General features: G+C 31.4%; 1 protein-coding gene across 1 annotated transcript; it reads left to right on the top strand.

Moving 5' to 3' along the window:
- Nucleotides 1–19366: 19366 nt before the first annotated feature.
- Nucleotides 19367–87303, top strand: LOC129222815 (homeobox protein abdominal-A homolog). The gene is made up of 2 exons (XM_054857366.1): nucleotides 19367–19895; nucleotides 86856–87303. Exons 1-2 carry the CDS (start codon nucleotides 19493–19495, stop codon nucleotides 87245–87247), a joined length of 795 nt encoding a protein of 264 aa, XP_054713341.1. The 5' UTR covers nucleotides 19367–19492; the 3' UTR covers nucleotides 87248–87303.
- The last annotated feature ends 43271 nt before the right edge of the window (nucleotides 87304–130574 follow it).

Genomic DNA, 130574 nt, shown 5'->3' with positions numbered 1-130574 from the left:
AGTAGTGTAAAAAATATTCGTAAAGAAGTAGAGCTGAAAATGAAAATGCTCATTGAAGCAATTAATTAAATAGGTTAGGCGTGTCAAGGGGAGCCATTTTCTCTTGTGTTTTGAGCTGGAAAACCATTTAAGTAGCGCCATCTCTCGGCGAAGTACACAGATTCTTTCAACCCCTCTTTTATTTTTCAGTCAAGCAATTAAGAATGCTCCTTTTTTGCCGCACCTTATTTTCATGATTTTTAAAGAACTATAAATATTTAAATTATGTTTGAAAATTTGGTTTGGATATAAAATTTTTTGAAATTTTCTGTAACTATGGCATCTTAAACGGGGACCATTTGCTTTCCTAAAGCGAATATTTTTTTTTTAATTCAAAGAATTTAAAAATTTAATAATTCATTCATCTTATCACAAGATTTATTTTTTTAGTTGTAAATATGAGTCTTTACAATTTTCAGAAAGTTTTAGTAAAAAAGTATTTAAAAATTAAATAAATAAATAAATGTAAAATAATAATAATTATGTTATGTTTATTTCTGAAGATTACAAGCAGTCATAAATAATTCTATAGATAAATTCTAATAATGGTTAAAGAAAAAATCCTACGAAAAAGCGTAAAAATTCTCAAGAAAATAAATTATATAAATATTTAAATGGAGAATATTCATCAGTGCAAAAATGCTCAGCGCTCCTAAAAAAAGTTAGGAATAATGTATGAATTTTTGTACTAAATGGCAATTGTTCTGTGATACAAGTTACGATTAAATGATTTTAACAGCGTGTTATCAAACAATGTAGATATTGTGTCAGTTTCCTACAGTTAAAGTATTTCATCTTTAAACAAAACACTTTATCCCATTAATTTTTTCTAACCATAATTTTTAGCTATTCAAGAAACGATTCTTTGAAACATGACTAAATCTGACTTCGATTGCCTTACTTAAAATGCTATTCCATATTTATTATTATTATTATTAATGGTCCTTTAATCGAGATATAAGGCGTTTAAAAGAACTTATTTCAATTAATTTATTTTATAATTTTTATATAAATTATTTGAAATCAATGCAAGAAATTAAAAAAATGATTATATTTTAATAAATTATTTCTCAAATGAACGTATCTTAAACGAAATTTAATAATTTTCAATTTTATTTAACTTCAGTTCATTTTTAACTTTTACTTTATATTTTTCAGTAGTATTATCTCGTAATGGTCTGTTTTAATAATAAACAATCAATCCGGCTTTAAAAAAAAAAGTATTCATGAAGTTAAGAAAAAAAAAATACTAATTTTCAAGCGAATTAGCAATGAATAATTGATAAGGAGACACATATGTGTTTAATGTAGTTAGGATTTTCTTATTTACATTTATTTAATGTTCTTATAGCTTACACACGAATTTCATTACGTTACATTTCTTCATGATAAGCTTATTTATGTATATATATATTTCTCTAATGCACAACTCGTAAGAAATATTCTTTTTTTTTACCGGCCTTGCTCTGCGTTCAAACCGGAAACCACATGTACAGTATCATTAACCCTGGTTAGCAGCTTTCTGCTTAAAACTGTCAATCTTTTTTTATACATATGTTTTTAAAATATGTCCGAAAGATTAGTGAATACATTGATGATTATATGCAAGGTTTATTTATGAAAGTGCTGTAGAATTGTTTCTGAATTTAAAGGAAAACAAATTATTTAAAAACACTCACGCTGAAACAAAAATTATTCAAATTATTATTATTATTATTTAAAATACGCATAAGAAACTAAATACTTTTTTCCTGGAACTGATATTTGAATAAATAAATCATTCATTGTCATTTTATATTTTCTTTAAATTTTTACTTCCAAATTAGAAGTTTACTTATTATTTTTTTTATTATGTTTGATTCATTTATGATTTACTCATTTATTTATATTTCTATGACACAACTTTCTTAACATAATTATTTTTACCTGTCTTGCACTGCGTTCAAACCGGTAACCACATGTACAGTAACATTAACCCTGGTTAGTAGCTTTTTGCATAAAACTGTCAATCCTCTTTTTTTATATATATTTTTAAATTTGTCGGAAGGATAAGTGAAAACATTGATGATTATGTGGAAGGTCTATTTCTGTAAGCAGTGTAGAATTGTTACTGAATTTGGACGAAAACATAAATTATTTAAAAACACTCACACTGAAACACAAATGATTCCAATTATTGTTATTCAAAATACACAAAAGAAAATCAGGACTATTTTCCTGAACTGATACTTGAATGGATATAATCACCATTGACATTTTCTATTTTCTTTAAATTTTTACTTCCAAATTTGTAGTTTAGTTTTTTATTTTATTATTTTAATTTATTTATGATTTACTCATTTAATTATATTTCTAGACTGCACAACTTTCGCTTGAAAGATTTATTTATTTTTTACCGGCCTTGCACTGAGTTAAAACCGGTAAACACATGTACAGTAACATCAATCCTAGTTAGCAGCTTTAATGCATAAAATTGTCTCTTTTTTTCCCTTCTTAATTTTTCTGAAGGATTAATGAACACAGTGGTGATTAGCTACAAGGTTTATTTCTGAAAGTGGAGCAGAATTGTTACTGATTCTGAAATAAAGCCTAAGTTGTAATAAAACACATACTATACACACAAATTATTTCTATCAGTTAATTTCAAATACAGACACATGAAATTCTAGGCGATTTTCCGGATATGATATTTGAATATAATCTTCACTTAAATGATTTGTATGATTAGACCTATACGTTATTCAGAAAATTCGTTTTTTAAAAAAAATACATGCATTTTAATTTTAAGTATAAATTAAAAAATGTATTCTTAACTGATAATTTTATAGGTACATAAAATGCAATGCAACAAAAATGACAAAAACAGAAAATATTACTAACAAGATATACATAAATCTGAATAAATAACTAAATGAATAAAAAATAAGCAATTACTGAGATTTATTGAAAATAACTTTCTTATTAAAGCCCACAATCACACAAATGAAGTTTCATTAAATAGAAAACGTCAATTTATAAAATAGAAGTATAAATGTAAAAACAGGAAAAGAGTACTTATCAACTTAGAATAAACCTTGCTGCATATAATCTCGTCTACTGTTGTCCTTAATAGCAATGATCATCTGAAAATAAGAAAATTATGAATTCCTGAAACAACTTTTTCATACATTTTTGAAAATAAGTCACTGAAATGTATTAGAAATTTACAAATTATTGAGCGAAACATTATGTGATTTAGTGTTCGTAAGGTAGGTAGTAACTTTATAAAGTTATTGGAGATCCCATTTTTATGATAAAACAGCAATAATAGCAATAATTTTTATAATTGTATTTGATATCATAGAAACTATTCTTGCAAAAGAATGAGTTAAAATACCGGTGTAATTAATTGAAAATTCACATTGCTAAGAATTTTTATTTGTGTCGAGTCGTTATCTGTTATCAAGAACTAAGACTAAAAGCTAAAGACGAAGTGTAAATTAAGGGAGGTAAAAAACAAAAAATCTTCAAAATTTCAGAAAATTTTACGACGCTATTTGAAAGAAGTCCTACTGTTTCCTTTAGCGGGATGCGTTTCTATTCATAATGCGTTTTTACTATTTCATGCAAAGTTAATTAGTCGTGAATCCTTTGAGACTTCGTTTGAGCCCATTCTTTTTTCCCAGCCAATGGGGTCGTTTCCAAAATCTTAAAAGTATTTTTTTTCTGAATGAGCATGCATAAAAACATAGGATTTGACCATTTTTTAAATAATTTGTTTAAGTTTAATATTTAAAAAAATACTTAAATCGTTGCGTTTTCATTGCTTATATTTCTGCCGATGACATCACAAATGATGAAATGCCATTCAGTGTTGCCATTCACAGAGCAAAATATTCAATTCGCATCTATACTTATGTGTATTAGCAACGATATGGTTGATAGCAAGCGTAGAGAGCAATTTTTAATTCGCTTCTGAATTATCATAATGTGGAAACGCTGTAGAAAGATGCGCCAAAATGCATCATTTGTGACGTCATCAAGATCACGCCTTGTTTGAAAAATCAGACATTAAAAAAAAATAAATAATTAAAAAAAAACTGTTCTGAAAATGAAAGTATTTTCTGGCCCCATGTCACTATTCTTGCTTATTCCATCAATTTCAGTGACTAAAGTAGTACTTTTGACTGGAGGAAACAATCCTACTGTTGAAGTCACTGTGTCAGTTAGTTAAAAGAAATTATAGCTGTTTTTTAAATGAAGCTATCGCGCTTGAACGGCTGATTATTTGAATGGTTTTATAACAATGGTGTTTTTTGTTCAACAGCCTCTCATTAGCCTACTTTCCCAGTAAAATTCATAAAAAGAAGAAGAAAAGCATGAAAGAAAGCTGAATGCATTTTAAAGTACCGCTTTAAAAAAAAGGTCAAAATAAACAATATAATTAAATAAATATCAAAAAAATAGAATTTGGAAAGAAGGGAAATGAAATGGGGAAAAAGTGTTTGTCGGTCTATCTGTCTGTCTGCCCCCCCCCCCTCGGCGAGGGCACCTCATTTCCATATTTCACTTTTTGATTTGAACAATTTTTCGTTCAACTTTGAACAGTTCAGAAAAATTTAACATTAGCTCCTGCGTAAAAATTCGAGGCAAAAATAAATCTCAAACTTAGAGGCGAATTTGCTTCAAACAAGCTTTGAGGAAAACGTTTTTGAAGAATGTGCAAACAAAATATCATTTTGGATTGAACAGTTTTCTGTTAAATTTTGATCAGTTCAAATCCTTTTTAGAAAAAGATCTATGTAAAGAATAGGTATAGAAAATATCTCATTGATTTGAACAAATTTTCTTTCAATTTTGAACAGTTCAAATCTCTTAACATTAGCGCCAACGGAGGAACTAAAAATCATTATAGATTCCGAACTTAAAGGCGGATTTGCTTCAAACAAATTTTGTTGGAAATAGCTCTTGGTGACCAACTCCCGACTTTGACTCTTAGAATTTTAGAACCGTCGACTCCGACTCTGACTCCAGTACCCAAAAATTAGTCAGACTCCGACTCCCCGACTATGATTCTAGCTCCGTAGCTTTGGCAAAAATTTAGACATGAGGGGAAAATGACTTACTTCGACTCTTGGAATTTTAAAGTCTTCGGCTCCGGCTCCGACTTCTTTATCCCGAAATAATTCCGATTCCCACTCCGCAAACATTGCCAAAGTTGCGAACCTTGAGAGAAAGTGATTGATTCCAACTCCGAGTCCTTTTATTAAAAACCTTCAACTCCCAACTCTGACTCCTTAACACCTAAATGAGATGAAATCCAACTCCAACTCCGCAGCCATGGTATTTACAGTGAAATAATTATTGTTGATGTGATTTGTTTTTATTTTCAATTAAATTAATATTAAATTATTATTATTTAAATTTTTAATTATGTATTCGGTTTTTGGCGGAGGAGTGCTTTATGTTTTAACAAAAAGAAATAAGCGCAGACGATTTCTTGCTTTTTTCTCTTTGATAATGAAAATAATTTCTTTACGTTGACATTTTATTGTTTATTTATTTTTGAAAACACTTTTATTCCTTTTTTAAAATTACTTTTTGGCAATAGGAGAAAAACAAACGATTTTTTTAAATATAACTATAATATATTTATTTTAATGAGCTTATTATTTTATTTCTTTTCGAAGGCGATTAAAAAAAATTTTTAATGGAAAATAATATGTTAGCTACTTTGTTTAAAAGGTGTTACTACTTTATGTGTTCGTTTATTTGTTTTTTACGAATCTATTTCTTTAGATGAGCGAAGCATATTCTCTCATCAGCTTAAAATGTTAAAAAATTACATTTGAAAAAATTTGCAATTTTAACTCATTTTAAGAATATTGATCAGATACTATAAAGTCGATTTTGAATATACAGGAAAGTAGGCTCGTTTAGTTCTGGGCGATTTTTTGTTTTTAAATTGCAGCAGTTCAAGAACCGTTGAAGATTAATGAGAAAAGAATGAAAGTGGGGTTTTTTGACCATTTAATTGAATTTGTAGTTTCCAAATAGGAACAAGAATTTCCCTCTAGAACTGAACGAGCCTACTTTCTCGTATACTAATATCCCCTTTCTAGCATCTGATCAATATTCTGACAAAAAGCTAGAAAGCAAATTATACCAAATCTACCTTTTTAACATTGAAAACTAATTTTTAAAACAAAATATACCACTAACTTTTATAAAAAATATCCCGAAATAGATGAGAAAAAAATTAATGAACAAACAAATAACTTTTAGCACCTTTAAATAACGCAAAAGCAGCTAATATTACTTTTCAACAGAGAAATTCTTTAGTTGTAAATAAACAAACAAAAAAAAAAAAAAAAAAAGAAAGAAAGAAAATAAAATAAATAGAAATAAAAAGAATACATCTATTTCAAAAATTGCTTGCAGATCTTTTTTTAGGGTAAAAATATAGCGCCGCATGTTATTTTTCCTTGCTTCCGAAAATTAAAAAAATAATAAATTCATGAAAAAAAAGTCCGCCTAACTAAATAGTTTTTAAAACGAAATAAATTTTATTTACATTACAAAATAAAGAATTCCGAATTTATTTTATTTTCTGCTGCCAATATATACATATATATATATATATATATATATATATATATATATATATATATATATATATATATATATATATATATATATATATTAAAATTTTACAGAGCAAATTATCGCAACGTGGACGACTAAATTACGAAATTTTCATAACGTTGGAACCGTAGCCCTCAAAAAAATACCCGTAAGATATCAGAATTATTATTTTTTTATCCATGTTTTTCCATCAATATTTTTTTCAAACAAGGTTTGTTTTAAGAAAATCTGTCTTTAAGGGCATGAACTAAATTTGCCTTAAATTTTTCCGTAAATACTAATGTGAAAATTTATAAACTGTACAAAATTGTAAAAAAAATGTTTAAATCAAAATGTAAAATATGGGAACATAAAAAAAAGTAGTAAAATATGGGAATGAGGTGTCAGCCGAGATCTTTCAAGCAAAAGTGGCAGACACACATGTTCCCCATCTCAAAAGCTTACTTTCGTATGACTTTTTTTTTTAAATTTATTTTTTATTTTTTTATTTTTACCGATATTTTGAAGATGCATTAAGCATTCTTTCATGCCTTTCGCATCTTAATTTTCATTTATTCAATAAATATATGATTAAACCCTATACCCGCTTTTCCCGACTCACTTTGCCCGAAGGCACGTTTTTTGTTTCAATAATTATAACATTAAATTAAAAAAAAATGACCATCGTAGTTTGTAGATGGATGGTCCCAGAATAACGTAATAAGATCGGCAATAAAAAAACTAAGCTGGCTTCGAATAATCACAAGTTACAAAACTTAAGTATGCATGTTCCTTACACACCGGGGGGGGGGGGGTACACGACGGCATACGCGCTTTTGGGCGACCTACCCGCTTCGGGCCACCTTCCCCTATAACAAGAATAAGCATTATAAAATATTCTTTGCACTGTTTAGTCTTATAAGTGTTTTTCTTCTTGATCCAGTGATCTGAACATACTACCTGACTTTAAAATTTGATAGTGAGCAGAGTTACAGTGGCTCCCTAAAGTCTTCGTACACCTACGACTTTCAATTAAATAGGCCATTATCCATTGGTTAGAATTAATATTTCGGAATAGGTATTTTATTATAAGATTTACGATATATTTGTAACAAAACTACATGAAAATTTTTAATAAAACATTAAAACGTATATTTTAAAAAATCGAAAGCCAAAAAGTGCTGGAAATTTTATATCACAAAAGTCTTCGTACACTTTCAAAAAATGTCAAAACATTAGTAAAGAATCTAACTTTTTACAAAGTTATTATTTAGTAGAATATCATGCAGTAACAAAAACAGCTTTTAAACGTCTGGGAATAGATTTCATTGTTTTTTTTTTCTTTCTTTTTTTTGTGCAATTTCTGAATAAGTGTTCAGTTGCACTTCTAGTCTTACTGTTTCTAGTTCGCTTTTGTTTTAATGATCTATTTTCGCAATCTAGCTACCAGATATCTCCAAATATGTTCCATTAAGTTTAAATCTGGCGATTTAGGAGACATTTCTAAGCTTAAGGACAATTTTTGAAACACCAAACGCAAACGTGTGTTCTTATCGTTATCTTGATAAAAAAACAAAATTGTTTCCGATTACCAAATTTTGCTCTAATAGTTTAAAATTGTTTTTTAAAACATTTAAATAACTAGCATGATTCATTATTTCATCAAAAAATTACAAATTTCCAAGTCCTGATGCTGTAATGCACCTTCACACAAGAACACCTTCACCGTCGGGATTAACTGATCCAACTAAGTTCTTAAGATTTAATTCCTCATTTTTTCTTCTATTTACAATTATACAACAATTTAACCCAAAATGTTGAATTTGTTTTCATCTATAAGTAAGACGTTGTTCCAAAACGTTTTGAGCTTATTTATCATTGATATTACGACGGAAAGTGTGAGCTTACTGTTTTTCGCATGAACAAGAAAATTTCTGCGGGAAGAGATTCCCTTTAATCCAGCTAATCAGAGAACTTGGCGAACAATTTTAGGTGAAAATTAAACGTAAAATATTTCATTCAATTCTGCAGAAACTTTTTCAGCACTCAAATGTGTATTTTTCATAATTTTGTTAACTATAAACCTCCGATCACGCTTTGTTAACTTTGCCAGTTGACCTTTTCTTACCTTGTTTTCGATCCGATTCTTGTCTTTAAAGCATTTTATCAAGCACTTCACTATAGAATGGTAAAAATTACCTAATTTAGAGACATTTCAAAGCAATTTATGGCTACTGTGAGGGAAAAAAATCAAATTTCGAATCGTGTTTGTTGCTTTTTACGCATACCTGCCATTTAAAAATAATGAGCAGAATAATAGGGAATAAAAAGACAAAAAAGTAACGGTAAATGACTAGAGAGTGTCATTACAATGCAAAAATAATAAAAAAACCACATATGATAATTTTAACCATGAATTTATTCGAAAATACTTCAGTGTACGATGACTTTTGTGCCGTATTTTTTCTCTTTTTCTTCGTTTTTTGACAAATTTCAAAAATAAAACCTGGCAATATTTTGAAAAAACTACTGAGTTTTATTCAGAATGGCATAGGAATGGTGTGAAAGAAAATTGAACTTCATATTCGAATTCAGTTTTGCATTATTTTTGTTTCACTACAAAATTTCAAGGTGTACGAACACTTTTGGGAGCCACTGTATATAATTCGGGAAAAATATTTCCTCATTGACAGTAACTGTACAATTTAAACTGGCACAAAATAGGTTACAAAATCTTCAACGTTTTTGGGATACGCGTACGTATGTGTTTTATATTAAACAGGTTTTCGTTGAAATATATGCTTGTCCTGCATTTTGCAATTGCGTTCATATGTGCCCTAGGCTTGTTCACATGTAACCACCTATAGGGCCACATCTAACCAATTGAAAACATTTTTAAAATAATCCATAAAGTAAAGAAATATTTAAAAAAAAATCTGTTTAAAAAAATCCAGGGCGCAACAAAAAGACTATTCGATCATGGGGACTCTTTGGCTCAGAGAAGGTGATACTATTTATGTCAGAAATTATGAAATGAAAAAAAAAAGTTCACAAGTGCCCCCTTTCCCCTAAGTAATAATCAAGCATCAAACAATAGCAAAACTCAGAAGCAAGAGCGCTATTTTCAAAGATGTATAAATTGGTTAAAGTGACCAATTAAAAAATTATCGGACCTAGCAAATCAGCAGGAATGGTAAAGTCCTTAAAAATTTAAAGCTTATATTCCAGACTTTTGATTTAAATTATAATTCAAAAAATTCTAGAAAATTTTGCAGTGTAATTCTTACAAAACTAAAAAAAAAAAAAAAATTCTATATAAACGCGTCAAACAGCTAATTTACCCAAAATTCGACAGTCTAAAAACTAAGTAAATAATAATTACTTATCAAACAAAACAGCATAACTCAGGTGCAAGCACGTTATTTTCGATGATTTATAAATTAGCTAGTTAGTAAATATCTTTGACAGAGCGTGCCAAGAGAACCGGCGAGATCTTTAAAAGGGTGAAGCTCATGTTTTAAACACTCGTTTATAAGGTCGTTTAAAAGTAATTCTGTCCCCCACCTTTCCAGAGTGGAGGACCGTATCGCAGGACGTGTTTACACCTTGTCGTAAATCTACTTTAACTGCCCCGACAACACGTTCTTATTTTAATGCTCCGGTAAGTGGTCTGCGCTAGAGCTTTTAATCCATTCTCTGGCGGTGCTTCCAAATGTACAGGGGTGGACTAAATGGAGTTGCAGTACAGCTTTTACCGTTCGGGCAAGGTCATTTGTAAATGTCTGTATGGAGGTATCAACGCGTTTTTTCACCAAGAATTTATTGAATTGTAATAAGCAAACATAAATGTTTCTGACCGTCGCTTTTCTTAACAAAAGCAACATTAAAAAAAATCACAAGGAGGAAAAAAAAAAGAAGAAGAAAGAAAGAAAAACACAGTGTAGAATTAAACCCTTTACAAAACCGATCAACAGTATTAATTTTAATAATAATAATTGTTTTACAATCCCTCGGAGTAACTTTGAACCTTGTGGATTCAAATTGCACCAATTTTTTCTTCTTTTTTTTTTCTTTCTTTTTATTTCAAAACAAATTGTACAAGGCTCAATGCTTCACCGTACTGGCGAGATTATAATGCTAGCTCTCTACTTTTTAATTTACAAAAGAGGTGCAGCTCAATAATTTTGAAGTTAATGTTTGCTTAGGTACTCTTGACTGCTTTTTTTAAGTTGTTGAAATATTTTATCCCTTTTGCTTCATAATTTTCAATAAAAAAAAATTTCTTACTTTTTTTCAAGATAAAACGCATAAATATCAATATAATATATATATATATATATATATATATATATATATATATATATATATATATATATATATATATATATATATATATATATATATATATATATATATATATATATATATATATATATATATATATATATATATATATATATATATATATATATATATATATATATATGTGTGTGTGTGTATTGCAAAAATATCACTAAATAGTTAAACAATTTAATTAATACATTGCAAATAACAAAAAAAAAAAAAAAAAAAAATTAAAGTACGGTTTTAAGGTGGGTAAGAGTGTGTGTGTGCCGGTCTCTCAGTCTCTTGCCTCATTATTCATTACCTCATTCCCATACTTTACTTTCTGACTGTTACTGTTTATTTGTTTTTACTGAACAATTAGCATTTCTGAACAAACTTTGTTTAAAAGTTCAAAAAGTTTGCTTAGTGTCTACGGGGGAATTTAAGGTAAACATGTAGATATCGATCTTAAAGACGGATTCAAATTTTTTTGGAAGAAGTTCTTGATGAAGAAATAGGGTTTTTTTCCCTTGATGTATCTGTTTTAAGGTTTTTTTTTTTTTTTTTGAATAGTACAAAAATTTTTAATATTGAAGCTTATGGGAGAAGATATTATGGGAAAATTTATACAGATTCTGAATATGATCTCAATTTTTAGTTTGAGGAAATAGGAAATAGTATTATTAAAAATCGAACTGAATTTAAATGAAATGAATTTTCAGCGTAAATATTTTTACCAGGATTGTGAAGTCGAGCTTCGAATTTTAGAATTTTACGGCGTTCGATTTCAACTCCGAATTCTGTACCCCAAAATCAGTCTGACTCTGACTCAGTCTGTCCCCGCAGTCTTGACAGAAATAGACTCGGAGGAAAAATGACCAGCTCCGACTTCTAGAAAATTTACAGCCTTCGACTCTCGACTCCGACTCTTTCACCCCAAAATTAGTCCAGCTTTGATTGCATGACTCCAACTCCGACTTTGCAACCTTGCTTTTTTTGTGAAGTGGTGATTGCTGATATCTTTTATTCTCATTCCAAAGTTTTAAATAATTAATTAATTTTATTTTTGGCAACGGGAAGTAAATGGAAATTCAGAATGCTTTATTTTTTTTAAGAAAGAAAGGGCTGTGCGGACGATTTTATTAAAAAGGACGTTTTATTATTTAATCGTTTCTTTATTTTCTAAAGTAGACCTTCATTTTAATTTTTGGAAACGGGGAAAAATAAAACTAAAGGGGCTTTATTTTTACCTTAAAAAAAGAGTATCAAACATTTTTTTCCGTTTTTTTTTTGATGAAATCATGTGCATTTAATGACTTAATGAAAACATACTTTACTTAAATTCTTTTCCTTCCTTCTTCTTCTTCTTTTTTTTTTTTTTTGACTTTGTACTTCAAAATATAATAGTCTTTTGAACCATGCTGGTTAACTCTGCGCCTCTTTAGTTTATTTTATTTTATTTTTAGTGTATTTGACTTTGAGAAAACTAAAAGGTACAGAGCTATTCTTTCCTGGCAAGATTATAAAGTACGTTTGCTATTAATTTATTTTACGAGAAAAAAAAAAAAGAAGAAAAAAATAGTATTATTTCATATATATTTTATTGGAATATTCAATCATTTTTTAAATTTCTATGTGGACACTTTTTCTGAGGTTTTTGGAAGTGCTCTTCCTACTTCGTAATATTCTATATGCAAAGCAGCAAAATCTCGTTGTAATGAATACTAATGCAACGAAATATCCATTTCAGCGAAATAAATATTCAGTCCTGATTAGATTGCGCTTTCATTGCCTGAACCCTGTTGCATCAAAATCCCCAGTGCAATGAATAAAGTTTGTGGTTTCTTGAAATTCGCTGAAACGAGATTTTACTGAATTGTAAATGGTAGAAATCTTGCGATGTTGTGAGGTATTAAGTGGGAGTTTCAAACAGTTAGAAATTTTACTTTTCAACTTTAAAATTGAACTAATTACAATGAAATACTAAATTGTTTTGCCTCCCGTTTCCAATGGGCTCAACGTTCACTAACCGGAAGAATCACTTTAAACTAGGTTAATAATTTACTTTAAATGAATTAAATAATTAATACTTCTTACTTTTGGATAACAATGTTACACTTTAGGAGTATTTCGCCCTCTTTAAAGCAAAAAACATAATAAAACTATTGAAATATGTGTTGGACAGTTTAAAAGAGAGAAATTGTGACTCATACAATATGAAAATATGTGTAATGACAATATGTATAATTTTTTTTCACTTTTACTCGTCTTTACTTAGCAATGAACTTAGTAAGTTTCTATTCTCTTTAGTGGGAAAGTAAATTCAAAATTTGCCGTTATTTTGAGAGAAAAAAAAAGTTCTCGTATTAATATAGATGTGCATTTTTCATGTAAACTACAAATTCATTCATGTAACTACAAATAAACACTCACACAACGTATGAATAATCAACTTTTATTGTTAGTATTCATACACAATTGATTCAAACTTACAACACAATTTGAGAGTAAAACTTAGAGTGCGTTCTCGTTTATAGCGAAGTCGATGGTATCAAATAAAAATTTCGTGAAAAGTCTCCATTCGTGCAACCTGTCGCAATTCAGGAAACCTTTTTGCAGAGATACTAGATTCTTCAGGGAAATAGATGCAAAACTGTGAAATCCCAAAACGTTCCACTGAAATAGTCATATAGTAACATATATTTTTTTTTTTTTTTTTTTTTACAGTGTGGTTGCACTGCCATTTTGTGGCTATTCCGTTGAATCAGATTTATCACTTTACTGAAATATTAAAAATAGCTCGTGGGGACAATATTTTATAAATTTTGTTCGCATTTGACCTTCCTTTTCCAAAAATCCAAAAATCTAAAAAAAAATTTGAACCAGTTCAAATGTTGGCATTCTCTTTAAAATGCATTTAAAATATGAAATTGGAATTTTATTACAATCTTTTGATTATTTTTGGGTCCCAGAAAGTCCCGCGAGGGAAGCAGAACCTTTCTGAGCTCAAATTTTCCGAGTTTTTTCAGTTATCAAGCTTTGCTTCTCAGAGTAGGGGAAGGGAGGTTGCTTGTTGCAGTCCTTTCATGAACATAAAACACCATGTTCGGCAATATGGTATAAAACCCACTGAGAAGAAATAAAATGGAGGGAGCGAAGACTTTCATTACTGAAGGAAAGACCCTTAAGTCACGTGATAATTTTAATGCGAAGCAATGGAATAAATCAGGCTTCTTTTGCTAGTCACATGCAAAACGTGTCAAAACCATTCGTCCTTGAGACACGTGACTTGGGATCTTCGCCTCAGCTTTTGCTAAGCCCATGATTGGACTTGCTCTCTCCATTTATTAATTCTTGCTCAAAGATAAAACCAAGAGTTCTGGAGAGTCCCCCCCCCTCTCCACGTGCCACATCCCTAGTACTTATGCTATAGAGCATGCTCTCAAAATCCAATTTTCCCGAAGATCGATTGATAATATGTTTGCAAAAAATATATTAATAGTTGCCTGATTGAAGACAATGTTTGCAAGTATTAAATTTCACAAATCTTTTTATATTTTTTAATTTTTTGCAATGAAAAAAGAAGTAAATAACCCCTCCTCTACTTTTTATACTAAAAATATTTTGAGAAATTATGTATCAACAAGGACAAAAAAGTAATGATGAATAATGATAATAACAATAAAAATTATAATAATCAAGGACTCTTTATTATCACTTGGCAGTTTCATCTGAAGAAGGTAATGGCAAAGAAAAGGGGGAGGGGGAGCTGAACTCTTAATGGTCACGTGACAATTCATCTGGTGAACCTTCCGCCTATATTTTTTTTCTTTGAAAGTTTTTCTGTTTTAGCTGTTTCTCTCTTTATTTATGTCCTTTCATCAGTGCATCACTTTCAAAACTGTATTGATGATTGTTTATTGATTCCTTTGTCGAAATCTTTACCTACGAATAATTTTAAAACACCTATACCTCTTCATGTATCTGTCAAACTGCTCATCAATCAAAGTATCATTCTTTTTTTTTTTGAAAAAAAATTGTTCAATATTTAATTCTGATGAAGAATAGACACCCTTGAGAAGAAGAAACAGGAGGAGGAGGATGTTCCTCTCCCTCCCCCTGAAAACGAAGCTTTTTTTTTTATCTTTTCGAAAAACGAGAAACTGATGCAATGAGTCCGATGTCATAACTGATGCAATAATTAATTTAACTTGATTTTTGATTTTCATAACTTATTGTTCAAAATATACTTAGCTATAAAGTTCAAAATCTTTTCTCTTCTGTAAAAAATGGTGTTGTTGCTCAAATCTCTAGGCTACGTAACAGTCAGTAGCGTAACTATGGATTCTAGCACCCCTGGCAAACGAAAGAAAGCCCCCCCCCCAGGGTCGCCCACGTGGGAAATCACCGGAGGTCATTGTGACCTTCAAAAGATTTTTTTTTTGGAACATTTTGATTTATTAGTTCGACAAATAGGAGGCAGCATTGTAATTTTTTTCCTTATTTTTTTTGTTAGAATTGTTTTCAGTGATGCCCAATGTTCCTTCTCAGTAGAGTTATGTATGTGTAATGTGTATATACGGGGTGCTCCGTTTTAACCTGCGAGACCTTTATTTTCACAACCGTTAGTGTCAGATGTATACTGCCAATTGCAAAAATGTTCAAAATCAGATGCAGAGTTAAGATATTGAAAGTTTGAAGCAAAAATAAAAATGAGTCGAACTTTTTATACGGGCCCTAGGTCTCCTAACTAATATTTAGAGAAAAAATTTCCATTGAAAAGTATTACTAACGAGTTTTTTTTTTTTTTTTTTTTTAATTTTTTCAAAACATTTTTCAAATTTATTGATTAAAAAAAAACTCTTTTTTTTAATTAGTCAAAATGGCGTTCCCCCCTGGCTGCTGCGCCATTAGCGAGAGCCACTCCGGTTAAACCCTAGTTACGCTACTGGTAGCAGTGTAGAAAATTATTCTCATTTCTTAATAATTCTCAAATTAGTTAAATTAATAGTCGTTAATAAAGTGCTTTAAAATGAAAGGTGTAAGTCTTTTTTTGTATGTTTGAAGATGATTTCATCTTATTCGAACTAAATAAAAAACGTGTTGTTAAGAATATCGATTTCTTTCTTTTTTTTTTTTTTTGTTTTGTTTTTTTAATGCGCTTTTTAAAAAAATATTAAATTAAGTTAAAAAGCACAAATTTTAGTATGTTTAACTTGTAACTAAAATTAAAGTTATTTTCCCGATCGTTATTGCCTTTTCAGTGGATGTAGGATGCTAATCTGCATATCTACTAATTCGGGACTCTTTTCAAGACGCAATATATTTAGCTTCATTTTTAAATAAATAATCGTAATCAAATAGAAAACAACTTCGAACGATTTCTTTTGTAAATCATTATTTTCCTTAAGCAGCATGTAATCACAAAAGCAATTCTACTTCAAAATCCCTCTTGAGGCACATTTTGAATTGAGATTTAATACATTTGTCGAATTTAGTTTTTGAATGAATAAATAGAATATAATCCAAACAAAATCGTTAGGTATTTCTCATAAACCTATTTATCACACTTCTTCGTACGCAGCATGTATTCACGAAAGCAATAGCTTTTCAAAATCTCCCTTGAATTATATTTCGATTTTTTGAAATTGAGTTCTTGAATAAAATTAAATAAAAATTAATTTAAAAAAATCACTGAATATTTAAAATTACAGTACATATTTTGTAAATTTAAATTGCAATAAAATTAGCATTTTTGAGGTGGTCATTACCGTAGACGTTGCATATGAATCTAATTGTGTATTAAATCGTGAAATTTTTCAATCAGTTATTTTAGTTTTTAAATGAATAAACATTATCAAATCGTAAGCAACTTTGGAACACACTTCTCCATATGCAGCGTGCATTCACAAAAGCAACACCACTTCAAAAATCCTCCTTGTTTTATGTTTTCAATTGAACATTAATTTATTTATTAAAATTAATTTTGAAATGAATTAAAATTATAAAATTGAAAATTCTTTCGGAAGATATTTCTTATACATTTGTACAGTGCACTTCTCCCTATAAAGCATGTATTAACTAAAGAAAAATCGCTTCAAAATCCTCCTTGTGTATCTTTTGAATTAAAATTTAATATATTTGTTAAATTTAATTCTTAAATGATTAAACATTATCAAATTAACAACAATTTCAGAAGATATTTCTTACACCTGTAAATCTTACTTCTCCGTACGCATTATATATTCACAAGAGCAACATCATTTCAAAATCTCCTTTGAGATATATTATGAATAGAACTTTAATTTATTTATTAAATTCAAATTTTTAATAAATATCCATTGTCAAATTGAAATCAGCTTTATGGGATATTCCTTATTCACCTATAAATCACACTTCTTGATTTGCAACATGTATTTACCAAAGCAGTACTACTTCAAAATCCCCTTGAGCGTTTGTTTTGAATTGAATGTTTTTTTTTTAATTTTAATTTTTAAATGAATTAACATTGTCATATCAAAAACGATTTCAGAAGATATTTGCTACAACTATAATTTTCTCTTTTCCGTACGCATTATGTATTCACAAAATCAGCAGCACTTCAAAATCCTCCTAGAGTTATATTGTGAATTAAACTTTAACTTTTTTATTAAATTATTATTTTTTATTAAGGAATAGCTATGCATAATCAAAACTAAAACGGATTCAATATTCTACAAACACCTGTGAATCACACTTCTCCATTTGCAGCATGTATTTACAAAAGCAACACCCCTTCAAAATCCTCCTTGAGGTATATTTAGAATTGGACTTAATTTGTTGTTCAAGGAATACACATTATCAATCGAAAGCGATTTCGTGAGATACTCCTTTTATACCAGTGAATTACCCTTCTCCGCTTGCAATATGTTTTCACAAAAGCAGCATCACTTCAAAATCCATGTAGAGGTATGTTATAAATTAAACTTGAATTTATTAATTAAATTAAATTTTTTAATGCATACTCATTGTAAAATCAAAAAAGATTTCGAACAATCATTCTTATGCATCTGTAAAACATACTTCTTCGCTTACAACATGTATTCCCAAAAGCAACACAACTTAAAAATCCCCCTTGTGGTATTTTGAATTGAAGTTTAATTTATTTATTAAATTTAATTTTTTAATGATACTCATTACAAAATCGAAAGCGATTTCGTAGGATAATCCTTATACACTTGTGAATCACACTTCTCCATTTTCAACATGCATTCACAAAAACAACACCACTTTAAAATCCCTGTTGAGGTATATTGTGAATTAAACTTTAATTTATTTAATAAATTAAATTTTTTAATGAATACGTATTATAAAATCAAAAACGATGTTAAAAGATAATCCTTATACACCTGTGAATCACACTTCTCTGTTTACAACATGTATTTCCAAAAGCAACACCACTTAAAAATCCCCTGAAGGTATATTCTGAATTGAAGTTTAATTTATTTATTAAATTTAATTTTTTAATGAAGACTCAGTATAAAATCGAAAACGATTTCATAAGATAATTCTTATACACCTGTGAATCACACTTCTCCGTTTGCTACATGTGTTCCCAAAAGCAACACCACTTTAAAACCCTTGTAGAGGTATATTATGAATTAAACTTTAATTGATTCATTAAATTAATTTTTTTTAATGAATACTTATTGTAATATCAAAAACGATTTAGAAAGACAATCCTTATACCCGTGAATAACACTTCTCCGTTTACAACATGTATTTCCAAAAGCAACACTATTTAAAAATCCCCCTGGAGAAATATTCTGAAGTGAAGTTTAATTTATTTATTTAATTTAATTTTTTTAAGAAAACTCATTATAAAATCGAAAACGATTTCGTAAGATAATTCTTATACACCTGTAAATCACACTTCTCCGTTTGCAACATGTATTTCCAAAAACAACACCACTTTAGAGGTATATTATGAATTAAACTTTAATTCATTTATTAAATTTAATTTTTTAATGAATAAACATTATCTCTTCGAAAACGATTTCGAAAAATATTCCTAAAACACCTGTGTACCACACTTCTCCGTTTGTAACATGTATTCACAAAAGCAACATCACTTCAAAATCCCCCTTGAGGTATATTTTGAATCGCCCCGGGGAAGGGAGTGGGGGAAACGCGCAGGAAAGCCATCTTAAAAATCCAAGCCGTTTGATTCTTTAAAACATAACGGTAGATGGCGGCATTAGGTCGTCCAGCATCATTAAAAGCGCGCCCACAGAAAAAAGGTTTCCTGGGTAATCTATTCGTAGCGGAAACGGAGAGTCATTGGCTACCGCGGTTCGGGAGTGCTCCTCGTGATTGGTGTGCCGTGTTTACAGGCCGCTAGCTTGTCTCGTTCCGCGATCCCAACCCATTACGAACTCTGCAAGGCATTAAAAAGGGGGCTAGTACCGAAACTCAATCCGGGCTCAAACGACGATGTAGTAAAGTCCGGACACAAACAAACCATAAAAAAAAAGAACAACAGAGAATGACATCGAACTTCATGGAGGGTGTTCTGGGGAGCAAGTTCCCCCCCGATCCGAGCTCTCCCGGATACGGACAGCACCGCATGTATCCGTACGTCTCTCTGTCTCCGCAAAGTTCTATGTCCGTCACTGGCAACCTGTACTACACCTCGAACGCGGACTTTGCCAAATCATGTCGCTACAACAGTGGACAGGCCAACGGGCTGGACGCACCAACGGGGTATTCGTTCGGCCTACAGAACGCAACACCGGGGGCCACGCCGACCATGATGACCCCCTCTCAGTTCTTCTCTCACCCCACTTCTACGGACCTCAGCTCGTCCCTCACCCAATGCGGCCAACTGGGCATGCGACAGCTTGATCCCATACCTGACGTGCCAAGGTATCCCTGGATGTCCATAGCTGGTAAGAGAACCCTCTTGTTGTGTTGTTCTATTGTGACGCTCCCCTTCTTCAGTCCTTTCCCCCTTTTTCCCGCCGTAATAGCCCATAGACCGTCGGCAAGATGGCCGACCGTTAGGCCTAACGGTCTCGTTTAGACCGTGTTGTCATCGAGACATCATCTACTTTCTGACATTTTGTCATTCTGTTTCGCCGTTATTTGGCTTTTAAGTGACAACTAAAAAGAGAAAGCTTGGCCGCCGCTCCATATAGTAGTACGATCTTTTTTCTTACTTTCGGCGCTCTTCTTCTCTTGCTCCGCTCTGTTTATTTTTCATCAAGCGTTACAAAGAGAGAAAGTTGTTATTTTTTTTTAACATAAAACATATCCATTTGACGTATGGAAATAGTTTTGTTTTTTAAGCATCCAAAAATTTCCATTTTTTTTTTAGTATTCTTCAAGACACTCAAAGTCGTTATCATTTTTCATCATACTAGATTCAATTCTTTAATTTCATGTTTCCTATGCACACAAACAGAGATTTCTTGCATCACCAAAAAATAAACGTTTCCAAATGATAAATATTTATTATCTGGATAAAAAGCTCCCAATTTCCTTTTTCAGTGACTTTTGAAATTTTGAAATATATTTAACAAAGTAATAAGTTTGTTTTGGTTCTGTAACATGTGAAAATATATATTTTGTTGTGCCATAGTTCTCAGTAAATTAGACCAACATTTTATTTATGAACTGAAAATAGTTTTGTTTTATATCACCTGTAAAGTGTTCATTCTAAAAGACACTGAAAGTTATGATAATTTTTATTCGCTCTAAAATAAAATAGCTCAATTCAGTTTTTGTTATCAAAATGCTTGCACAAAAGTTGATTTGTTGCGTTACCAAAAAATATCAGGTTTCAAATGATGAATATTTATTATCTGGATCAAAAGTTCGAATTTCTTTTATCAGTTACTTTTGAAATTTTTTAGTATACAGTGGAACTCTTACAACGTCATTCAATTAGAATATTTACGACGGTACAACCAAGTGACATTATAAGCAAACATCATCAACTGCTCACGGGCGATTGAAGAAACTAAAATTACTTGGCGTTATAACAGAGTTGTCACTATAAGCGATGTCACAATAACAAGTTCAACTACACTTTCTCTTGGTTTTATAAACACGTGGAATTATTTACATTCTTGTTTCGTAGCTAGTTCATAACTCTGGCAGTAAACGAAACCAATATTTTATTTTGATAACCCATAAAATGCTGTCCACTTTCAGCAATGACATGCAAATTCGCCATTGTATTGTAGTAAAACTCAGTAGTTTAGGGACATGATTTTAAAACAGTTTTTGAAACATGTTTAAAGTGTAAACCTAACCTAGACATTTCTTTTCTTTTTTTGGTTGATAACATCTTATAAAGAATGTCAATAGCCTAATTTATTTGACTTGTGTGTGTGTTCATAAGACTTTTCTTTTGCAGAAAGCTTGCTAGTTTATTAAAAAACAAAATTTGAGTATTCTTTTGTGAGATACGTTAGATACTGGATTTATGAAATAACTGCCAGTTATTATTTTATTGATTATAATAACATTAGACCTTAAACAATCATGCCTTTTTTTTTTTTTTTTTTTGGTGGAAAGCATCTAACAAAGGTGTCAAAATCTGAATTTGTTTTCCCAACAAATGTATTGCTTGTTTATTTGTCTTTTATTTTACCAGTCACTCTTTCAAACAACAGACTTTCAGTATTCTGTTGTGAGATAAATTTGATGTTAGATTTTACTAAGCAGCTATCAACTCTCGTTTTATTGATTAGTTGGGGTAGTACTAAAAGCACCCATACTTTTTATGAGTTGAAAGCATCTTTCATATGTGCCCATCAGTAGCCTAATTTGTTTTGCCAATAAATGTATAGCTTGACTTTTATTGTTTCAGCCACTCTTTCAAACAACAAACTTTCAGTATTCTGTTGAGAGATAAGTTAGATGTTAGATTTTATTAAGTAATAACTATCAACTCTCATTTTATTGATTAGAGTGAGGTTAGTCCTTAAGCACTCATTTATTTTCTGAGTTGAAAGCATCTTTCATATGTGTCAGTAGCATGGGCGCCCATATGCAAAATTGTAAGGGGGGGGGGGCTCAGATATTTTAACCATGGTTTAGCATGATATTTTCCCCATGAAAACCAATTTCAGGACAGATTAGAGTCATTAAAATTTGACATTTTTAATAACTTATTCATTAATGGCTGGAGAAGAAATACTTTTACATTTTTGCAAAGAAAAAGTACTAAAAGCAAGAAAGTTCTAATATATAAGGTGGGGGCAGGGGACTCGAGCCCCCCCCCCTTGCCCTCCTATATGGGCACCCTTGGTCAGTAGCCTTATTTGTTTTACGAAAAATGTATTGCTTGTTTATTTGACTTTTATTTACCTGTCTCTCTTTCAAATAACAGACTTTTAGCATTCTGTTGTTAGATAAGTTAAGTGCTAGATTTTAATATGAAACTTTCAACTCTCTATCTCTCTCTCTCTCATTTTATTGATTACAGTGAGGTTAGTCTTTAACCCCTCATTTATTTTCTGAGTTGAAAGCATCTTTCATATGTGTCAGTAGCCTAATTTGTTTTACCAAAAATGTATTGCTTGTTTATTTGACTTTTATTTACCTGTCTCTCTTTCAAATAACAGACTTTCAGATTCTGTTATTAGGTAAGTTAAGTGCTAGATTTTAATAAGTAACTATCAACTATCATTTTATTGATAAGAACTAGGGTAGTCCTTACTCATGCTTTTCAAAATAAAATAAAGAAAAGAAAAAATCATTTATATCATTTATAAATATTTCACATAGCATACTGAGTAAATATACTTTAATATAGTTTATACGAGTTAAATAATAAGAAGTTAATATTAATAGTTGGAAATTGATACGAATAACATTACAGTTTAAAGAAAATAATATTGCAGAAGCTATGAAAAAGTGTGCTTACGTTTAAGCAAATCTGAAAAGCTTTATGAAGTTGCTTTACAGATCATTTAGTTTATACATTTCAACTCAATATCTTAAGCATGTATTCTGTTATTTACTCGGTATGTGTAAGAACCTAACGTTATTTTGTTTAACAAAAGCTCAGCATTAATTCTGCTGTTTTCCTATTTTCGTCACTCTCTTTCTCCTTTTAAGATTCTCTATTGCACACAAAATAGGCTGAATCAGAGATGTATTGTATGTTTTAAAGCAAATAATCAGTCAGTTATCACACGATCTAATTATAGAGCTAAACAACAAGCAACTAATTTAGTAAAACAGCCAAACAACAATCAGTTTGGAAAAACAATCAAACAATGCGAGTAAATAAGTATCGCTCTCTTATGCAAATTCATGAAAAGGGAAAAAATAAGGAAAGAAAACATCTGTAGAGTTTTATATATATTGGAATTAATGCTTATGAAATTGTTTCAAAATCACAGAAAGGTACAATTCACAGAATAGGTTTATCAAAATTTATTTATTTATTTGTTCTTATTTTGAACAATTATTAACTCCATAATTTTTACATGCAGTAACTCAAATATTTTTTTTCAGAAAATTGAAATAGATCTTTATATTCAGGAAATTATTTACCATTCCAAACCCATTTATAAACACTACAGTTCAATTTATCGAAAACAAATAACTGGCATAGCTATCTTCTTACTAATTTAATTGCATAATAATACATTCTTATTAAAAAAGATATTTGTCACTTCAGTAACAACGCTACAGGTTTTGTTTTAGGGCAACATGCAAACATGTAGGGAACAAAAGTTTATATATATATCAAGTTTATGATATCAAATATTAAAAAATATTAAATATAAAGCTTATTTTTCATATTTTCTTTCATTTTTTTGTCATAAAAATGTGTACTGATAAAACAAATATAAGTATTTTTCGAAAAAAAAGTAACATAGTTATAAGAAGAAAAAAAAGGTTACATTTTCTTAAACTTTTATTAAGTTGAAAAAAGTTGTTTAAAAGTTCATTTTAGTTGAAGTTATTAAGAATAACAGTTTTCAAAATATCAACTTTTACATGAATAATTTTTAAGTTCAGCTTGCAATTTAACATTTTTCTCAGTTTCCCTCAGCGTTTGTTTAACATTTTAAAAAATTGGTTCAATAAGGGATGTTTTAAATTAAAAGGTTTATAGAACACACGAACTTTACATGAAATTACACATTCTAAACTTATCGGAAACCATTTTAAGTCTTACTTTGTGAATCAGACTTTATTCTGAATTTGACAGTACTCTTATTTCAGCCTTTTTTGAAAATTTCTTTAGGAAGATCAAGTTATCTTTCCAAATTTATAAATTCATCTCCTATGAACAAATGAATTTTTAAAAAAGGTATAGTAATAAGATTTTGTGGTGTATTTTCAACAATTAGTATTTTTTTGTGCCTTACAATATTGTCATTGATTTTTCAAAACATTAACAGCAATTTAAACTCCCACTCAACCGTATATTTTTATTTAAAATATTTTTCTTCTTTAAGGAAAGCTGAAAAATTGCGTTTGCATTGAACAGGAAAATTAGAGATGAAATAAAATATGACTTGTTATTTCCTCATAATTACTATTTTTATCAATGCATGTTCTATCCCCAAGCGTTAATCAATATAATGGCAATGGTTTTATGACAATTTTTTTTTTATTAAACAATTTTAATAATCTGAAAATACTAATTATTACTGTTTATGTTCGTAGCTAACAACCCTTCCCAATTGTTTCACGGCTAATCATTTTCACAGATCAAAAAGGTTACAATAGCAATACCATTTGGATACATTAAAACTCCAATTGTCAATCGTAATACCAATTGGATATATTAAATCTCCAACTCTCAATCTTTCTGGTGACAATAAAATGACTTTTTGTCCTGAAACATCTGTACTCTTTAAGTCTAAATAAATATATTTCTTGTTTAAAAGTAAAAATAAAAAATAATAACGTATAATTGCACGAAATTGGCAGATATTGCATACAAGTGTCTCGAGGTTTTAAGGAAACCCTTTTTCATTGCAAAATAAGTGAGCTTACGTATGAAAAGACCATCCATAAGCTCATTTATTTTGCATTGAACCTTGCAACCCCGAAACACGTGTATGCAGTAATCTGCAATTTTTGTGCAATTATATGTTGTTATTTCTTATTTTTAATCTGTATTTTATTCGAGACCAACTCTTAACTTGCATGGGATCTCATGGGTGCTCAGTTCCTGCACTTATTTTCGATTTTAAGAGAAATTCTACATATTAGATGGAATTCGGACTATTTATGTAACAAATTCCGAAGACTATGGAGCTCTCGCCTTTCTAAGAAATTAAGCCCTATGTTAGAAACTATTTAAACAGAATAGACTATAAAATGTACTTACTCGTAATTAGTTATGGAATTCAACAACAATCAAAGTGGGAAAATACCATTGCAGTTATCTGACTATAGAATTGAAATTAGTAGTATATCATGACAAAATTTCATATTCTTTGGAAATTTATTTTACGTGGTTTTCTCTTCTCTATTTATGTTACGATTGCTACTAAACAAAACGAATTTAAAATGACTATAACTTTCTTATATTGGTACATCTTCATCTCCTATGTCTTTTTTGCACCAAAGAATTATGAATAAGAACTTTCCGCTGAATAGGGGAATAAATGAAAGATGGCAATGAAAGCTCAGGCAATACAATTCTGTAGACCATTTTGCTCATTTAAGAGCATACTTGCTGACATGGACACCAGCAAAAGGGGGGGGGGGTGAAGGGGCCAACCCCAGAACCCTTAATTTTAACACATGTTACCAATCCTACTATGATATTTTATATACATGTTAGGACTGCTATGTGATCAACCCTTTCCTCCTCCCTCAACACCAGAAGGTAAATTTTAACTGTGTTAGTGCATGCAGAAAGTATCATGCAGCACGAAAAAAAATCTCTCGATTTGTGTATAAATTATTATAAGACTTTAAGAGTACTCTTTAACCTCTCCACCCACAAACCCAAATCCCAAATGTTTTTCACTTTTTCAGTCTTTTTTTAGTAAGCAAAAAAAAAAAAAAAAATCATTTGAAAAATTCTAATGCAAGGTTATTTTTTTTCTCATCCAGAAGAACATCTATTTTAGCACTTTTAATTATTAAAAAATATGTCTTTAATCTCTCCTACTTTTTCTAAACAAATGGGAAAAACTGAAATGACGGGATTGATGAAAAGAAGTTTTTCTGTTTGAAAATGCTATTTAAGTAATTTTTACTGGTTCTAGAAGAATAATTTGTGCGAACTTCCTATATTCAGAGAAATACAAATGTCTGCAAAATATATAGTTTTTATAATATACTATAAGATTTTGTAAGGCATATGTTTTAATCAATTTCCTGCAAGTAAAATGTGTCTGCATCAATTAAAGCAAAAAAAAAAAAAAAAAAAACTAATATGTACAACGATTATAACTTTACAATCTGTGAAGGTTATCAAAACAACCAAGTTGAAATCTTGACTCATTCAAATTAAAATAAAGTAATTGATCATTAGCTTTTAAAAATTAAAATGAAATAATTGCTTACTACCTCTACTTACTAAAAAAATATATTTTACCCTTTTCTCATACTGCCAGTGTTAAGGTATAGCATAAAAAATATTTCTACACTCCTTTGAATTATTTTCAAATGTTTCTTCACAGGCTTAGATCAACATGTCAAAGATTCAAAAAAGAAATGCTTTGCTGTTGCCAAAAATAACATGTTTTGTTTTGCAGAATAGCTTTTAAAGGATAGCTATATCTCAATTAACCGAATTCGAAAGTTGAATGTCTTCAGTTAGTTTGAATAAGTAGAGTTTTAATGCAGTATTTTTATGCATTCGTTGACTCCTCACAAAAACTTAGTGTTGTTCTTTTCACCTTTTCCATTTTTTCCTCCCCCCCCCTTCTTTCCTTGGGCAAAAATATTTTTAATACAGCAAATTTTTGATTCGTGTATCATAGAGCTTAATTTCATAATGTCCAACAAAAGAAATGAGACAAAATGTTATTATATTCTTTAGGGCTTTTGTTCATGTGTAAATAGTTTGAAAGGAACCTGAATACTAGGTGTGTGTCTTCCAAGTACACACCAAGTGTCTGATGTGTCCAAAATTCCTTTAAAACAAAATGAATAAGTAAAATTAAAAAAATGATAGAAAGAAAGAAAAAATTAAATAAAAGAAGAAAAGGAATTCTTAGCTTATTTCCCATGAGCTCTCATGAAAATTGTTCATTTGCATTTTTTATAAATAAAAAACACAGAAATCAGTTTCTTTCAAATGGTGCAATGTCACTGTAATAGGCATTACAGAAGTGCATCTATAAAAACTGCGATTTCACACAAATTAAAAGAACAATAATAACGAAATGCAATTTTTCGTCACTGTTCCCCCGGTATGTGGGGACAGTGAGACACATATCCTTTGAATTAGCAAACTTTCAAAGAATCTAAATTTACCATGTAAAAATATGAATGATTGTAGCAGTTTGATTTTGGTATGTGCTCTTTCCTTTGGCAAGGTAAATTTCCTGTCATTTTGACACATTGTAGTGATATCTACCGCGTATTCGTTAAGGAATGAGATAGAATGGTTTAGATGGTTCTGAATCAGAAAATTGGCTTAAAATGTCATCTAGTGATGTAGCTTTTGATAAGGATGAAATACTTTCACTTTCGCATTTTTCTATCACCAATACAACATCTTCTTTACAATCTGTTTCAGAAATCTCCATTATAACTTATCTGACTTCTTTATTTCTAGGCATGTTGAAATTTCAAAACGTGGATAAATATTATTACCTTTAGCACATTGCAAATAAACAATAAAAAATAATAATTTAAATAGAATAACTACGAAATGGAAATATTTATGTGATATAGAGCTATAAAAGTCATAATTCCATTCTAGCATCCTAATTTTGTTGGTGCCGGGCTTTCAATCTTATTTTATTATTATTTGAATCAACAAGCTATTTTATTAAATTTAATCCAATGCATAATTTCTCCAGTTTTAATATAAAAGTGCCATGGGAGTAGTAAGCAACGAACTAATTGTGTCTCATTGTTCCTGTCTCACTGTTCAATCACTGCAAAATTTAAACTCAATAGCTATCATTCTCAGACTAAGCTGACACCATCATTCTACTGCTAAAATGAATGTTAGTTAACAGGTTATATAAGATGAATAACACCATTCACTCACGTTTATCTAACTGTTTTGAAACAGTGCAACAACCAAAGGATATATTTTATTTCGATGGGATCAAACTGTAATGACACAGTCATTTTTCTTACATTATACTTGAAAGTAACATTTTTTCGATATTATTATTGTTCATAGTTATATCGACTTAATTTCCAAAAGTTTTACAAGGTTAAAAGCAGAAAATAAATTGCTGTTGTCTCACTATATGTTTATTATACCCACTTCTCCCCTATATTACTGATTTACTCAAAACGAATGGTTTATAAGCAGTTAATGCTTTTATTTTTGACCTTAAAAATGTTTAAATTCTTTAAATTCTTTAAATTATAAGAATTAGTTTCTAAACAACCGTAAAAATTACAATAAAAGACAGATGAAATTAATATCTGAGTGAAGAACTTATTACAAGGCAGATTTGAAAATTTGTACATTATCACTAACACATAAATGATGAAGGTAAAAACATTTACTAAAATTATATATAATGACATTCAATCCAGCAGTTGCACGCATGTCATGTGTCAATGCGTGTCTCCACACTCTACCTATAGCATTGTGCTTTATGATTGGCTCATAGTTTTCTATAAAGATAAAAAACTTGCAATAAAGGACTTCTAACAATAAAAAGCTGATGTTAGACTAGAAGTGTCTCTAGACAGTGGTCTACTAGCTGAATTTTTTTTTTCTAGTTAACAACAATATATAAGGTAGAATCCATATCAATTCAACAAGGGCAGCCCTTGTTGAATTGATATGGATTCTACCATAACTTTATTGGCAGTAGAACCAAAATTAGTTTACAGAACTTGGAAAAAATTCTGGAGCATTATTTTTAAGAAAAAATATGAAAATGGAGGAAAATAAATCATTGCTTACAAAAATAAATAAACTATTAATTTTTGTAAGCAATGATTTATTTTTCTCCATTTTCATATTACAATTCTGAAAGCTGAAATTGTAGTTTATATTTAGAAAAACGGAAAATTGTAGTGCTTAAAATCATTATTGATGCTTATCGGTGCATTCCTACTTAAAACTGTGCTGGCAATAGAGCTAATTGAGAGATATTTAAACGAAGTACAGATGAATGCTTTAGTGTTACTTGTTGCAGTTTCAGCAACTTGTGAAGAACTTTTGGTTCTTTTCAATAATTGCAATTTTGTTAAAAATTGATAAATAAAATAAATAAATAAATAAGATGAAAGAAAAGAAGCTAATTCAATTTTTAAAAAAAAATCAATTTTTCATGTTATGAACTGAAAATTAAAATTATCATAGTTTGAGAAATTTAAGTCTCCAAAATTGTTATTGCATCCGATGAAATATCCAGTAAATGGAAATTCACAAAATCTTGGAGTCTGCTTTAACCGAGGGTAACTGTAATGCTTATTAAAATCATTTAGTAACTGAACGCAAAAGTTTATTTAAAAAAAAAAGAAAGAAAAGGTTTATTTAAAAATTAAAGCATAAACAGAGGGCGTTTATGTTAAGTTCAATGATATTAAACTAACTTTGATGATTCTTCAAGCTAAAACCAAACTTGTAAGTTGTCCTCTTTAAATTAAAAATGAAGACTGTTTAGATAAAATAACCTGGTTTGAGAAAACAAAATTAACCTTTGCAGCGAGTGATTACAATGTAAAGAACCAAAACGTGCCCTAAAACATCTTAAAATTAAAAAGCTATTACTATTTCTTTATCTCCCCCATCTCTCTCCCGCCTCCACCGTTTCTTTTTCCTCCGTAAAACCCTTGCATTATTTTTTAACAGAAAAAGATACAGTAACCGAACTATCATGATGATTCAAAACTATAACAACCTGTACAGTTGGTGTAGGAAGGCTTTTGTAGAAAATAGGTAGTGTGAAGTTACAAGGGTTATTCTTTAATACATTGCACAGGGAATTGATAGAGTTTTTGTTATTCTCATTAATTCCCATTTATTCTTTAATGGTAAATGTCAGAGCACAAAGGTTTCAGAGATTCAAGGAAGTATTTAGTAATACAGTAAACCAGAACGTGACACGGTTTTAAAAACAGCTAAATTGAATTTGTGAAAGAGTTGCTGGAAAATATGAGTTTTATCTCAAATGATGTGTGAGGCAATGTCATTATAGGACTAACGTTGTTGTCAATGTCTCTGGTTAATCTGCATGTGATATTACGCGAAAAAAAGTATTGAAGAAAAAATGAATGAATAAATATGCAAACATGCAAACATGATTTTTTTCAACAGTTTTCAGCTGGTTCAAACTTTTAAGTGATATAGGCGGACATTTGTGGGCAAAGCTATGTTTTGTTTTATCTCATTATATTCACTGAGAGTGTTACATGTGAAAAAATAGAGCTTTAGGGCTTTTTATAAAACATATTCTCGCTAATATTCATTCTCCCCCTCCCCCCTGATTTCAGCTACCAAATAGCAGCATTTTGGGTACTTACGTTTCCAATCCTGTCTCATCAAAATCATTTACCCCTCCCCGTTTGAACTGAAAATTGCACTTTAACCTTTAAACCCCACCCCCACTTTTCTGAAAACGACGCCACTCCCTGCCAAAAAAAAAAAAAAAAAAAAGAAGATGAAGAAGAAGAAGAAAACGAAGAGAAGCTGAATCCACCTTTGAGTGTGCATAAAACGTCAAAACTGATCAAGAAGATGACAATTACCCTCTGACTTCGAGCAGTTATTGTACAAGTCCTATACACCTGGGCCAAATTTCCTTATTTTATATGTAGTATGGCACTCCGTTGCATATTTCACGTGTTTATTTCAATCCGTTGTACCCTTGCAATACGCCATGGGAAATATTTTTGGTTTCTCTGTGTGTGTGTGTTTTTTTCCCTTCTTGTTTTGTATACAATATAAATAAAATTCAACAAAAATTTGTAGAAGTAAAACAGATATTGGCAGATGCATTAAAATCACGAGTGACCAAATAATAAATATGCAAATAGTACCTTAAATTAGGGAATACGTCACTTCTGCTCGCGATTTCTGAGTAGTATAAATTACGACATGTAATAAAAATTCATTTCACCGTGAAATAGGACCCGTTTTTAGCCTATTTTCCGAGTAAAAGTCAAAGAAAGAAGAAAAAATCATGAAAGAAGGCTTAATGCATCTTAAAAATATCCCGAAAAACAAAAAAAAGTCAAAAATAAGTAAAATAGTTTGATAAATATTGAAAAATTAAAAATTGGAAAGTAGGGTATTGAGATGGGGAAAAATGTCTGTCGGTCTGTCTGTCCCCCCTAATAACTTTTGAATGAATAGTCCGATTCGAACAAATTTTTTTTGTTAGAAAGATCTCGGCAAGGACATCTCATTCTCATAATTCATTTTTTTCGTTCAATTTTGAACAGTTCAAATCCCTTAACATTAGCGCATACCGGGAAACTGAAAGTCGATGTAGAGTCCGTACTTGAAGGCGGATTTACTTCAAAAAAATTTTGTTGGAAATAGCTCTTGACACCAAACTCCAGACATCGACTCCGAGAATTTAGGGGCACTTGACTTCGACTCCTGTGCCCGACAATTAATCGGACTCCGACTCCCCGACTTCGACTCTGACTTCGTAGCTTTGGCAAATATTTATACACGGAGGACAAATGACTGACTCCGATTCTTAGATATTCGACTCCGACTCCTTTACCCCAAAATGAGATTGACTCTGACTCCGCAGAGCTATGGTTTTAGCTGCGAAATAATTATTGTTGTCATAACTTTTTTTTATTTTCACGCTAAAGTTTAAATTTAGGTATTTAGTTTTCGGCGAATAAACTCGAAGTCATTTATGTTTCTACATAAAGATATGCGCACACAATTTTTTTTTTTTTTTGACAATGAAAATTATTTCTTTAAGTTGATATTTTATTGTTTTTATTTATTTTGGTAAGTGCATTAATTCATTTAAAAAATTGTTTTTGGCAACAGGGGAAAAAGAAACGATTTTTTTTTTGATATGATGTATTTATTTTAATGAGCTTATTAATTTTAATTATTGTTTTTTCGTTTTGAAAGCTTTTAAAGATTTTTTTTAATGGAAAAAGTGTATTAGCTGCTTTGTTTAAAAATTGCTGCTATTTTATTTGTTTGGGTTTTTTTTTTACGCATCTAATTTTTTTTTAGATGAGTGAGGAATATTTTATTCCTAGAAATCAGCTTAAAGTATTTTAAAAATATGTTTGAAAACATTTGCGGTTTTAACTATTTTTGAGAATATTGATCAGGTACTAGAAAGTAGTATGGGTATACGGGAAAGTTGACTCGTCTAGTTCTAGACAGACCTTCTTGTTTTTATTTTTAGTTGTACTCTTGATGTTACATTTAACAACTGCCGTTAGAGTAAAGTGATTAAACTTTCACGGAAAGTTTATTTTTATTTTTTTCAATTTACTATCTTCTTTTCATTGGTGCCGGACTTAGTAAGCTGTTGAATTATGCTGTTATTTCTTGGCAAAATCAAAATAAAATCTATATTTATTGCTTTATCACCATTCTTACAATACAAATTTTGAATTGAAATTTTTTTTTTATTGAAAAACATTTATGGGGGGGGGAGGATAATATTTTTATTTTTCTCAATTATTTCTTGCTCTCGACAATGACAATTTTTTTTTTCTGAAACTGTCTGACTTGCAACTTATCTTGTTACGTAGAAAAAACCCCTCTCAGTAAAACATATATAAGTATAGGTGAGAAGACAATTTAAGCAAAACTTAGTCCTAAATATATTAAACAAGATCTTAGATATGATATTTTATTGATTCAACTCGTTAGTATTTTCTAATTGTGATGTAAAAATTGATTCAAACATTTACGCCAGGTAACTTACAAATTAGTGAAACACGTGCTTGAACTTGCATCGCGAATTAAAAATGTATCCCCCCCCATCCTTAGGCAATTATACATTTATAAAATATGTAGAATATGATCTTTGTTCTGTTTAAGATTTATTTACTGATGAGATTGATTAACTTTCATTGATTTTACTGATGCAACGAACAAGTTGAAATAAAAATAAGTTCAATAATAGTGCATAACTGACAAGGAGGCAGGGTTTCAAAATTTTCCTCAATACAAAATTTCATTCATTAAAATTTATCATATAAAGAATAAGTCAATTTCAGTTTAAAAGATTTTGTGTGCTCTATGACAACGTTAGAGGTGACATTTTATCGACAACATTTTGGATAAATCTTTGTTTTTGAATCATTTAAATCTCAAGCAGTCAGCCAACTGAAAATTTACCCCTGTCAAGAGAATACTAATAAAGGTATGAATTACCTACAGCCTTTCACGATAAGGGGAGAAATTCATGGTTAATTAATCAATAACCAATTTTTTATGTACAAAAAATTAAATTGCTCGTCAAGTTTATATGCAACAAATGAATAAATAAATAAAATAAATAAAAAAACAAATAACAAATAAAAAAAAATAACAAACAGAAGAAACATAACTTAAAAGTTAAGGTAAATTATTCTGCGTTAGAAATATTTTCAAAGAATGGTTACGGTACAACTTAACTTTTTCAAAATTGGCAGTCTACACTAAAAATGAGCTAGGGCTAGGTCCATCAATTAGGGTGGATGGGACATTATTCTCTTAAATTTTTAAGAAGTGCTATGTATTTGAATGCGTTTTTTTTTAAATATGCATAATGTATGTCAATAATAAAAAAATAGCCCATACCGAGAATGCAGTAGCGGTAATTGTACAGTGTTTTTTATATATCTCACTTTCACTTTTTCCAGGCTTAGAAGAAACAATTGTAGTTTGTATATGTTACAATCCCGTGGTGGTTCGGCTAGTGAATCGATAATTTAAATTTTCAGCTTGGGCAAATTTTTAAATTTGCTTTAAAAAGAAGCACCCATAGAAATCATACATTAAATGCAGTAATAGCACAGTCAATATTTAAACAGATGGAGAAGGAGGGTTTATAAATGCCATTTTCTTGAGCAACCCTGTTAATTGGACAACCGGTTAACCGACATCTGGATAATCGGCCGCCTATTGCAATAAGAAAATTATTAAAACGATCAAGAACTCAACGAAGTTGTTTACAAAAGTTTACACCCGTGCCCCCTTATTAATTGGCGCAACCTCAAAAGTTGCGTATATGTAATAGATGCCACTTAATGTTGATCTAATTTAATCATCAGATGCAGATGATTGTCTAAAACGAGTGGGAAAAGACGACTACGAAGCAAAAAGAGCGAGAACGTAAAGAGAAATAGATAAGTTGAATGCTTCTTCAAGTCGATCGTGGTAAGACTACGATGTTGCTGTCTGAGCAAATAACATCTCACTCCTTGTTTTATTAAAGAATTTGAAGACGTGCCAAAACTAACGGATAAGGGTTCCTCGCGTGTCTGTGCAAATATAGTACTTTGTGTCTGTTGATAGAGTCAAAGCTCTTCATAAACGGACTTCGCAAGTTTTACCTCAACAAGAGGAATGGTAAATTGGATTTGATGTGATTTTATTGCTTATGCGTGGTTGATATGTCCTAGATTATGATTTTCTTCAAATAAATATTTTTATTTGAATATTCGTAGAATTTTTTCGCCTTAAGGTATTACATATTGCTTTAAAAGGAATTTTGTGGATTTTAGAAATTACTTTTATTCTCAACGATTATTTTCCGTTTCTCAAATTCGTTAAACTTACAAGACAAAAAATGCAAGATCTTTTATCAAGTTGGTTAATGGGAAAACCGGTTAATCGGAGTCTCGATAATTAGCCATCTATATTAATAAGATTATTAGAAGAGCGATTTAGAGCTCAACGAAAGTAAAAGTTGCACAATTATTTTATGTACATTTCCTTCACCTTTTCCAGATTTGGAACTGCGGGAATGTTAGTAAAATTCATATTAAAAATGACGTGCTTCAATTTTAATTCTTCAACTTTGACGAAATATTTTTTTTTTTTTAACTGAAGTAATCATTGCATGTAATACATAAACTGTACAATTCAAATTTTAATGTAGGAAGGAACCAAGACAAAAAAAAAAGGACAATGACCTGTGTCGATACGGATAATTGGACATCCGGTTAATCGGCGTATAGATATTCTGTATTCTGTACTTTAGGCTGCTGATCCTCAGTGTGTACCTTATTAGTTATTGGTAACTACAGAGCTTTTTTTTTTTTTTTTTGAGCAATCACGATTGCTAATTGTTTTCATTTGACCGTCCTTGATGTCCGGTTCCTTTTTCAACCCCGCCGTCCTCTGCAGGCGCGGCTCCGGCATGGCTCCTCTGGCCCTAATAACTGACCCCGGTAGACGCTTCTCCTGGTCGGTGGCGTCCTTGTGTCTCAGACACCCGCACACTCATACATATACACACTCATACACATGCATACTCATACATATACACACTTATACACATTCACACTCACACACATACACATACGTTCCTTTACGCACATACACACACGCCAACGTGCATACACACAGGTCTACGCACACACACAAGCCCACACATACACAAATATACACACGTAACCACACAAGAGGAGAGGCAGGCTTGAAGGGACAGGAACCGTTTCTAGAAATATGTGAGTGAGGTAGTAACCAATGAGTAGGGTCCTGTCGCAACTCGGGATTGCGAAAAACGTAATTTGAATTAAAAATTTCAGAATTCAAATTAATTTTGAAAATTCGAAGTCTTATTTTTATTTTTTATTTTATTCATTTATTTATTTTTATTTTTATTTATTTATTTATTTATTTATTGTCCTCAGAGTATTTCAGAAGACAAAAATGGATAAGTTTCCAAATGGAAACAGGAATGTTAATTTACCACTTCAAAATCTTTCAGTACTGAATATACGAGTATGTATAAAAAAAATCAACGATTTATTTACAATTTTTGAAATTTGCAGAACTTGTGCGAAGTCGTAAAGAATGGCGTACATACAGATGCACAAATCTGGACAATAAACACATTACACGTGTGAGTCAAAATTACTGGTTATACAGCAAACTGTTAATTTTTGACATTTAGCTCCATTTTTTACGTTTATTATTTTCTACAAAATACAACCAATTATTTTGTGTTTCAAAATTTAGCTTTCAGCCACATAAATAAATAAATAAATAAAAATAAATAAAATGAAGTAAAAGATTGATTAATTTATTGACATAGTTTCAATAGTTTTTTGCGTATTTAAAATGACCTTTTGGTTCTTAGTTTTATTCAAGCGAAACCATGGGGAAGGGGAAGGAGTCTTTATGGCTCCAAAAACAAGTGTACGCAATATTTACGTAGTATTTGAGACGCAATAAGTTATTTTTCCTCAGCTATAAAACAGTCAGTGTACGAGGGGAATTTTTCCCTGTTCATTCCAATTCACTCACAGAAGTAAAATAAAGGCAACTATGAATATTAATGAGGCTTATTTTGAATTTCGAAACTGTAAATATGATGCAAAAATGAAAAGATTAGCAATAAATAACAAACTCCTAAATTATTATTTATTTTTAAATTTTCTTTTGTATTCGTACGTGAGTTGATTTCCCATAACTACACTTCAATCTCGATTAACGGCAATCTTTCACACAAAATAATAATAATAATAATAAATCGGCGAGGATTAACTGAGCTTAGATAAATGTACCCCTTTTAACGAATAAGTGAAAATTTTGATTTTCAGACAATGATGTTTCTTTCTTTCCTCTCCCTCCCAAATATATAGTCTTCCAAGGTCATCGAAACCTAACTAGTAGTTGAAACCTGATTTTTTGATTTACAACACTACTTACTGCATAAGACCTACCCTATTTACTGATTTTTAGATATCTACACGACTTGCTCGCGTAAACGGTTCAACTGACCAGTTTTGTTCCAAGAACTTCCCCTCCCTTCGCTTATACGTTTTTGGTGTACCTAAGCTTGTTTCAGTTCAGCTGTTTCCAAGATTTGCTGTCGTATGTGTAATATCTGTTTTCAATTAATGAGCAATCCTTGTTTTAACTTTTGCATATTTTTTTTACATACACTGTTATCTTTTTTTAGCTATGGTTTTAAAGCATACGAAATTTATTGATTTTTTAAGCCATTCATACACTAATTTCGTTTATTACCAATTTTGTGGATTATCTAAGGAATTCACTTATCCAAGGTTACCGTGCCACTCTATTCCATGGATAACCAAGAGTGTATTGTAATCAAATAATATTCGTTTAATAAAATTACTTTCAAATGAACTATTCATGCAAGACATTAAATCCACGTGGCTCAAAAATGGCAGTTGCTTGAAGAAATCTTCAACGGTCTTTGTTATATGAATATACTAGTGGCACCCGCACGGCTTTGCCCGTATTAGAAAATTAAAAGTTCTTTCGGTTCGCCCCGTATATTTGTAAATGATAATAACAATAAATAATGTATGATAAATTTCTCGCCAATTGGATTGTCCATGTTACGGTTCCACGTTATGATAATTTGGTAATTTACTCGTCCATCTTATGATAATTTTGCTCTGGAAAATGCTCTTAAAATTGGAATAGAAAAGGAACAAAATCGAAATTTCTAAAAATCGCTTTGAGGTGCACACCCCCATTCTACAAACTAGTTCTGTGCCAAATTTCATGAAAATCGACCGAACGGTCTAGGCGCTATGCGTAGCACAGAGATCCTGACAGACAGATATCTTGACAGAGAGAGATCCAGACAGAGAAACTTTTAGCTTTATTATTAGTAAAGATATTCTTTCCCTACTGCATTTCATTAGTAAAGTGGTATCTGTATTTTTGTTCTTAAAATTTCGCAGTACTCCAAAAATGACAGTAATATATAACTCAGTTTTTTGCCGATAGATGTAATAAAATTATTAAAATATGAGTGGGCAGTTAAAAATAAAGACATTGATTAAAGTTTCTCAAAATGACTGAAAAAAGCCACTCATAAAAATTTAGAAGGCCATAAGCTCTCCACTTCTAACAAGTACAGTGAAATAATGTTACAACGAGAACCAATACAACGAAATATCCATTTCAGCGAAACGAATTTTCAGTCCCATCTTAATTTCCATTATATTACTTGAATTTCAATACAACGAAATACCTGATACAAAGAACAAAATTTGCAGCCCTTTGAAGTTTGTTGTAACGGGAGTTCACTATACTGTACTTCCATTTTTCATGCTGATAAAAGCATATTTTCGAAAATTTATTGTAAAACAGAATAAAGCTAAAAAAACAGAAATGCATACAATTCCATGTCCAAATTAAACCTTGAAATACAAGTTATATTTATGTTTTCAATATATTGTGTTGGAAACCAGTTACTTCTAATTGTTAACACAAAGGAGGAAAAAAACCCCATCTTTCCATTTCCATAAACAAGCTACCGTGTTAAAAGAAAAGTTCTCATAAATTAAAAGGTCTTTAGACAAACCAGTTTTGCATTCATAAAGAACTCTCGGCAAGAGCTTCTTATGGTAATTACGTGCTGGTGTACATGAAAAGGTCAACAAAACTTTTTTTTTCTGCAATGATATTTCAGTCTTTTGTCTTGAGTTACATTATTTTTTAAACAAATATTATTTTACATTTATTTATGGTTATTATACTCTTTTCTCCCCTTATGATTTAAATTATTTTATTATTCTTTGCTTCGTTTATAGCAAGTGGATTTCTGCGCTGGTATTATTTTAAAACAGAATAGATTTATAGAAGAAGAACACGTCTGAAAAGGAAGTTAGTTTTTGTATATTTGTGTAGCTTTTGTTGTAATGAAATGTTTTCTAATATAGAAAAGTGTAAGAGTTTTGGTTATTTTTTCCCGTTTCATTCCTGACATGTTTGGAAACGATACTTATATACATTGCCACATATCATCATAATTAAGTTAAATTAAGTAACATTTTACAAAACCATATTTATAAATGAATTCTTTGATCGATTCAGATAATTGGGAGTCAAAAGGAAACGATAAAAAATGCTAAATTTTACAAAAAGGGATGAGGAAGAAAAGAAGAAGAGAACTGGATAGGGGTTGAGCAATAATTTGCAACCAGAACATAGATATCTCAGGGTTTCAAGGCCACTCACTTTTTGGAGGCCCTTCAGTAGTCAAATTTTACAATTTTAACTATTAGCCAAAACAGTTTTAGCCAACTGGGGGCCCCTGAAAATTAGGGGCTTTAGGCCATGGCCTAGTTGGCCTATTCTCTAATCAGGCCCTGCTTGCAGCATTGAATCGAGAGATAATTCTGTGTTCGAGTCTATTATTTTGTTTAAAAACACCATATCTTCAGGGTTGGCAAAAACCCGGGTTTTTTTAAAAAAGCCCGTGGTCCCAGGGTTTTTTTGGGTTTTTTTAAAAAGAAATTGATTTTTTTTTGTCTTTTTTTAGGGAAAATGTGGGGTACTTGTGAAATATTGTATCGTAAGTATACAGACAAAGCGCAAAAATTATCTTGGGGTAAAAAAAGCTGGAAAACTAGTTAAAACTCAGGGTTTTCTGAAGAAAAGTATAAAAGACGATGAAACCCAAGAATAGTGAAGTTTCAGAGTTTTTAGTTTCCATGATTACCAATAGTTAAGGCAAGTTACTTCTCGAGTGATAAAATCTATTGTTCGCTTTATTAAATTATTAATTTTTTTTTTTTTTTTTTGTATTTTACTTTATTGTATTTCATTTTGTTATGCAAAACTACTGTGGAACCTCAAGTAGTTTAAATCCCTTTTTACTGAATTCCAGCTGAATCAAGACATTTCTTTGAATTTTATGTTGCCTGTTTTTCTATTTCTGTGTTCAGAGTTAGAAATATTAAACTTTTTCGTAAAATAATAAAAATACTGTACATCCTATTCTGTTTTCTATCTGACCGTTTGTAAAACCTGTTAATTTCTAAAAAATATACCATGTTTATTCGAGATATGTGACGTGTTGGTTTGCAGAAAATAATTCACATAAAAGTCTTTTAGCTAGAGTAGTTTCCTCTGTACACTCTACAAATATTGAGAAAATCAGACATGACAGCATTAGTCAAGATAATTTGAGTTATTTATTGACCAGTTAAAGAAAAAAGTTAAATATATTTATTTAAAATCTTTGAAGTACTTATTTAATGCGTTAAGAGTTAAGAAATACCTATTAAAGTTCAAAACTCATTTTTTCCCATTGTCTGTGGTGAAGAACAAATAAAAAAGAAATTTAAATCATAAAAGTATTTAAATTTATTAATTTTTTAAAAAACTTCTCAGAAATTAAAAAAAAACCCCAAAAGTGGGCTAAATAATGGGTTTTTTTAAATGGGTTTTTTCAAAAAAACCCATTGGGTTCAACCCAATTCTGTCCAATCCGGCCAACCCTGCATATCTTAGATATAAATGGACAGTACTTCAAATTATTCAGTGATTAAAGGTTCAAGATTTTCGTCACATAATTCACGAAAAGATTCAGCAGTAGCTATTTGTAGTGTTTGATTGACATTTGGACCACAGCAGTTTCGTAATAAAACAACCTTGAGCACATTTGAACGAACATGGTTGCTAAGTCCTATCTATGTGCCTATATATGCTATTATGGTCATTGCCATTAACAACCCAGAGACCCTCGTACTTTTAACCCAGATACATGTTGTACACTTTCTCTGCGTTTGTGATGAAGGGACACAGACAGATAAAACGACCTAGGACAGACCTGTCATTTCTGGAGGGGGGAAGGAAGTAAAGGGTAGTTCAGTGCATTTTATATAAAAAAAAATTCAAAATATATTATGCCTTGTACCAGGGTTTTATCTCTAACAAAACAATACAAGTCCCTTGTAACTTTAAAAACTTATTTTCGTGCAAAAATACCCAGAATTCCTAGTAAAATGTAAAAATTCACTGAAAATAGGGGGGGGAGGGGACTGAGCTCCCGCAATCTAGCTTACAAAATAAGCCTTGCCTTGGACAAACGTGAGTGAACATGGTTTTTCGGACTTCATGCTATGGACAAACATAGTTTTCCCAGATACGTCAGGTACCTTGCCGTTTAACATTTACAATCATCATCATCATCATAGTTGGCTCGACAGCCCAGAGTGGGCCAGGGCCTTCCTTTGGAGAATCTTCCAAGACGTCCTACTTTTTGCCTGGGTTTTCCAATTTTTAACTTTGAGAATATCGAAGTCAGATTCAACAGAATCCAACCATCTCATTTTTGGTCGTCCCCTTCCTAACATTTACAATACATAAATAAATAAATAAATCATAAAGGATTGGGGATCACGTTGCTTCTACTCACAGGGGCGTGGACAGAAATTTTGAGGCCCGCCACAAATGACTTTTCCGAACCCCCTCCATATTGTTTACCCCTATATTTCACTCATAGTATTAAAAATATTGGCCCTCCCCCCCCCCTTTCAGGCTCGGGCCCGGGGCAACAGGTGTCCTTCCCCCCCCCCCTTCTCATTGCACGCCCCTGCCTACACATGGCTCTTTTTTCGGGCTATGCAAAAATATCCTTCTCCCAGAAAAGTTTTGTGATGTCCTTATTCCTAATTTATAAACAATGAAAGAAGAAAATGTTTCGTTAAGACTTTCCAAGAGGTTGAGTAAGTTGAGTGAGATTAAATTTATGTGATATTTATAAGACAAACTTCAGACAATGGACTCAGTAAATTATAATTGCAAACCAAGAAAGAGGATTCAAAATAGGACTTCAAAAGGCAGAAACCGGTATGACAGATGACGGAAAACGATAGGTTTCGAATGTTCTCTAAAAAGTTTATAGTAAATGTAATAGAAACAGTGTGATAACGCTTACAAACAAGTGAAATAAATTACATGCACTTTTTTGGAGAATCATTCGAACTTTCACTCCTGAAGATCACTTCTTTAAAAAAAACCTCCAACACTAAAACTAGTGTTTACTACTTTTTATTTTCCATGATTATATTCCATTACAACTTTCCAATTTATTTGTTTACCACCCATTTTGTTTTATTTCTGCGTGACGTTAAAAGACAAGAAAAAATAAATGATGTGAAAATTAAAATTAAACTTGCGTCAATTTGCTTTTTGCTTCTCAAATTGCATGTTACAAAACTATTAACATCATATTTCTACGTATTTTTCTTGGTTTGTTTGCCCTTCATTTCGCGAAAAAAAACTCCAAACTCCTATCCACTTACGACGAGGCAATTCGCGTGAGCTTCTGACAAAAACGTTACTTCGAACCTTGACCAAGAGAGTGAAAAAAACATAAATAAATAAAATAAGCAAAAACAGCGCAAAAAAGTTTTTTTAAATAAATTTTTTTTTTCCACCAGTCGGAAAAGTCTCGGATAAAGGAAAGCACGAAGCGAATTTTGACAAGCGAAAGTAAAACGTGGTAAAAGAGGTAGTGGCGCGGCGCGTTGACAAGTGACCTTTTCAATCGTGCTTTCCATGCATGCTTCGCTAAGCCTTTTTTCCCTTCTTTTTTTCGCTCTTATGCTATGTCGACTGATGTTGGGTTTTTGGAAATGCATAAAGAGGCAATAGCTTCCCAGACAGGGAGATTTTCAAACTCTCGGGAAGCCAAAGAGAAACCAAATTAACAATGATTGAGATATTGTGAAAATCGTTCAAAAATGAAAGAATCTTTATGAACAATATTCTGAATACAAAGCTTCATTCAGAGTTTTATTTTTGTTTCCTTCATGTAGCACACATTATGAAATAGATGCAGAGGGGCGGGATGATCACGGGAGGTCACTGTGACATTCCAAAAATTTCCTTATTCGGCAAATTTTGTCTGACAATTCTGCAAAATTATCATCATTCGACAAAATTTAGAGCTCTACTCGAAAAAATTGTCATCATTCGGCGAAATCTGATGGCAAATTGAAAATTTCCGTCCTCCCAAAGATATAAGTTCACGGCGTCCCTGAATGGATCCTCGAGTTTTTTTTTGGAACGAAAACAAAAGGCACACAGTTTTAAAGAATCAATAACACTTGTACAGAGTATGTAAAGGCTAAACAGGGATTGCTCATTGTTGCAAACGAATTACACAAATACGAGTCAATCGTACAAACAGACTAGCAGAAACTGATCGAGTCAGGTTACATCAAGAGCGTACATTTGGAAGAGGGGATTTTTTTCCGGCCCCTTGTTTACGCGCGCAAGTAGTGTAGATTCAAAAATTAGGTTTTAACTAGTCAGGGTTTGGTGACCTTGGAAGGTTTGATATCCTTGGAAAGGAGGGGGAAGAAATAAAGACAAATATCTAAAACTAAATTCTTTCACATGTTGAGCTATAATTAGTGCATTTACCTACATTCAGGTAATCAGCGCCTTTTTTTTTTAAGTGTGAAGACTGGAAATAGTCGAGAGTTTACTAGCTACTAAGATATTAATAAAATGTGAGATTTTTCTTTTTTAATTAGACTAACACATTGTGGGCTAACGAGAAGAAACGCGGATATTAAATCAATACTTGAAATTGGGGGACTTTTGAACCGTGTCTTTTTCTCAGCTAGAATTGGATACCATTTCCTTTTGACCGTAATTTTCACGCGCAGTCAACTCTTGACAACTCGGAAGACCCAAGGGATCATCTAAAAAAATGGATTTATTAATACTTTGAATTATAAGAAGTTCCCACTGCCTGGGACCCTATGAAAACTTCGAGGTAAAGGAATATTCGAGTTATCAAGAGTTGACTGCATTTGTCAATGTTACACTGTAACATTCTCTACCGTTCATGGACAATATAACACATTCGAATTTGAATGAAGACCAATGGAATTATGACATTTTTTAAAAAGTCATTTCTGTATGACATTGAATGAAAACGAATATCATTAGAGTATTAGCATTAGAACGAAGCCCTAAATTTATTTATGCTTATTTATTTATTTATTTGTGATATTTAGCATCGGGTAATATAAAAATGTCCGGACTTTGAGATTGAGAATTTTAAAATAAAGTAAAATTGATGTAGAAACTGCATATGTAACCCATGTAAAATTTTCAAATGTGCTGATTCCTGAATCAAAACGTGAGATTGAATAGATGAAAAGTTAATTACATAATAAATTTTGATTTGGATGATGAGCAATTTTTTTTATCGCTTTCAATCAAGCCATATCATATACTAACTTACATTTTTAAATATTTAATTAATAATGTTGTTTTCAATATCAAAAACAATTAACTACACTATGCAAATTTTATGGAAAACAAATAATATGTGAGCCTTTTATGTAGTTATAATAACATTTCTAAGTGAACGTTCCTCTACCAGTCAGTGTATATTTTAAACTTATGGGTCCTTCGGATGAGCAATTTTTTTAAGGATTTCTACCATTATATATTAACACAGTATATGTACGAGTTGAACGTTTCAAGCTAATTCAAATCCCGTTAAACACAATCACTTCAGGTTGAAACTTTACTTTAAACGTGTAGTACATTCGTATTGCAAACTGCCGCCGCCATTTGAAAAGACAGACAGATTCGAATATTAAAAGTCAATTCTCAGAATTAAGGATATGAAGGAGACAGCTTCTGTCGCGAAATCGCCCCTAAAGAACCAAAGCAATAACAAAGACACTTAAACAGGCTTTATACTATGATTCTGGTGCTGCCAGTAGTGAAAACCGATTTGAAAAAGAAAAAAAAAAAAAAATACAAAACGCATTAAAAAAAATCTCTGCAGTTTTCTAGTCTGACACAGCTCACGACAACGTTTATATGACGTGTAGCGAGCATGAATCTAAACAATGGCTCAGAGATAGTTTACTGCCTGCGCCTTTTGTTCTGTACGGGAGACACGTCACTTTATAATGATGGCTGCGCTTTTGACGAACAGCCACCCCTGCTCCCCCTCCTTTTTTTCTTCTAAACCTGCATGCGATGGAACGTCTACTGAAAAATTCTACGATATGATTATTTGTTCGTTTATGATTATGCAGCAACTCTGGTCATTATATACTTATGTTCAGGGCAATTTTTCGATCATTGAAACCAAAGAAAGGAATTATTTAATGTTTTTTTTTTTGGTTTTGCGTCTATTCTGGATTGTATAAGAGTATGGCATGACTATTCTTATTCAATTCTTTGTTTAATCTCAGTTTTTGTCTTGAAATTTGAATAAATCAGCTATCTTTTTTTATAGCAAATAGTCAGTCATGTTAGTTTTAGCAGCATCTACTTTGTTAAAACTTTCTATCAGATTTCGAGAAAAAAGTTTAAAAGTTAAAAATCTGAATGAATTACCTATGATAGGAAATTAATCAACGTTTTTTTTCTTTTTTCCTTTTTTTTTTTTGGCTTGCTTTCCCGTCTACTCTAGAATATATATATCAGAGTATGAACTGTCTATTTTTTTTTTCAATTCCTCGTTTAATCTCAGTTTCTGTCCTGAAATTTGAATAAATCAGGTTTTTTTTTTTTTTTTTTTTTTTTCAGCACATATTCAGTAATGTTAGTTTTTTCAGCAACTACATTGTTAAAACTTGCAACCAGATTTGAAGGAAAGTGTTTTAAAAGATTAAAAATCTGTATGGATTACTTATTCGAGGAAAAGAGTTAATGTTTTCTTTTCTTTATTTTATTTTTGTTTATTCTTCTTTTTGTCATAAGTTATCACTATAGCAAAAGCAGAAGATTTTTCTGTCTTTAAGTTAAAAAAAAGAAGCAATTTTTCATTAATTAATATCTCCGAAATTTTTTTGTTTTAATAGAGTTGTCTTAAAAATAGCTTTATTTTGTGGAGTCAACATGCTAAAAATCCTCATTAAAATTCAATTGTAATCATTAGAGGAATTTTATAAAATTCAGGTGCAGCAGAAAATGATGGCTGACTTAATATTACTGTGACACTCCCCTGGCTACATAGGGCACCTTTTAGGGTAAAACGTAGTAGCGCCAGAAGCATCTCTTTAAGGGTGACAGTTCGTCACCTATGTGATCAAACAAATCTGCAAAAAATATAAATTAATTAACTTTAAAACAAAGATGAAAATACGTCTCAGTATTCGCTTTAAAATAAATAAAATAAAAATGGACAAATTAAATTAAAAAAATAAAATAAAATAAATAAATAAATGAATTTAAAAACAAATAAAATTTTTTTTAATTTACATGCGGGTGTGCCCTTCTGCATATGAATCTGCCTGCGACCATCGGCCAGATTCAGAATTTTTATACAGACAAAGAAAAAAAATATATCAAACTATTTTGTTTTCTTCCAATAATTGATAACGTGTCACATTTTCTTTAAAACTATATGAGCAGTAAGTTAAAACAAGTAATAATGTCTGTGTAACAATGGGAAGACATTTTTTGAATGAAACAAATAATCTTGTAACGATCTATGCACGCACGCTCATACAAAACAACATACAACAGTGGCACAACTAGAAAATAATTTTTAGGGGGAGAGGGCGCAATAAGAAAAAAATCTCATCAATTTGATTGATTTGATTTGCTCATTAAATCTCTCAATTTTGAAACTTGTAGTTTTAAAAACGCAATTTTAGACGGTCTTTGATGATGTTAGGAGAAAGACTGCTACAGGGGCCTCCGCGGAAATTTGTGGAAATTAAAGGCAAAAAACGCGGTCATGGCCATATTTATTGACGTTAAAGGGGTAAAAGATAGAGCTCCGGGATTCTCCCCGATCGTTTTTTTTTTTTTTTTAAGAAAAATAAATATAAATCAATTTTTTCTCCACCATCTAACTTCTAAAATCGGCCTGAAGAAAAAAAAATCTTCGTATAATCCGCGGAGGTGCATAATACGATGCAAAAAAAATGAAGTTTTGATTTAACGTACAATTTTAGCAATCAAAGACTTGAAGAAGTGATAACTTTTAAGGCATATTCAAAACTAAAAAAATAATAATAATGATTTCTTTTCCAAATTGTCATTATAGTACGCTAATTACTTGATGTCAAAGAGTCAAGAAAGGAGCAAAGAGAAAGGAGCAAATTTTTAACTCTTTTATACTACTTTATTTCTACTTTATATACGTTGTCATTTTTACTCAAAGGAGCAAACGGTCTAATTTTGTGGAAATGAAGGCTTCTTCCTTTACTGTACGTTTTTTATTTTACATAACCTGAATCTCTTTTGAAGAACATTCAAGCTATGTAAAATAAACAAAATACAGGCAGAAAAAGAAACACACACACAGATAATAAGCGGCAGCGTATAATCCACACCTCATTAATTTTACACTTTTTTTAATAATTAATCCGCGGATTATACGCAGAAAAGTGCGCTACAATCCATTTTTTAAATTTCAAGAACGCAAGTACGAAAAAACAGGAAAATAAATAAAGTTATAAATTATTGTCTGAAAACAGTGAGGGGACCCGGGCCCCTCTGCCCCTCCCACGAGCCGCCACTGCTCTCCAGCTCTCGTTTGGCATGCCACCCAAATTATTTCGAAAAACACATTTATGAAGAAAAAGCATCTAGCCGTGCTCATTTATAGCGTAGTCCAAGTCGAAGGGACTGAAATAAAAAAATTGTTATCGTAATCCCGTTTTGAAAAGTCCAATAATACACAGGAAGGGAAATTGAAGCTATTACGTTATACTCATAAATTCGCTACATAACGACTTCTCTAAAACTAGGCGAGACTGCTGTTAAATAAAGTACATACTTCTGATGTAAAACAAAAATGATTAGTACTTCAGAGTATGGTAACAAATTCACTACCATTTTAAAATCTTTCTGCATTTTCAAAGTATGTACATTTTTTTCAACATCAAAGTAAGCATATAAACATTCAAAAAATAATATAAATAAATAAAATAAACTGTAGAACAGAGCTCCATACACACTCACACACAAAAAACACCCTACCAATGTAAAATTTTGTAAATGTAAAAATACTTTTCAGGGTATAAATATCAAAGTAAAAATACTTTTCAAAATACAGTATTTCAAAGAGACACTTAATTGAGATAATACATTGACAATGCATTCAATCATTTCAAAAAAGCATATTTCTTTTGTGGTAAATCCTTGCCAAATAAAATAATGACTTTGTTATTAAGAACAAACGAAGATTTATGTTGTTGTAAAATTATTTCAACCAAAAGAAATTAGAAAATTTTGGGATAAAAAAAACGCTTTAAATTTTCCCTTTTTCTAATATCATTCATTTCTTGACAGTTATCTTGTAACGTTTTTAGAACAGTTAGGTCACTGTTCTAAGCACTTGAGCACAATTTCATTTTCAAAGATTCATTACATCGATTAAAAACTGCAGCATCTGGTATATGACAAAAAAAAAAAAAACATTTTAATTCATACATGTAAATATTGCTTTTAAAATTGGGAGAACTTGTACGAGTCGATTATTGTCATCTTCAAACAAAATACAGGCAGAAAAAGAAACACACGCATAGATAATAAGCGGTAGCGTATAATCTGCACCTCATTTAATTTTACACTTTTTTTAATAATTAATCCGCGGATTATACGTAGAAAAGTACGCTACAATCCATTTTTTAAATTTCAACTGCAATCCCCCATAAAATACAATAAAAAGGATAATAAGTAATTTACAGTGATAAAAACTTATAGCATTCAAGTATGGTCCATACCATCAATTCTCAATTTCTGGTCCGGTGGACCGGCAACTGTCCGCAGAAAATTTTGACCGACCTTGAGAGATTTTTCCTCATCCACGTTAAACAATTTTCCATACTCAAAAGCAGAAAACATCATAATAGAGAAAATTATATATGATCATCTTTTACATGAATTTTATGGTTAATTTTCGTTATTTTCTATGATTTCCCGCATTGTTTATTTAATTTGTATACCTATTACAATAATACTCATCTTATTCTTAACATTTATACATATTTTTGTAACAGTTCTTGAATATCAAGTAAAGTTGTTAACAAACATTTATTAATTCGTTTATTATTATTTTTATGTTTTGTAAAAAATGAAAAAAAAACCCCCTCAGTCGTTGGTTTAATTTTCCAACTTGTATTTAACGGCCCTCGATTTTTTTTACTTTTATTTATTTATTTATTTATTTATGCAAAAATTAAAAAGAAATGTTGAAAATCTCACCGGCTTGAAGAAAAAAAATCACTGTCCACAAATGCAAATTTTTTATTGTTTTGCAAAAAAAAAAAAAGAAAGAATGAAAGAAAGATAATATGTAAAAAAAAAAAAAATAAATAAATAAATTACCAGTTTGTGAATTTTTTTACAAAACGCTCTCAAAAGCTTACAAAAGCTGCTCTTGATGGTCCGTGGGTCAAAAAAGGTTGAGACACGCTGTTCTGTACGTCGAAGTGAATTTCAAACATTTCACACATAACAACTACTTTTTTACACTTAGAAGTGCACTTTTAAATTTGACAGAAAACAAGCCTGACACACACAACCTAGCACGTTTTCTTTTTATTTATTGATATATATATATATATATATGTTTTTGAACTTGCACATGCGCGCTTTTTTATAATAAACATTTTGTTAAAACTTTCTCAATGCAAAAGTGCTTCACTAGCATTTACGACACGCCTCACGGTTTTTTCTTAAAAGCGTAGTGAGTGAGGAAAAAAAAAAACAGTATCTGTATTTAAATTTCAGAAATGATGATAACATCAATAAAAATGTAGCGCACGCACATACTTAGTTACATTTAAAGATACTAATGGAGTTCTCAACAACGTCAAATATTTCGAAGTTTGAAACTTCTAGAACCTAATTGCAGCAAAAACCAATTATTTGTTACGCAATACTTCTAAGAAGGGAAAATGTTTTAAAATAAGTTACGAAATAAAAACTGAAATGGCAGATGACAGTTTTACGACCTACTTTCAATTTTCAAGATTTTTCCCCCTTGAAGTTAGTTATTCTGCGTAATATTGAAATTCTGAACGGATTTAAATGGGTACTGGTGATATAACTAGGGAAGATATGCGTCATAACTTCGTCTCGAAAAGAAAAATTTCATTTCACTTTTTCAAATACGATCACAAAAATTTGAAATACTTCTGAAGAGACAAACTCTCATCAAATTCATATAATGTGCGTAATCAAAATTTAAACTCGTAGTTTTGATCGGTTGACTGTTGAATAAGAATATGGAAATAATATTTTAAGAAAAGTAATTTAAATTTAAAAAAAAGAAAATTAATTTGAATTTTGACATCTTGAATTCAAATTATGTTTTCCGCAATCACGAGTGTGTGTATGTAGGCGTGTGTGTTTGTGTGTGGGGGTATGTGTTTGTGTGTACGGGTTATGTGTATGTGTGTGTAGGCATGTGTGTTTGTGTCTATGGGGGGGAGTATGTGTATGTGTGTGTAGGCATATGTGTTTGTGCCTGTGTGCAGGCATGAATGTGTGGGTAGTTGTGTGTATCTGTTTTTGTGTGTGTATGTGTGGGTGTCTGTATGTATGCGTGTGTGTATGTGTATGTGTGTGTATGTGTTTGTGTGTGTATGTGTATGTGTGTATGTGTTTGTGTGTGTATGTGTGTGTATGTGTGTGTATGTGTTTGTGTGTGTATGTGTGTGTATGTGTTTGTGTGTGTGTGTAGTTGTGTATGTATGCGGGTGTGTGTAGGACATGGATGAAACCTGGAGAAGGATTTCACTAGAGGTGCAGCATCGTGAGGAGCCCGTCGACGGTGATGGTGCGGCGGGTGGCGGTGGGAAAAATCAAAGGAACGTCAAAAACAGTCAAGTGAGAACAATAAGCAATCGTGATTGTTCAAAAAAAAAAAAAAAATAGAAATTGAGAACCGACCAAACATGCTACAGCTAACTAAGAACAGTTATTTTTCATTATTTTTTATTTTTTATGCGTAAATAACTTTTACTCCCGAAATAAAACATCTGCACGTTTTATGACCAGTAAAATCGTAATTGTTGCATATCATCATTAGTATTGTAATTAATTAGTGTTACATTACACTCACATATAGCATTTATTATTTTTGTTATAGTTTTACTTATTACATTGTATTTATTATTATTGCACTCAAACTTGGTTTTGTGCGTTTTTTTTTTTTTTTTTTTTTGTGCGGTACATGAGAATTTCAATCAGATTGGGGCTCAATTGACGAAATTATTTATAAAACCAGAACAAGGTAGTATCTTCAATTGACAACAGGGACACCCCAAAAATTTCCTTTTCGGGAAATTTTGTCTGACGATTCGGCAAAATTATCATCACTAGGTATATTTTGATTTCGTTTAAAGGAAGCATTTCCTAGTTATTTCACAAGTTTTTAGGTTGTTTTCTACGTGAGACTTTTATTATGCGGTCCCTATCCACCACATTGTTTTTTTTTTTTTTTTTTTTTTTTTTTAACAGTGTTGCGAATACTATTTTTTATGACTACTCGTGAAGTTTCGAAAGATTTTTTTTTCGATCCCTATCCACCGCACAAAAACAGGGTGAGTGTATATCATTTTTATTCTATTCATTATTATTATATTTCACCAATTTAAATTGTTATAATTATATTCACGAATGCATTAAATTACTGTTGTAAGTATAATTACTGCAGTGCTATTCGATTCTCAAATAATAATTGTAGCTTGCAACAGAGTATGTCATATGAAATGTGCGCAATATAAAGACATCACTAGATGTGGATCCATTCTTGAGCATTTATGTATTCCAAAATCAAATTTAAATATCCTATCAAAAATGGTCACCTGTCATACACCAAAGAAACGATTTTGAGAGGACGACTTAATATCAAAAATCCGTATTCAAATCTTTAATATAAAATTTCTCATTTGTATCGTCTTAGATGTGTTTAATTGCGCAAAATGTGCTTATACAAGGGCACCCACAAGGGTGGAGAACTTCCTTTTGCGCTGTCGAAATTTTTTGGGGGCTAATCTGGGAGGGTTTTTAATCTTATCTAGGGGCTCTCGTGCAGGGGGTGCTCTGTAACATTTGAGGGGAATGCTTCATCGCCTTTGGGTATGGAGGCCACCACAGGCAATTAATAAAATAGTTTATTTCTCCTTTTGAAATTAAAAATAAATGCTTAGTAAGCTCTAGATCAGTGGTTCCCAACCTTTTTTGGCCTATCGCCCCTTTCGGAAGTTAAATTACACCTATCGCCCCCCCCCCCCCACGTTCTTCCCTTAAAAACACAAATTAGATGGCGCTGATTTTAGTGCAGATTAATGTTACTGAACGCATAATTTTAGTTTAAAGCTTCAAACAGTGCATGATAAAGCAATAATTAGCTTTAAAACTGAATTTTTTATTCTTAACCCCTTCCCCTCTCCCTCCTCCCGAAAAAAAGAAAAAACGTAATTTGAAGTGCTTTAATTAACCAACGTCATTTACTTCTTTTTCGAATTCATATCGAGCTTTCACACTACGAAACATGCACAATTAAACAGAAATTCACTAAATTAAATCAAACAATAGAAACTGCGTACGGTTTATGCGCTGATTGCAAGATTCTGAATGACAACTGATAAGTAAATGCAAAAATCCATTCCTACACATATCCATCCACTTTTCATGTGTTAAATATATGCTGACGCCAACGGTCAAACAGCGCTTACAAGATTTTTTTTCTTCCTCGTGAAAACAGCAATAAAATAATAGATATTATTTTTCGCTTTGGGGATTTCTTTTAAATCCGAACAGATTTGATTGAGCTGTAAATCACGCATGCCTCATTTTCTGGGAACGACTTTCTTTGATTTGACGTGTCATATGCTTGGTTCGGTATTACACAACATAGGTATTCTGAAAGATATTTCTGAATTGTGTACCGATTTGTTTTAATAAATATGGTTTTTGAAAGGTCAAGAATTTCCCATTACCAGATATCCGAATACCGGTCGCCCCCCTATCGCCCCCTAGAAGAGTTCGATCGCCCCGTTGGGGGCGATCGCCCCCAGGTTGGGAATTACTGCTCTAGATGAACTTAAGCATGCATGTTATCAACCAGGGCCGTAATCAGAATTTTGTTTCTAAACGAATTTTAGCGAGGCGACGATAAGTGCAATCAAATTTGATTTGATTCATATATTCTATTGATTTTGGTTAAAGTACATTACTCAAATGGAGGGGGAGGGGGGTTGTTATTCTTAGTAAACAAATATTTAAAATTTAAAAAAAAAATAATTTTCACAATAACTACCATAAAAATGATAAGTACTGTAGATAAAGCTCTAACTTTATACAACTTTTGTCAAGTAAAATTGAAACGATAATAATAATAACAATAATATTTTTTCCATAAGAAGAATAAATAAATAAATGAAGTAATGAACAAATTATTATTTTTATTTATTTATTTATTCATTTATTTATTTATTTACTTTTTTTTTTTTTGATGAAAAATTTTGGAGGAGGTTTGAACCCTATAAACCATCCCCTTTCATATGGCTCTGCTATGAACGCATTGTATTAGCGAAAGTGGAAAAAAGTATACTGTTCTAAAACTTTCTTTTAAAAACAACGTAGGCTATTACTTAATTATGTACAAAAATTGCATTTATTTCAATAAAAAACAATATAGTGCAATTCATTGATGTATTAGATAACATTGACTTAAAATAAAAATCCACAAAATAATACTTAAAACTTCTTTATATTTTTGAAATAAGCGGCTTTCCTCGTGGAGTAATGAAGCAGTTCGGGAAAACGTATTTTGTTTAAAAAAAAAAACTGGAAATGCCGCATATTTTGAACAAAATCTGCAGTATATTTTGATGAATTTTCCTAATAAAAGGAACATGTGCATACTTTTTCCCCTAAAGTAATTATTAATGAGAAGAATTTTGATGTTGTAATTTTCAGTCTAAGACAACATTAGCGCAATTCCTCTTCTCGCTAACTTGTACATGGCTCGCTAACTTATATTCTATGCACTAGTCACCGTAAAAAAACATTTTTACTCTAGGTATAGTTACACCACAAGTGAAATACTTCTTTTTCAGGTAGATTTCGTACTACACTTTTATGGATAGCCTTATATGACATACATTTTATCTGTAGAATTAATACAAGTTTTAATTGATTGCAAGGAAGAGAGGAAAAAAGGCAAAATAAATGAAACAGCACATTTAGTTAGCTGAAAGCAACTTCCCAAATGAGAATAAGGAATTTAAAAAGCAAACAAAATAAAATTAAGTAGTTCTCTTAAAGAGTCCTAAACCTTTGTGGAATATCGATCATTTGCTGCTCCTTTTTAGAGAAAGGTTTAACTTGTTTTACTCGTTAAAAATTAACAATTGTTATTGTGGTAATATTTTCTAAATTGGTTACTAGGAAAATTAAGCTGAACTTTGAATTCTGTCATTCAGAGGTGTCAAACACAAGTTATTTATTTCATCATTTAAATGAAATATTGCATGATAAAATCTTTTAAAAAAATAATATACATAATTCAATAACTTTCTTTCCGACGAATTGTATTACTATCATCTTTTTAAATACAGCATTCATGTAAAATTTGAAGTCTAGCACACAACTACATTATTTACTATTATCCGTACAATTATTATTATTATTATTATAATTGCTGTTGTTTAATCGAGAACGGTTACGGTATGAAACTCAAAAACATAATACAATTTATATCAATCGTAAACCAGCATCGAATTTCCGTTTATGTTTTTCATTTATTCGACGTTAATCCAGTTTTAATCATATCAATTGTAAACATTTTTGAACATAACTTGGTTTCGCCGTGGTTTATTTCAACACATTTCCATACAATTTCACCAGTGATTTTTGAATTTTCTCCTCGACTTAAAACTTATAAAGCTACACTGTCAAAAAAAAAAAAAAAAAAAAAAAAGCTTCTTACAGGTTTGCTTGGTGAAGGAAATGCGTTATTTTATGAATGATTATCCCATTTTTTCCCCCTTTTCAACCAATTTTATCTGTCTCTCACTTTTTCTTTCGAACTTCATGCTGTTAAAATTCGGTTTTGCAAATTAATCCGTTTTGCGAAATTCAAGAATAAGTGTGCGTTAATAATCATCCAAAGTTTTCAATACATTCCAGCAAATAAATTCAATAAAAAGGCTTACCTCAATCTTGGTGAACTTAAGTTCTTCCACAAAAGTTCCAACAAACTAATCCTTCGAAAAAAATTTTACACTAAACGACTCTCATCACACACATTTCTTGTCATAGCCCCCAGCATTTTCAGAATAGTTGTATATACACTTATCTACCCTTCTAACCACCTAGAGACCCACTGACCAATCCTGAGTTTGTTCCCAGAGGGTGGTAATGAGGACCGTCCCCGAATGCTTTGGAACATTATCGGTGTTTTTAGCTAGCCAATGCCCTGTTGTAAATTTCGGCCTTCAGTGACACTGAAGAATGTGGGAAATAGTACGAAGGGGGTGGATTTTCGGGGTGCAGTATTTCTGGAAGCTAAAAGTCTGTAGGCCAATCAGAGACAAGTCCGATTCGTACAATTTTAAAAAAGAGACATTTTTATTGTATTTTTATCGTTTTTTCTCTAAGTGATGGGATTCCTGTAAGCAGTTGAGATGATTCGCTATAATTATTTTACAACTACGATGATTTCAGTGAAGCGATAAAGAAAAGTGCCTTAACAGGTTTAGTTTACTATTGTTTTGTTTGTTAAGCCCGGTTCTGTCGCTTTTTTTTTTTTTTTTTTGTCTGAATAACTGCTTTTAAAATTTGGAGAAACGTTGATGAGATTGGAAAACATGATACACTATAGTCACACGAATGCATACATTTTTGATAAAGATAACCACACTTTAGACTTGATCACTGTCATATTTACGTTGTTTGTAAAAAAAGCATAAATCTTTGCTTTATGATGCAGTAGGTAAATGTAAAGAATTTCACTAAGCATTGGTCAATATTCTTAGAGCTATTTTGATCACGGGTTTTTTTAAATAAAGTAACTATCAACTGTCAAATTAGTTAAATGTCACTACAGATTACTGAGTCTGTCGCAAGTTAACAAAATAAATAAAATTTAAAAAATGGGTAAGTTACTGAAAATATATTTCTGAAGTAATCATTCTCAATCCAAAGCTAGACAAGTAAAGTCCGAGTTTTATATTTTTCAGGTACTTAACTTTCTAGAGCTCGATTTCAATATTAACTGATCAGTATATGATTGCGAGAAATAATCTTCAATTTCCTTAATTCATATTGAAAATCATAATCGGAGTTAAATTTAAGCTCATTCTTCGTCACACAAATAAATTCAATCGATTTTCTAAAAGGAGCCGTACATATCTAACTCCTTTTTTAAAATTCAGGACTCTTATGTCAAATACCGCTTATTAAGCATGTAAATCAGATCCATCTCCCCCTCTTTCTCCATCCCGGTCTTCGTCAAAGTCATTCAGACTATGCCTCCGCTCCGGATAAATTAAAATCCGCATGTTGGGAAATAAGCGGAACGGTTAATTTATGCAGATCCGGACTCTTTGGAGTCAAACGACTCCCCCAGCTGCAACATTCCTTGTTGAATATGCATCAGATGGAAGAAGTTAGTGGATATTGGCTTCCTTCATACGAGGACCTAAAAGCATCTTGTCCGAGGATGGAAGGATGATATCTACCTGCAGAGAATTGTGTTTAAGATTAAAGTGGAAATTATGAGAGTACTGAGTTTCTCTACATCTGTTACCGAAGATTAAAGTTACTTTAACCAAATTTCAATGTGGATGTTTTTAAACAGTCTAGTGATGAGGATTTTTGATTAGAAGAAACTAAGGAATAGAAATTTAACACCTTAAAAATTAATATAATTTTGAGCTTTTACATGTAACTTTTCTTATTGAATGTACATCAGATGTAAGAGGTTAGTGGATATTGGCTTCCTTCATCTGTGGGCTTAAAAGCATCTTGTCCGAGGATGGAAGAATGATATCTACTTGCAGAGAATTGTGTGTAAGATTAAAGGAGAAATAGGAGAGTACTGAGTTTCTCTACATCTGTTACGGAAGATTAAAGTTAATCTAACAAATTTCGATGTGGCTGTTTTAAGCCGTCAAGTGAAGAGGATTTCTGATATGAAAAAAACTAAGAAATTGAAATTTAACGCTTAAAAAATTTATATAATTTTGTATTTCTTCTACTTTCGTTGTAAAATGTACATCAGATGCAAGAAGTTAGTGGATAATGGCTTCCTTCATCTGAGGACCTAAAAGCAGTTTGTCCGAGGATGGAAAAGTGATATCCACCTGCAGAGAATTGCATATAAGATTAAAGGGGAAACTATTAAGAGTACTGAGTTTCTCTACATCTGTTACGAAAAATTCAAGTTACTTGAACCAAATTTCAATGTGACTGTTTTTAACCATCAAGTGAAGAGGCTTTTTGGTCGGAAGAAACTAGGATATTGGAATTAAACGTCTAAAAATTTGGATAATTTTGAACCTCTTTTCTTGTTGAATGTATTTCAAATGAAAGAAGTTATTGTACAATGACTCCCTTTATCTGAGGATATAATATGTTCGAAGAATGATATCCACCCGAACAGAATTTTGAATAAGATTTAAGGGGAAGTATATGTTGGCTGCTTTCATCCAATGAACTAGAATCATATCGTCCGAAAAATTATATCCATCTGGTGAGAGATGGATACATAAGGATTAGGGAAAATTATGTGTATATTTAGTTTTTCTGCAACTATTAATGAAAGATTCAAGTTACTTAAATCAAATTTCGATGTGGCGGTATTAAACAGCTTAGTGAAGAGAATTTCTGAACAGAAGAAACTAGGAAATTAAAGCTAAACGGTTAAAAATTTAATTTTGAATTTCTTTTACGAAATAACGTTTTGCTTCCAGCCAGATAGTGCTTGTTGCCTTCCTTAATCTGAGGTCCTTAAAGAATTTTTTTCCAAGGATGGAAAAGTGATATCCTCCTGTGGAGAATTGCGTGTAATGTTTAAGGGCAAATTAAAAGTGTGTGGTTATCTGTTACGTAAGATTAAAGTTACTTCAACCAAACTTTGAGGCCGTTTTAAACAGTTAAGTCTTTTTCTGAGAAGAAGAAACAAAGACATTGCAACCAAACGTATTATTTATTTTTTTCAAGCTAACTTTATTTTTATTTCATATGCAACGTTTTGTGCCTGCTAAATTTTGCAGAGCCATGCACTTTAACTCCACAAAAATTATGAACCTTGTTGTTTACTCAAAGTTTGATTCCAACTCTCATAGAGGAAGAAAATTAGCAAAATAGTTCAACGTAGACATTTTAAAAGGTGATACGTCTGTAACAAGCTTAAAACAATTAGTATATTTTAATTTTTTCGAGAATTCTCACAATAGAATTTTTTTTAAGTTTAAAAATTTAAAATTTTAGTTGATATTATTCCCAACAAACCGTAGAAAACAAGTATTTTATTAAAAACTTATGAACGCTAGTACAAAGCAAACTTCAAAATATCATTCTCATTTCCGAATTATTTTCATGTTATAAAGACTTATCTACTCAAACTCATATTAGGACGAAAAAATTCTTGAGTGGTTTTTATCTTTATAATCTTTAAGTCAAAGTAATATTTAAAGAGAAAAGAATTAATTAAAAAAAGAAAAATCATTTTTCTAGAATATTTCTCCTTGATGCGTTTGCAAAATCTTTGGACCGAAAAATGTTTAAGAAATATTTTAATTGGGGAAAATGCTTGAAAAATAAATAAATAAATAAATAATGATAATATTCATTGACTTGGCAAAATATTCTAATAAAATCTGTGCTGACTCAAAAGGATAGCAAAAATTCAAGGTGGTAAAAGTGTGGCAATCTAATAGTTAATACATACAATTATATCTCTTATATAATAATTTATCTTTATATTTGTATAAAACGCAGCACTATTTAGGTTGCTTCTTCTTTAAACTAATTAGTTAAAATAAAGCTAGTGCATATAATTTTAGTTATATAACTAAAGAAAGAACATTTAATGCTGTTTTCACACTCGAAAAAGAAGATGCCTATCTAACAAATGTATGAAATATATATGCAAGTAAGATTTCAAACAGATCACAAATCTTGTATATCATGATTATTTTTTAACGAATCAATAAAAGTACAAAATATAATTGAATAAAAGTATAAACATAAGGGCTGTGAATTATCTATAAACATGTGAATCAGATATGACGTCATGAATTCGTAAAAATAATTCTAATAAATAACAGTGTATAAGATTAAATGATTTTTCTCAGTTATAACATTTCGCGATACAAAATCATTTCATTATGGGAAAACCTCATCAAATGAAAAGAAAAGCATGCTTCACAGAAAAGCATTGAATGTTTAACAAACTGTTTGTGTAGTACATGCCATTTCTCAAAAATTCACAAAATACTAATAGTTGTTCATAGAGTAAAATAGAGAGTTTCTAAAAACTGGAAATTTGTGACTTAATACACAGGAATGCATAACAAAACAAGTTTTTTTTTCTATTTTTTAAAAATTGATTTCTACAGAATTTTTCATTTTATTAATCTCAAATAAGGTTTCAGCCATACTCAAAACATATTCCCCCATCTATGTAGAAATAAATTGTTCTGCCAGTTATAAAATTTCGCGTATTTCTTTCAATCAATATTTTCAGTGATTACAAAATAAAAAGAATTTGTAGTAAATTTTCATGCGAATGAAAGTTTATGGAGATTAAAAATAATGTTGACTAGTAAAGGGTGAAATTTAACGGTGTCCATCGGTCGTAGGGCGACTAAATGAAAAACGATTAAAAAATCGTCTGTCAATTATCGTCTGTTAATTTGAGATTTAAAAATCGTGTGTTAATTGCCACTCAATCACCGCCGTAAAATATATTTAACCACCATGAAGTGCACAGAAAGCATCATGGATAATCTTTAAGTAATAATTTTAATAAAATATTTTTCACCAAAATCAAGAGGCAGCGTTTAAGAAATAATTCCTTAAAACTATATTACTCACATTATTTAATATATTTCTGTATGTATAGATTATAAATGCATGGACTATTAATTTCATCCGAGGAAAGAGAGTAATTGTTTCGCACTTTAAGTCACAGTAAAGTGGAAATTTTTAGAAAAGGGAGCTACAAATGAAATTGTTACAAGTGGCCGCAGCCGACTAAACTATTTTCCCAGTTTTTCCGTTATCAGCAGTTTTTTTTTAAATATTCATCTAAAGCAATACAATAAATATTCAATTTATTATGTAATAACTTCTAACCTCTAAATGTATTCAATTATAAACGAAAAAAATAAAATCTATTTCAGAAGATGATGAACATACGAAACTCTTAATCGTAGTTTGGAGATTCTTTTACTATTTGCGAATTTTTTTTACGGTTTCCGAAACAGTTACAATAAAAATTAAATTCCTCTCATCATATCCCAGGTACATTTCAGTTTACTCTACTACATTCAGTTACAAACTGTGACGTAAAATAAAATAGATGTATAAGCATACCGATTAACTTATTTTTATGATGCACCGTTGGAATCTTCTAACACTAACCGAGCAATCGGGCTCAATAGTTTTTTGAGATTAAAAACAATGCTAACAGTATATTTATTTTTAGCCTTCCTTTAAACAAAATAAAGAACATTTAATCGATTTTGTAATAATTCCTAACTACTAAATGTTTAAAATTGCGAAAGAAAAAAAATCTACTCTAGAAGATGACGAGCATACCAAACTATTAATCATCTGTTTGTTAGAGATTCTTTTATTAGTTGCGAAATGATCATCAATACTTTTTTTGAACACTCTCCGAAACAGCTACAGTAAAAATTCAATTTCTTTCATTAAGTTCCAGACTAACTACATTGAGTTGCAGACTGAGAGGTAAAATAAAATAGATATGAGTATGGCGATCAACTCCTTTTTACGATGCACCGTAAGAATCTCTCAACACTAATCGGGCTCAATAAGCAATTGCCCGCTGACTCGAAAGGCCATTCAAAACGTAACTAAACTCTTCGCTTTATGGCTCTCACATGAAGACATGAATGTTTTTACAACATTTTCTTGCGAGATTTGTTGCTCTAAATCTCTCCTATGGGAGAAAAATGGCTGTTGGATTTGGAATGATCTTCAACATCATCCGTAACACGTTTTTTGAATGATGATCGCGGTGTAAAAGTCACGATTATTTTGATGTCCTTAGTCATACAGTATTTCATGTGCAGCGCGCTGGATGTTTCTAGAGATGGATCGTTACTTATTTCATTTTTACAGGAAATCCAGAGAGTTGAAGGGTGAGGGGAAAAAATGAAATAACTGAAAATGCAATATGTCCTTCGATTAGCTTTGAGAAGTGAAACGTTTAGACGGTACAATTGCACTGCAAATTGAGCTTTTGCGAAATTTTGCTTCAATTCAATTTTGTATATACGTAATTTTGGATTTTATTTTTCTGCGATGAGGAATATTTACCATTTTTGATTTTTTCTTGAGATCAGTTTTGATTATTTCTATGAATCAATACGTTCATAAGAGAAAATCATTAAACTTAAATTGTGTTTTTTTTACGAAATTAGGCATGTATGCTGCTCTTCTGTATCATAAATAATCTTAACCTTTAAATTTTTTGCGTTGAGATGGTATTTGATAATCTTTAATTTTCAGTATCAAGAATCAGTGTCTAAATTTAAATATGTGGTGGTAATTCGTGGTTAAGCTTTTGCTAAACTTTGTTCATGGTTAAACAGAAATATTCAAGATTATAATCTAAAATTCACCCAATTTTAAGAGTATAACAAACATCATGTTTAATTAATTGAATCAAAAAATATTTTAAATATTTATATTATATTTTGTACGAAATCAAAACATTTTTCTATTCTCAAGAAATCAATTTCTATAAGATTGAAACCAACAGTTTTTAACGTAAAGCATAAATGTACTCTTTTTGTTACAGGGAAATTTTTAATTCAAACAGTAGAGAATATTGGTACAATATAACTAATAAACAATATTGAGCAAGTTTTCCGGATAAATTAGAGACATTTTAAAGGTTTTAAGTAGAACTATACAATCGCATTCTTGTTCGTTCATTCAAAAGTATTATACTTATAATGGTCTATTTTTCCATTACATTTCACTTGCACGGTGACCGAATTTCTTCACTTTACTGTTTCAAGTCTAATGCTTTTGAAACTTTTCATCAAAATGAGTTGTTTCATTATTCTGATTGATGTTTCATCCGAAATCAAGCTTCATCATCCTTTCAAGGCTGCGACGTTTTCTGAAATGCAAAATAAATAAATAAATAAATAAAAAACTATACTATATTACAGATATTAAATTACTTCGTTAAGAAATTATCAAAACTATGTTTCTGGTTTTCAGTGTGCAAACCAACGCACAACTGTTTAGTTTTTCATAATTTTTATTTTTAATTTTTATAAAGTTTCCTCTTTAAAAAAATTAAAAAATGTGCTTTTTCTTCTTCTTTTGGCTCCAGTTAATTGAACCTACAGGTATTTTAAACCGTAGGATAAATTGTAGAAACTGAAGAATTGTGAAACTGAAGAAATTTGCAGAAATTGCAGAAACTGAAGAAATTTGCTCTCCAAAAGTTTCTGCAAAGGATAAATTGCAGAAACTTTTGGAGAGCAAAGTACATTGCTCTCCAAAATCTTTGAGACCAAACGCAGTTTGATGTTTTCTACAACAAAGAGCTCTCATTCAAACGTGATTTGCTGAAATAACTGTTATTTCGCAAAAGTAAAACAAATCATTTTCTATAAGTACCTATTTATTTGCTGATAAAATTGTTTTGATAATCTTTCCAGTAGTAAACCGGCACTAGAAATCATTTCATTCTACAATTCAATTTTAATTCAAAATGTCCTATGTGCGTTACATTGTAAAAAAAATCTGAAACGTTACTGAGTATTTCCATGTTACGTTTCGGGATTTCAATTGTTTTTATCCACTTCCTGGAAATATCCAGTATCATTGTCAAATGTTTCCTGAATTGCTACAAGCTGTCCAAATTCAGAATTCTTTCTGTTGCAAAAAATATTTTTAGCTCCCAGTTTTAAGTATAACTGAGAGTATTTATAAAGTGTATAGGCTTCAGCACGATTATGCCTTGTCCATGGTGATTAAACTCCCAAAGGGAGCGATTACGTATGGACTACGTATCTTTGCAAGAATTGCAATCGAGATGCTTGATACCTACTTGCAATTCGGGTTTAGCGCTGGCCATGCTTGCAATTATGCTTTTGTTACTGTCTTGATAAATCAGGAAGGTGCCGACCTGTTATTTTATCTCTACCTAAGATTACTCTGAAGTTTCAGAGACACGACTTGTCTTAAATGGGAAGATTTTTGGATTTTTCGGGAAGGATACTGAATTTAAGCGGAAACCGTTCCTGTTTTTTCCGAGATATGTTACTGGCAGAAATTGGGCACATCAGCTATCTATTATTTTCCAGGAACGTTTTTTAATCGTGTTTACAGTGTATATTTAAGCAGTCTTGAACTTTCAGATGCACGGTCTCAACCGTACATACAAAATTGTTTTAAAATCTTTAGAATAAAAGGACACTAAAAATCATTTGACACAATGTAGGTCGATTTTCATTCAAAATATCTTATGTGTTATTTAAGTCATCTTGAATATACCGATATACGATTTCAACTCTTTATAAAAGCTGTTTTAATAATTTTTTTCACTAAAATGTCACTAAAAAGTTAATTTTAATTGAAAATATCCTGCCGTTGTTTAGGCGATACTGAATGTTAACATGAATGCTATCAGTTCTTCATAAAATTATTTAAATAATCGTTTCCATAAATTTTCGCTAAAAATGATTGTTTTACTTAGATCAATTTTAATTCAAAATGTCTCATGCGTTTGTTGTTTGGGTCATCTTGATTTTTTAGATGTAAGCTCAAAAATGAATTAAACGTACCCTTCAAAAACGCATTGAACATTTAACAAGCTGTTTGTGTACTGAATATTTTTTCAAACACTCAAAAAATTTCAAAATACTAATAGATGTTCATAGGTTAAATAGAAAGTTTCTAAAAACTAGCGATTTCCTTCTTAATGCATAGATATACATGCCTAACAAAAAAAGTACTTTTTTCTCCCACTGTAAAAACGATTCAGAAACGTTCCTGGGAAATAATAGGCAGCTGATGTGCCCAATTTCAGCCAGTAACATATCTTGCAAAAACTAGGAACTTTTTCTGATAAAAGTCAGTAACCTTTCTGAAATTGTCATTGAAACGTTCTGCATTATTGGAAACTCTCCCCTGTTAAAGCCAATCATGTCTTGGGATCCTTCCAGAAATATTAAGTAGGTTTAATGTTATTGACTAGTGCTTTCCTGATTCACCGAGAAAGCGCCAAAAGCAGTGGAGCAATCATGGCCAAAGCACCCAAAAATTGCAATCAAGCATAGTCCTGCCTGAAATTCCTGCTTCGCAAAGCTGCAACTGTCCAGTGACTTATTTGTTCCCTTTGGGAACTTAGACAATCCGGACAGGGCCGTACTCAAGCTAAAGCCGATACACTTAATAAACACTCTCAGTCAATCTTTAAACTGGTAGCAAAAAATAGTTTTCACACCAATGAAAAGTCCTCCTTTGTGCATCTTTTAGCAATTCAGAAAACTTTTTGGCGAAGATACTGGATTTTATGTTGAAATAGGTCAAAACCACTGAAATCCCGAAACGTTCCACGGAAATAACCAGTAAAGTTTCGGAATTTTTTTACAGTGCCCAATTGTTTAAAAAATTGATTTGAACAAAATTTTTCATTATATAAATTTCAAATAAGGTTTCAACAGTAACTCTAAACATTTTCCTCCAACCTTCGTATAAATAAATTGTTCTACCTGTTATAAAATTTTGCCTATTTCATTTTCATGTTACAGCCTCATGAAACGCTTGCACCAAGCAAACATTTCATACGAATAAGTTTAACAATCTATGACGCTCGCAGTAAATATAACCTTCCAACCGAAGTGATGCTTACAAGATTTTATTATATAGATTTCATAATGGCATAAAAAACTTGAATATAGACAAATTTTTTCTTCTAAATACATTTAAAAAGACTAGATTCGTATACGGAATATAAACGCAAACAAGTCAATATACATCAACTTTCGTAAGTATGGACAAAGGACAGTACAGTGAAATCCTGTTACAACGAATACTAATGCAATGAAACATCCGTTTCAACGAAGTAAATGTTCAGTCCCGTTTTCATTTCGATTGCATTGCTTGAATTTCGTTGCAACGAATCTCCGGTAAAACGAACAAAATTTGCTGTCCATTGAAGTTTGTTATAACGGGATTTCACTTTACTTATTCAAAAAAATAATCAGCTTCAATTCAAAAAAAAGGAAAAACATATCATAATCCTATTGTCAAAAACTATCTCGTGAAACGCAGTTTTTAGTAAACTTAATGCTCCAAAAGGTGGTCGTGGTGCTGTTCATTTAATACTGCTTCATCTCACCTTGTCATACAAGATAAAAATTAACGGAGAAAAAAAAAACCGCTTCTAAACAAACGTTAGTTTTTATACCCCCGTTACTTTTCCGTGCCATATAAAACGCTTGTCTTAAGTTCATTAAGTACATTTACTGCGCAACTCACATCTGAAATGAAACTTTTAAAAGCATATCTAATCAAATTTATATTCGCATTCAAGTGTCGCAAGACAGCCGTCGTAAATCCGATTTACGTTGCATGTGGGTAATGGAAGGACTCGTTGTAAAAACTGCATAATTAGCACTATGCAAATGAAATGTCCAATTTTCTCTCCCTAATTTCCGGACTTTATGTGTCAACATTTCCTATTCCAATTTACCGCATTGTTGCAGCATATGTAGATTCATATATGCCATGAAACGGAACGGATAAAACGCATGTTTATTTATCATGTTCGAATGAAAAAAAAAGTATCTTATTAATTATCTGGTAGAGTTGCTTTTGAATATAAGTTTAGTAGATGTTTCGGTGAATTAAATGCAAGACATATTCAATTTTCCGCAAGGAAAAAAAATGTAAAATTGAAAGATGACGATTTTTGATAATAAGATATAGTTGCCATAGAAATTCAGAGAAAAATGATTACTGTTAAAAATATATTTAATATTTTATTGGTACTATTCAGCACTAGTATAGTATAGTCGGATACATGTTGCACGCCTCTAGAAGCATACTTCACGCATTGAAAATCGGAAATATGTCTCAGAAATTTGGTTGAACGTATTTTCAGGCTTTTTATTTTGAACCAGAATTTAGTACATATTAAACTAAAATTTAGCAGCATAGGAAAAAAAATAGAATTTTTAAAATGTTAAATGTATTTCTTTTCTTTTTTTCTTAATGCAAAATGTTGAGCATTCGAGAGGATAAATTTAAAACAGTGTACATGTTTTCTCTTCCTGCCAACTTGAATTTTATATTCAAGAAGTTAGTTTTTCAATGGAGTTTATCACTATTATAGTCTTCTCTGTTTTCGTATTTTTCCGTTTTCTTTTTGTGTACATCAAAAAAGTTTTACGCAATATAGTTTTTTTTTTTTTGGTTTGTTTGCTCTTTTGGGAAAAATAAATGAAAGGAAAGCAATGTAAAAGACATGATTGTAAAATAAAAAAAAAATGCATAAATATTTCATAAAGTAGGCTGCCTCCCCCCCCCCAAAAGGGAAGGATGGGGTCCATATAAATGCGAGGGGCACGTTAGATGGACGGTACTACTGAGTTTTTCTAAGCTGACTTTGAAAAAATGGGCAAAAGAATTTTAACGTCATTATTGATTAATTGATCCTCTCTAAAGAATTCTTGACACGGTCTCCAAAATCTGAACAGATGGCCACAGTAGACACCCTCCTTCCCCCCTAATTCAAGGCTTCATTTTAATCTTTATAAAGAATGAAAAAATTACAAATCTGATTAATTTTGAAAATAAAACACATTTATTTAATGCAGATTATATCTGAAGAAATTTTGTCAATGTACCCAACGTTGGCAAATTGGTAATTTGTGAGATATACTACTGATATATAATGAAGTGTCTACCATTTTCAGAAGTTTTTGTTCTCTTTTATTAAAAGGAAAAGTAAGAGAATGTCATGTCAGAAAGTTCACAAAATGGACAGAAACACTATAACCAAAATCACAGCATTAAAAACATTTTTTAAATTGCTTTTTTGATAGCTTTGTCCAAAGGTAGATCAGTCGGTCATGATATTTATCAGTGCTGCCAAAGCCTAAAACTGAGCTTTGGGGTCTTCAATGTGGAACAATTACAGGGGGAAAGCTCCAGATCAGAGCCGCTCTAAGTAGCCCAATATTGCGTGTTAATATTTTAATAACTTGGTATTTTCAAAATCATTCAGTTTTACTAAGTTTATATTGAAGCTACCAAAACAACGCTGCTAAAACGAAATTGCTTTGTAACAGAAACGGCAGCAGAAAATATCTGGTGGAATAAAAGAAAAGGAATGAGAAAAGAGGATGGGAGAAGAAAAAAAAATATATAGGAGAGGGGAAAAAAAGACTATCTTAAGAAACAGGAAAACAACTCCTAGCAATTGAAGTGGCCTCCGTAACCAAAGCATGTGCAAAGCCTCTCAGCGAATCCACTGCGCGTGAAGCCAGACTTAGAGGAAATAAGTGCTCCTATGCGCCGTTATCGATTGCTGTAAAATCGATACCATTACGATCGATATAACCATCTCTTAACGTTTATTTGTTCAGAGGGTTGAGATGGGCGTGCACCAGAGCTTAAATAAATTTCCTCGCTAATGTCCTGCTATAAAGAAACTTTAAACTGGGATATTGAAATTGCTACTCGGATATCTGCTGCAATATACGCATTTATTTTAATCCCGATATTAATGATCTCTCTAGTGGGCTATTATAAAATAAGCTTCCGTATTCATAACTTTTTGAATTCAGTAGATATTTTCTGGTATATTCTAAACAGCATTAATCAAATGACATTTTTTTTCCTGATGTATTCTTCTGATGAAACAAGAATATGAAACCAATAGAATGATTGTTGGGAAAGAGCGAAACATATGTAGCGAGGCAAGTTCATTTGAAGCGATGTGAAGCAAAGGGGTGTAAGCTGCCTTTTTTATGTTTTAAGTGAAACTCTTTCAAAGTTCAAACTGTAGATACGGTTCCATGGATTTTTTTTTCCTAAGTCCTGCTGTAGAGCAGCGCTTACTAGGGCCACTACCACAATATCTTGCCCCAAGACAATTGAGATTTTATTTTACCACTTGTACTAGTTTCTTTTTTTTTTCTTTTTTTTTTTTTAAATTTTGGCACTTGCATCTCTTCTAGGTGCTTCATCATAAGGTTTCGTAAGTTTTTTTTATTTGAAACAAATGTATGAAAAAATATGATGATAAAATATTAAGATTTACTGCAAAGAAAATTTCAGGATTAAAAAATGGGACAGAGAAAACCAACAGTTAAAATGACTTAACAAAGCGAATTAGCTCTATTAAAAGGGAAAAAAATGCAATTGTGAGAATGCGGAATTATTTAACAGTAACTAAGAAATTAAGCAATTTTCTTTGTAACAAACAATATCTGTTTTTATGTATACGTTACCGTGAAAGACCGAAATCGAAAAATTTATAAACTTTTGCCGGTGATTATCTGGAAATATTCGGTCTTACGCCAATACTTTTGGTATGCAATTGTAGATATTCGCCGGCTATGTCAACATGAAGTTTTCACTTGAAGATGTTCATTGATTTCTCAGGGTGTGTGAAATTTAAAAAAAAAAAATCATGTATCTTTGAAGTTAATACTTAATTTCTAGGGAAGCGAAAACATTTTCGATAGATTTAATGACCAATAAAAACTTGAGTGACTAGTCATAAAATCATGAAACGATCTTACCGTTCGGTAATGTTCCCTTGATGCGATGTCAATTTCCTCCGAGGAAGAGGCTTTGGAAAGTACATAAAGCAGTCTGAAGCAACAGCAAAACTAAAATAAATAAATAGAATTAAAATATGCACCCAAAACATGAATAAAAAAAAACCCTCTGTAACAATTACAAATTGAACTATACTAAATAAAGAAGAAAAACGATAAAAACATATCAAGACATTATTTTATCGCAAAAAATCAGAATTAGATATTTTGGAACATTATCTTGAAAATTGTGTGAGACAACCCTCCAACGAATGATGCCCAATTACGTAAATGGTGAGATTTGTATTTATGAAGAAAATGTTTGCATACTCTCTCTCTCTATTTTTCAACGCATTGACTAGACTCTCTATTCTTGTCTTTATCTTTTAGAGAGTAATTTGATTCCGTACAGTTGAAGAGGGGGTTGGAGGCAAATAGTAGAAAACTTTGATTTATATTGTTGTAACTAAGAGCTGGCGGTGACGTTGTCACTCGAAATATTTGGTGTTTTATTGTAAAAATAATGCAAATATTATCTAAATTGGTTTCAAATCATCTTTTTTATGGTGAGTTCCACTAAACAATTTATTTCAACTGCAGCACTGGTTAGCGGAATACCATTTTATTGCCAGCAAAAACTAGTATGGGAAAAAACAATCTTTTGAATTATGACTTTTCCAGCTGTTTATTTCAGTTTTCCCTTGAAATGGCCCTAATATTGGTCTGAAAATTAAGTAAAAGAGATGTCTAAATAACAAGTGCAGTTTAAGCGACAGAATTATTACTTAAATAGTCGTAAACTAGATTTTCATAGTTTGAAGAACTAACTTTCCTCTCAAGCGGTTAATGCACACTTAAGACCTATTTATATGTAACATATCTATATGTAGAAAGTTAAGATTTTTAACAGCACTCATAACTTTTTATTGACATTTATTTTTTTCAAAAATATTGCTTTTATTATACCGCTTTATTAATATTTACTGAATTACAAACTTTTATCATGTTGAAATCAACCATTAAATTTTTTTTCGATTTCACCTCACCTAATTTTTACATCTGTTCTCAAAAAATTTTGCTGTAAAACCTTGATTATATCAAACTAACGGGTACACTGTTAAAAATTTTCCGGAAAATTTACGGTAATTGTTACTGGCATCCATGTTGCCAGTAACTATTACCGTAAAAATCAAATGTTACTGTAAAATTTTACGGTTTCCTCGGTAGGCCACAGCAACCAGTTGGCGCTGGGATCGCTTATTTCTCCGGTATAAATTACCGTAAAAATCAGCGATGCGTCGGCGATGCAATTTTACAGTAACAATTACCAGAAAATCTTCCTGAATTTTTAACAGTGTAAGAGATTTTTTTTCCAGACAAATTATTATGCTTCCAGGTCAAAGAGGTTTCTAAATTTTAGTTCGTGTAAATATGTATCATACTAGAATGCTAATTTATTCTTGATTCTAATTTGCTTCGGCTTTATATTTCAAAAAACACTTTTGTGGTAAGAAATAGCGTATGTATTGGTACGTAATCTAAAAATTGAAGTCTCTTGATTATCCGTATATTTCTATTTCTGAAAGTGGTTGGTTACAATTACCTTGCCTGTATAAATCCTTGGATCAGGGGTCCAGTTCGGGATGGGGGCTACCAGAATTTTGTACTTTAAGACAATGGACCTTGGACAATCCAAGTATGGTATGTATATATACTTGTAAGAACCGTTATGAAACACCCTCACAGGAGACAATTCTGGTTGATTATGCCCCCCCCCCCCTCCTCCTCCCACCAGTGGAAAATTTTGGATGTGCTGGTGATCGCGTTTCAATAGCATTGCCAACATTAAACAAATACAACGAGACAGTGCTTAGATACTAATACTGGAAAATGTAGTGAAAAATAAATAATAAATTCTGCAAAGTAGTAAATGCTCTGCAAGATAACATATATTCTGCAAGATAGTTAATGCTTAGCAAAATAGACAATTTGCTACTCAAAGGAGAGAGAGAGAGTAGAAAATATCACCGTCCAAATTTCAGATGTATCAGTTATTGGTGCGAAATGCATTCGATTAATTTCTTTGCTACATCTATTTGTTTGAAAAAAAAATAGTATAGCATTTTTAAACATGTGTTGCCTAAATCTTTTAAAAAGGAACCATTTTTACTTTCATTCTTACTTAAGTAATAATTTGAAAACTCTGTATCTATTTTTGATTGAAACTCTGGTTGAACACTAATAATTATTTTTATTTCGAGTGAGGTCACTTTTGAACTTAATCTGCAACTATCTTTCACCCTTTCCCACTTCTCCGACTCCAAATCCCAACGTTTCAACAAAAAATGTTATGATTATGATTTTTGGCACGGCAGGCATAGTTTAAATTTCCGGGTTTTTAATATCCAGGTCGATTTCTAACATTTTTTTCTTTTGTAAAACAGCATCGAATAGAAAATGTTTATCTTTGCGTAAAGAGATGTAATGTAATACGACACAATTTGCAATGAAGAGTACTAAGTTTCTGCGAATCCTTTCCGCAGAGCAGATATGAAATTATGTGCCAAAAAATGGCTTATTTATCCTAATCTATTTGAAGGAGAGTGCTCCCTTTAATTTTGAAGCACAGATTAACTGAAATTTGATCAAATTGCAATACATTCACACAAAGCACAAAATGTTCACATTTGTATTGAAACAAATTTCACAAAATTTTTAAGACTTTTCCCATGAAATGCTTTGCGCTATGCCTGAATTTTATGAAATTCTACACTACGGGATTTCTGTTTACGTCTGGTAGTTTTATTTCTACAAAATCTCAAGCTTTACAAGTGACAAATCAGCCCCAACATGGGTAAAAATTTAACATCAGTTATATGAAGTTATATGAAGAAGAAACGTAACAGGGGGTTGGGGGGTGGGGGGTGGAGGGGATACCACACAAAGCCTTGTTTTTTGTCTTATATTTTTATCATATTACCCATCATAGTACGATAATATACAGGTTACAAATCCCTGTACCAGATCACACGGGCGATTAAAAAACACATTGGCTACTCACTAGCGCAGCCAGAAATATCTTTCGGAGGAGGCTTTTTGATGAAAAATCCCTTCTGAAGAGGTGGTTTTTTGGATGAAAAATGCCTTCTGGAAAGTTTTTTAAAAAATTATAAATACTTTCTGGAGGGTTTTTTTTTTTGTCCAAACGTCCCTTTCATGTGCATAATCTACTGTACTGGAATTTGCATTTAGGATAAAATCAATGGCTCTGGGGGGTTCCCCCCCCTCCCCCTTTGCTGCGTCACTGTAGGCGGCTAGTTCTTTCAGAACAAGAATCTTTTAGAAACCACTGAATGATTGAATAAATTCTGAAAAAATTATTTATCTGGTCTTTAAAGTTTTACAATTTTTGTCGGTCTTTGGTTATATGTATGCATTTATGGTCTGTAATGACCAGACCTCTGCATGAGAAAACTCTGACTAGTTATGATTGAATCCCCAAGAGAAAATTCTGACTCTTGATGGAAAATGATTACCAAACCTCGCCCTCTGGAGAAGAATTCTGACTGCACTAGTGATGCGTACTAACATCTTTTTCTTATTTTCCAGTATGACACGTATTACCAATCGCAATTTCCACTCCAAAAAACGGTTAAAAATATTCATGAACAGTTTCTAAAACAAAATATTTCCATCCAAATGGATGGAAGTGACCTGGACATCCCATCTTGCAGACATCCCATCTTGACACTTTGTTCAATCGATACCTCTTCCTGTACATGCAACGATTTAAAGCTTCCTAAAATATGCCACTTTCGATAACTGCTCCGCATACATTTACATGCTCGGAACGTTCTATGACTTATTATGACCTAACTCTCCCTCTGGAGAAATGAGGCTTTAATAAAATTTCTTCCTAAGATGAGCCACGGAAGAATTAAGGAAGGATAGAGGAACTTCTTAAAATATGCCACTTTTTATAATTGCTCCGTACACATTTACATGCTCGGAAAATTCTATCACTTATGAAACGTTCGGAACGTTCTATTACTTGTTATGACTTGTTATGACTAAACTCTCCCTTTAGAGAAGTTAGACTTTCCTAAAATTTCTTTCTAGATATGCCACGGAAGAATTAAAGAAGGATAGAGGAACTTCCTAACATATGCCACTTTCGATAACTGCTCCGCACACATTTACATGCTCGGAACGTTCTATGACTTATTAGGACCAAACTCGACCTATGTAGAAATCTGATTACACTATTGATGTGTACTAACATCTTTTTCTTATTTTCCAGTATGACAGGTATTGCCAGTCGCAATTCCCATTCCAAAAACTGTTAAAATATTCACGAACAGTTTTTAATTCAAAATATTTTCATCCAAACGGATGGAAGTGGCCTGGAACTGCAGACATTCCATCTTGACACTTTGTCCAATCGATACCTCTTCCTGTACATGCGACGATTCAAAACTTCCTAAAATACGCCACTTTCGATAACTGCTCCGCACACATTTACATGCTCGGAACGTTCTATCAGGCATTTTTCCGTTCCCGCAGGTCCCTCTTCGCGCGAACATAATTTGTCGCTCCGCCATACCGTAGATTACAGGTAGATACTCCATAAAAAGGTGTTAAGAAGTGGCCGTTGCCCATGAGTTCCCGCCCTAATATGCCTTTTATCGGCCATGAAGTCCGTCCAAACTACCAGCCGAGTTTTAAAGCATATTCTGGCGACCATTAAGCACCCTGCCGGGAAAACTTAATGTCACCGGTAACTGTTCACCTGGCTTTTCCGTAGGTGAACACGTTTTTGCTATTAAACGCCGGTTATGGCTGTCATGAACGGCGCGCCACGGCGGTATCGCGTTCTGGCGGGGTCCATCGCGTCGTCGTTTTTAAACGTTCTCTTCCCAAATGACCCCCGGGTGTAGAAGAGTTCCTCTTCCCGCTAAACTCCCGACGATTGTTCCCGAGCCGATCTCATCTTCGGATAGTAATGGTTTCTATTCCACTTTTTTTCCTTTTTATTTTTTCTGGTGTAGTATGTGCGCTGTTTGTTTCATTTAGCAGCGCATTTGCTATACCTGGCGTATTTTACTCATTCTTTTCGTTCTGATGGTTACAGTCAGAAGTATGAGCTGCATTCAGTTTTTTCTAAGATTAGTTGGTTGCACTGACGTTTGTGTGTGTGTGCTTTTTTCTTCTTTCGCATATTGTATGAACTCTTATGAATCTGGTAAATAATTGGACAGACTAATATGTACAAAATTCTCCTGGAAGAGGGAGAGGTAGAACAAAGCGGAATTTTCTTTTTTTCGAGTTAGGGAGGGGGGGGGGGAGTTACACAGATCTTAGATTAACATATACAGTCAACTCTTGATAACTCGAAGTCCCGGGACCGGCTAAAACGTTCGAGTTATTGGTAGTTTTTACAACAGTCTCAAGAGTTTAGGACCCAATAATAATTTCGAGATAAAAGGATATTCAAGTTATAAGCTTCGAGTCATTGAGATCCGACTGTATTAACATATACTAGGATGGGCAACTAAGTTTAAAACGAAGTGTTCTGGTTAGTTCCCGAGCTAATTTCACCTTGTTATAGTAGAGGTTTCTGTCACAGCTCCTCCCCACTCCCTTCACCTTGTTTCTCTACATGTGGTATTTGCTTCATTTTATGAGGTACTAGCAAAAAATACCCGGCATTGCCTGGGTCAGTAATAATTGTGAAAAACAATCGCTACTTTCTTTTGTTTTCTGTTTTAACTGAAAGAACTAAAAACGCATCGCTTTGACGTGATTAAAAATCAAGCTTCTTCCTTACCCATAAAAGTAAAATATCAATAAGTACATAAAGAACGAACGAGTATTCATTTAGAAAGGAAACAACGAATTTAAGCATATAAATATTTGAAGAATTTCCAAAATATGAACTAACAAAACAAAGATCCCTAAAAAAAAACCTTGCGCTTCATTTAATTAAATAGTACACACACACACAAAGAAAAAAAAAAAAGCTCTCTAATATTTTCCCTAAGTGTGCAAAAAGTAAAGTTTCCAAATGTTTAAATGACTTTAAACTCATGTTTGCTCCGGAGAAGCCTTGATACAAAACTTTCAATATGATTACTATTAATATTGATGTTGTAAGGCAACGAATTTTTGTAACAGTGGGTTTTGTATTTAACATTTAATGGGGAAATTACATGAAATTTACTGTTTTCCATCACAACATTTTTAAACTAAGTTTTCTAGAAAAAAATTACAACCTAAGTTGCTTCCTGATACTGTAGTTATCTATGGTGAAAAAAACGGTTAAAATCCCTCCAGAAATTTTGAAGTTTACCCCGGACATACATACAGAAATAGCCATGTATGTATATAGATTTCACTTCTTCTTATTTTTTCCCAGCCTAGTTGTATCCAAGATTATGCATTTTTTGATTTATTTATTTACTATTATTTTAATTTTCTTGCATTTGGTATAAATTCTAGGGAGGTAATAATTAGATTTCATGCGGTGGAAAATTTTCTACTTGGGGGGCAGGGGGAGGGCTGATTGCTCAAAACAGGACAAACATTTCCTCTGGGAGGGGGTTTTGGTCATACAGTCTGTATTAATATTTAACCAACCCGAGCGTCTAGATTTGTTGAACTTAAAAAAAAAAAATGTTTTTCCGCTATACTTGTATCTTTTGTGTTTTACTAGGATTTTTTTTTTTTTTTTTTTTTTTGTGCATTTTTACTTATTTTTTTCAAAAATATTTAATAAAATAGACGTATTTTATAAAATAGACGTATGAAGTTCAAAGTAAAATTATGTCAAATACTTTGGAATTAAAAGTGATTTTCCTGTAACTGAGGTACCAATGTAACAGTTGGTATTACTGAAATTTACACCAGACCAGAGATTCCCTATACTCATAGCAAAAAGTGAATCATCATCTTTTTTTTTTTTTTGAAGTGATAACTTCTTTTGGGAAGGTAAACCGATTTGTGACATAACGCGCGTAACGGCGCAACTCTCGTCCGGCATTCCTTTCGTTCGCGCATACGACAGAAGCGCGTATGGTAGGGGAAATTTTGCTTCTTTACTCTTTGGATCAGCTTTAAACGTTAAGTAATAGAAAAAATAATGAAACTAACTGAAGATGGATGATCGTCGCAGCATAACTTAATCTCCTAACGAATGGTGGGGTTTAATAATACAATATAATACCATTAACATTGTAAACAATATATATTCAAAACAGTATTTAATCTTTAAATTTATTTTCAAAACAAAAACATTTTTGCGATTAGTTATGCTAAAAATATCTCGCTTCATTTAGGCTTTTGAACTGAGATAAGGTGTACATATTTTAAACGAACTTCATCCCCGCAGACGGGGGGATTGGAGACGACCGAGAAAACAAAAATAATAAATAAACATTTAATTTTTTCATTACAGAGTAAAATCTAAATTGTTTCATAAGTTTGAGTGTTTTTTCTTGATAAACGAAATATTTAGAAACGACGCATTATTTAATCTATTGTTTTTGCGGCGACATCAAAACTTATGTTTAAAAGTAGTCTAAATGATGTTCAAAGAATAAAATTATTTTTAATTTAGAGCAATTTTGAAGTCGGTTCGATTTGAGCTTAGCAGTTTATCTGAATGATCTTGATTGCATAAATATTGTCACTCCAAATATAGGATTACATGTTAATAATGCTACAAGCTTTAATACAACTACACAAAACGATACTGGTGAAATGTGTATAGTGGAATGTCTCAATGAAGCAAAGCAACGAACTATTACTGCCAACATATATATATCTCCAAACAAAAGTATTTTAAGTATTATTCAATTTATTCATAAATAGCTTTTTAAATTATACACAAGAAGGTTCTGTTTTAGTTAATGAAGATTATTATACAATTCCTTTAATTTTAGCCGGAGATTTTAATGTTATTTTGCTTCTGATCGAGCTAAATATTTAGTATCGTTTCTACAATCTAAATTACAATTACAAATGATTAATAAGCCAGAAGAAGCCACTACAAGTCACGGAACTGCACTTGATGCAGTCTTTGCAAGATTTTTAGATAACATACAATGCAAAAATTTTGTTACTTATTATAGCTACCATAAACCAATTGTTACTTTCTTAGGGTTAAATAATGGTAAATAATTTAATCCTATGAAAGTTATCACTTCTGCCAAGCGTCCCGTGACGCACATTTTTTATTTTAAATTGTTTTTGTGAATTTGGGATGAAACGAAGTATGTTTTTTTTTCTTTTTTGAGGGGTTAGCCCCCCCCCCCCCCTTTCAACTCCTCAAAGTGATGGTTTTTGGTGGGGTTGTAATGGTTTTTTTATGTCAAAATCGAAGTGTTACAAAGTTGAATTTCAGTTTCTGGAACAATTCTGGTAATCAGTGGGAAGATTTTAGATCTTATCAAGCTGAAAATTAGAAAGGGAAAAACATAAGCTAATAAGTTAACATCATACAAAACTCTGATGTAAATTTGTGCAAGCATTATAATTCTATATAATATTTCTTGATGGGCTGTGAGAAAAAATACACAATAAAAAATATGTTTGTAGTTTTTAATCAACGTATTAATCGTCGTACTTTTTTCGGGCGGCAAAACTATCTTCAGTTTTCACAAAGCAAACAATATTTCGTTAAAATTATTTTTATTGATGTTACCAAAAGAATAGTTCAATATACTTGAAATAAAATACCTTTTCTCTTAAGGAAATTCCTTTCTTTCTATTAATTTCTTCTGCAACTGTTGCGAAAACAAAACTTCTCGTCAACTGTACTTTCTATTGGTGAAATGTTACAGGGTAAACTACTGAAAGTACACAAAAGAAAAAAAAAGATAGATATTACAATTTGAAAAACTAGGAGATACGTATATGATTTTTAACACGTTGAATGAAAATAAGCAGTTTTGATAAACATTGAATGTGCGTTAGTAGAACTCATTACATACATCTTTGCATTATCAATACTTGCTTAAAACTCTTGAATTGTTAGATGGCACTGAGTGGAAAGAAATCAAATTCAGTAGGGGAAAAAAAACTGGAGTACACATTACATACGTTTTTGCTTTATCAAAAATATCTTTAAGTTCTCGAACTGTTAAATGATACTGAGTGGAAAGAATATCAAGATCAGCAGACGAAAATAATTTGACTGAGCTCTCGCGCCGCGAGAAGTTACCTTCTGGGGGGGGGGGGGGTGACAGTCCTGGCATGTACATAAACTGCCGCATTAGGATTGGCAATATATGTTTGAACCAAGAGCTGTGGAGGTCCCCCCCCCCCACCTCTCGTCATTGCAGCTGAAGCATCTAGAAGCAGAGGAGTTGGCAAAAATGAAAATTTCGAGATAGTCAGAGCTTAACTGCAGAAACACTATAATCTGTTGTGCCAATGAACTGTTAGGGGTAGCCTTGACAGGTTTTATCCAGTGTGATTCAGCAAAAATGCTAAAAGAAAGTTCCTTGATACGAACTTTTGCATTCGTTTCTCGCAAAATCTTTATTTGTTGCTTAAACTCTTTGACTTCTTGCCGCATCAATTTAGTTTACATTTCCAATGTTTTTGACATGAAAATAAGCTTTTCAGATACTAAAATGGGGAGCAATTAATGTATTAACTCAAATTTTAGAAAATGAATAAATAAAATTAGGGAGAAAGCAGGCCATGGCTCTTCAAAGATGGCAATACAAATACATCTAAGTGATTTTTTGAAATAGATTTATACAGATGAATAGAGAGAGGAGAGGAGAGAGAGATTCCTGTCATGAGCTCACGTCAGCTTTCCTGTAATTATCGCAGCTAGAATTACCTTTTGAAGGTTTATTTTATTTTATTTTATTTTATTTTTTGGATGAAAACAGTAATGTCACCTGAATTAAAATCTGTATTGGGATTGCCAATGATGCTAAAACCAATGCCCCTGGGTGGTGTTTTTTCCCCTTAAAAAAATCATTTCGCTGCATCACTGATCTCTGTACTTATAACCAGGGCGACGGCGTCGGAGGGAAAGTTACCAAATCCGACTCCTGGAATTTCAAAGTCTCCGACTCCGACTCCAACTCCTCAGCTCTGGTAGAGTTGTGGACATGAAATGATCGACTCCGGGATTGATGGGGGCCGCTAGTTCGGTACCAGTAAGGCAACTAATTGAATATGTCTTACTTTTTTATATTTTTCGTAGCACCGTAATTTCACCCTCATTACAACCATCAAATCGGATGACCACAAATAATATATTTTTCCCCCCCGAATTCGTTTGAGAAATACCGCTAAGTCAGTCTTCCGTTGAAGACAAGAATTCGAGTCCCATATAAATGAACCCTCATTGCTTCAGAAAATGAGTCACGAAGTTCAATTACTCATTCATTCTATCTACCTATACACGATCACGACTCTCGCGTTTCGGGTAATTCTGATTCCATGGGTATTTGCATTGTTTATCTTGTTTAAGAGGGCCGACCGCTGGAGACTAATTATTGACTTGATTTACGCGGCTGGGTTACCAGTCTTGGGTAAGGTAGTTGATTGGGGGAAAGCATTTCACACACATCCGTTTAAGTTGACAGTTGGCAGAAATGCTAACCCGCTTCCTTATTTCACGACACGTGTACAGGTAAATATAGCAATAAGTGGGCTTAGTAATGATGATTTATACAACCACAACCAAAATCAAATTTCCCGAGTACAAGCATTATAGGGCAGGGAAAATGCCCCCAGCTATAGGATATTCCTCTGTAAAGCGGCCACACTTCTTGTTCAATCAAATATTAATTGTCAAAGATGCCGAAAATCCTTGAAAATGATAAAAATCACTGAAATTATGTGCAAAAAAAACACCACAAAGTGTAAAATCCTAAACATTATACTGTCGTGGACAGATAAAGAGCAGTAACTGCTAATTTTTAATTTTTCCTTTTTTGCACTGTCGTCTATTAGCAACCGTTAGCTTTGTTGAACAATCTTTTTTATTTGGTTCCAGCAGAAAAAAAAGTGCGAAAAAAAAAAAGTATAAGTCCAACATTTACTTATTGTTTGTAGTTATTCCAAAATACGCGTTTCTTCAAACATCTCGAAAACTCATTTCTGCAGATACCGCCATTTACCTGCCAGCGGCAGTATAGCAAGATATTTAAAATACACAGCTCTTGCTAAAGTTGTTTGTTGGGGGGGGGGGGGGAGAATTTCACACACATCCGTTTAGCTTGAAAGCTGGCAGAAATGCCAGTCCGCTTCCTTATTTCATGACACGTGAGGTAAATAATTCATAATTGGATTTAATTATGATGATTTACGCAACCAAAATCAAATTTTTCCAAGTACAATCCCTATAGGGCAGTAGAAATCCTATGAGCTATACAGGGTTTCCTTCGAGCTATGAGATATAAGGGAAGGTGGAGAAATCGTAATTTTTCATAATTCAAGGACTGATGATGTCATTGATTTCATGCAAACTTTGTCAGCAATTGAAGCAGGGAGAAGCAATGGGATGCAAGTAGACTTTTTTTAAGTTTTGAGTAAAACGCGTACAAAATTCGAACCCTTGCTATACTTTCATTGTATATATGTTATAAATCATGCTGTATAGCTGTACCTTCCTACTATTACCATCTCGTGTCTCGAAACAGATGATAGTGTCTACTACCATTTGCACTAGTTATCTCCAAATTTTTAAGAGTTTGGCACTTATACCCTTTTGCTTCTTTATAGATACTGAAGTTTTTGTTAGATTAATTTTGGTAGAAAGTTGTTTTCAAAAAGTATTGCAGACAGAAATAACTTTGAAAAATGACAGTAGTTCTTTTTTTTTTATTATTATTGCTCGAGTAAAGAAAATGTGCTGTGTTTAAAAAAAAAAGTATTAATATCAGATTAACTTACGTCCTATGATTGTAAATTTCTATTGCGCCCAAATTTACATTTAAAAAACCTGATTGACGTTCTAACTTTCGTGTTCGGTCAAAACGAATTATAGCACCACCCTCCCCCCCCCCCAAAAAAAAAAAGCCAAAACATTGACTCAATGCGATGTTGCAAGGTGTTTCATTTTGGAAATATACGAAGACAGTACCCCACACTAGACATTAAAGATCAAGACAAGCGGTTACTACTCACTACCGCTAAGTAAAACAAAAACACGGCAAGAAATTTAAGCATTGGTAGCCATTTTCCTCAACCTCACATGTGTTTTCGATTAACGCTAGTGCCATCAATAATGTTAAACTTTACGTAAACCGAAAAATTTTATATTTTCGTAGCAATTTAAAAGCTAATTTGTACAGGTCCCCCCCCCCCTTTTTTTCAAAAAAAAAAAAAAATAAATAAATAAATAAAGAAGCAATTTAAAAAAAAATGGCGATTAATAAGTTTGTTTCTTCTCGTAACTTGCCACTAAAAACATTTCCTAATCTTAATTTTTACCGAAAATAACTCATAATTTTACAGAATCAAATTAATTCCATTGTTCCAAATTTTTTCATTCATATTCATTAAATTAAATGTGTAATAAATATAATTTATACTTAAATGTAATTAATAAATGTAATTTGTACTTAAATGTAATTAATAAATGTAGTTTATACTTATATGTAATTAATAAACGTAATTTACTAAATAAAATCTGATTTTGTTAATTTATCATATTTATTTATTTTGTTCCAAGTGACAATGCCGCTACAATGGGCAAAGTGGATGCATTTCGGTCGTGGTACGAAAATAATTTTTCTCCGCATTATGTAGATTTTATGTCATATTATCAGCTTATAGAGTGTCAATTTATATAAATATACCTACTATATCTCGAGACTATGGATTCAAAACAATTTTTATAAACTTTGACAAACCTTAAATGATCTACTTCGGTCTAATTTCTCCTACCTCTTTAAAGCGACTCCAGTTCTGTTCAGTCAAAGATCAATCGCTAAAAGAAGCTACTAATCTAAGAGAAAATCCTTGGGAAATGATTAAAATCATTAAAAATATATCTAAATGGTCACGAACAAGTAAAGTCCTAAACATCAAAATAATATATTCACAAAACGCAGTTTAGGTTTCATGATTTCATATCTAAAATTGTATTAGTATGGCGCAAATGTTTAGTGATAATGAAGCTGACAGACAAATTAAGCCATTTCAATTGTTATTTTAAATGTCTAATAACGATCATTGAGACTCTATTATTTGTTTTCATTTAAATTCATTAACCAAGCTGAAAACGAAGATATCATATTTGGTCTAGCGAAATTGTGTTGCTTCTAGGAAGAAATTACAGTTAATGTGGTTATCTAACGAAGCACAAACTATCATTGTATGGAAAAGAGGGGGAGGAGGGGTACCCTAGATCATTAACAATGTCAAAATGGCCAAATGGAGAGTTTAATGTACTTTTCGGGAAAATTAATGATGGTCTTCTGTTTGTTGTTACTGTGTTTCATATAGTGTAATAAAGCCTTTGTCTATTACCAGGACGCCCTGAGCTCTATCTACTGCATTGGTCTTGGGAAAATGAAAATCTCATGACTTCTCCCATGTACCACCTACTCAAGTTTAATATTGAAAGACGTCTTAACGAGAAGCTCTGTCCAGAACTAAACGAGCTTACTTTCTCGTATAAGAATATCGACTTTCTACACTGTAAAAACGATTCAGAAACGTTCCTGGAAAATAATAGGCAGCTGATGTGCCCAATTTCAACCAGTAACATTTCTTACAAAAACCAGGAACGTTTTCCGATACAAGTGAGTAACCTTCCTGAAATACTGGGAAATATCCCCTGTTAAAGCCAGTCGGGAACCTTCTACAAAAATTAAATAAGTTTAATGTATTTGATTAGAACCTTCCTGGTTTACCAAGAAAGGTCCAGAAGCATTACCGCGACCATGGCCAAAGCTGCGCGAATAATTGCAAGCAAGAACCAACCATATTTCTTGCCTGCAAATCCTGCCTCGCAAGGCTGCAGCTATCCAGTGACTTATTTGCTCCCATTGGGAGTTCAGTCAATCTGGACGGGCCGTGATCAAATTGAAGCCGATACACCTTTTAAACATGCTCAGTCATTCTTTAAACTGGTAGCAAAAAATATCTTTCACAGCAGTGAAATGTCTGCATTCGTGCATCTTTTAGCAATTCAGGAAACTTTTTTGCGAAGATACTTGATTTTGCGGGGAAATAGGTGAAAACCTCTGAAATCCCGAAATGTTCCACGGAGATAACCAGTAACGTTTCGGAATTTTTTTACAGTGTAGTATCTGATCGATATTCTCAAAATTAGCTAAAATCGCAAATTATTTCAAACATATTTTTTAATATTTCAAGCTGATTTCTAGAAATAAAATATGCCTCGCTCATTAAAAAAAAATATATGCGTAAAGAATAAATAAACGGACAAATAAAGTAGCAGAACCTTTTAAACAAAGTTGCTAATACATTTTCTTCCATTAAAAAAAATTCTTTAATCGCTTTTTTAAAAAGAAAGCAAAAAGAATTTAAATTAATAAGCTCATTAAAATAAATACATCATATCAAAAAAGAAAAAAAAATCGTTTGTTTTTCCAATGATGCCAAACAATGATTTAAAAATGAATAAATGCATTTTCGAAAATAAATATAAACAATAAAATGTCATATTAATGAATAATTTTCATTGTCTCAAAAAAAAAAAAAAAAAATCGTCTGAGCACATCTTTATGTAGAAACATAAAGGACTCCGAATTTCTTTGCCAAAGTTTGCGGAGTCGGAGTCGAACTTATTTTGAGATAAAGGATTCAGTGTCGAAGACATTAAAATTCAAAGAGTCGGAGTCAGTCATTTACCCCCAATGTCTAAATTTTTATTAAAGCTACTAAGTCAGAATCGGAATCGGAAAGTCGGAGTCCGACTAATTTTCGGGCACAGGAGTCGAAGTCGGAGTCAAATGTCCTAAAACTCTAGAAGTATTAGTCGGGAGTTGGTCATCAAGATCTATTTCCAACAAAATTTGTTTGATGTAATTCCGTGTTTAAGTTCGGGATCTATATTGACTTATAGTTTCTCCATAGGCACTAATGTTAAGGAATTTGAACTGTTCAAAATTGAAAGGAAAATTGTTCAAATCAAATAAATATTTTCAAAACTTGTTCTTCATCAAAAGCTTTTTCCTACAAAGTTTTTTTGAAGCAAATTCGCTTCTAAGGATTTATTTTTGCCTTAAATTTCCTATTTGAACTGTTCAAAATTGAACGAAAAATTGTTTAAATCAAAAAATGAACTATGGGAATGAGGTGTCCTCACCGAGATCTTTCGAACAAAAAAAAAAAAAGAAAAAAGAAATTTTTTTCGAATCGGACTATTCATTCAACGGATATTGGAGGGGGGGGGGGAGGCTGAGAGACAGACTGACAGACATTTTCCCCATCTCAACACCCAACTTTCCAATTTTTCGATATATATTTAATTATTTAATTTATTTTTGACTTTTTTTTGTTTTTAGCGATGTTTTTAAAATGCATTAAGCCTTTTTTTTATGCTTTTTTCTTCCTTCTCTGGCTTTTACTCGGAAAGTAGGCTAAATAAGGATTTTTTGGAGTTTTTTTTAAATTTCTAAATTGCTATAAAAGAGTAATTATTGTTTTATCTAGTTCTCTACTAAGATGTGTTGAATTTCAAATTGTCCACTCTCTATTATTTATTTATTTATTTGCCATCTTTCCAGAGTTACAGACGCTGTGAGTAAATGTTTAAATACGTTTTTCTCAAAACGAAAATTTTTAACAAGCCTCAGTATTGAACTACGAGTCTTAGAGGGAAATTTAAATTTCGTACGAGTTTCTCTTGATCTCTTCAAAGCATTTTATATTGCAGTTACACGAATTCAGATGAGCTGAAAGATTCCCAAATCTTAATTTTTGGTTTACTTTGACCAATGGCATGAGAAATAAAAAAGTAAATAAATAAAGAAGAGCATGCATAAAAGCTAAACGTCTTGCAAAAGCCTTCAAAAAAAAAAAAAAACATTAAATTTGTTAATCGTATGGGATAATCGTGCGTCGTTTCCGTGATGGGGATAAACGCGTATCGTTCTGTTGGTCATCCTCTCCACCCCTATTTAAAATCGATTGTAAACAGGTAATAATAATGATAATCAATATCTTGGTATCATTACATGCCTATTGTGCTGTGCGAAGCTTAATAATGATTAATGAAATAGTGGAATGGTAAATTTATATTTCTGTTTCATATAGAGATTAATGATTTGATTTGCACCAGCATTTACTCCATTTCATATAAGGTAATCTAACCAGTAAATGAACATTTAAGCACAATTTAATTTTAAGAAGCTCATGTCTTTTAAAACAAACATTTGGTAAACGACAGTAAATCATTTTTATTGTTGTATGTGATCATTAAAACCAAAGAAAATGATAACTTTTATGATTTTGCTTCAGTTATTTTCTGGTTTTAGTAAAAAACCCAGCGAATAAATACGTTTGACCAGTGAACAAATCAAATTATCGATGGATATGGGATTTTGGCTTTAAACCAAAGTTTTATTGATGCTTCTTCACATTGAATATTTACTTTCATCTTATCTTTTATTTTATACTCTCTACTTGCCTTTCTTCTTTTGTTTTTATTGCTTTATGGCTCACTTCTTCCTTTTCTACTCTTTTTGAAAATTGTTTTTTCTTATACATTCCTCTTTCTCTAAGCAGAATTTTTTTCGACAGCCTGCGACGCAGATTTAAAACCCCAAAAATAGTCTGCAAGATAAACCGACATTAGGTTAATCGTAAAATGCATTATAATAAGATGTTAACGTAAAAACTACAAATACATGATACCTGTCGATTTTATCCCAGAACCTGGGAAGTACAGTACACATTTTAGTCTACTTAATTGAATTTTATGATTTTCTGTTCTAGGTTTTTCTTTTGCTCTCCAACTGAAAATTAGTCTCCAGACTTTTTCAAAAATCTGCGACGTACGTTGCAGCACTGTTTCACGTTTTCTCTCCCCCCCTCCTCCCCCACCGGCCGTCTTTCTTTCCTTTTACCGTTTCATTTCTTCTAGGAATTGTGTAGAATGAAGTAACTTTTTCCAATTTATCAAAATGTAAAAACACTTTCGAAACCATCAAAGATAAATTTTTTAAAAAATACTGGGCCGAGTTTATTCACTGGTCAGACTGCCTTGTGTCATTTCTATTTTCTAAATTATTATCGTCAACTTTCTCAAATTCGAACAATTTGGGACTCAGCAGTGTTTATTAGAAGCAGTATATTTTTGACTTGTGTGGATTTCGGGTCAATGATTTTTTTTTTTTTTTACTGTTAACAACGCATAGTTTTATTTTCTTGTGTCACTATTCAGTTATATGATTCTAAACGCCATAGATAACTTCTAAATAACGAAAACAATTTCAAGTGTTAAATCATAAATTTATAAAAAGTTTAACAGAAAGCAAAACAGTGAAAGCTATGCTTACTTTTGGTAAAGGTTCTATTAATTTAATACAGCTGCCAACGAAGCATAACTCAATAATAATCATTGTTGACTTTTAATGTAAGTTAGAACTTTATTCCTTAATAATAAAAAGTGGTTCCTTCCTTTTAATATTCATGTAGTTTTCATCTTGAGTTTCTGCTCAATATACAACTGTAAATTTTGTTTGCATTAAAATTTTGCTCGGATTTTGGGCAACTGCGGATTTCACGTCAGCGGATTTGAGAAAGTTGATTGTATTTGTTTTCTTTGTATTGTTTGTAAAATGTTTAATTGCAAAGCTGAGGTAATGGTTTGGTGTGTAATTGATTGCTGTTGTTTCTTATACTAGCCCTGAACTTTGCAGGACCGAACGGCTGTCCACGCAGGCGGGGCCGACAGACCTACACCCGATTCCAGACGCTGGAACTCGAGAAAGAATTCCACTTCAACCACTACCTGACCCGCCGGCGGCGCATCGAGATCGCTCACGCACTCTGCCTCACCGAACGACAGATCAAGATCTGGTTCCAGAACCGGCGCATGAAGCTCAAGAAAGAGATGCGTGCAGTCAAGGAAATCAACGAACAGGCGCGCATGGAATCCTCCGCCTCCAAAGTCAAGGAGGAGGACAAAGAGAAGGACAAGGACAGGAAAACGACGTCCGACGGACATCCCAATTCCATCATCACCTCACCCAGCACGCTCATACTAGACGACAAAATTCGGAATCCGAAGCCCTAGAGGGGTGGTGATCCTGTTTCGTGTTCCCTTTTTATAGTCAGGCTCTGGTAAAAGAGATCTTGGACGAGCTCAGTTTTGTTTGAGTTGAAAAAGGAGGTTTTAGATTGGCACAACATCAACAATCGGCAACACCTCTGCCCTTAAAAAAAAAAAAAAATGCAGTCGTCTAATCCTCAACCGATCGGAGGTCAACTTATCAGAGCCTAACTTCTTTTGCCATAGAGTCGCGTTCACATACATATACGTATTTCTCTGATTCTCGGAGGACATGTTGCTTGTCATGACAGCTGCCACGACGGGAAATCTGTCATAGCTATTTTATTATCTCCGTTAGGACTTTATACGTATTTACCATTTTGAACCAAAATGATTTTTTTTTTGAATTTCTGGTGACTGTTCAGGATTCAACAAACAAACATGCGAGTTCTCCAAGTTGTGCTCTTTGGGAAGATGAATCGCTTAAGATAACTTCGAGAAGTTTTCGAAGAATCAAGGGGAAGTGCATTGCAACATTTCACAGCTCGTGGCAAATTGCATAGTTATCAATAAGACAACACAAGAAATACTGAGCGTTAAACTTTTTCACAGAAGTATTCAATAAATTTTTATGTGTTTTTAGAAGCCCTATAGATTTTTTTACCGTCATTATTCTAAGAAAAATAAAAAATCGAAGATTAAATGAATGTTTCACTTTTCTAAAATCAGTATTTTTGGATCTGAATTCAAAAACTGAATGAATGAACATACAACTTTTTAGACTCATTAGTACATGAAAGTAATTATTATTGCTAACCCACCACATTATTTATTGATTTTTTCACCGACTTTCTAAACGTTGGTTTGCGACATAATATTACTAATACGTACGAACTAATTTTATGGTACAGAAGATAATTTAACTTATGTCTTGCCTCGCAAGTTCTACTTTATTTTCTGCTGAATTTTCGACAAAGAATAATCTGTGGTTATAAAATCGTTTACTTAAAAAAAGCCTATATATACAAAAAAGAAATATGAAAAATATTTCGTGTGCATAAAATACACACATGCTGTGAAGTATCATAATTAGAAGCAATACAAAATTAATTTAATTTTTAAAAAAAATATATATAACATGTTGTGCTTAAAGTTTGATACCTGAAGTACTTATTATTATTTTTTACAATCTTGAAAGTGGGATGCACTTCCCCAATTCCTGATATCATACGTATGAACTACTTAAAAGGACAAATTTTACCACAAAGTATTACACCAAAAAACTGTTATGACAATTTTAAAAATGCGTAATTGTCTTACACATCTATTTATTTTGAATGTTATACTAGTGTCATGTTGTGGTAAAGCAACGTTAAACTTGACGCTTCTGCGGCAAAAACAGTGTGGTACTTCTCAAACATTACGCCAAGTGAGACTGGATGGAACTTTCCTGGTAAAAATTTTCATTTGTGTACCAAGTCGTTCATGAAAACATGTTTTTCTTCGAAAGAGTTGTAAAAAAATGATGATAATCCTCAATTGAGACTTGCAATTTAATATTTATCTACAAGCCTTGACTGGATTCGTGCAAATAAGAAGGATCTTGTAAAACTGGCTTGAAATTTAAAGAAAACACAACACTTCCTCATGATAACAGTTTTAGAATGCGATGCAGTATGGTTAAACATCAGGAAAGGTTAATTGTGCTAATAACAATTACAATTGATCGAAGTTTTTTAGTTTAAGCTTTAGCTAGAGCAATAATAATAATAATAATAATAATAATAATATTAAACTCGTTTATGGGAGCTTTTGCTTTGCTACAAACTTTACAAAAGTTTTTTTTTCCTGATTTGGCAGCGTTTGGTAGATCATCAAATAAATTGAAATATTTTATGAAGTTAGTGGAAATGATAGGTACACTTTTAAAAATAAAAATCAAAGTTTCACGAGATTCAATCTAGCAAAATTTAGCTACGACCATCTTTTTGGTGAAATTTATCACCAATAGCATAATTGCAGCTAATTTTGGCTACACTTAAGCAATTTCTTGGTGAAACATTGAATTCTACTTCAAACCATGTTTGACATTTTATTATACGCATAAAAATAAAAACGGGTGGATTTAAGATGATATTAAAGATTCATGAGCTTGTAATTAAGAGCAAAAAAGTATATCGAGTGGTTTTTATTTCAAAAATTGAAAAGCTGCGAATTTCAGAATGTGTGATTTTAAAGGCAGATTTTCAAACTTTCGAAAAATATACCTGTTTAATAAGGTCCTTTTTATTTGCAAAAAATTCACAGTATTTCAGTTGATATTTAGTATTTCAGCAATGATGCAAAATCTGCCAGCATAATGGAGGTGCAATTGACTAGTCTAGTGAAATTAAAATGTATTAAGCATACGTTAATTGCTATTCAACTTTAATTCATTTACCTATTTTACATTAAAAAAATTTGAACAACGTATTTAAAAAATATTACGCTATATTTGACGATTTAGATTTTTAGATGCGTGTTTTCTATTGTTATATTTTAAAATTACTCATTACAGTTTCCTGCATGGTACTTAAATTAAGAAATGAATTGCCATTTGTTTTAATTGAACATTCAATAAATTTGTTAAGTGTTTCTGAACGGAAAAGCTCTCTTAATTCTGATATGAGTTGTTTAGGAATATATTGAGTTAGTAATTTTTTAAGAAACATGTTAAAAATCTCTTGAATGTTCTCCAGTTTACTAAAAGAAATTTCATGTGTAAGTTTATGCTCTGAAAAGTGATGTTACATAAAGTAGTACCTTTTTCTGGCGGAGAAGATTTAAAGATAAATAATAAAAATAGTAAAAAGTTAACAAAAGAGTTGAAGTTACATCTTTACTTGTTAGTTTTTTCACTGAAAAACTTTGGGTAGTTATCTAGTACAAATTAAATTAGATTATATTTCAGCAATTGTTAACAACAAAATATATTATTTAAATTTCTAACATCCAAATTATCAATTAAGAAAGGAATAAAAAGTGACTTTTTTGTTAAATATGTGTTACTCCATTTTTTTTCTTAACCTTTCTCTCTTTATTTTAAGAAAGAGGAGATGTTTAAAAAAACTGGACAACGTTAAAAAAATTCAAAAACATAAACAATTTGCAAAAAATTACTTTACACATTTTACTTGTTTGATATACGTAGTTTGTTATATTGTATGTGTGAGAAAAAATATACTATTGAAATTTTTCAATTTGTTTCATGTGATAATACATTTTTATGAAGTTTATTCTATACAGTAGTGTTACTTTATTCTGTGATTCATATTAATTAAGTTGAGTTATTACTGTAATATTTGAATATAAAACATTTTACAGACAATTTTGCGATTTTAGCGAACGTTATTTGTTAACATGTTCAATTTTTTCTAAAATTATATTTACTTATCTACAAATTTATATTTGTTCAATGAATTATATAAATGCTGAGTTCATGATGGGCGACATTGTACTTTTTGTCTTTAATAATGAACAATTTCAAAAAAGAAAAAGAGAAACGAACGAATGAAACGTTTTTTGACTCTTTCGAAAGTTTAACTTTGTTTACTCAAAGCTAATTTAACTTAATCTTAGGTACAATTGCGTTAAAATAGATTGTTATTTTAGGAACATAATTGGTTTTTCTTAAGAAAAGAAGCGACTTATTTTGTTATTATAAATCAGTGACTACCAACCTTCGGCCCACGAGCCTTATTACGAAAGTACTCAAATGTGGTCCGTTGTTCTGCTGAATATTAGGAAACAAAAAATATGTTCTAGGACCTTCGAAAACAATTAATCGTCTTCATTTGGTACTAAGAATGAGTGTGACAAATTTGGAGTCGAATTGTCTGAAATTGTTTCTAAGAAATGAAACTTAATTTCTATTAGCTCCTATTAATAAAACAATTATGATAGCAACAGTTTTTGGTTTGTAAGTTTTCCTTCCTTTTCAGTGTTTTCCCATGATAACTACAAATAAATAAATAAACAAATAGACAAACAAAATAAATAAATGAAAAATGGATAAATAATCAATATACTTAAATTGATTTGTTCTATCTCGTTCGTGAGATTCCTTTTAATGTGAGGCGCGGCCCTCCGGCAAAAAGAAATTGGGCACAACGGTTATAAATGAATGTTTTTTTTTTTAATTCTTAAAAATTTAAACATTACTATAAGTCAGAAACGTTCCCACCCTCCTTTTTTTTGTTTTGCTTCAACGAGTCGAAGTTGAATCCCTAATCATCAAACGTTGAAAACGCACGATTTAACTTCATTATCAAAGTCAAATGTGCAAACCAAAAAAGTACAAAAATTCTGCGGTTGAAGCCTTTCATGAATTCTGCATCAATTCTGTTTGATTTCTGATACCGAAGTGACTGATATATGTACATCTTCTGAACCGGTGTGTGACTAATTCTTAGGAAGAGGATTCGCACTTCATCTAGAATATCTGCGCAAATTTACACTGCATGTGTGAATCTGCAATTCTTCACCAGAAAAATATGTGTCTTACAGACAAAGTCGACCACAGAAGCTTGCATCCGTGTTCACGCAACTAGAAATGCCTGTACTCTTCTCCGGTGGCAATAAGAAAAGTGTAAAATATTTATGGACTTTGTCACTATGGAAGGCTGATTTTACTCAAAACTGCTACGAACACGCTAAAAGTTGATTGATAAGATCAATAGATCTGTCTGCATTGAGGTGTAAGACTGTACCATATTTTAAAGCTTTAATACCATGATGGACCATGAGGTTTCACTGTTCCTGCGTTATCAGCGTAGACGGTTTTTGATACTTAACGAAAAATAAAAGTGTTATCGAATTAATAATATTATTACATTTTAATGGCCTTTATTAACTGTAACTGAATATATATCAGAATTTTTTTTTTAAATTTAAATAATCTGAAATCTTATTTTGACCAACATGAATAAGGTATTACATCCCGTCAACTGTCGGGTCTCAACTCAAATAAACAACATTAGAGAAAATCAAGGCTTTACTCATTATACCGCTTTTAAACAGATTTATTCTCAATTATTACAATTCGGGCAAAATAGTTATCATGTCATGTTTACGGGTTGGTTCTTTGTAGTTCAAATGAATAGTGTATACTTAATGCTCAAAAAAAAAAAAAAAATCTGATTTTTTAAAATTTTCCATGGTGTGCCACTATTGGTTATATCATTTTTACGACACCTCGCACCAGTTATGTAAACTAAGTTTATGCTATTTTTGTGGCCTTAAATGAATATATTTAAATTTTATTTTCTCAAATTCTTGAGCTGGATCACATCTGTTATCGGGTGCGATTTATCTTCAAGTTAATCTATTAATTTTTAATCAGCATTCAAAAGTGGTTCAAACTGAAGAAAACTGTCTCTTCTATATATGTGACGTCTCTATTTCTTTTGTGTTCCTTTTGAAACACATGGATACTTCAATATAAATGTTTATAATTTTTCTGAATCATACAATACGATAGTTTACATTTCATACCAAATTAGCATTTCAAGTTAGAAGATAAATCAATGCATGGGCATTTAATGCTATCATATCGAAAAAATTTGAAAAGGTGTTGAACAATGTGTGAGGAAAAATCATAAAATAATATATATTTTTGTGTTTCGTCTCATTAGTTCAAAATGATCGAGAAAAAGAATAAGTAAATTAATTAATTTTAATAAATTATGCACATTTTTCTCTGAGCAAAATTTTGAAATATTTTTATTGCAGCAAGAATTTCAGTGTAACATTTAGATGGAAGTAATGTATTACGCAATTTATCAGAATATAGTTCCTGTTCTGTAATACAGTCAATATTCGGATTAATCTTTGTGCGGCAAATGACGCAGAAGTATGAAATTGGCCTGCTTGTCAGTTGAACTTTCGCTGTTACTACATCCATGTTTCGTAATAATAGATCTCAAAAATGAAGCAGCAGATTTTTCAGTAAAATCAGCTTTTCTAGTGCAAACAAAGAAGTAAAACAGGACTTAAATTTACTTGTTAAAATACGTATTTATCTCTTGTACTTGTCAATTCAGTGTTTTTGTCTCTGTAAAGTTTTCTATGTGTCTAGTGTCCACCCAGCGAATACGTGTACGAAATCTTCAGTTAGCTGTAGCTTATGCTGTTAATCTCTGTGCGAACCACTTCTGTCTTTTAGCTAAAACAGTCGAAAAACAAAACATGTAGAAATTGTCAACACACATATAGTTTTGATCATTATAGCATTTACTTACTGAAATATGATATGACTCTGGTACTATAATACGAGATGTACTGGCAAAGGTAATTTTTAGATTCCATATTTTCAAATAAATAAATAAATAAAAACATTAAAACTACTTCATAAATCTTTAAATAATTCCTTTGAATTTGCATATGAAAAATCAACTTACAAGCAACAAATATAAATAAAAATTTTCAAGAATGTTAAAAAATTTTAACCTCGGAAATTGTTTTCAGCCCTATTGATAAAAATCCATGGAAAAGTTTTCCAAAAAAGAAAACAACCCTACATTTTCCTAACTATTTTTACTCGGTACGTTTAAATAAATGTTATAAGTTCACAAACCGTTTAACTAGCAAAATATTCGACAGTTTAATAGATATATATTTGATGACATTTTCGTTATTATTTCATGCGACGAGAGACCAAGAAGCTTATGCTTTCTTAATTTAGAAACTTGTGGCCTTTGAGATATACGTATAACATACCCATGCCTTATATATCGCTTTCCCTTACTAATTCTCAGGACGAGGAATAAACAACAATACCTTTAATACGTAAACCAATGTATAAATCACATTATTAAGTGATTTGTGAAACTAATTTTTGACTATACTTTAAATAATAAAATTAAATTCTTTTAGTGTATATACAGAAAATAGGTGTCTCTACATATTTATATTCAGGACCTGAAAAATTCCTGGCGATTAAAAATAATTGCTTTGTCACTAGTTCTTTTAGGTCGAAAGAATAAAAAATCCATTACAAATATAATTTTTAATCTAGCGTATTTTCAAGCCTTCAAATAGACTTCAAAATTTCAAGTAAAATTATATTTTAAGAGCAAAATAGTATTTACACTTTAGAAAATTTAGATTTTTCAACCATTACCATTTTCTAGTTTTCTTCTGAGCACTATTAATATCGTATTTTCATTTCTTCCTTTTTTTTCCTCAATTTATTTCAAATAATGTCACGTTTTCAAGCGTTGATGTAATTTGTTGACAAACTGTTGAAGTACTTATTTTGTTAAGAGATGCAATAAAATGAAAAAAAAAAAAACTAAGTAAAAAGTAAAATGTCAAATTCGTCGAATGATTTGCTTTGCATTAAAATGCTCAGCATCTTTTTTCTTTCTTTTTTTTCCAGTGCTAGTAGAATATCTTATTTTTGATTGCCAAGAGAAGAACTATACTTATATATTTTACCTACATATATTTTATGTATGCTAGATTTTTATTTACGCTATACTTATCGCATGCAAAACTAACTGATAGACATCAACTTTAGTAATTGTTTTTGATTTGGTAATATCTTTTTTTTAAATAGAGTTCTGAATCAAATTTATCAGTTTTTTGTGGAAAAATTTAATGTTAAATAAGTTGCAAAACCATTTAGAAATTGTTTTCCTGTTGTTTAACTATTGCTAATTTTTCTTGTAGAGAATTTTTTAAATTCTTTTTATTGTTGAGAAATTTCTTTAACGATTTGAAGTGATATAAAGCAATCAAATTCCAATACAGGTCTTTATATTTCTTCATATTTTGACTTCATATTTCGAAAGATTTCTCTTTCTCTTTACTAAGCATAAATAAATTTAAAAAAAAGCACATGGTAAAAAAAAAATCCTGAAAATTTAAGGTATAAAGTACTAGCAGCCATGTTTCCAGTATACTTTTTAACATGAAATTCTATTTCAGTTTGAAACTGTACAGTATCGTTCACTGAATTACAGTAGATTTTAACGTAATTTTTTTTTATCGTAAAAGGCAAAGTGATTTTACCGTGAAAAATGATTTATCGATTAAAAGCTAGAACATGGAAACCAATGCGTATACCGTAAATTTTCAGGTAGTTTTTTTTTTTTTTTTTACAACGCAGTTTCCGTGCTCTGCCGTACATTTTGATTTTAAAAATACGATTGGATCAATTTTAGCTCATTATTGTTTTGACAAAATTTTAAAAAATATATACTTGAATCAATTGATTTTTCTATTTAGGGACCATACTACGTACATTTTTCAGTCAATAAAGTATACATACTACGTACATTTTTCAGTCAATAAAGTATAAAGAGGTAATTTATTTATTTTCGAACACTTTCATTGTTTCTTAACAAACAAATACGTGGATAATGTCTAAGTGATTGTTTACATGTGCTGTCTGATACCACGTAATGCTTAAGTGAAAGAAAGCAGGTTTGTGATGTAGACAGAAAAAAAGTTTCATCAAATGATAACTATTGATGGAAAACTGCTTTTGCCCATTATTTGTACAGTGTCCTATATTTTATGTCAAACAGTGCTGCAATATTCTGCGTCAGTCTATTTGTTCTGACCTGAAATTGATTATAATTAAAATAGTTACATCTTGTCAGTGTGTTTGTTTCTTTTTTGAATTCGTAACGATTTTTCATCACAATTACATTCAATCTTTTAAATTATCATGAATTACGATGCTTAAACATTTTAAAGACAAAATAATCTCTGTAGCAACTCATTATGCTTAAAATACAAGACATGTTTATTCTTCACTCTTAAAAGTAAAATTCAATGTTTCTCCACGAAATTGCTTAAAGCTTGCAAAATTTTGCTGCAAACATCTTGATGATAAGTTTTAGCAATGTAATTTAGCTTTTTCAAACTGGTGACCACCAAAATCCCCATTATATTGCTGAAATATCACTAGATAGTTTACAGCTAATTTTTGCTAGATTTCACCAATGTCTGAGTGAAACATTGAACTTGACTTTAAAGACTCCCGTGCAATAGAATTAAACATTTCTTTTCAATTTATTATGTTCCCTATTTTTTAAATCGGTGTTTTAAATATTACTTTTCATTACATTTCTTCAAAATAATAGACAATCTCTTATTGTGATACTTATATTTTCCTAGGATAAATCACTCTCTTTATATCCTACTGGTTGAAAAAAATATAGACAGAGAGAGCAGAAACCAATGCCAGTGCATTATAAAAGTTTTGAGTTGAGAGAAAGGTTGATACTAAATTTTCATCTCTTCTAATGAATAAAACATTGCGTTTGACGTATTTAGTATTAACAGCATTTTTCATTTATTTATCATTTTTTTTAATTTCCTTTTTTTTTTTTGAAATTCTGTTTATTAATTAATTTTTTATCGATATTTTAAAACTTTTTTTAAATGTGTATTTTTAACTATATAACGTTTCATTTTAGTATTTAATATTCCTGTTCACAAACACATGTTTTCTTTACTCTATGAATGTTAAAGTTATAAAGTTTTTATTGTTTTTTTTTTTTTTTTTTTTTTTTTTTTTTTTTTAATTTAATTTTTGATAGGGCATTTCGCATTAACTGTCGGACAGTATCGAAATATTGACATTGTTACTTTGGTGTGGTAATAAAATTATCTGTTTTCTCCACAAATCTTTTTATTAATGTTTATTTCATATTTAATTCTACAGTTTTTAACACTTTGTGATAGTTCTTTGTCAATCTGTTCACAAAGATGAAAAGCTTCCCAGTTTTATTAATTTTTCCCAGTGTAGAAATTGAGAAGAAAAGCGCAGAAAAAACCGAGAATGAGTTTTTATAAGCCTTTTAATTAAGTATCTGTTATTTGTTTAAAAGTATAGTATGCCCCCTATATCTCCAAATTTCAACATAAAGCAAAAAAAAAAAAAAAAAAAAAAACAATAAGACGCTCTTTTTCTATGAATCAAACAAAAAAGTTGCTTAAAAAATACATTGAAAATTTTCGATGAAAATGAAATTTCGGCAATTAATTTTCTCATAATTTAAAAATTAATAGTCAAAAAGAGAGAGAGAGAGAAAACATTTTAAGAGAAAAATCTCCGTTAAGTTCTCTAAGCATCGTACTGATTAAACACCTGGTTGACCCCCCTCCCCCATTAAGTTCAGACTGCCTAAAATTCTGAATTTTGCATCCAGCAAATTTAGAATTCTTGCAATTCAGATTCTTGAAAATTCTTATCTGATGTATTATTGTCCAGCAACAGATAATATTCGACATGTATTTTCTAGAAGCCAAACATAACGCAAAAATGTAAAAGCTTCTAATAAATTATAAATGGTAGACAATTGCCTATGCAAAAATTCATTCATTTCCTATAATATTATTTTATTTCCTATGGTTGTAGATGCAATAACTTTCGGACGTTTTGTTTTAAAATAAAAAATAAATTAAAAAAACAGTTCCAGAAATATGCATCAGATCTTTTTCAAAACGAAAAATGATTTAAATTATTAGCAGTTTCGGTAACTAAAACTACACGGTAAACTTTAAAATTAAAATTACAAAACTTTTAGAAAAAAACTGCAATGAATTTTATAAATTAAAATGTTTCAAATCTTAATCAAAGTCTTTTCAGCTTTGTTTCAAATAATTCATCCTAAAGTACAGAGCCGTGTCCAAGGGGAGGGTTTTAGGGGTTAAACCTCTCCCATAGTGGAAACATAATAAAAACCAAAGAAATGTGTAAATTTGATTTAAAATTAACTTTAATGTTGAAGTTTGTTTATGGTATTTAAAAAAACAAACCATTCTCATTGAAGTTTCCCAGCATTTTTTTCCCTTTTTCCTAGTTTGTCAGAAAATAATAAAATCTTCTTCAAATGCTTTTCCTACGAACCCCCCCCCCCTCCTGTGCCAAAAGCATTACGGAGCATTTCAAACTTTGGTTTCCAGATCTTCAGTTTCGCAAAATTTCCAGAAAAAGCCCCCGAACAACATCGCTTATTCTATCACCATTGCTTAAAATTGCGTCGCCGAAACTCGGGTTTGGTTTTGTTTCAGTTTTAAAAGGGCCCTAATTTTACCAAATATGGTCGTACAACTGCGTTTTTGAGACTCCCGCTTCAGAAAAAATGCGAGCAAGAATCCTCGAATCGCCTTCCTTTAATATCATCAAAAATTAGGTTCTTCAAACAAAACTGACTAAAAATTTAAGTAGAATAACCTCTGAACCCCTCCTCCCAATATCTTAGAATATTGCTTAAAGTTTTAGAACTTTTTAGGAAAATCCAGGGGCTAGCATCAGAATCCCCTCCTCGTAAAAATCTTCAAAGTTAATCTGCAATTGCGTTTTTGGAACTTCAATTTCAAAAATTTGAAAGGGAGATTAAAAATAAATTTTAATCTATTTTTCAAGAAAAAAAAATGATTAGGGAGAGTCTCTGAGCCGCATTCCTTGCCATAACGTCAATAAATATGGCCTATAATCGCGTTCCACGCCTTTAATTTCTACAAATTTCCGAGGAGCCAAAGACCGTCTAAAATTCCGTTTTCAGTACTAAAAATTTCAAAATTTTCCGGGGGAGGAACCCCGGCACCCTTATCAGATTCGATTATTTTTCAACATGTCTCCCTTAAAACTTATTTTCTAGTTGCAGCACTGTTTTGCACTCAGTTTTAAATTATTGAAGTAAATATATATTTTTAACTATACAAGTTTGATCCGGATAAACATGAGCCGAATAAAAACTAGACATGTCTACTGTATATAAAATATGCAATACTAGAATTTGTAATATCACTTGAAAACACATCTTCTGAGATTTTGGAGCCCCCTCCCCACCCACTTCCCACACACCGCTAAGCCCCTCATTGTAGGCGTTAAACAGAAATGAATTATTTGAGCCACTATTGTGTTTTTCTGACAGTGCAGGTAAAAACGAAAAAACATTGAAACCAAAACCCCTCCCTTTATGAAATTCTGGACACAGGCCTGCTAAAGTATATGTTTTTGTACTGAATTATTTCAGTTTAAACTTTAATGGCAAATTTTTTGAACCATCAAACAAAATATTTGTTTAAAAAAAATAATAAAAGTTGAACATTTCATCAAAAAAAAAAAAAAAAGATAGAGAGAGAGAGAGAGAATTCAATGGAGCAAAGTAGAAAAAAAAAATAACCATGCTGCTTTAATTCTTGATTCAAATTTTGCTATAGGAAAAACTAGTGTGAGAAATTTTTGAAGGAACAGAGTGCACTACATAAGAGACAGACTGCAAGAAATCGACAACGCGTAGTTTCCAAATGTATTGTGGAAAAGTAAGCATATCTGCAAAAAATTCCCTGTTTAACAAGATATGTCATGTACTGACTTCGAAACATTTGCTATTTAGAACTTTTTTATTTAGCCCGATTAATTTTTTTTATGTGTCCAATTTGCGCACACAAAACTTTTTATAACTTTCATTTTTAAAGAAACATAGCATATTGAAACTTACCTTTACTATAGTGAGATGGTTAATTAGATAAAGTATTGTAACAAATGAGGTATAATTTTGGTAATGACTTAAAAAGCTGTTAATAAAACCTTTTATTTCTCACCAATTTCTTAAAACCACAACAAAATCTTAAGTGAATACATAAATATAATATTAAACAAAGGATTACATTTAAAAAAAAAATTCAATACATCCATACTTATTCTTTTTTTTCATAAGAGCAAAAGAAGGGACTGACATGAAAAAAAAACTCTTCACTTACTCTCATTACTCTATGTGATAACGGATCTAGAAGTTTGATTGTAGAAGAAATATTTTACCTGATGTGTTTGAAATATTAGCCGATCACATTAGAGTTCAGTGCATTAAATCTGCAAAGAAACTAGCAAAAATATTACATTGAATTAGTATAACTACGTTTTAAACATTTTTTTTCTGCAAATACTTATTTGGCTATTTTTTTCTTTATTTTTAAATAGATAACTCCAATTAATACAGTGGATGTGTAAGGTAACTATTCGCGATACGTATTGCAAACCATTTTAAAAATTATTGTTTGAGAATGATAACCGTACTTTAAACCATGCAGATAAAACTATTTGTGGTCAATATATAGCTATAAATTAACATAAATAAGATAAAGATAGACAAATTTTGGAAAACGATCAATAAAACAATTAGCAATTAGTTCCAACATAATTTCTCAATTCAATCAGTTTTTTCAATATTATTATTTTTAACTATGAGACGATATTTTTCTAGAAATATTACACAGGTGATTCATTATAGCAACCAACGAAAGGTTTTGATATCACGGTAAAAATTAAGAAATAAAACATGTTTAACATTTGAATATGTGAAATAAAAGCTGTTTGGGCAGCCATTAGGCTTTTCCCACATAGTTTTGGCCGCGGAGGGCGCATGAAAGCATACATTTCTAATAAAAATTGCATACAGACGTTTCGGCTTTTAAAAAAATCTCAGGGAACAGAAATCAAGCAAAAATATTTACTATATAAGCAGTTTTGCCTTGTGATGCAATATCCAAAACCATAAAAACTCCAAAACATATCCTCAAATAAATTTTCAACTGAAATTTGAGACTTCACACGCTTATTTTATCTGAAGGTGCTTATTGTACAGAGAGAAATATTTACAACTGGTGATATTATAAACTATCAAACTCATTCTTTTCACATTCCGGTTACACTAAAGCATAAATACAAAATATGTCGAATATGATGCATATTTAGAGTAATATGTTTCAGTATACGAAACAAATAGTAAATGTACCCGTTATTTTTGCGCAAAAGCAAAAGTAGGTGGCCGTGAATAAATATATAAATCTATTACATACCGAATACTTCAAAATATTCTTAATATTTTGCTAAACGATAAATGATGTAAAAAATAATTCAAAATGACTAAATAAAAATAAAACCAAACATTAAAAATTGTATCAAAGTAAATTGACTTTTCGAAAAAATTAATATAGAGAGAAAATAAATATTGAATGCATGAATAATAAGAAAATTCAAACAAATCACTGATTTGCGGGACGAGCAAATGAAAGTATGTGTCGATCCAAATTAATACCATACATATTTCTAAAGAGTTTATCTTATGCAGACTAATCCAACGTCATTCGAAAACCTTTATGTTTACCGTTTATCTCCAACTACTACATGCTGCTGTTTCTTTTCTTTTCTTTTTCTTTTTTTTTTTTTTTTTTTTGGATGAATTTTTAAAAGGTAAAAAATTTCTTAACTAAATCTTTCAGAAAATTAAATTTTCATCGAACAACTAAGCGGTTTTTAATTTAAGACAAAAGAAAGTATTTCCAGCAACGAATAAATGAATAAGAATATGAATTCTTCTTTTTTTCTATTTTTAAAATAAAATATTGAGAGCTTGAAACATTAAGCATTGCTGCTGCAAGCGAAATGTAAAGCTTGCTTTTGAGTTTCTACAAAACCATATAAACGAATAGCTTCTACATATAATAATACCAGAAATTTATTTTTTTTTACTTAAAATTTGAAAAACGTTTCATTTTATTCCAAATATTAAAAAATGATAAAAAAATCGAAAAAAAAAAAAAACCAGTCTATCTAAGATGTAAAGACTGTGGCAACTTTTTGCTCCTCAAAATACAGTCGTCATCTGTGTTGGAAAAATATTTAAAATGCTTTGAGTACAAGTGCGCAGTGTTATTTCGTAAATAAAATGTGCATACCATATTCTTTCATTATGTGCTGTGTCATTGGGACCTGCAAAATTACACGAAGAAATATCAGTTACTTCCTTCTGTAAAGTTAAAGTAAAAACACCAGTAGCTGACACTGCACTAGTACTAGTAATTGACACTCGAAAATAAAAACAAAATTCTCAAGAGAAATTATAAAATTATTTAAAAATTACAAAATAATGAAATATTGTTACAAAATTATGAATAGAATTTGCAATGCTTACCTTTAAGCTAACTGTTAGATAATCTTTTGGTGCCTATATTTCTCTTCTTAATTCATATTTTCTTTATTAGCGTCAAAAACTAGTGCGGTTTCAAATACTGGTGATTTTGCGTTATACCTGCAATAAAAATCTTCATTAATTTAATTGTGTGAAGTTTATAAATAAATAGCGACTTTTCACCTTCAGATTGTTTTTCAAAATTTTTGTACTTCCTTTTAAACTTTAAATTTAGGTTAGTTGATATCTTAAAACCTTTTTTTTCTTTTTTTTGCAGTTTTTATACATTCAAAATAATTCAAAATCAAGAGCTTTTCAGAGACACAAATTCATATTTCTATGTGGATTAAGAGTAGCTCAATTTAAATATTAATGGAGCAGGATACATTAAAATGTGTACAATTTTACTTTCAAACGCGATTTTCTCGAAACATCTATTTTAAAAACTCATGTTCCGTATTCTAGCAAACTACTTTACACATTACTTTGAAATTTTCAGCACACGTTATTTATAAGTTTATATCTATACTGCAGTAAAAGCTTACTTCAGGGCAGCTATACTAATGAACTGTTTTTATGGTAAAAAACTTTTTCTTTCTTTAAAATGTTAAGTTTAAAAACTTCGTTAAAATAAATTATAAAATAAAGAGAAGTGTCTTAAATTTCACATTAGTATAATCTTAGGTATTTCTTGAAAACACTAAAATTTTAAGGTTCTATCATTAAAACGGTTTGAGGAAAAGTACGTTAAGTTTAGTAATTTTATTACGCATGTACGGGGCACCGACCACCCTTAAATCCACGATTTTGTGAGGACACAATGCAGGTTTTCTTTATAGAATATTATCATCTTTCCCATTTAAATAATCTTTAAAGAACATAATAGTATCATGATCTTGTGAGGATTACCGTATGAGAAGAAAAAATTAGGAAAGAAAGAGACGAAAAAAAAGTTCTTATTCTCTTTGTATCTTTCAAAGGATTAGACTCATGTTGTACAATAGTCTGCTATTCTACGTCAGCTGAATTTAAGATATTCACTATACAATGTTTCTCGTCATGACGCAAAAAGAAAAGCTGTCACAAATTACAATCCACTAATAAAAAGCAACAAATAAAATGCCTTTCTATCAGGAGCTAGAAAAATTTCATGAATATTTAAACAACAAGATGAAAAAAAACTAGTTTCTTACAAATTGAAAAGACCAAACCTTTCTAACAGAAGCACAATGAAAATCATGACCGTGGATTCCTAATTGGTAGTTTTCACACCGCCAAGCAGCATGCAATCAATATATCTTAACTTTTATCAAACGAAGATTATTTTTTACATGAGTATAAAAAATACCAATCTTATTAAGATATTTTTTCTTTACAAATTAATCAACCTGGCAAAAAGCTACCTTAAATGGATATGATCCAAACAATAGCTACATAAGATGCTCGCGAACAGTCATTGTAAGGAAAATCGCTTACCAAAACGTCTTGTTAGATGTCATGATACGAAATCCTTAGATATTTCTTTTGAATGACAGACTAGTTGGAAGAATGATGTACGTCATTTTCCATCTTCCACGCACGAATAGCACACAGTTCGGTCTTATGGTCGAATTGCTTTTCTTTACATTAATTCATACTTGACGTTAAGGGCATAAAAAATATCCAATTGAAGTTTTAATTCTTTGTCTTTTGCTGCTGCGAGTTCCCATAGAGTTCTTATACGCCAATGAACGTTTTCAAACGAGCAGTTCTTTCTGCCACCGAAAGAGTTTTGATTGTAGTTTCCTGCTGGGATACACGTCAAGAAATTTATTCAGCGTTTCATCATAAATTTATAGCCATATCTTTATGTAAGAATAGGAATAATCAATGGAATATCTTTGGGAAATTAGTTATTGTATTTCATTCTTATAATTTGAAAATTTTGAGTTTTTAATGAGTATTTCTGGATAATATGCAGTAGATTGATTCTTGTAACTGATAGGAAAATGTAAGGGAAGTCAGCTATTGTGTTTATTTCTTGCATTTTGATAATTTAGAAAGTTTCGCCAAACAATAAATAAAGACAGATTCTTGCTAATCATAGGAAAATCTAAGGAACGTCAGCAGTTGTATTTAGTTCTTACATTTTGATAGTTTCGAGACATTAAAATATATATATATATTATCAAATAATATATAGAAAGTAGACTCAGGGTGAAAAATGGTGCCGGTAGAAGGGGTTGTTCGTTTTGTTAGAATTACTTAAACTTTTACAGTTATGTAAATTATTTTTAGAGGGCAGTAGTTGTATTTGTTGTAGAAAGCAAAAGCTACTCTTAGCGAACTACTCTCTCTCTCCTACATAAATTTATTCAGCATTTCATCATAAATTTATAGCCCTGTTTTTAAGACAGGGTGAAATTAATCACACGAAAATCTGAGGGAAATCAGTTATTGCATTTAGTTCTCACATTTTGAAAGTTCTAAAATTTTTAGTAAAGAATATTACCGGATAATATGCGACAGATTGATTTTTGTCTTGATTCCACAGGAAAATATAAGGGAAATCAGCTATTGTATTTATTTTTTATGTTTTGCTAGCTTAGAAATTTTCACTGAACTTTATTACCAGACAATATGTAGAAGACAGATTCTTTCTAATCACTGGAAATTCTGAGGAGCATCATCAATTGTACTTAGTTCTTATTATTTGATGATTTCGAGATTTTAAATAAAAAAATATTTTCAAATAATAATATTTAGAAGATAGATTCTGGAAGGAAGATAGTGTCAGTTGAAGGGATTGTTAGTCGTGTTAAAATTATTTAAACTTTTATAGTTATGTAAATTTAGAGGACTGTAGTTCTATTCGTTGTAAAAAGCAAAAACTATTCTTGTTACGTTGCAGTGCTAAGAGCATCCAAATTTATCTTTTTTTTACATATGCAACTTAAATTTATTTGCACTGAATTAACTGCTGAGCAAAATTATCAATGCGCAGAAGAGTTAAATGTTCACAATGATCAAAGTCACTACAAATTTCAATAAGGGAGTTTAGGGAGGAATGGGATATCGCAGTTATGCCGCAACAAAATATTAACAATTATTTCTGACCTCTCCAGTAAATGTAGCAATAAGTTAAAAGTTAGCGTATACACTGGACAAGCTAAAAATAAATTTTCGCATTTCGTTTTGACCTAAATGCAGCGATGTCCCCTAGCTCCCAGCTCTCCCCTAACTAGTAATTTAAGTATTGAAATTATGCAAAGAATTAAGAGTAAAAGAACTACATATCTTGAATGGAAATAGAATCAAAATTTCACGGCGAAAAAAGAAATTTGGTCCCAGGAATGCGACTTAGAATTTTCCATCTTTTTCAACTTAACTCAACGGCAAAAACCTAAGCAAGTCAGAGCTAGTTCGGCATTTTGTATTCAAGTCCAACCAGTTTTGGAGATAATTGAGAATAGGCGATGTTTTATTCAAACGTTCTTATCTTGCTGATATTCTGTAGAAAGATGATTCCGTGTAAGATTTCTGTTTCGTGCACTTAGTCTGTTTGTTTTGGGTAATTCTTTTTCTTTCTGCTAATTTGAAAATGAAATAGTCTGATTATGGAAAACAATAAAATGTGCTTTGAGCGTAGATTCTTTTCAGCCAAGCAAGACATTATCAAGGAAACAAGTGTTGATTATTTAAACGGCGCTAGATTTTAAAAGCAGTTGTACAGGCGTCCCTCGTGTAACACGGTTAATTCGTTCCGTGCAGTATCGAAACCGTGTCATACGAGACTTTTTAAAAAATAACTTTTAAACTTACTTTTATCCTAATTAATCATGTACATAGTAAAAATCATGTCAATATTGTATCGAAACCATGTTTTTTCGAAACCAGGTTATACGAGATTTATAAATAATGTGAATCAAGGGATGTGTACCGTCATATATCGAAACCAAGTTTCATAAAAACAAAGTAAAAACTTATTAGAGTTATTGTCAAACATAAACAGAATGAATTAAGCAAAAATGAAATTACATCTTTTTTAAACATTACTTTTGTGTTATATCAAAACCATGAAGTATTAAATTCAAGTTTCGTACCATGTAATATCGAAATTGTGTTATAATAATCAAATTTGGTACGGTGTGATATCGGAACCGTGTTGTACAAATACCGTGTTATATGAGGGATGCCTGCATACTTAAATTGCGTAAAATAACGTTTCATTGTAAGGTAACAATATAAATTTAAATTAATATGCATATATATTTGAAATCTGTCCCTAGAAAATGCGATGCCTAGAAAATTCCATAAATAACTTTATCAACACCATAAGTAACGTTCGGTTTATAATGTTGGAGTAAAATAATTGGTTTCGCACCATTGGCAAAATATTTACTCAAAAGTAAAATGATTATTCGCATGAAAACAATACAGGAAGATTTTAATTCAAAACGAAAAGCATCGAAATTGAATCAACCTATGAGCATTCATGTATTATGAATAATTTTGAGTTGACAAAACTCCTTTTTGCTCATTTTCTCAACGTTTTTTTAAAATAATTTCAAGAAATTAAGCGGTTTCATAAAACAGAGGGAAAATAAACAGCAAATTTTGCAGAGAAAACGTTTTTAATACCTTTTGGTGGAAAAGCTTTAAAAAAAAAATGACAGAGAAAACTTTTGGTGTAAACGCTTTTTAAAGCGTTTCTCATCTAAAGATACATTTCATATTACGTGATTATTTGATTACGTTACTACGTTAACGATGAATTTTCTAATTAGTAAATCTTTAATCCTATTTTAAGTTACCTAAGTTACCTTAAGTTACTAATTGAAGTTACCTAAAAATAATGCTCGATAGCCGTTTTTAAAATTGTACAATTGCACGGATGTTTCATTAACTGCACATGTCACGGTTGTGACAGGTTCGAATAACCAGCGCTCTACTGCTGCTAATCAAAGTTTAGTGATTCCAGAATTACAAAAAAAAAATATTTGCACTCATTGACATTGTACAATTTTAACATTCAAGAGTTACCTCTCAATTCAGTACATTTCATCTCGTAACTGAAGTATGCTGGTAAATGTCACATTGTTATCTATTGCTGAAGCGCGTCATATTGTATTTCAAGAACAATGTTCAATGCATTTTTTCTTTTTTAGATCGAAATTCTTGTCCCTCTACTTAAAAATTACAACTCAATTAAAATTTATAATGCTCTTTTAGTTGCTCTGACTGTCTCAATTTTATATTCTAGGAAACTATTTTCTCTGCAACTCAACTGTTCGAAATTCCGGAAGATTGTACAGTAAATATTACTGTAAAATAAAGAGCTTATAATGCGAAAAAAATTTTCAGCTGTACATTACATTGGAAAGCGGAGCTTAAGGATCGCAGCGCTAAAACGTTGCTTTTTTTTTCTCTACCGTTAAGTTACAGTGAAATAAGATTATACGGTAAAAATTACTCGCAAAGTAGATGCCTGTTATTTTTATGGTAAATTTTCTACTGCTTCTTTGTTATTTTATATTGCACTTTGTTTTCAGTCCAAAATATAACATACTCGAGAGGACACAAAGAGGCATAGTACTAAAAAATTTGTGTTTAATAATGCATAGATAAAACTTTAATGGTAGTAAGCAAAAGCATGGTTTAATTTCCAATATGAGTTCAAAAATCTTCATAACATATTTTATGCGTAAGCAGCCTGAATTCCGTCTTTACGCAAATCTGAAAAGTGCAATACAAGAGCTGAGTTCCCGTGAGCTCCCATATAAACTAATCCTTAGTAGTAAGTGATTTAAAAAAAAAAAAAAATTATCTGATCCTTATACAAAACTTTAGTCTGCTACCAAAATATTCACTTCAACACAGCCCTGCCCCTCCCAGTTCCAACGAACACTAAGGATAATTCGCCATTTTGCATTCACATCAATGAGCTTTCGGGATAATTGCGTATCCTCTATGTTTTATTCAAGTCGCCTTATCTTGATGTCATTTGATGTAATACCAACTGTGAGAAGGTTTTGTTTGACACAGCTCGTCTATTTGTTTTAAGGCTGATTTGCTGATAGTGGTTTGTAAATATTGTGTAATTGATTTCGGAAAACAATGAAGCATCTGATTTAACACCACCATTACCGGGAAGAATGATTGTGAGGAAAGCAAGTGTTGATTTTGTTCGGAATGAACCTTTGACGAATGATTTAGTAAGTTGTTTTGTTATAAAATATACAGTGTTTAAAATATTTTGAATTTTCATTCATGTAAAATCTTCAAAAACGAATTAATTACAGATAATGAACGATTTTCTGAATGTTGCCAACAAGTGAATGGTATTTCTTTCGAAAGATGCAATAATTTTAAGGAACATACGTCTGAAGCAGTTTCTTTGCAATTACTTTCTTAGACTTAACATGAAATATAACGAAGTCCCTGACTTTTGTTTCTTGCTGGAAGTTTATGGGAAATTTCCTTCAAACTTAAAGCTCTGTTATTGATTGTGCTGTTTGATTAGAATAAGGAAAACCTCACATACGGAAAATGTGAATAACCAGAAATACAATTACTTGTCTTTTGCTGCGCTCATAAGATGATGTTTGAATAGTCAAAACATTTGTATGCAAAATATGATATTAACAGTGAAGGTTAAGCAAATAAAATGTTCCTTCTTATAATGCTTTAAACATTCCTATTTATGTTTTTTTTTTTTTTTTCATTTTTTGTAAATACTGTTTAGTACGTAGTTACGTAACAGTAGTCCATAATAGTATTGTTTAGTACATATGGAGTTAGTAAGTTAGTTCCATATGTGTTATTTAGGCTCGGCTGAAACTCAACGAGAAACTATCTTACTTACTTTTGACCACTGTTTGGCAACACTGTCCAAGTGTTAAGTGTCTTTAAAAAAGTTCTTTAGTTAAAGTAAACGTGATATGCAGCAGATTACGAACAAAATAAATCTATTATTGAAAAATTAAAGATTGAAGGCTGTCCCGAATGACTAGATAAATTATGTGAACAATGTTTTGTTTTTCATTCATCTTTGTACCTATCAAATCGGTTATGCTGCTTCATCATAAATATCATAAAAGCAATATATGCATACATTACTGAAATTTTTACTTAAACTTATTTCTGTGGTACTTTAGAGAATTTGTCGTTTTCTTCGTGTGTTTTTTTTTTCCAGCGGAAACTAAATATTACTTATGTATGATTATATTGCGGTAATTACTTATGTTATTCTTAATATTTAAATAACTTTCGTAACAGTTCTTACAAACAAGTAAAGTTTTACGTATGTATTTATTAATTAATTTAATAGTATTATTATTCTGTAAAAAAGGAAAAGCCATCAGACGTTCGCAATTTTTTTTTTTCAAAAGTGTTTAACGGTTTCCGAGACGAAAGGGTTTTTTTTCCCACAAAAAAAGAGGGTGGAGGGAGAAGTGAAGGGGAAAATTTCATCGGTTCGTGAAAAATCACATGTTTTTAACCGTCCGCAAAAGTTGAGAAAAGCTGGAATGGAGGATAAAAATGTAATAAATAAATAATGTAAAACTTTGTGGATACTGCCCTTTGCTTTCCCACGGCAGTTTGGTCATAGATTTAGAAAAGCAAAATCAGGGTAAATGTTAGAAGTTATATAAAAATGCAATCATTCAAAGCAGTTTTGACCCACAATTTCTCTATTTTTAACTGCCTCACTCATGTTTTTAAAGTGTTATTGCACCTGTTGCCATAAAACAGAACACAATTATATTAAAAACCATTTTTATTTAAATATTAACCTGTTTTGAAGTTAGTCTGCTACTTGGAATAACTTTGAACCGTATGAGGAATGTGATATAAAATATATTGTTTTTGCAAACATAGTGCAACTTTGAACTACAAAAATAAAATTTCTCAAGGCTTAAAAACTCTTTTTTTTTCCTCCATAACATCAGAACATTTACAGATTTTGTGTACTTCTTAGAGTATTGCAATGTTGGACGAGCGATTTTAACCCGAACCCGTTTAGTGTAATTATAAGACGTGAAAAAGAGGAAGAGATGGAGCGAGCAATCATTCCATCTTCTGTAGAAGGCATTTATGAAAACATTCAAAAACAATAAATATGCTCTAAACATAGATCTGGCTACAGCTGAGCCTGCTCAATAAAATAGCCAGTTTGTCGAGAAACATTACTTTAATAAGCGGGATATTCCATTAAACGGGATTAAAGTAATAGTAGGTTTGATGCATTAAAAATGTATTACATTTAGCGGGATATTCTTTTAACTGATATTCTAATAAGAAGGCTTGACTGTACTTTTATATTGAACTTATTTAGAAATAAATAAACTATAAACTAAATAAATAAATAAACCTTAAAATGGTGGGCGGAAGTTATGAACATTTGAAATACATATATTTTTATGTAACAATACATTCAGAAACGTTCCTTAAACTGCACACGTAAAAACTTCTTGATAATTTTAATTATTATTATTATTTTTTTTAGTTCAAATAAATTTTGCTAGTATATTGCAGTTTTAAGAAGTAGGTTAGATTGGTGCGAGTCTTTGGAATGGAATTCTGTGTTAAAAATAGCTCTAGGAGAAGAAAATATGTAGATGTTCCGCTGGGATCGACAAAGTTTTGAACAATTGAAGTTTAATGGAAAGGGAGAGTTGGAACTAAATGATTTTGCTCTAGTGATTAAATTAATCTCATGCATTTTCTTTAAAGCTAGTTTTTGAAATTTTGTCGAAATAAATCCCCAAAAAAGCTATTTTAATTAACTGCAATATGATTTGTTCAACATGTGACAATAAAACATGTTTAACGCTATTCAAATTCGCTGTAAGTACTCAACAAGTTACGAAGTTGCAATAGTCACGACTTAAAGTGTGCTGTTAACAACGTTTTTTGTTACAGCAATTTCTTAAGCAAAAGCCGTTTAGTGTTGTTACAAGTGACGTGAAAAAGAGGAAAAGATGGAGCCAGCAGCCATTCCATCTTCTGTGAATACTTTACGAGGCATTTATGGAAACACCCATAAACAGTTAATAGGCTCTAAAAGTTGAGCTGACTACTTTCGGCCCAAAGAGCAGACGTACATAAACTTCGACAGTTATGTGGTACTCCGAATCGCTTTTAAACGCTCTCGCAAAATCCGGGATTTGCCATTTGAGACACACTTTAGCCTGGAACACGAGTTGCGTCGTACGTTATGGACGTAGTAACGGCATGGTATGAATGAATGGTTTTATTTCGCTCCAATCATTTGAATGAGGCGTTGTTAGGCAAGTAACGGTTTCCTGAAGACATTTTTATGTAGGTTTTTTTTTCCCCCGCCGCTGAATTTTGATGGTTGGATAATGCGGGTATAAAGTACACATAAACGCGTTTTATTTTCATCTGCGTTTCTGTTATGGAGTATATGTCGATATTTAAATTCTTGCGGTGTTAACAATCGCTGAAATGGAGGAATAAAAAGCTCTCAAAAGTGTTACTGGATGATACTAAAAGGTAACTTTTATTTCTGATGTTATGGCTTATAATTCATATTCGTCTTAATTTAGGAGAAAATATTCCAACTTATCTCTGAAGTGCAATCAGTTAAATGAGAATTATATACTTTAAAGAGTTAATTTGTACGTGTGTAATCGCAAAACATTATTTCAAATCCAGAAAATTGTACAACGATAAAAAATTAAACACATTCCAGATAAGAATAAAATTAAATGAAATAGATAAATAATTAAACAAATGAATAAGTGATATAAAATGAGCAAATGAAAAAATAAATAAATAAATCATAAAAGAAGACCGAACAGAAGTTATGAACATTTGATTCTTGTTTGCCCCTTATCCTCTGATTATATCTTTAAAAAAATACGTATACTTTTGACGGTGGGAAAATGCGGGTATAAAGAATACATAAGTGCATTTCATTTTCATCTGCGTTTCTGTTATAGATTAGGCGTATGTCGTATTTAAATTCCTGCGGTGTTAACAATCACTGAAATGATGAATAAAAATCTATCTAAAGTGTTACTGTACGATACAAACAGTTAACTTTCATTTCTGTTGTTATGGCTTATAATTCCTATTTGTCTCAGTTTTAGACAACATATTCCATATTAAGGGAGAATTTAATAGTTTAAAAGAGAATAATAGTTTAAACAGAAAATTTGTACATGCATGATTACAAAACATTATTTGAAATCTATAAAATCCTTCACGATAAAAAATTTAACTTATTGCAACAAGAAATAAAATAAAGTAAAAAAAGCAAATGAATAAACGAAATAAAATGAAAAAAAAAAAAAGTAAAATAAAGTAAATGAGCCCATCTTAAAATGACGGACAGAAGTCATCAACAATTGATACATTTTTGTCTCAATTTTAGAGAACATATTCCAACTAATCTGAAGTGCCATCAATTAATTGGGAAGTATACATTTTAAAGAGATAAGGCGTCCATTCATAATCGTCAAACGTTATTGAAAGTTTATAAAATCATTCAACTATAAGAAATGAAGCTGATTGCAAAAATAAAGCTAATAAATAAATATACAAATGAGTAGATAAAATTAAAAAAAGCAAATAAATTAATAAAATGAAATAAAATAAATGAGCAAATGAATGAATAAAATTAAATAAATAAACCAATCTTAAAATGAGAAGGGCAGAAGTCATGTATACTTTATTTATTGATTTCCCCCTCGTAATATTATATTTAATTCCTTTGTTAAATAAAAATCATCAATTTTAAAAACACTTTTCATGGTTTTAAAATACGAATTTAAAGTAATACATAAACATGTTTTACTTACATCTGCGTTTCTATAATACGTCGATATTTAAACTCTTTCGGTGTTAACAATCACTAAAATGAAGGAATAAAGGTCTTTCATAAGTATTATTACACGATAATAAAAAGTAACATTTCTTTCTGTTGCCATAACTCATAATTCATATTCGTCTCAATTTTAGAGAAGATATTCCAAGTATTCTGAAGTGAAATCAATTAAGTGAGAATTGTACATTTTAAACATATAAAAACGCAAAATATTAGACAAGATTAACTATAAGAACTTTAAGAAATTTAATTTGTTGAAAAAAAATAAATAAATAAACAAACAAAAAAATAAATATTTAAACAAAAAATAAGTCTTTAAATAACGGACGGAAGTCATAAGCCTTTGTGAGTCTTTGTTGCAAACGAAAGTATGAAATTATTAATTAATAATAAAAACAACTGAAATAAAATAAATGTTAGTGTATTTTAGAAGTAAAACCTTTAGTGAATTTTAATAGCTTTAAGCCCTTAAAGTAGCTTTAAGCCCTGAAGAAAGATTTTCGAAGAAAATCTTTCTTCAAAGACAACGAAAAAGAAAGTCCTTCTTACAAATTTTCATTATTAGTTTTACAAACAGATTTAAGGCGTACCTTCGGGTATAAATTTAATATAGTAATAATAATAGTAAAAATAATAATAATAAAAAATGAGCAATTTATTATAAACGGGAAAGTAAAAATTAAATTAAAGAAAAGACGACATTGAACTATATCTCTCTAAGAAATATCGTTAAGAACAAAACAAAAAAAAAAAAAAAAGAGAGAGAGAGAGAGAGAAAATAAATTATGTATTCCTCGATAAAAATAAAAATTAAAAGTAGAGTTATATGATGGGGAAATGTGTTTGCCGGTCTGTGGTTTGTCGGTTTGGTTCCATACAGAAATTGCCTACATTGCTGTAGGGGAGACTAAATATAGTTAATACACATTTACATTTTGATTTTTAATTTTTGTTGCTTATGAAACAAACCACAGTATAAAATTTCAAGTGATACTATTTTCCTATCAAACAATAATTTCCAAACCTTTGTTGACACAATTTTTTTTTTCATACAAGTACAGTTATATTTTTTTCCCTCAAATGCATCAACTTGAGACTTAACGTAACGTGGATTAAGTTAATACACCAATGAAAAAATTTTTTATGATGACGTAATAAGAAACGAACTAGTTTTCAAGAATTGATTTGTAAAGAAAGAGTATCATAATATGTTTTAAGTATTAATCCGAGAAAGATAATAAACACAAATCTGATTTACAAGCTGATACAAGCAAAATTATGGATTTCTTCTCCGAGATACGCTCTTTCAGTTATTTCAAGAGAAATTTCCTTGAGGGTTTTTTTTTTTTTTTTTTTTTGACCTTTTTCAAGAATTTCTAGAAAAAGGAAAATGCTTAACGATTTGAGAGTTAAATTCTTACAGATATTAATTAGACCTAAACGCAAACGCAATGTATCAACTGGATCCAAACAACACCATTACGTAAACTTTAAAACGGTGAAAAACAACTTTTAAAAAAAAGCAAGTATTCTTAATTGAAATCATGCCACCTAGTCAAGGAACACTGTAGTATCTTGCTCAATGTGATGCACTCTCTTTAATACACCTTACAACTGTTGAGAGCAGTTCATATATATTTTATTTTTTGCACAAAAACGATTTTTTGTGACTAACACTTAAATAAAAAAAGACAGATTCTCCTGCATGCGTTAGTCAAATCAGCAGAAGTTTGTTACTTCCTTTTAAATTCTTAGTTCTGGGCACATACGCATTCAAGAATTAAGGCCCTTGTGTCTACCTAACCCTGTATCAACTGGACCCAGTCTCCTCTGTAGTTTTTAACAGTTCGTTTTGACAAAGTTAACTGCTACCATTCATGATCATTGTCGCTACTAGAATAGTAATTGGTTACAGTTAACTTTTTCTCTGTAAATTTTCTTGAATGACTTCCTTAAATAACATAAAGCGTAAGCACAAGGAATTTAACAAACACAAAAATGTTGGTCTATCAAGTTTTTTGTGCTTGATTGCAATTACTGCTTTTGATTTCTAATGATTTGCGCTCTATTCTAACAATTTTTGTTTCCAGAACAATGAAAGAAGAATTTCCTAGAAATGTATAGCGTTTTAAGAATAAAAAAAAGATTTACGTTTTACATTTCCTAGCAGGATTTTTTAAATTAACACCAAGTTGATATATTTAGGGGAAAAATTAAAGGAATAGAATTTTCATTGACAAAATAATAAAAGAGTTACGTTTCACATTTTCAAGCACGACTTTTTAAAGAAACACCAAACTAAAAGAATTTAACAAAGATCACGGATTTAATATTAAACTCAAAGTAATAATTTCCTTTCATAATTAGATGTAAGTCTAACTCTAGATGTAAGTCTAACACTAAACACTCGATTATCCGTGGAATAGGGTGGCATGGTAACCGCAGATAAGCGAAAACCGCAGATAATCCGAATAATAGTTAAAAAATGATTCTATACTGTATACATTAGCTAAAAAATATGAATAACACTCGCACTTGCATTTAAAGTTTTGCTAAAAACATCGCTAATTTCCACCTACCAACATTGAATGAAAAAATATGCATATATAAAAGCTAAAAACGAACAACGAAACAATCAACTGCTTAAAAAACATTAAATGACCGTTAAAAAATAGTGAAAAGATCCACGGATAATCCGAACCGCGGATAAACCGATCGCCGATAATCGGGAGTTTACTGTACTTATTTGCCAACATAAGGAATTGTGCTGCTAGATCAATACATTAATTCAATTACAATGGAAATCAAACGATCTTCGTATTTACATACTGATAACTATTGCAATCGTTTTCTTGTCGTTTCTCACCCCACTATGCCGCACAAAAAGCCCTTATTCTCGTTTCTCATCTCTCGTTAAGACCCACCTGTGTACTATAACGATTCAGTTGACACAGCAGCTGTTGCATGAGCAAACTATTCAAATGAGAAGTACAAATAATGATTCATCATGTATGCATTTGAAGCTTTTATGTTACGCATTGGCAACGAGTTGGACGAATATATCTTGAATAATTTATTACGAAAGTGTCTGTTTTAACACCTTTTTTATTTCTCAGTGTTCTCTATTTTTTGAGTAAGGACACATTTCCTCCCCCCCCCCTTTTTTTTTGTTTTTTTTCTTGCATAATCACAAATTGCTTCTTATCCTCACTTGACCGTACTTGTTTCTTTGATTTTTGAGATTACCATGATGACGAGAATAAATCCAGCTCGTTGTTTTTAACATTTTTTAGGGAGACTATTTTTTGTTGTCATGGTTACGTCCAACTAACGTCATGGTGTGTTGGAAATCGTCTGCGGTTCACGTTAATTTTTTTATTTTTTTTCAAACCTTAACTTAAGCTAAAAAACGGATTTTTCGTGTAAAATCACGTTCACGTTTTTACTTCCTTTTACAAAAAAGGAAGTATTGTATTCGCAAAAAAATTTTCACTCAAAAATCGGTCTTAATTTCCATTTTGCTCCCCCCCCCCCCCGAATGAATGTTGAGTTTATTTTTTCATTAAAACACCTATAAAAATATACTTAAATAGTAAAACTTCAACTGAATACAAAATTTACGTCTCTTAGGAAGGCTTTGTTTAATACAAATAAATACAACAATAAACAATAGTAATAATAATAATAACAGCTTTCCTCACTCATCCATAAATTGTCATATTTGACTAAAAAAAAAAAACTTATTACTAATGCTACATTATTTTTGGACGAGTTGGAATGGATAAAAACGGGTGACACATTATATTTAAATGAAAATGTGCAGTGAGTAAAGTTTTGAAGCCACTAACTAAAAATGTTTGAAAATATTGCTCTTAGATTTTACGAAATACAGTGGTCGCCGCTTATATGAATCAAGTTTGTTCTACACAGTTTTGATTTCATAAAACGGCTGATTCAATAAAGCCGCTAGCCCAATAAAGCTGGATTTTGTTCTGTTTTCGACAATTCGATTCATTAAAGTGGCTGATTCAATTAACTACTGATTCAATTAACCGGCATACACTGTATTTAGTTATTCATAATTTAATCATTTTTTTATCCCATCGCTCGTGTATTCGTGTGGAGGAGGGGATGCACGCACATGCAGGTGAAGAAAGCTATTCATTTTTCAAGAACATTATGTGAAAATTCTAGATTTAAACATATTTTTACAACGTACATTTATAATTGAAGAATTTGAAGTGCATTTTTGAAAAATATCGTTTAAGTATCTAAACCGTTCATTGCTGCCTGCGTTGTCTAGTGGTCAGAGGAGTATGACTGCGAATAGATAATGCCGGGTTCGAATCCCGGCTCGGGCATGGATGTACTTTCTCTCTCCTGCCCTTGTCCTTTCTTTGTGCGAATGTGCTGTGAATGGTTGCCTAACCTGTAAACTGGTCTTTATGGCATGTGTGTACTGTAGAAGTCGTACTTCACACCAAACTAATGTGCAGTTGGAAAAGGGAAGCAGCGCACCCCAAATTGCCAGTCTAGCTGGCACACGACAACCACAACAACTGTTCCTTAGACATTGTTTAAACTTTCAATATGTAAAACCAGTGTATTAAAAGGAGCTAATAACAAAAATTCAACAGGTCAAAATGTGTCAATAGATTCTGTCGTTGAGGCACCCATTTTAAAATTTCATAGTTAATTAAAGTTTGGTAATATTGAAAAAATTACTGACGGCGAGTATTCGTGTCAGGTAAGAAATTTATTAGGCATAGCAAACGCAGCATGTAATTGTGTGCATATTTTAAATTTCCAGCCAGGAATTTTCTGAGTTCACTTTTTGTGGTATGCGTGTTTTGCTACAGTTTTAAACTGAGCATGCAAGCAAAACTTCCTAGTACCGGTTGGGCTTGTCTGAGCAGAAAAGGAACATTTTAGCAAAATGATAATTCCAGATAATAATGATATCGACTGATATTATGAAGACTAGTATTTGATACAGGAGAGTAAAAGCATTTTCATTAATATGTTTTAATTTTTAAAAAAATGAAAGAATTTTTAGGGTTTTGTTTCAGGTTTTTTGGAGGTTTAAATGAAAAGTGGTGCAGCAATCCAGCAAATGAACACATCTTACCAGTGAAACAAGCACACTATTTCCTTGTATTTTCCTTCTTGGAATTGCAGAAGAAAGAAGTTCCTGATGCCAAAGTCTAAGAAAAACTTTGAAAAACTTAATTTAGTTTAAAAAAAAAAATTAAAAATTACAGTCACTGGTCCGACAGAAATCGATATTGAAATCAATATTAAAAGAACAGTTTATTAGGAAACGTGTGCAGTATGTTTAAAAAGATCGATGTTTCACCAAGAAATTGGTCAAATCTAGCAAATTTTAGCTTCAACCATCTTGTTGGTGATAAGTTTCACCAAAGTAATTTTATAATGGGACTTTTACAAGCAGAAGGTTGTAAGAGCACCATTACAGTGATGAAGCTTATCAATGTAATGGTGATAGATTTAAGAAGTTTCTTGATAAGACATCGAACTTTTTTTTAACAGTGTAATTGAGCCAATTTTTCACAAAAGAGCACAATCCTAATAATGATGTTTCAGTACATTTACGTTGGTCTTTCGCAGTTGAGCGCAATGTACTTTTTTAAATAACCTTATTGGACATAAGCGAATATTTTTATGACTTCCAATATTTTAAAAGCGCAATAATAACTTTTAATGTTAGCTATGGGTCTGTTATGAGAGAACACGCATGCATTTCCACATACCATCCAAAGCTGGACATAAATAAAACTTAACCAATAATTTTCTTAATTATCCTTTTACAGAAACTAATCATTCATTAAACGAACGCAACTCAGCCCCGAAAAGGAAGTTGCAGCTAATTTTTGCTAGATTTAACCAATTTCTTGGTGAAACATTGAACTTTATTTCTGACAGTGTAGTTGAACCAATATTTTCCCAAAGGAGCAATATCCTAATAATGATGTTACAGTACATTTGTGATGATGTTCCGCAGTTGCGCGCGATGTTCATTTTTAAAAGACCTATTGAACATAAGCGAATACGTTTAAGCTTTTAAAAGCGCAATAATAACTTTTAATGTTAGCTATGGGTCTGTTATGAGAGAACACGCATTCATTTCGACATACCATCCAAAGCTGGACATAAATAAAACTTAACAAAGAATTTTCTGAATTATCCTTTTACAGAAACTACTCATTTATTAAACGAATGCAACTCTGCCCCAAAAGCTGAAAAAACACATTCATTTTCGTCTCCTTTATGAGGCCTCGCTACCATTCTCTCGTCGAGCGATGTCTGTCGAGTTCGTGGAAATTTATTCGAGTCCCTATGCCAGACACCCAGCATCGCGAGTTCGTAGAAAATGACTAAAAATAACTGCAACTGTCACGGCCCCCCGCCCTCAGCAGAATTTACTATTAGAGTCTTGTCGATGGGTGTCTAGTTTAATGGGAAGACTGGGTGTAATAACATACGTCAGTTACCCTACATACCCTTCTCGATTTCGTAAGAAAAAGAGCTTAGAAATAATTAATTGCTAATGAGGGTAGTCGAGCAACATAGTATTGGTTTCTTTATTAAGTCATACTGGATGAATGTAATATTTGCTATTAGTATGTGGAAACAGGCGTTCCGGCTATGTAGTCTCATTCGGTGAGTTAATTAGAAATGTCGCATTATTTATTAATAAAAATATAATGTAAGAGATTCCCCAGCATGTGGCACTATTTTGGAAGACGGAAGGAAACGAACGTGAAAATTAATGAAGCAACGTAAAAGAATTTAAACGGAAAAAATAAATAAATAAATAAATCATGACTTTAGCACTTTTACGAAAAATTATTAACGAAAATTTTGTTTAGTAAAACAAAATGGTTTAATCTCCTGATGAGCAAAACACCGCTTTAATCATTAAAAAGAGAGGGGAAAAAAAGGAAAAAACAGCTTTTAATTGAAATTGAATTGTCTTGAGCCGGAAAGTAAGCTATTTTTAATGGAACATATGCATCTCACGAAGAGAATTTAAAAAATTCTGAAACAAACTATGCTCAAAAAGCATTGAACAGTAATATATCCCAGAAAGAAATGAGCCGCTTTTAAAGTATTCCAACTGAAACGGTTTGAGAGAATATTTAACACGTTATTCAATAACCTTCTTGAGTTAAATCATGTTATCACGCAATGCTGGTTAAATTATATTTGTCGAGTACAGTAAAACATCATTTCTGCGTTTGTACATCTTTTAAATTTATGCGTCGTTTTCTTAAAGTCCCGAATAATTCCCATTCATTTTAATGCAAAAATGCACCGTTTATACGCCTTGAAATATCAGTTATACATAGTTCTCTATTCCCTAAAATTCGAAACATATCTGCTTTTTTCGTTTCTATTGAGGGGATAATATTCCATACCCCTTCGCTCAGGTAAGGGAGAACAAGCAAAGGGGAGAAAAAAAAAGCTTATTTCGCTTGTCAAAACACTTTTGAAAAAATATTAGCTCAGAAAGCTACTGATTCTAGCATCACTGAATTTTACTCTTCAAAGAAATGCCCCTAACATAAATTCAATGCATCGCACAAAAAATTAGTCAAAATTTCTGCATGATTTTCATGTCTTGAAAAGAGGCAGTGAGAAGCAAAGGGATGCAAGTGGCAAAATAAAAAATTTGGAGTTAACCAGTACAAATGGCAGGCGATCCTCTCTTCTGTTTGGGGCATGAGATGGTACTAGTAGCCCTGGTAGGTGCTGCTATACAGCATGCTTTAAATAAACTTTTCAATGAAAGCCTACCTAGGACCTTCTTTAAACGCTTTTTACTCAAAACTTGAAAATGTACACTTACACATTCCTTTTGCTTCTCACTGCCTCAAATGATTTACTAAGTAGCAAAACTTTCATTTATAGTAGGATGGATTACTACTTTCAGTTTGAAAGAAATGATCTTTCCTTTGCTTAACTGGGAATAAAAATTAATTCTCATCATCTCTATCACACTAAATTGCAGTGGAAAATCACTGTGCCCATTATCACCAAATTTTAATCTTTAAAGAAATGTCTATTAATAACTAAAGTTCGATGTATTCCACAAAACATTGCTGCAGATTCTTAATTTTCCTGCTTTATAAAGGTTTACTGAATAACACAATATAGAAAACATTGCTCCAAATAACTTCCTAATGGTTAGTCAAAATTCCTTGATAATTTTCATACCTATAAATGATATATTGAAATAAAAAACCTTTTATCTATAGGAGGAGGTATAACTATTTTTAGTTTAGAACCAATGATCATTCCTTTGTCTAAACTGGACATAAATATTCATTCTAATCATCTCCGTCTCAATAAATTGTTGCTGAAAATCACTATGTCCATTAGGGTGGAACGGAAAAAACAAAGTTTTTATTTTCGAATCGTAATAGTGCGGAAAAGTTGCGATTGGTGAAGACTTACAAAACAAAACAAAGATTTTTAAAATCGGATAATATCTTCCGATCCCGCAACGAGCCTGAATATTTGAAAAAATGGAAAATTTCGTGTTTTCTTAGTGATTTTTCAAAAAATTTGCTTTATGTTTCTTTTTAAAGCTCTAAGATGGAAAAGTCACGGTTGGTGCAACCTTCAGAAATTAAAAAAAAAAATTTGAAATCGAATAATACCTTCTGATCCAGAACCAAGCCTTAAAAATCGAAAAAGTTGAGAATTTCAGGATTTTTCCGAATTTTTAACATTTTTGGATCAATGTACTTTTTCAGGCTACAGAACGGAGAAGTTACGTTTAGTGAAGACTTCAAAGTGAAAAAAAAAATCTTTTTGAAGTAAAACAATATCTTCCGATCGCGCAACGAACCTACATGTTTGAAAAAATGTAAACTTTAAGCCCCTTTTTTCAGCTTTTTTTTTTCTTTTTGTTTAACGATCCTCATAAGTTCGGTATGAAATACTAATGGAAGAACGTTTGTTTATAAAACAAATGTGATATTTCAGTACTAGAGCCTGCCTGTAAATTGTCCACATGGCCCTTTAATCCCGCGATACTTATATTTGTTTATGCCGCTTAGTACAGTGTATGCATCTAATACGCCCCATTAGCGAAATAAAGAACCGCAAAAATTTTACAGACGATGCCATTCATGGTTACTGAACAATTCAAATCTGTCGATACTTACCTGACAATCTAAAACAAGTTGTTTACCCTGTCATTGAAAGAAACTCTTTCTTTGCGCATCCCGAAAACTTATTAATGGCAATGGTGTTTAATGAAAGGGGGCACATAAGAGAACTAGCATTTAAAAACGTCTTAAAAGCCAGTGAATCTGTTTCTAAAGGCAAAAGCATTAGAAACTTTGTCATTCCATCTCTAAATTTCGAAGCAGAAGGTTACACAGAGATTATTAATTGGAACACGACAAAGCTATCTTCTCCACCTTTTCTTCGAAAAGTTCCTAACAAAGACATTGAAAATTTTATTGTAACAGGCACTATACCCGACTGGGATATAAAACTATTCCTCTGCCATACGCAAGCTGTCGAAAGATGTGTGAAGCTAATGACGGAGGCTTCACTCAAAGTGTGTGGATTTAAATCAAAAGATGGCTACATAAGAGCAACATTTAAATCCAGATCAATTATGCCCGAATTTTCCAAAAAATCTGATTATAAATTAGCTTCAACAACTAACACTTAAAACAATAAGACTTGTATACTGGATTGTAAATTTGGTAAATATTTTATAACTTTCTATTATTTGAAAATGTTTCATTGTTGTAAAGAATGGTAGTTTTGCTTGTTTCGAATATACCTTAAAAGTCAAGAAATAAATTAATGTTTATGTGTAATATAGGGTTTTTTTAAAGGCTTTTCCCTGTAACACCGGGGAAAAAAACAACAAGAACAATTTTATTTTTAATCACTAAGAAAAGATGAAATTCTCAATTTTTTTACTTTTCATGCGTGTTCCTGGATCAGAAAGTATTATTTGATTTCAATATGTTTTTTTAAATTTCTGAAGGCTTCACCATCGTAACTTTTCCGTCTTAGAGTATTTAAAAGAAACGTTGGAGCAACATTTTTAAAAAATCTCTAAGAACACATGAAATTTTCCATTTTTTTTTTTTTTTTTTCAAATTTTTAGGCCTGTTGCGGGATCGGAAGATATTATGCGATTTTAAAAATTTTTGTTTTGTTTTGTAAGTCTTCACCTATCGCAACTTTTCTGCACTATTACAATTCGAAAATAAAAACTTCGTTTTTTTCGTTCCACCCTAATGTCCATTATCACCAAAAAACGTTTCCTTCAAAAAAAAAAAAAAACTTCTCTAATAACTAACGTTCAATGCATTCTACGAAACATTACTCCAGAGTCTTCCTTAGCTTTTCTATCTTACAAAGGTTTACTGAATAACACAATATAGGAAAAATTGCTCCCAACATATTCCTAACGGTGAGTTCAAAGTTATCGATAATTTTTATATCTATAAATGATTTATTGGAAGACAAAAACTTTTAGGAGGCTTAAGGCTCTTCTATACCGTCCATCTTGGATTTCGACGCTAATGCTTTCTCTACGGGAAAATCTGCTACCTGTGCAAAGCATAACACGAGAAATTACTGGAATATTTTCATGCGGTTTGTTTTAAACGATGGCTATGACACAGAACTAGATATGCGCTTTTTTATTTTTTCTGTAATTATTTTGAAATTTTTTTAATAGCATTTTAAAACTTTAAACGACTATTTTAACACGTTTGAAAAATGATATGGAAAAACTGAAAAAGGAGCGCAAAAGATTGAACATTTCTCTTTAAAAACATATTTTGAGTTTGTTTCTGAGACAATTTTTTCTATTGATATTCTCCACGGAGTAAAGCCTTGTTTTCGAAAAATTGTGAAAAACTGCGAAAAACACGCCTTTCACCAGACCACACCCATTTCCTCCCACTTTGAGGGGCCACTTTCTCTTCTCCCCCAGGGTCTCCAGGGTCTTGGGGTCTTGTCTTCTGCTTCTCCGCTCCTCCGCTTTGCCTCAATGGCAGGCAATAAATTACTGAATCCCTACTAATGACCATTCATTCTTTGTCGTTTTGTGTGTTGGTCTTGTATTTCTGTGACATCGACGAAACTCGTTCTAAAAAGAAGTTTTTTTCTTCTTTCGAGTTCTATTCGATAAGTTTTTGAAATTATTTAGGTGATATATTTTTCAATGCTGTTTTAATATAAGTACCCCCCGTTTAAATGTAGAAGTTATTTTGTTTGAAAAATCAGTGAAAATTACCGCATCTTATAATGGGAAAAAAATTCGAAATGCCATTTTTATTTATGTATTTCTTTATTAAATTATTAATTTAAAAAATATATAGCCAAGTACAGTGATTGCGATTTATATCTCGATGTGAAATTTGCAAAAATATAAACGAATTCACTTAAAATACACTAGCCACATTAGGGGAAAAGTGGCGAGTAAATCATGAAATTTCCCACTCCTGAGTGTATGTGCAGTAGAATGAGATTAATATGGCGATTATACATATTCCTCAGAGATTATTCAAAATGGGGTTGTTTCCTTCAGTCAGAAGTACTATTTTTAGTCATTGAAATTGATAGAATAAGCAAAAAAAAAAAAAAAAAAAACATGAAGCGAGAAAAAACTTTCATTTCCAGATGCTTATTTTTTAACATGTCCGATTTTGAAAATAAGACGTGGTCTTTATGACGTCACAAATGATGTACTTAGGCGCATCTGTGTATTGCGTTTTCACGTTATTGTATTCAAGAAGCGAATTAAATATTGCGCTCTACGTTTGCTATCAACCATATCGTTGCCATTACACTTGAGTAAAGATGCGAATTAAATATTACGCTCTACGAATGGCAACAGTGAATGGTATTTCATCATTTGTGATGTCATCGGCAGAAGCGTACATAATAAAAGCGTACCGATTAAAATAAATTTTTAAAATTATTAAACTTAGTCAAATTATTTAAGGAATGGTCAGATTCTATTTGCAACTCCAGAGCTCGAATACGCTACCTTGCGGTGATTAACAATATTAAAGAAAAAGGTAAAACATTCCATGCCACGTGTTTTCTTTGGGTAAATTACAGGCTTCAGACAGTTTGTTGTGTAATGTAATTTCAGAAGAATAGAAATGAAAGCTTCCCACAAACACGATCAAAAATTACTGTCATTCACCGTCAAAGCAGGTTATAAGTTACGGCATCTGTTTGTTCTACCTTTTACATCCACTATTAGACAGTGATTGCAGCGCCCCCTATAGTTTATTGGAGTTGCGAATGTTTTTAAGCATGCTCTTTCAGGAAAAAAAAAAAAAAAAAAAACTTTTAATTTTGGAATCAACCCCATTGCCACTAAAGTTGGGAAATAGTCTTTGTTATAATAAAGCTGAAGTCTGTCTGGATGTCTGGAGGATGTCTGGTTGTCTGGATCTCTGTGACGTTATGTCCGTCGGACGTTTTGTCCCTCGGATGTTTTGTCCGTTGGACGTTTTGGTCATGGATGTTATGTCCGTGGACGTTATGGATCTGGACGTTATGTCCGGTTCCCGTGACGCGCATAGTGCCTTGACCGTTCTGCCGATTTTCAGGAAATTTGGCACAAAGTTAGTTTGTAGCGTGGGGTGTGCACCTCGAAGCAATTTTTCGAAAACTCGATTTTGTTCTTTTTCTACTCCAATTTTAAGAACACTTTCCCGAGCAAAATTATCATACGACGGACGAGTAAATTACCAAGTTATCATAACGTGGAACCGTAATATGGTAAGCCAATAGGCGAAAAATTCACCATACATTTTTTGTAATTATACAGGCGAACCATAAGACCTTTTAATTTTCTACTACAAGCAAAGCCGTGTGGGTATGACTACTATTTAATATTTATCAAATATATTTCTTGACTCGTAGTGGTGAATACAATAAAAGTCCATAGCTTTTCTAAAAATCAGGTCAGTTTGTATAGAAAAAATATTTTGCTTGACAATGTTCCTGAACTAGCAATATTAATTAAAAATAATCGTCTCTTTCTGGAAGGATCAGATATATCACACACAACGATGCCTTTGAAAATGAAGTTTAGTAAAAAAGTTGCTAATAATTCGGAAAGTCACAGCAGAATGAGTCTGAATAGGTTATCTTACAAGAAAATGTTTTTCTTTAGAATATTGGCTTGGTTTGCTTTTTGATATCGAGGCTTTGTGTGTTATGCATTTACTTTCAGATCTTTAATTTTCAAGACTTTGACATTATATAGAATTCTAAATATGTAATAGGGAAGTTTTCGATTTTTCAATTTTATTTTTATATGATAGAGTAACATGTATGAACATCATAGGTGAAAAAATTTTTGCGATACGATAAGTAGTTTTTTTTAATTAATTTTTAAAGTTCAAGCGCCTGTGACGTCAGATGGCATAGGAAGTGACGTCCGATAGGAGAGAAACGCTAGCGAACCGGCCCATGTCATGGGAGAAATCGAAGAACGTGCATTCGACTTCGCATAACACGTAAAAGGCTTATCTCCTCGCGTTTCTGGAACATTAAACCTCTCATCCTCTCGGAAATATTCGAATATCACCATTGATATTATTTGAGGAAGATTATTTACATTGTGCTTTAACGAATCCGGCCTCCATAGTGTGTTCAAAAGGATTATTGAATTTCTAAAAAATAAAAATATCAGCGCGCTAAAAATGTCCCTAGCGAAAACAAGGGATCTTCGGCGGAAGGCTGGCCATTCGCGCCCTGTGACGTAGGTTCGTGACGTTTCAGAAGAGCGCACTTTTGCGCGTGGATTTTTAAAAATTCATTAAAAATCAACCACGGTGTTTTAAAATTCGGCGATGGTGAATTTTTTAGTTTTGAGGGTCAATTAACAATATGCAATAGCCAAAATATGAACATTTAATAGGTTGCAACTTCCCTATTAAATTTGAAGTTCCGTTTTGTTTAAATAAACATTAAATAGTTAATAATATAAACTTTTTTTTATAGAATTAAAACTATTATCTAATGTACATTTTCCACGGCAAGAAATGAAAGTAATGTACAAAAAAAAAGGCACATTTCAGTTTTTTAATTGAAATATTATTAGAAATTTTAATTGCAACCGAGACATTTTTCTTTTTTTAGACGATTGAGTTTTCTGGTGTTGCTTGAAAATGTTCAGTTTTTGCAATTAAGATCTCATTACTCCACAAATAATCCTAATTTATTGCATTATCCACGAATAGGAAATTATGTGAATAAACTAGTAAATTTGATAAACATTACATAATGTATCATATTTACCAAGTCTATTGAAAATTATGAATAATCGTCGCTAGTTATATATAATCAACAGTTTGTTTCCGTTACACACACACACGGCAGGGAGGTACTTGGGCACCCGAGTAGGAACGTAGGTGGTTTTTGGAACGCCAAAAAAAGAACCAAACCGTTCCAATTTTAATTTTAGGGCTTTACGATGCATCGATGCATCGTAAAGCCCTAATTCCCAGACATCATTTCATTGTTCTTTAACTTGAATTTGCAATAATTATTTTTACATTTTAAAGAAATTGTCTGCTTGTATTTTTACATTAATAAAAATTTTTTTAACATCTTTTATGTGTCTCTTTTTTCAACAAATACTTGCCTTTTGCTTTAGGCGGAGAGGGGGAGTGCAGGCCAGTCATTTCGATTTTTTTCCAATTGTGGAAAAAGGTGTACACTCTTCAAAATTTTTATAGAGAACCAACTAAAACCACGGCCTTTCGTACGTAAAGAATAAATGTTCAAAAATCAAGGGGGGGGGAATGTCAACCCCCCCGTAAATGACGGGCCTGTGAGTGTGACTATGCGCATCAAAGTGGGAAATTATGGTGGTAAGATTCTGAAGTGAAGATTTGACTAAATCTTATAAGATACAGTCGAACCTCGTTAAAACGAACTTTAATGGATCATTAAAATCGATTATTCTTAACAGAATTCGTCTTATTCGAAAAACAAAAACAATGGGACAGAGAATACAAAAAAGTCCGTTTTAGAAGTAATTCTTTTTAAGCGTGTTCGAATTAACGAGGTTCGTCAGTATTGTCAAAAAAAAAAAAAAGAAAGAAAACTAATCAGCTCAAAAAAGAAAAATTAAAATAAAAAATAAACTCAAAAAATTACGAAATTAACATACTCAAATATGACGAAATTAATTTGACGAAACTAATACTCTCAAAACTACGAAAATGATTGTCGATTTGACGAAACTAGAATGAAGAAATATTTCGTTACATTTGACGAAATTCGCATCTTCAAACCAGAGACGAAAGCAGTTTCCTCAATTTGACGAAATGTTCGCTCGGAGCATATCCCTGGAAGCGATTTCGTCAGAAACGAAGAAAATTTCGTCGAATATGAAAGTCCATTTCTGAGAGTGTGTTAACGTTGTTTCACTTGCTTTTAAACATTATTTACGTTTGGCGGACTAGAAGTATGGATTGATATAATTTGTTTTAATTCCAACTTGATTAACACTACCTTTTATGTATTTGTTTATTTTTAATTTAAAAAATAACTTATTTGTCAAAATTATTGACAGAAACAAATCTTTCCAATAATGAGCAATTAAATTTCGGCTGGAATTTTGTTTTTAAAACTATTATTTGTGTGTGTGTGTGGACATGGAGGTATATACTACTCTTCCACTGACCACTGAGTTCAAAATTCGTCACGTGTGTGTCGGTGGTTCTTCTTAAAACATAATTGGAACTTGGAACTCGATACTCGACCAAAGTGCTACTCGGTACGTCTCTAATGCATGAATTACTGAAAGGTTCTTTTGTTCAATGAAATGATAAAAAAATATTTCCTAACATGTTTCCCTTCGACATACTGGGTTGATAAAATTAGAATTTTTATCATATCCTCCTTGAATGTACGCGAACCTTTTGAACCTTTTTTTTTTTTTTTTAATGCCTGGTCTGTGCTCGGCAGTTATAAAATGGCTTTTAACAATTTTCCAGTGCACAGTTCACCGTTTTTGTGTAATGTTAATTTTTGTTCTCAAGGTGTCATTATTGTACTTAATGATATTGATCTGAATTATTTTCATTACTGCATTAAAAAATTCAAACCCTGAGCAGTTTTAAATCGAATGAAAGAAGTAGAAATACCTTTTCCGTCGGACTGCGATCTATTGTTTCCACTTTATATCATGTAACTTGATTTTATGTTATGTTATTAGGTAGTTTTTATTACTTGCTCCTTTCTTCGGATTGAAATGTTGCGTTGAAAACCCGAGTACAGTCAAATACATCAGTTGATATGAAAAAATAGATTCAAGGAACGGGAATTTATTTCTAACTTGTAGCATTGTGGAACTGATAAAATTTTATTCAGGGCGAATGACTAATGTCTGAGAATAACATCCACATTTATAGTGGAATATGTTTTTGTTTTTGTTAGTGATAGTTCTTGAAATTGCGCCTTTTATCTCAATGACTATTATACATCCCCTTCCCCCCTCGCAACGTTAATTTCTGTTCCCGCCCTCCGCCCCTGTTTGTAACTGAAAAGGGAAAAAAAACCTTAGAATGTTTCTATTTATTCTCAAGTATCACTTATTGTGATATGTGCAGTAGTTTCGGAAATTCGATTTTTAAAAATTTTGTTCATCATTTGTGCGCACCATGTTCAATATTGAAATTTAGATGATTAATAAAGCACTTGAATTTATATTATAACTTTTCTTTTCTCTCTTTTTTTTCTGCCTTCATTTCTCAATTCTATTTTCTACGCATTCTGCAAATTTTATAGTTTGCATAGTTAATTTCCTGACACATGGTCTTCTTTCTTCTTTTCTTCTGTCACCCTTTGGCGGGAGAACTTGAGTGGAAAACTCAGACAGCTTTCCCTGCTATTCCTTTCGCTGAATACTAAATTCTCGGAAATCGTAAGCAGTCAGCTCTAGAAACACTTTGAAACGAAAACACATGTTTACTGATTTACGGAGGGGAAACAGGCCGGGTGGGAAACATGTTTTGGAACAGGATCCTTCGAATCTTTCGCAGCTCTCTCTGCCCTCGTCCGATCGCAAAGACAGTACCTTCGGGCACAGCTTAGATTTATGGCTGTCCATTCACGTACTCAGTGATTGACGCTGTCCATCATGAAATCTGACCAATTAGCAGTGCAAAAAAAATCGAGTTAGACCCTCCCAGAAACACCCTCTGTGTTGCCACAGATTTCGTGATTTCGCCGTGTCAGATTTTACGGAGAGGTTTAGAAGAGCCTTAAATACTTTTTGTATGGAACCAATAATCATTCCCTTGTTTTAACTAGACATAAATAATACTAATCATCTCTGTCTTGCTAAATTGTCGAAGAAAATCACTATGCTCTTTATCATCAAATTTTAACCTTCAAAGAAACTTCTCTAATAAGTAACTTTCAATGTTTTCCACGAAACATTACTCCAGATTTTTTCTTAATTTTCCTATTTTATAAAGGTTTACAGAATAACAAGGGATATAAA

Source organism: Uloborus diversus, chromosome 5, assembly GCF_026930045.1.
Source record: "Uloborus diversus isolate 005 chromosome 5, Udiv.v.3.1, whole genome shotgun sequence".
Taxonomy (NCBI): Eukaryota; Metazoa; Arthropoda; class Arachnida; order Araneae; family Uloboridae; genus Uloborus; species Uloborus diversus.
The sequence above is the reverse complement of the archived record's forward strand: the minus strand, read 5'-3'. Positions and strand labels throughout refer to the sequence as shown.

Bases quoted from the DNA above. Each gene is read 5' to 3' on its own strand.
- LOC129222815 (XM_054857366.1), top strand. From the start codon at position 19,493: ATGACATCGAACTTCATGGAGGGTGTTCTGGGGAGCAAGTTCCCCCCC. The intron at 19,896-86,855 runs GTAAGAGAACCC...TTCTTATACTAG, and splicing joins TCCCTGGATGTCCATAGCTG to CCCTGAACTTTGCAGGACCG.